The sequence below is a fragment of the Xenopus laevis genome, chromosome 8L (assembly GCF_017654675.1).
Source record: "Xenopus laevis strain J_2021 chromosome 8L, Xenopus_laevis_v10.1, whole genome shotgun sequence".
Taxonomy (NCBI): Eukaryota; Metazoa; Chordata; class Amphibia; order Anura; family Pipidae; genus Xenopus; species Xenopus laevis.
In genome coordinates, this window is record NC_054385.1 from 131,306,729 (window position 1) to 131,450,907 (window position 144,179).

Consider the following 144,179-nt stretch of genomic DNA (forward strand, 5'->3'; position numbering starts at 1 on the left):
TAGCCCAAATCTGTACCTTGGCTAGTTTGTCCTTTCAAAACTCGCCTGGGCTTTAATTTAGTAGCCCAATTTGGCTGGAAATCCACCAACCTGGCAACCCTGGCCCTTTGCACCAACAGTTGAACAGTAGAAATGCAGCCGTACCTTGTACTCTGTCCACTCCCCACAATGATTGGTCGGAGAGCCTATCCACCTATTTGTGTGTCAGCCTTAAAGAAGAAGGAAAACTACCACAGCAGTTTAATGTCAATAGATTAGTTGCAATAGTGCAAGCTAAAACACTATATTTATTCTGTAGACTGTTTTACCATACCTGAGTAATCAGCTCTAGAAGTTCTCTGTTTGTTTAGGATAGCAGCTGCCATATTAGCTTGGTGTGACATCACTTCCTGCCTGAGTCTCTCCCTGCTCACTCATAGCTCTGGGCTCAGATTACAGCAGGGAGGGGAGGAACAAACTGAGCATGCTCAAGCCCTATTCCTGGAGGTTTAAGCTGAAAACAGTTAGTCTGATACAGAAGCCCATGAGTACACAATAGAAGGAAAGAAATGTGGTGTTTCTTATGACAGAGGACTCAGAGCAGCATTACTTTGAGGGGTTACTGGTGTATTTATATAGATCTTTCTGATAAAGCTTATTTACTTTTAGCCTTTCCTTCTCCTTTAAGGGGCAGATACTCTGAGACATTTCTGGCCAATATTTGACCTGAGACTTTTTGCCAGATATCAGTCGAGCCGACCTATCAGAGGGCCCCATACACTGGCCAATAAGCAGCTGTACATATTCAGTCGGCTGCATTAGCTGAGTTTACTGTAAATGTAAGACCCACTTGGGTGACAGTTGCGGTGCAATGTGACGCCATTTGCTCTGGACTCTCCTAGTGATGAATAACCTGCATTGTGTCCATTAGGCGCCCCAGTGGGGTTCCAGAGCAGGACCTGCGCTCTCACCTGGTGCCCTACCTCCTGCAGCAGAGAGACTACCTGCACAAGGTCCTGAAAGAGAGAGAGGAGGAGAACAAGAGACTGGCCCAGGCTGTGCTGCTCGGCCGGAGGAAGATCCAGGAAATGCAGAAAGAGATCGAGACGAGGAAACAGGCCTGGCAGGTAAAGAGGCCACTCCCACTTTCTAACCCTATAGTTGGTATGTCCTGATCTCTCTACAGCCTGGGGTCTGTATGGAACTGCACCTCCCTGTCTGTAGTAGAGTATGACAGTAGGGCAGCTCCCACTCATAAATAAACAGAGTAAATAAACTGACAGGGCTTTGTATATCTCTGTGGAATAGGTTTCTTTATGAATATGTGATAATATGTTTCACAGGAGCTGAGCAAAGCCCAAAGGGAACTGATTCTGTCAGTGGAGGAGCCCAAGTGACTGTGCGCCGTTTAGTAGACCATTCCCAGGTGGATCTCTGCCCCGGGGGCTGATTGCTGCTCTTGTTTTGCTGGACCAACTGCATGGACAATACGTGGAGAGCGCGTATATCAATAAATCCGGTTGGACTGTTGCTATAGGAACGGGGACCAGGAATGTTCTTTGTTAGTCGGACACTAAAGATTTCTGTTATTGAATCTTTATTATGTTTGTCCCTACAGCTCACCAGTAGAAGTGAGTCTCAGAATTCCAGTTTTTACATGGATATTCTCATCCCCTTTAATTCTGATCCCATGTTTTTCCTTTAGGATATTATTAATACATTTACACCTTTAAAAACACAATTACTGCCATTGATTTAAGTGAAAACACACACAGGAATGTAGCGGCGACGTGTAGTTCAGCAATGGCCGAGTGGATAAAGAGAATTTATAGCCATAAATCGAGGCAGCGTTGCTGTTCTGTGCCTGGAGATGAAATAGAGGCAGTCATGTGACTACCAGGAATTGCTATTTTTCTGTATTCGCAAATTAAATCAGATTTTTGCAAGACGAGCCTACACTTTATTTTCATGTGTCCGTTTCCCTTTAATGGAATCATAATGTGGATAGACTTGTTTTTTCCCCAAAGGCTTGCGGCACAGCAGTGAGGGAAGGAGAGGGTCAATGGAGTTCAGCGTGGTAAATAGAGTGTGTGCTTGTCCGCTCCAGCTCACATTGGCAAGACTGGGACACAGAGAGGAAAGACTGAGGCTTGTGGTTAGAAGAGGAGCCCAGGCTGATTCCCTCTGCCTCTAACACTTGTTATAAAGCCAAAAAGAGCAGATGTTCGGTGCTCAAGAAACTCTCTGTACAATAAGCAGCTCTGAGCAATTAGTATGGCAGCACCGACTGCAAGCCTAGTGGCTTCTTGTAGAAAGGCATCAGGGCCGCTGTACGCTAAAACTCTCTGGGCCCTGCCCACTACCACAGGCCCCACCCTAGAGACCCCACACACTAAAAAGCCACACTAACATGGGCACATAGAAAAAAAATTGGAGATCAGGGGCTCCATAGAAAATTTAAAAATAAACCTTGGTGGTCAGGGACCCCATAGAATATTTGAAAAAAACTGGTGGTAGGGGCCTATAGAGTATTAAAATAATACAATGGTGGTCAGTAGTGATTTGTGGGCCGGCCTGAAACCTGCGGGCACCAAATCTTTGGGTCGCGGGCTTGAGCCCGCCCCTTTTGTGACATCACATGGTTCAGTGGAACTAATAAAAACATTGGGGTTCAGTCCAGTTTGTTTCTATGGGGGCTGCCCGGAAAAGCAGCGTGGCAGCTCCCGCCCGTATGCCCATTTATAGTTATTCATTTAAAGGGCCCCTGTGCTAATATAGCAATAAAGCTTTGCTATGAATATACTGCAGTTGTATCATTGGGCCTCAAGCTTCATAGGTATCTAGGAATGGCTCCCCCATCTGCTCAATACTGTTAGCGCTACTGTTTGTAAATACCATTACGCACTATGGGACATAGGAAGCAGCTCCTTCAAGGTAACCCATAAGTACTAGCCAATACTCTGTTACTATAGGGTTACTCGCCTGCACATGAAGTAAGGAACACTGTGTTATTCTGGGAATTCCGACTGCTTCGTGGTTGCTATGTTTACTGACCCTAGCAACTGTACAGTGATTGGAATAACAGACATGGCAACCAATTAGATTTCTGGCAGGAGAGAAGGAACTAGAAAGGCAAATCATCAGTAACATCATCATCATCACTGACTTCATTGTGACATCAGTATATTATAAGGTGAACTTCCCCTTTAATAAGGTGCTTATAACAAGAAGCTGTTTATTACGCTATGTGGCTGCTTTGCAATCTGACCATAAAACAAGTTCATTTACACCATTTCCAGTCTGTTTGTCATGGGGGTTTAATTCGATTTACGGAGGTTAATTTATCAACATTGGGCAAATCTGCACCTGAGCAGCAACCCATAGCAACCAATCAGAGAGTAGGTTTTTTTTGTTTTTTTTGCTACCAAGGGTAACTTCTGGGTCAAATAAATTGGCCTCATTGTGTCCAGCCCTATTTGTGTTCTCATGCTCTGATTGATTACAGGCTGGACCCTATCCATGTTCTCATGCTCTGATTGGCTACAGTTTGGACCATATCCACATTTTCATGCTCTGATTGGCTACAGGTTAGACCCTATCCATGTTCTCATGCTCTGATTGGCTCCAGACTGGACCCTATCCATGTTCTCATGCTATGATTACAGGCTGGACCCTACCCAGGTTCTGATTGGCTACACGTTAGACCCTATCCATATTCTCATGCTCTGATTGGCTATACGTTGGACCTTATCCATGTTCTCATGCTCCGATTGGCTATAGGTTGGGCCTTATCCATGTTCTCATGCTCCGATTGGCTATAGGTTGGACCTTATCCATGTTCTCAAGCTCCGATTGGCTATAGGTTGGACCTTATCCATGTTCTCATGCTCTAATTGGCTACAGTCTGGACCCTATCCATGTTCTCATGCTCCGATTGGCTATAGGTTGGACCCTATCCATGTTCTCATGCTCTGATTGATTACAGGCTGGACCCTACCCAGGTTCTCAGGCTGGACCTTATCTATGTTCTCATTGGCTACAGGTTAGACCCTATCCATGTTCTCATGCTTTGATTGGCTACAGACTGGACCCTTACCATGTTCTCATGCTCTGATTGGCTATAGGTTGGACCATATCCACGTTCTCTTGCTCTGATTGGCTATAGGTTGGACCTTATCCATGTTCTCATGCTTTGATTGGCTACAGACTGGACCCTTATCATGTTCTCATGCTCTTATTGGCTACAGGTTGGACCATAGCCACGTGTTCATGCTAGGTAGTTTTTTTTTGTTTTTTGCTGCCTGGGTTGTAACCAAGGGTAACTTCTCTGGGTCAAATAAATTGGCCTCATTGTGTCCAGCCCTATTTGTGTTCTCATGCTCTGATTGGCTACAGTTAGACCCTATCCATGTTCTCATGTTTTGATTGGCTACAGACGGGACCCTATCCATGTTCTTATGCTCTGATTGGCTACAGGTTGGACCCGATTCAGTTCTCATGCTTTGATTGGTTACAAGTTGGTCTAGCCTCTACAGCAGTGATCCCCAGGAGCTTGTGAGCAACATGTGGCCCGGTGGCCTCAAAGCAGGTGCTTCTTTTTGAATTCCAGGCTTGGAGGAAAGTTTTAGTTGCATAAATATCAGGTGTTCTGCCAAATAGTCTCCTGTAGGCTACCAATCCATATAGGGGCCACCAAACAGCCAATCACAGCCCTTATTTGAGATCCCCATGGACTTTAATGCTTGTGTTGCTCTACAACTCTTTGTCACACTCAAATGTGGCTCACAAGTAAAATAGGTTGGGGACCCCTGCTGTACAGTGTTCTTATAGGGTACACGTTGGTCTGGTAGTGGGAGAGTTCCCCTGCTCTGATTGGCTACAGCTTATTTCTAGCCACATCCACTTACAAGTTGGTTCCACACTAAGAAGTGCAACAGTCCTGTAGTGCTAACAAGTTTATTTCAGTCAGTGGCTTCTTATCTACAGTTATGTCTAATGATTCCAATACAAACCTTGTTACAAAACACATGATGGTTATTAGGATAAGGGTTAAATTAAAGGGACTTGCCTCTTCCCTCTGCAAGGGTTAACAGGGAAAGGTAGTATATAATGTCTGATATCATGAGGTTAGTTAGAGGTTATATAGCTTCATATAGGGGATTCTGGGAGACCAGCTGTACCTATAGGGCCCCTGAGTCACCACATGTTGCTGGACTACAACTCCCAGCATCCCCTGACATATAATCAAGGGCGGTTGTAGCGCAGTAACATCTGTATGAATGAAAACAAGCTGCCCCTGTAGTAAGTGGCAGATACCCCGGTGCTGGCGCAGTTAAACCTGCGTGTATAAAGGGTCACGGGAGTTGTACTGGGAGTCCAGAGACAATATGGTACAGGCATTAGCAGCAAGTCAGGGGTTACAGAGCTCATAGGAGAGATGGAGCTGACCTTGGCATGAGGCCACACCCCCTTCATGTGCTCCATCAAAACAAAAACAGAGACAGGAATGGGGTGTCGTGTGCTCCTCAGTAGTCGTAACAGACGGTGCATGGGCCCCGGCTCAGGAATGTATTGGGTTAGGGGGAATATGATCTAGAAATCACTAGAAAAAGTGCAGTTAGTCCTGTTATATAGGGAATTCCACCCAAAAATACTAATATTAGTAACAGTAACGATACATTCAGCAGCGGCGGGGGGGGGCAAGTTCATTCTGGGCTCAACGTGGTCCCGTTTGCATCGCCCCATGAATACATGACAACGTGCTCGGTATATAGTAGTACTGAGTATGGTCGAGTGGCAATGTAGAGAAATGCCCAGAATACACAAACCTGTAGTACCGACTGTTGAACACTAGAGGGAAGCACAACACACACCAATGCAGCGGCTTTTAAAAGCACAGCGTCCCCAAATTGGGATGCCACATTGTATTGAGACGTGAGACGACACTGTTCCTTTAACTTTGCCTAAACTGCCCATGGCTGCCCCCTTGCAGGTCACTACATTTATATAATTAGATTTATTTATATATATACCCAGAGTAACAGCGTATAACAGCAGCAGAACCAACACCACACAGATCCTTCTATATAATCTGACCCCAATAGTCACATGCCAATTTCCCCTTTAATTATTCCCTCTACCTCAATTACACCCCCAGCTAGACAGCGGGGGTCTGAGATGCCTTCATTATGGTAGGGAAGAGTCCAACACCTACACCAGCCCACGTTTGGGCCGGCCCACTAGAACCACAAACATCGGGTCCATTACTTACACTTCCTTGGAACATTCTAGTAAATCAGATGACGGGGCAGTACCACCTTAATTCCTCGGGTGTTTGGGGCACGGGCCCTGTCAATCCTGGGAGCAGCTGCAGCAGAAAAGCTCTGCAATCCAATGAATCCCCCAAATCTTTATGCCCAGTTCAATCCTAAATACAGCCCACCTCCTCTGGGGCTCCGTTCCACTCATCGACAACTCACTAGGGCCCATCAATCACTAGGAGACTCCTTATGTCTTCTGAGCACTTCATCTCCACCCTGGGACATACCTAGACACATACATCTATGTCCTTCTTGTTTGGGGGCTGCTCTCTTTCCCATGGACAGGAAGTGGGGCAGAGTTTTTCTCCTAAATGAGGTGGTTTCCCCATTGCATTGAATGCTATTGGCCAAGAAGATAGAACTTCCACCAACAGAAAGAGCTTGCCACGACTATGTGCTTCTAACCCCTTTTAGTAAAAGCCCCGCCCCTGCCTGTGGGAAAGAGAGCAGCCCAGAAGCAGGAAGTAGAGAGAATCAGAGCTCTACACCCGGGCAAATACAGGGGTGGATTCGATTCACTTACCCAGGGGGCAGTTCCTGTAGTTCTTAACACAGATTATGCCACCCAATTGGAATTATCCTTTAAAGGCGGAACGTTTGCCGTGTTTATGGTCCTATAATTACCCACAATTCCATGAAGGTGCTTAGTGAAACATACTCAGTACTACTATACACAAGTGCTATCGTTTTCCAAGCTCAGGCTCGGCCTGTTTCCCAATACATTGGCCGGACAGCGGGACATCCTTTCTCTACAGGAGGCTGCACTTTATGGCTAGGGCCGTACAGACTGACACTAGCCGTGGGCCAGTAGAGCCCAAATGGCAACATCTCGGGGGGCAGCGGGTGCCTCAGCATTCCTTCAGTTTGCCATTGCCGGGGTTGTGATTGTGGAGAATGGAGTTGGCCCGTGGAGACCACATCAGGGTGGCAGTGAAGAAACAGATGAGGATGAGGTTCCCCGCCAGGGCGGTGGCCACGACCCCCAGGGTACAGGCCAGAGAGTCTTCTTCTGAGTGTACGGCTAGCCACGCCTCCCGAGAGGCTCGGTCACACAGCACCGCCTCCAGCTGGAAGTGAGTGCCCAGCACAGCGCAGACGTGGAACAGTTGGTGGCTGTGGCCTGGAGGCGATAGAGTGTGGCTAGTCAGTGCGTTGTCTCATATAGTCACTTACCTCCTTACTGACCTACATACAACCCTCCCATTAAAGGATAAGACAACATACAATGAAAAGGCATCAGATACTTTATTGCAAGAGGCTTTTGGGCTGCTCTCTTTCCCATGGTCACACAGGAAACTACCCCTAGGTAAGTGGATCCAGTTTCCCCCAGTACCTACTACCCATTTACAGAGCTCTGATTATCTGTTCTTTCTGATCCTGGGCTGCTCTCTTTCCCATGGTCAGACAGGAACCTACAGTACTGCTCCTCTGTACTTCCTGCTCCTTGGGGTAAGACCTGCTTAAGCACAGACCGTAGGAAAAAGAAAGGCATGCAGAAGTACTAGGAGGACATTTGGATTCATTACCCAGGGGGAGGATCCTGTCTGACCATGGGAAAGAGAACAGCCCAGGAGCAGGAAGTACAGAGAATCAGAGCTCTGTACCTGGGTAAGTACTGGGGGAGATTGGATTCACTTACTCAGGGGGAGGTTCCTGTCTGACCATGGGAAAGAGAGCAGCCCAGGAGCAGGATGTGCCTTGAGTACAGGAAGTGGTTTAAAAGCCAAGCCCAGAAGTACAAAGAATCAGAAATCTGTACCTGGGTAAGTACTGGGTGAAGATTGATTTTACTTACCTAGGGGGAGGAGCTTATCTGACCATGGGAAAGAGAGCAGCCCAGGAGCAGGATGAGACTTGGGTATGGGAAGTGGTTTAAAAACCAAGCCCAGAAGTACAAAGAATCAGAAATCTGTTCCTGGGTAAGTACTGGGTGAAGATTGATTTTACTTACCTAGGGGGAGGAGCTTGTCTGACCATGGGAAAGAGAGCAGCCCAGGAGCAGGATGTGACTTGGGTATGGGAAGTGGTTTAAAAACCAAGCCCAGAAGTACAAAGAATCAGAAATCTGTACCTGGGTAAGTACTGGGTGAAGATTGATTTTACTTATCTAGGGGGAGGAGCTTATCTGACCATGGGAAAGAGAGCAGCCCAGGAGCAGGATGTGACTTGGGTATGGGAAGTGGTTTAAAAACCAAGCCCAGAAGTACAAAGAATCAGAAATCTGTACCTGGGTGAGTACTGGGTGAAGATTGATTTTACTTACCTAGGGGGAGGAGCTTGTCTGACCATGGGAAAGAGAGCAGCCCAGGAGCAGGATGTGACTTGGGTATGGGAAGTGGTTTAAAAACCAAGCCCAGAAGTACAAAGAATCAGAAATCTGCACCTGGGTAAGTATTGGGCAAGGATTGGATTCACTTAGCTAGGGGGAGGTTCCTGCCTGGCCATGGGAAAGAGAGCAGCCCAGGTCAGGAAATATATATGTACTGGGGTGCTTTGATATTGTTCCAAGTTCCTAATGGCCAACTTTTACATCTGTTTCATATTAAGTGGACTTACCCTTTAAACGGTCAGTAAGGACTGAGTTCTGGGCCCCGTGAGGGCTACGAGCCAATGAAAATCCTTACCAAAGTAGTCGAAGCGGCCGGGCGCCAGGCGTTCTGGCAAATGGGAGGCGAACAGGAAACCAGTGAGAAAAGCCAAGGTCAGGTGGTAGAAGTGCAGGGGGATCGCCTCGTTCCAGTTACAGTCTTCTCCAAAGCAAAATATCAGCTGCAAGGCAGGAACATGTATGTTGGACACGTATAGAGCACGCAAGCAGGTCACATAATCAACCTGTCCATGGGAAAGAGAGCAGCCCCGGACTAGAAGTACACAATCAGAGCTCTGTACCTGGGGGATGACTGTATGTACCTACTCTGTGGAAAGTTTCTTGTCCATGGGAAGGAGAGCAGCCCAGAAGATCTGCGCTCTATACCTAAGTAACTATTCAGGGAGATTGGATTAATTTACCCAGAGGGAGGTTCCTGTCTGACTAAAGAAAACAGAGCAGCCCAGGGCTAGAAGTACAGTACTGGGGGATGAATACTCAATAAAAGTCCCCTGTTTGACCATAGGAAAGAGAGCAGCCCAAAAGATCGGAGCTCTATACCTAAGTAACTACTCGGGGAGATTGGATTAATTTACCCAGAGGGAGGTTCCTGTCTGACTAAAGAAAATAGAGCAGCCCAGGGCAAGAAGTACAGTACTGGGGAATGACTGGGTCCACCTACTCTGCTGTCTGACCATGGGAAAGAGAGCAGCCCAGAAGCAGGAAGTACAGAGAATCAGAGTTCTCTGCCTGGGGAGACTCTATTGATTTAAGAATCACTGGAATCATTGTGAAGATTGGGGCGAGAGTCAAGGTTCATCGCCTGAGAGAGTCAAGTGAAGCAGTGCTCCACCTACAGGTCAATCGATGTTAAACACCCTGTTTTTTTTAAAGGATAAGCAAACCTTTAAAATAAGTGAATGAAAAATTGATGAGGGTGTCATTTACATTCATCATTTATTTTTAATCCCAAGATATAAAGGGATACATGTGCTGTTAATATGAATGAATTGTGTTACAACAGCGCCACCCGCTGGTCAGTTTCCCACCAGTCTGACCCGCAAGTAGTCAAGGAAGTTGTCAGGAGAAAGAAAGAGGCTGATGTTCTTCTGCTTAGGAATAAAATTAGAAACCTTTCTCACATCTTTCCTAAGCAGAAGAACAGCAGCCTCTTTCTTTCTCCTGACAACTTCCTTGACTACTTGCTGGTCAGACTGGTGGGAAACTGACCAGCAGGTGGCGCTGTTGTAACTAAATTCATTCATATTAACAGTACATGTATCCCTTAATATCTCGGAATTAAAACAAAATAATGAATGCAAATGACAAAAGTGCTTCGAATAGTCCCCCTCATCAATTTTACATTCAATTATTTTAAAGGTTTACTTATCCTTTAATATCCTGGAATAAAAACAAAATAAATAATGAATGCAAATGACAAAAGTGCTTCGAATAGCCCCCCTCGTCAATTTTACATTCAGTGATTTTAAAGATTTACTTATCCTTTAAAGCATCATATTATAATCGGATAAAGCTTCACGGAGAAGGAGCTCCCTCTACTGGCCAAGTTAAAGAATAGTAGTACTAGTAAGTTACAAACAATATGGCAGCTTCTCTTTCGAATACTAGTTGAGTCCCAGAGTGCCATGGACAGGCCCGGACTGGCAATCTGTAGGTTCTGGCAAATGCCAGAGGGGCTGCTGTAGATTCCCATAGACTATTTATTGGGCTGGTGTAGGACTATTTGAGTCTCTGTGCCAGGTCCTATTTTGACTCCCAGTCCAGCCCTGGCCATGGATACAGTTGTATTGTATACAGACTTACCCTGAAGGGCCAAACAATATGGCAGCTTCTCTGTAGGGGTTTTGCTAATGGTATATTGGGAAGGGCCCATTCTCATAGTGTCCTGGGAATTACATGACCCTGCACCTCTGCTTGCAGAAGGCCAAACAATGTATCCACTACTACTTCAGTCCCAGTGTGCCAGGAATACAGCCCAGGATACCCCATAATGACTCACCCGGAAAAACAGCGGGATATTGTCGAACATAAAGGGGTGCACAAACGCCACCGTGCGCAGGACTTTACTGATCCGCGGCCGATCCACTTCCAGGAACCTGCACACGAGACGTTGTATATATAGAGCAGGTATACAGAACCAGGTGACTACATCTCCCAGCATACTCGGCTACTTACCGGGAGTAGCAAGACAGTCCTGTGCAGATGAAGGTGTTGAAGGCTGCGACGGGCACAAAGTATCGGTGGAGGGCGCTGTTGATCCAGCGGTCAGGCATGGTGTAGGCACTGTACGTGAAGGCGGAGCCTGTGGGGGCAAATCACCCATAAAAGTGACTATAACTGAATCAGTGAAAGCAAAGACCCCCCAGATTCCAGGAACCCACCCAGGCTATAAAGGCTCAGGGCTCCGTAGTCCAGGAAGTAGCAGATGTGGCGGGCGTGGGCGGACATGCTGCTGAACGTGTGGGCAAAGCTGGAGGTGAAGGGGTACAGGCAGATGAGCATCATGTAAACCAGAAGGGGCCAGTTATAGGAGTGACCCCAAAAGTCCAGGGTGTAGGAGAGAAGCAGGAACCTCCAAAGGAAATACCTGAGGGAGACACAAATAAGCACTGGTGACCCCCTAGTGATCCCTCGTGCGACCAACTTGCCCCGCCCACCAGAAGTGATGGGCAACGTGGTACCTGCCACCTCGTGACTCCACTCGGGGCCAATGTTACCACCCCCGGGTCTTCTCCACTCACCAGGTGGGCAAGAAGTGGGTCCAGATATTCACAGTTTCATTGGTCATTTGGAAGGAACTGAGCAGGCAGTCCAGGGCGGAGCTCTTGGGGTGCCGGTACCCAGATATGATCCCATCTTCCCAGAATACCTTGTAAGGGGGAACACAAACACAGACTTGGGTACATGAGAGAGAGCTCCCTCTAGTGTCCATCTCTCTGCTTTACACTGAAATGCAAAATAGTTTCTCCAAGCCCCGCCCCGGCATGAACCTGGGAAAGAGAGCAGCCCAAAGCCCAAAGCACAGTTACATCTCTGTGACTGGATAAGTACAAAGAACCCGTCCTGAAATAAGACTGACCATGGGAAAGAGAGCAGCCCGTCACAGTCAAGACGGTTCATTTAACCCTTAAAATAAAGTCGGAAATCTGTATACTAGGTTATCCCAGCACAGCTTTTCTTTTTATTTAGCAGATCAGGACCTTAGAATCTCTATAACTTTATTTGCACTTCTAAAAGGTTAGTGTAGGATTCTGGGAGTTGTAGTATGCGATGGTAGGCTTGTTTAGATATACACAGCTATACACACAAGTAGCCTCATTATATACACTAATTATTATAGGTTTCCGCTGCAAAGAAACGGGACAGCAATTCCTTCGGGGCCCCTAAAGCTCAGTCACATATTTCCCCAGATCAACATTCCAGCCTGACACCCAACTTTATCCCAAGTCTGTTCTGCAGTCGCAGGGCTGGGACTTCAGTAGTCTCAGTCTCTTGCACTTCAGTCTATGCTCTTTTACAGTGACCCTAAAATCAATGCAGGAACCCCGCCCCTTTTACTTACTAAGATACAGAGCTCTGATTCTCTGTACTTCCTGCTCCTGGGCTGCTCTCTTTCCCATGGTCAGACAGGAACCTCCCCCTGGGTAAGTGAATCCAATCTCCCCCAGTACTTACCCAGGTACAGAGCTCTGATTCTCTGTACTTCCTGCTCCTGGGCTGTTCTCTTTCCCATGGTCAGGAAGGCTGAATACTCCATTCCAGCTAAGAAGGGCTTTTTATTGAGTACATATGGACAAGCAGATGAATGATGACAGCCAAATGATTATGGATTATGACCAAGAACACCATCTGTTGGGCACGTGGCTTTCCCACACTTAGTTTCATATAATATGTAATTACACTGCACCTTCTAATTACCCTCGCTCCCACGTACCATCACTGGGTGTATTTAGCACTGCTTTCTCCTAATTTCCCCACTGGTTTGTGTGTTTGTTATTATTGGCCCTTCTGTTGAGACCTCTTACTCGAGGCACAGAGACTGAGTCGTACCCACCAGACCAGAGAACATGATGTTCTAAAGGGCAAGGGGACTTACCTGAGGCACAGAGGGAGTTGTACCCACCAGACCAGAGAACATGATGTTCCTAAAGGGCAGGGACTTACCCGAGGCACAGAGAGGGAGTTGTACCCACCAGACCAGAGAACATGATGTTCTAAAGGGCAGGGGGACTTACCTGAGGCACAGAGGGAGTTGTACCCACCAGACCAGAGAACATGATGTTCCTAATGGGCAGGGACTTACCCGAGGCACAGAGAGGGAGTCGTACCCACCAGACCAGAGAACATGATGTTCTAAAGGGCAGGGGGACTTACCGGAGGCACAGAGAGGGAGTCGTACCCACCAGACCAGAGAACATGATGTTCCTAAAGAGCAGGGGGACTTACCCGAGGCATCTGATGGATGCTGAAGAGCTGCGGTAGTTTTATGGTCAACATCTTGAGCTCCCGAGAGGTCCTCTTTTCTCTTCAGCCGGACAAAGTTGCTCCTTCAGATCCCCGAACAAATCTGCCTTCCCCGACCAAACATCCGCACTAGGAGACAGGTTAGAGGAGAGGAAATCAGGAATCAGCACTCGGGCCCCAGTGGAGTCTCAGCATGAGGGAGAGAGAAGGGAACATGAGGAAGCCAAGCCCAGATGTGAGAGAGGGACTCCAGCCAAATGCTCATAGCAAGTCAGGCTGAGAAAAGACCCACCGTTCAAACTTCCCAAACTCATCCCAAACAGAACCGCCACTGGGCTAACTGCCAACTCAACCTTACAGGAGCCCCCTTAATATGATTTTCCTCTTTCACCTCCCCTCACTGTCCCGTCACTGACTCTGGAGTGGATTCCAGATGTTATCCTGGTGCTTCTGGAATTTACTCCGGGTTAAATATCACAGCCCTGGGGACCCACCAAACTTCACAAGCTCCTTAAAGGGGCAGAAGACGTCCCACTTTAGTTCAATGCAGACAGTGTTATCCTGAGATAGTCTGCAGTTGGTCTTCATTTTCTATGGTTTTTGAATCATTAAGATTTTTTGATCAGCAGCAATCTGGTCGCTAGCTTCAGTTTACCCTAGCAAGCAGACATTGGATTGGAAGATGAACAGTAAAGGCCTGAACAGAAAGATCATAAATACAAAGTAACAGTCGCGATAAGACTGGAGCCTGACAGAGGGGTCAGTGCCCCCAACAAGCAGACAGCATTTCAATTGCAAGTTGGAGGCAGAAGAGGAAGGCAAACACTTCTTAAATAAAGACCAATTGAAGCATTGCTAAGAAATGAACATTCTATAACATACTTAAAGCTAACATAAAGGTGACCTGTAAGGAGTCATTCACCAGAGCCAAGCTAAGCAGAAACCTGCACCCTGGCCTAGCACCCTTCTTTAACACCCCTCCTGACTCACCAATTGGCTAACCCTTGCTCATTGCATCCCCAAACGCATCCAAAACAGGCTGGAAGTCACCTTCTAAATTTAGCAATTTATTTGCTGAGCCGTAAGGGTTTGGATGGGTGATAATGCTCAGTGCTGTCCAGTACACCCCAATACTCTAACACACCACATAGAAAAAGTCTTATACTTTACTTCCAATGGGATGAAGCTGCCACCAATATGGATTCAGGCATTTGCTTTTCTCACACTGGGATAATTGACAAAATTATTTTCTTACGAAGGTTTTAGCAAATCATTTGTATATTGCACCTCCTGGTCCCACCAGATCCACTGCCATTTCCGACCATTAAAAAAAAAAAAAATCCCATTTTTACTCTCTTTAATGAAAAAGAATCCTATCTCCAATATACTTTAATTAAAAAATGTGTAGTGTTTTTAAAAGAAACCTGACTGTATGCAGTGAAATTCTCCCTTCATTTACTGCTGTGGATAGGAATTGTCAGACAGTCCCTAACTGCTCTGCAGGGAAACAATCATACTTATGAACAGCAGGGGGAGCCCCCACCTTACTTCCCAGCCATGCAGAACTCAAGCTGCTTTGTTTGTTTCCCTGTAGAGCAGTCGGCGACTGTGTAGAGATTTGTATTGGATTTTATTTTTGCCTTTACATCCCCTTTACTGTTTCCAACTCCAGCTGCAGGGACAAAGATCATGGAGCCAGATTTAAACAGATAAACTGGGATTCTATTTGGAGGTTCTGCAGAGTTGGAGAAAGTTTGTATTAAACAATACAAAAACTATAAAATCCACATTAGATAACATGACAACACAGGACCCAGTGCAGTCTGTATATTCTGATTATTAATCGGTCTTGCTGTATCGACTTCTGGCAGATATTATTTGACTTGTGCTGTTTTGATCATTTATGACGATACCTAAGCAGCCCAGACTACACTGAGCATGTGCACAGTCTTGGTCTTGCAAAGATGTATAACAAAGTTACAAGGTGGTGACCCCCTGTGGCCAACTTTGAAAGCATAAATCATTTGTTTGATTAGACTTGTGGTGCAGTAAGTTCATGTTTATGTTTAGTATACAAAATACAGCATTTCTAGCCTTATTCTATTTTACACTTTACTTCCCCTTTAACCTTTGTGTCTTGCAGATTTTCCCTTGGTCCCTCGTACTCCTGGCGCTTACAAGACTTTTCCTCAACCACAGTAAATCACAGTTACCCACCCACTTAGACTGTAAGCTCTACAGGGCACACACCTCTTGAATCCAAAGTATTACTGTATTTAGTTATGTCTGTTCTATTGTTGTATTTATCCCTGTTCAATCTTTTCGTATAAAACGTCAGTTATTTTACAAACAGTGCAATTAATATTCTAATTGAATCACTAAGTGTGAAAGTGAAACCACTTCCTGGTTCTGCCGAGTCACTGAGTGTGTAGGAGAAATTACAAAAACAAATGACCAGCCCACAAATAGTCCAGTTGCTCCTTATCTCAAGTAGTTGCAGTTGTAAACAGATCTCTTTATTACTATTTGATCAAATCACACTGTGGGGGGGGGTATATAGATTATATATTGCCCCCATCAAGAGTTAACATGTAGCAAAACGAAACAGAAAGTCATAACCATTAAATAATCCTCAAAGTCGGGACAACGATAGCTTTTCTGTAGACGGTAGCAATCCAAGCTGTTTCCTTCATTGTCTTCTTCTCAATATGAAAGGCCAAAGGAGGGAGGCTCCTTTTGCCTAGAAGATGTATTAGAGGTCACTCTATTAAACTCACCAGACATCATGTCTCTCTACATGCAGGATTTGTGCAAAAGGCAGTTATTTTGTTTGTACTGGAATCAGTTATTTGAGTGAGCTCTAATACATCTTCTAGGCAAAAGGAGCCCCCCTATAAGATATATTGGATCTAACTGTCAGTGAATATCTGACACCCAACTGCTGCATGAAGAGAGAATGAAGAGAAACAGATGCAGAGACAGGAATAGTGAAGATAAACTTGACTATTTCAGAAACACTACAGAATATTTAATTGATTGTATTTACAAACTGTCTTTTTTCAGTATGAGGAAGCCTATATCAAATGCTCATTTTTGCTATAGTTCCCCTTTAACAAGTGAACGGAAAGGGTGGGGAACCGCTCAGCTGACAACTCTAAGTTCAGTGTGATAACTATGAAAGCCGAAAAGACTGCACGACCAACTTAGTTGCTAGGAACGCCCAGCAGATTCCACGGCTTGCTTGAATGTCTCTTGGTTGCTATAGGAGACCAGGAGCTGGACCTTATTTTATGAGCCTGAGCCTTTCACAACTCTATAAACTGGCTTTTATACTGTAAAAAAAAAAGTAAAGAAAATAATGCCACATATTTGCCACAATTTAGACCCCACATTGGAAGGAGTTGGTTCCAGACTGAGGTTTCATGGCATTAAATGACCTCATGTGTTTGTATTGTGTCACTAATATGTAATTGTGACATCAATGTATGATGACACAATGGATTCCATGTCACAGTCTCCCCAGTTATAATGCAGAGGATAGAGACAATTCTAGGAGTCAATCATGTGCAGCAACTTATTTTATCAATCAAAACATTTTGTAGGAATGGATGGGGGGGGGGAAGGGTAGACTGAGGGTAAAACCCAATTACATAAAAACGAGAATCACTCTGTGCTTACACAGTACTAGTAGGGCTGGATTTTAGGGGGGGCTTAGGGGGAGGGACGATTGAACATAATACGGCAGTATGTGATATGATATGTAACACAGACCCGTCAGTTCCCATTGCTGCTCTTCTATTAGGGAGCGGCTTTAGCTCAGTACCCCAAGCAACACATTTCTCTCTCTCTTTTACATAAATTCTTCATCACTCCGGGGGTCTTGTCCCCTGTCTGTCACAATAAAATCTCCAGGTCTGCGTAAAAATAAAAATCAAAATATCGAATTACTTGCCCTTTATTCAAAGTGCAGTCAGTGGCCTAATGATCGAGTGCTGAGTGTGGCTAAATTGCACCCCTGCTGGGATGTGAGGGGAGGGGCAGACAGAGGTATTTTGGAATACTTTGGCCTTGTCTTCCCTACCCCCATTATTGGCTCTATGAGAAGGGAACTTTCATAAGGGTCATTGGAGGTTGATTCTTGGCATTGTGGCCCCATTTCATTGAGTTCCTTGATTTATCTCATTGTGTTCTACTGCATTAAAGACAAAATTGGCCCTGTATTTATCCTGCTGTGGGTTCTGGGGTATTATACATGGAATTGGCCCTGTATTTATCTGCTGTGTGTTCTGGGGTATTATACATGGAATTGGCACTGTATTTATCCTGCTGTGTGTTCTGGGGTATTATACATGGAATTGGCCCTGTATTTATCTGCTGTGTGTTCTGGGGTATTATACATGGAATTGGCCCTGTATTTATCTGCTGTGTGTTCTGGGGTATTATACATGGAATTGGCCCTGTATTTATCCTGCTGTGTGTTCTGGGGTATTATACATGGAATTGGTACTGTATTATCCTGCTGTGTGTTCTGGGGTATTATACATGGAATTGGCCCTGTATTTATTCTGGTGTGGGTTCTGGGGTATTATACATGGAATTGGTCCTGTATTTATCCTGCTGTGTGTTCTGGGTATTATACATGGAATTGGTCCTGTATTTATCCTGGTGTGGGTTCTGGGGTATTATACATGGAATTGGTCCTGTATTTATCCTGCTGTGAGTTCTGGGGTATTATACATGGAATTGGCACTGTATTTATCTGCTGTGTGTTCTGGGGTATTATACATGGAATTGGCCCTGTATTTATCTGCTGTGGGTTCTGGGGTATTATACATGGAATTGGCCCTGTATTTATCTGCTGTGGGTTCTGGGGTATTATACATGGAATTGGCCCTGTATTTATCTGCTGTGAGTTCTGGGGTATTATACATGGAATTGGCACTGTATTTATCCTGCTGTGGGTTCTGGGGTATTATACATGGAATTGGCTCTGTATTTATCCTACTGTGGGTTCTGGGGTATTATACATGGAATTGGTCCTGTATTTATTCTGCTGTGGGTTCTGGGGTATTATACATGGAATTTGGCCCTGTATTTATCTGCTGTGTGTTCTGGGTATTATACATGGAATTGGCCCTGTATTTATCCTGCTGTGTGTTCTGGGTATTATACATGGAATTGGCCCTGTATTTATCTGCTGTGGGTTCTGGGGTATTATACATGGAATTGGCACTGTATTTATCTGCTGTGAGTTCTGGGGTATTATACATGGAATTGGCCCTGTATTTATCTGCTGTGGGTTCTGGGGTATTATACATGGAATTGGCACTGTATTTATCTGCTGTGAGTTCTGGGGTATTATACATGGAATTGGCCCTGTATTTATCCTGCTGTGTGTTCTGGGTATTATACATGGAATTGGCACTGTATTTATCTGCTGTGGGTTCTGGGGTATTATACATGGAATTGGCCCTGTATTTATCCTGCTGTGGGTTCTGGGGTATTATACATGGAATTGGCACTGTATTTATCCTGCTGTGAGTTCTGGGGTATTATACATGGAATTGGTCCTGTATTTATCCTACTGTGAGTTCTGGGGTATTATACATGGAATTGGCCCTGTATTTATCTGCTGTGTGTTCTGGGGTATTATACATGGAATTGGCACTGTATTTATCCTGCTGTGTGTTCTGGGTAGGGTTGCCACCTGTCCGGTTTTAAACCGGACAGCCCGGTATTTTGAAGGGCTGCCCGGTTCAATGCTTCCTGCCCGGTTTTCCAAATAAGGAAAACCGGGCGGGATTAGCTTGATTGACGCCGCGATCGGCCAATCGGCGATCGCGACGTCATAGCTCCGCCCCGTGACGTCACGGGACCGCCCACTGACGTCACGGGAACGCCCACTGACGTCACGGGACCACCCCCTGTCCGGCTGGAGCCACAGGGAAAGGTGGCAACCCTAGTTCTGGGGTATTATACATGGAATTGGCCCTGTATTTATCTGCTGTGTGTTCTGGGGTATTATACATGGAATTGGCCCTGTATTTATCTGCTGTGTGTTCTGGGGTATTATACATGGAATTGGCCCTGTATTTATCCTGCTGTGTGTTCTGGGGTATTATACATGGAATTGGTACTGTATTTATCCTGCTGTGGGTTCTGGGTATTATACATGGAATTGGTCCTGTATTTATCCTGGTGTGGGTTCTGGGGTATTATACATGGAATTGGTCCTGTATTTATCCTGCTGTGTGTTCTGGGTATTATACATGGAATTGGTCCTGTATTTATCCTGGTGTGGGTTCTGGGGTATTATACATGGAATTGGTCCTGTATTTATCCTGCTGTGAGTTCTGGGGTATTATACATGGAATTGGCACTGTATTTATCTGCTGTGTGTTCTGGGGTATTATACATGGAATTGGCCCTGTATTTATCTGCTGTGGGTTCTGGGGTATTATACATGGAATTGGCCCTGTATTTATCTGCTGTGGGTTCTGGGGTATTATACATGGAATTGGCCCTGTATTTATCTGCTGTGAGTTCTGGGGTATTATACATGGAATTGGCACTGTATTTATCCTGCTGTGGGTTCTGGGGTATTATACATGGAATTGGTCCTGTATTTATTCTGCTGTGGGTTCTGGGGTATTATACATGGAATTGGCTCTGTATTTATCCTACTGTGGGTTCTGGGGTATTATACATGGAATTGGTCCTGTATTTATTCTGCTGTGGGTTCTGGGGTATTATACATGGAATTGGCTCTGTATTTATCCTACTGTGGGTTCTGGGGTATTATACGTGGAATTGGTCCTGTATTTATTCTGCTGTGGGTTCTGGGGTATTATACATGGAATTTGGCCCTGTATTTATCTGCTGTGTGTTCTGGGTATTATACATGGAATTGGCCCTGTATTTATCCTGCTGTGTGTTCTGGGTATTATACATGGAATTGGCCCTGTATTTATCTGCTGTGGGTTCTGGGGTATTATACATGGAATTGGCACTGTATTTATCTGCTGTGAGTTCTGGGGTATTATACATGGAATTGGCCCTGTATTTATCTGCTGTGGGTTCTGGGGTATTATACATGGAATTGGCACTGTATTTATCTGCTGTGAGTTCTGGGGTATTATACATGGAATTGGCCCTGTATTTATCTGCTGTGGGTTCTGGGTATTATACATGGAATTGGCACTGTATTTATCCTGCTGTGTGTTCTGGGTATTATACATGGAATTGACCCTGTATTTATCCTGCTGTGTGTTCTGGGGTATTATACATGGAATTGGCCCTGTATTTATCTGCTGTGTGTTCTGGGGTATTATACATGGAATTGGCCCTGTATTTATCCTGCTGTGAGTTCTGGGGTATTATACATGGAATTGGCCCTGTATTTATCTGCTGTGAGTTCTGGGGTATTATACATGGAATTGGCACTGTATTTATCTGCTGTGAGTTCTGGGGTATTATACATGGAATTGGCCCTGTATTTATCTGCTGTGGGTTCTGGGGTATTATACATGGAATTGGCACTGTATTTATCCTGCTGTGTGTTCTGGGGTATTATACATGGAATTGACCCTGTATTTATCTGCTGTGTGTTCTGGGTATTATACATGGAATTGGCTCTGTATTTATCCTGCTGTGTGTTCTGGGGTATTATACATGGAATTGGCCCTGTATTTATCTGCTGTGTGTTCTGGGGTATTATACATGGAATTGACCCTGTATTTATCTGCTGTGTGTTCTGGGTATTATACATGGAATTGGCTCTGTATTTATCTGCTGTGGGTAAATTCAGTGACAGTTTCCCTAAACAGACAAGTTCTCTGTTCTCCTGCTGACAAAAAATGACAAAAACAATGATTCTGGGTGTTTTTGTACCTGGGGCAATTATTAAATCTGTGGGTGAAAAACACTGAATCACTTTTAATCCTGCAATAAAAGTCGTGATGAAGTGACACAGCTGCAGGGAGAGAAGATTCTGTTAATGTGCTGCAGGGGTAGAGGCACATGTGGGGTCGGTTGCTGGAGGCAGAATATTAGTATTTGTAATAAACCACGACAGCTTTGTAACAACGTAAAAATATTATTTGCCTACATTTCCTTTTTTTACTAATGGTACCTGGTAACTAGGGTTGGCGGGCTTAGAAACCTAACAAATAGCGAGGCTACATTATCTCTCCAACCAGACATGTCACACCCAGAGAGACCTAGGGGCCCAGAGAGCTGTTTAAAGGGCAAAATAAAAAAGGTGGAATTTAAAACCAACAAATGAATTTATCACTGTGTTTCGTCTCACACCACCTTGTGAGCAGCACTGACTTGTGTAACTGGAGAGGACAGAGGGTGCTGGGAGTTAGAGTGCAGCAGCTGCTGGAGGCTCATGTTATTCAGTTTTTAAATTTAGTTTAACTTCCCCATTAAAATTAGCTACAGTAGCTCCTCTGCCTGCTTGGGGCCTGTACCTGTCTCGAGAATGAAGTGCAGGAACTCAGAGCTCTGTACCTGGGTACTCACCGGGGGTGGGAGACTATATTCACTTACCCAGGGGGAGGTTCCTGTCTGACCATGGGAAAGAGAGCAGCCATGGGGCAGGAAGTACAGAGAATCAGAGCTCTGTACCTGGGTAAGTACTGGGGGAGATTGGATTCACTTACCCAGGGGGAGGTTCCTGTCTGGCCATGGGAAAGAGAACAGCCCAGGAGCAGGAAGTACAGAGAATCAGAGCTCTGTACCTGGGTAAGTACTGGGGGAGATTGGATTCACTTACCCAGGGGGATGTTCCTGTCTGACCATGGGAAAGAGAGCAGCCCAGGAGCAGGAAGTACAGAGAACCAGAGCTCTGTACCTGGGTAAGTACTGGGGGAGATTGGATTCACTTACCCAGGGGGATGTTCCTGTCTGACCATGGGAAAGAGAACAGCCCAGGAGCAGGAAGTAGAGAGAATCAGAGCTCTGTACCTGGGTAAGTACTGGGGGAGATTGGATTCACTTACCCAGGGGGAGGTTCCTGTCTGACCATGGGAAAGAGAACAGCCCAGGAGCAGGAAGCAGAGTGAATCAGAGCTCTGTCCCTGGGTAAATACTGGGGGAAGACTTAACTAGGGGGAGGTTGCAGTCTGACCATGGGAAAGAGAACAGCCCAGGAAGTACAGAGAATCAAAGCTCTGTACCTGGGTAAGTACTGGGGGAAGACTTAACTAGGGGGAGGTTGCAGTCTGACCATGGGAAAGAGAACAGCCCAGGAGAAGGAAGCAGAGTGAATCAGAGGTCTGTACCTGGATGAACTCCCCATTCAGACAGATTCTCCACAGGGGCCCCAATGACTCCCTTTATAGTCCCAGCACTGGGCAGGTTCCAGTAGGATTAGTGAGTAAGACTCAGACTGGATAAAGAAATATAGGGTGAAACGTAAACAATCCCCTACTTCATACTGTACGGACAAAGGAAATGTGGCACCCCCGTGTATCACAGAACAGAATAAGCTGTACCCCTAACAAAGCATTAAGTGAGCAGTGAAAGAGTTAAAAACCTATGGCCTCCCAGTAGGGCTTGTACTTGCCTGTGGCTGTTGGAGGGATGCTGGGAGCTGTAGTTTAACTACACCCGGAAGGTAAAACCCTAAGACACACAATGTGGCAGCTGGGCCAGGCATGAAAGGGTTATTAGGGGCATCTGTTAACTCTTTCCCTGCCACTTTCAGGAATCCGAGCCAGAGCTACAAGATCCCAGCGACTGCCAAACACCCCCAAGAGCCCCCCACTGACCTGCTCCTGTGAGTTTTGCCTCTCATGGGTTCCAGTTATCCCTGTTACTTGTGGATCTGTAGGATGAGAGCGAAGGGGAACTCTGCACAACTGCCTTTCTCTGCACATTCCTTGGCTGAGGATCTTGGGATAGAGCCAAGCCCCGCCCCCTCCCTGCCTCCCATTGGGCGCCTCCATTCAGTCAGGAGATCCGAGTCTATAAGAGCTTTGTGCTCTTCTGAAAAGGGGCCCCCGTCTTGTATTTCCTTTTCTCTGTCCCCACCCTCCATTGTGAGTAAGAACTGCAAAGTATTCCAGCGAGCGGAGCAGCCCTGGGGTGTGGGACCCATAAATCTCTCATCCAACAGCAGAGCAGGTCCCCTATTTACTAACCCGGGACATGGGAAAGGGGTGCAGAAGGTTAACTTGCCCTTTACTTCAGGTCAATGGGACCAATTGCAAAAAGTTACCCTTTAATCCGTTGTATCCCTTCCTGTTCTGTGGTTCTGAAATAAAGTAACTGTATCTTGTGCCTCTTTCAGTAGTCAGAACTAATGGTGCACACAGTATAAAACAGACACACACTGATAATATTAGCAATTACCCAGGAATTAAATTAAAAACCCAACAAATGAGACAGTACAGAGACTTAGAGCTCTCTACCTGGGTAAATACTGGAGAAAGACTGAAATCAGTTCCTGCCTGATCATGGGAAAGAGAACAGCCCAGGAGCAGGAAGTAGAGAGATTCAGAGCTCTGTACCTGGGTAAGTACTGGGGGAGATTGGATTGACTTACCCAGGGGGAGGTTCCTGTCTGACCATGGGAAAGAGAGCAGCCCAGGAGCAGGAAGTACAGAGAATCAGAGCTCTGTACCTGGGTAAGTACTGGGGGAGATTGGATTCACTTACCCAGGGAGATGTTCCTGTCTGACCATGGGAAAGAGAACAGCCCAGGAGCAGGAAGTAGAGAATCAGAGCTCTGTACCTGGGTAAGTACTGGGGGAGATTGGATTCACTTACCCAGGGGGAGGTTCCTGTCTGACCATGGGAAAGAGAGCAGCCCAGGAGCAGGAAGTACAGAGAGAGCAGCCCAGGAGCAGGAAGTACAGAGAATCAGAGCTCTGTACCTGGGTAAGTACTGGGGGAGATTGGATTCACTTACCCAGGGAGATGTTCCTGTCTGACCATGGGAAAGAGAACAGCCCAGGAGCAGGAAGTACAGAGAATCAGAGCTCTGTACCTGGGTAAGTACTGGGGGAGATTGGATTCATTACCCAGGGGGAGGTTCCTGTCTGACCATGGGAAAGAGAACAGCCCAGGAGCAGGAAGTACAGAGAATCAGAGCTCTGTACCTGGGTAAGTACTGGGGGAGATTGGATTCACTTACCCAGGGGGAGGTTCCTGTCTGACCATGGGAAAGAGAACAGCCCAGGAGCAGGAAGTACAGAGAATCAGAGCTCTGTACCTGGGTAAGTACTGGGGGAAATTGGATTCACTTACCCAGGGGGAGGTTCCTGTCTGACCATGGGAAAGAGAACAGCCCAGGAGCAGGAAGTACAGAGAATCAGAAAACTAGTGGAGATAGAATTCACTTAACTTTGGGAGGTTCCAGACTGACCATGGACAGAGCATTTATACAATCTTCCTGAACTACAGTTCCCACAATCCCAACAACCTCTCCGAAGATAGTTCTCAATTAAAGGGTAATTAATGGCCGATTTAGATTCAAACTGCAGGCTGCATTGATTTCTATGTAGTCACACAGAATGCATTAACAGATGAAAGCAAAAATGTTATTCTTATAATATTGTAATTTGTAGGAAATATTATTATTACTTTGGAGGACAAAATGTGATGAATAAAGTAATATTGCTTATCCCCCAGCGCTGAGAGTTACAGTATCTCTGGCAGCAGCAGAGGGTCACGCTGGGCCCCCTTTCAGTAGCCGAGTGTTGCAGCAAACAATAGCCCCTCTCTCCCAGCCCAAACCTCATTAACATTCAGCTTTACCCCTGATCAGACTCATTGCCAAGGGAACCCGCCCGATCTGCATCTGCTGTAAATCACTTGCACAAGGGCCACCAACACACATTTCCCTTCTCCCCAACACAAAAAAACCTGGGGGGCAGGAGACAACATTCTGACTCTTTATCCTGGGGCTAAAAAATCTAAATTACAGATTCAAAGATTTCAAGGGATGAAATGAATATCTTATAGGAAACAGCACAGTTATCTCCAAAACCTTGAGAGACAAGATATAAAGGGCTGTCACCCCTGGGCCAAAGTATAATACCCCAGAACACACAGCAGGATAAATACAGGGCCAATTCCATGTATAATACCCCAGAACACACAGCAGGATAAATACAGGGCCAATTCCATGTATAATACCCCAGAACCCACAGCAGGATAAATACAGGGCCAATTCCATGTATAATACCCCAGAACTCACAGCAGGATAAATACAGGGCCAATTCCATGTATAATACCCCAGAACACACAGCAGATAAATACAGGGCCAATTCCATGTATAATACCCAGAACTCACAGCAGATAAATACAGTGCCAATTCCATGTATAATACCCAGAACACACAGCAGATAAATACAGTGCCAATTCCATGTATAATACCCCAGAACCCACAGCAGGATAAATACAGGGCCAATTCCATGTATAATACCCCAGAACACACAGCAGATAAATACAGGGCCAATTCCATGTATAATACCCCAGAACACACAGCAGGATAAATACAGGGCCAATTCCATGTATAATACCCCAGAACCCACAGCAGATAAATACAGGACCAATTCCATGTATAATACCCCAGAACACACAGCAGGATAAATACAGGGCCAATTCCATGTATAATACCCAGAACACACAGCAGATAAATACAGTGCCAATTCCATGTATAATACCCCAGAACCCACAGCAGGATAAATACAGGGCCAATTCCATGTATAATACCCCAGAACACACAGCAGATAAATACAGGGCCAATTCCATGTATAATACCCCAGAACCCACAGCAGGATAAATACAGGGCCAATTCCATGTATAATACCCCAGAACCCACAGCAGATAAATACAGGACAAATTCCATGTATAATACCCCAGAACACACAGCAGGATAAATACAGGGCCAATTCCATGTATAATACCCCAGAACCCACAGCAGATAAATACAGGACCAATTCCATGTATAATACCCCAGAACACACAGCAGGATAAATACAGGGCCAATTCCATGTATAATACCCCAGAACCCACAGCAGATAAATACAGGACCAATTCCATGTATAATACCCCAGAACACACAGCAGGATAAATTCAGTGCCAATTCCATGTATAATACCCCAGAACCCACAGCAGGATTAATTCAGTGCCAATTCCATGTCTAATACCCCAGAACCCACAGCAGGATAAATACAGTGCCAATTCCATGTATAATACCCCAGAACACACAGCAGATAAATACAGGGCCAATTCCATGTTTTATACCCCAGAACACACAGCAGGATAAATACAGGGCCAATTCCATGTATAATACCTCAGAACCCACAGCAGATAAATACAGGGCCAATTCCATGTATAATACCCCAGAACACACAGCAGATAAATACAGGGTCAATTCCATGTATAATACCCCAGAACACACAGCAGGATAAATACAGGGCCAATTCCATGTATAATACCCCAGAACCCACAGCAGATAAATACAGGGCCAATTCCATGTATAATACCCCAGAACACACAGCAGATAAATACAGGGTCAATTCCATGTATAATACCCCAGAACCCACAGCAGATAAATACAGGGCCAATTCCATGTATAATACCCCAGAACCCACAGCAGGATAAATACAGGACCAATTCCATGTATAATACCCCAGAACACACAGCAGGATAAATACAGGGCCAATTCCATGTATAATACCCCAGAACCCACAGCAGATAAATACAGGGCCAATTCCATGTATAATACCCCAGAACACACAGCAGATAAATACAGGGTCAATTCCATGTATAATACCCCAGAACACACAGCAGGATAAATACAGGGCCAATTCCATGTATAATACCCAGAACCCACAGCAGATAAATACAGGGCCAATTCCATGTATAATACCCCAGAACTCACAGCAGGATAAATACAGGGCCAATTCCATGTATAATACCCCAGAACACACAGCAGATAAATACAGTGCCAATTCCATGTATAATACCCCAGAACTCACAGCAGATAAATACAGGGCCAATTCCATGTATAATACACCCCAGAACTCACAGCAGATAAATACAGAGCCAATTCCATGTATAATACCCAGAACCCACAGCAGATAAATACAGGGCCAATTCCATGTATAATACCCCAGAACCCACAGCAGATAAATACAGTGCCAATTCCATGTATAATACACCCCAGAACTCACAGCAGATAAATACAGAGCCAATTCCATGTATAATACCCCAGAACCCACAGCAGATAAATACAGTGCCAATTCCATGTATAATACCCAGAACCCACAGCAGATAAATACAGTGCCAATTCCATGTATAATACACCCCAGAACTCACAGCAGATAAATACAGAGCCAATTCCATGTATAATACACCCCAGAACTCACAGCAGATAAATACAGTGACAATTCCATGTATAATACCCAGAACACACAGCAGATAAATACAGTGCCAATTCCATGTATAATACACCCCAGAACTCACAGCAGATAAATACAGGGCCAATTCCATGTATAATACCCCAGAACACACAGCAGGATAAATACAGGGCCAATTCCATGTATAATACCCCAGAACACACAGCAGGATAAATACAGTGCCAATTCCATGTATAATACCCCAGAACCCACAGCAGGATAAATACAGTGCCAATTCCATGTATAATACCCCAGAACCCACAGCAGGATAAATACAGTGCCAATTCCATGTATAATACCCCAGAACACACAGCAGATAAATACAGGGCCAATTCCATGTATAATACCCCAGAACACACAGCAGGATAAATACAGGGCCAATTCCATGTATAATACCCCAGAACCCACAGCAGATAAATACAGGGCCAATTCCATGTATAATACCCCAGAACACACAGCAGATAAATACAGGGCCAATTCCATGTATAATACCCCAGAACCCACAGCAGATAAATACAGGACCAATTCCATGTATAATACCCCAGAACACACAGCAGGATAAATACAGGGCCAATTCCATGTATAATACCCCAGAACCCACAGCAGATAAATACAGGACCAATTCCATGTATAATACCCCAGAACCCACAGCAGATAAATACAGGACCAATTCCATGTATAATACCCCAGAACACACAGCAGGATAAATACAGGGCCAATTCCATGTATAATACCCCAGAACACACAGCAGGATAATACAGTGCCAATTCCCATGTATAATACCCCAGAACCCACAGCAGGATAAATACAGTGCCAATTCCATGTATAATACCCCAGAACCCACAGCAGGATAAATACAGTGCCAATTCCATGTATAATACCCCAGAACACACAGCAGATAAATACAGGGCCAATTCCATGTATAATACCCCAGAACACACAGCAGGATAAATACAGGGCCAATTCCATGTATAATACCCCAGAACCCACAGCAGATAAATACAGGGCCAATTCCATGTATAATACCCCAGAACACACAGCAGATAAATACAGGGTCAATTCCATGTATAATACCCCAGAACACACAGCAGATAAATACAGTGCCAATTCCATGTATAATACCCCAGAACACACAGCAGGATAAATACAGGGCCAATTCCATGTATAATACACCCCAGAACTCACAGCAGATAAATACAGGGCCAATTCCATGTATAATACCCAGAACCCACAGCAGGATAAATACAGGGCCAATTCCATGTATAATACCCCAGAACACACAGCAGATAGATACAGAGCCAATTCCATGTATAATACCCCAGAACTCACAGCAGATAAATACAGGACCAATTCCATGTATAATACCCCAGAACCCACAGCAGATAAATACAGTGCCAATTCCATGTATAATACCCCAGAACTCACAGCAGGATAAATACAGTGCTAATTCCATGTATAATACCCCAGAACCCACAGCAGATAAATACAGTGCCAATTCCATGTATAATACCCCAGAACTCACAGCAGGATAAATACAGGGCCAATTCCATGTATAATACCCCAGAACTCACAGCAGGATAAATACACTGTATTTATCTGCTGTGGGTTCTGGGTATTATACTTTGGCCCAGGGATGACAGCCCTTTATATCTTTTCTCTCAAGGTTTTGGAGATAACTGTGCTGTTTCCTATAAGATATTCATTTCATCCCTGGAAATCTTTGAGTCTGTAATTTAGATTTTTAGCCCCAGGATAAAGAGTCAGAATGTTGTCTCCTGCCCCCAGGTTTTTTTGTGTTGGGAGAAGGGAAATGTGTGTTGGTGGCCCTTGTGCAAGTGATTTACAGCAGATGCAGATCGGGCGGGTTCCCTTGGTAGGATAAATACAGGGCCAATTCCATGTATAATACCCAGAACCCACAGCAGATAAATACAGGGCCAATTCCATATATAATACCCCAGAACTCACAGCAGATAAATACAGTGCCAGTTCCATATATAATACATATAATACATATAATAAATTTGCGACTTGAGGGAACCTAGGGACAAGCCCATTGAGAGACCTTCTTGCAAGAACTCCAGAACATTGGGTATGGATAGTACCCTGAACTTGACCTTGCGAGTGTGACACCACCAGCGGTACGTGGATCAAACTCTGTGGTAGGCCCTGGCTGAAACCGGCTTTCGGACTGCACACATTGTGTGTGCCACAGCCTTGGAGAATCCCTTCTGTATTAGAATTTGGGTCTCAAGAGCCACGCCGTCAAGTTGAGATATGTCGGATTTGGATGTCGAATCGGTCCCTGAGTGAGACGGTCTGGGAGTTGAGGCATAGGCCATGGTTCTTCGACTGAGGGGTTGAGAAGATCTGTAAACCATGCACGTCAAGGACATCTTGGTGCTATCAGAATGAGCGTGGTCTGTTCCCCTTGTAACTTTCTGATGGTTCGGGGATGAGAGGTAGGGGCGGGAAGGCATACGCCAGTCTTTAGGGCCAGGCAGCCATTATTGCATCGGCCTTTATGGCCTTTGGATCTCTATATCTGGCAAGGAAGGCTGGTACTTTTCTGCTGTGCCTGGTTGCCATCAGGTCTACCTCTGGAGTTCCCCTCTGAGTTATCTTTTGAAAGATTTCGTCCTTCAGTGACCACTCGCCTGGGTCTAGGGACTGTCGGCTGAGGAAGTCTGCTTCCCAGTTTAACATCCCTCGAATGTAAATGGCTGACAGTTGGACTCGCCGTGTTTTGGCCCAGTGGAAGATGAGTTTTATGTCGTTGAGTGCTCCTCTGCTTCTTGTACCGCCTTGCTGGTGTATGTAGGCCACCGCAGTGGAGTTGTCCGACTGTATCTTTACTGCTTGACCCGTCAGGTCTTGCTCCTAGTGAAGTAGACCTAGGCGAATTGCTCAGATTTCGGGCAGGTTGATCTGTAACTTTTCGTTTAGATTCCATTTCCTCTGTGCCCTGCCCTCGAGGACTGCCCCCCAGCCGAATAGACTCACATCCGTTGTCAAGATGCACCAGTGGGGTTCCCCTAGACATTTTCCCATGGTGAGATGAGTGGGCTGTTTGTTGGTACAGCTGGATCTCTTGTAGCAAGGATTTGCGTCTCCAAGTGTTGAGTATGTTCCACTGTAGATCCCTGAGGTGGAATTGGGTGAACTGTACTGCTTCTATAGTCGAGAGCATGACCCCAAGTACTTTCATGCAGAATCTCACTGTGTGTCGTAGCATTCTCACTAGTGTTTGAAGATGTTTTACTTTCTCTTGAGGGAGGGATATCCTCTAAGTCTGTGTATTGAAACTCGTGCCTAGGAAGTTCATAGCTTGACTGGGGGCCAGAGAGGACTTGTCTAGATATAGGACCCAACCTAGTTCCTGTAACTTGTCCATGGATACCTGAAGAGACTGTTGGGCCTCCTGGAGGGATGATGCCTTGATCAACAAATTGTCCAGATAGGGAGTGATGGAAACTCCTTCACTGCGAATCATTGCTGTGGCAGCTGCCATGATTTTTGTAAAGACTCGAGGAGCCAATGTGAGGCCAAATGGAAGGCTTGTGAATTGGTAATGGCGATTTTGGAACGCAAATACTTCTGATGAGGAGGGAAAATAGGAACATGTAGGTAAGCGTTCTTTATATCGAGAGACATAAGGAATTGCCCTGATGACATCGCTGCGATGACAGACAGAAGGGATTCCATCTTGAATTTTCGTGGGCGAATTAATTTGTTCAATTCTTTTAGGTCTAGAATGGGGAGGACTGATCCGTCTCTCTTGGAAACTACGAAAAGGTTTGAGTAGTATCCTTTGAATCGCTCCCCGAGGGGTACGGGAGCGATTACCTCAGCAAGACGAAGTTTGGAAATTATTCCTTGAAAGGCTGTGCATTTGGTGGGTTCTTCGGGGAGTCTTGACATGAAGAACCGGTGCGGGGGGAGAGACGAGAACTCTAGGTGGTAGCCTTGAGTGACGACCTCGTGAATCGAGGCGTCTGGACTGAGTGTGGTCCATACGTTGGCAAATTTGTTTAATCTCCCCCCTATCAACGCTGGACACGGAGGAATGGCGTCATGCTGAGGTGTTCTTGTCTGCAGGTTTTGAAGTGTGTTTTCCGTTTTGCCAAGGTATTCTGTTCGTTACCGAAGCGCCCCTTGTTTGTGAAGGATGGTCACGGAGGAGACGACCTCGAAGTCTTGGTGTGGGAGCCACAAAAAAACTTGCCCCTACGAAAGGAAGATCGTACCTTTGGTTGAGGAAGTAGCGTGCTCTTACCGCCTGTAGCCTGACTGATGATTTTGTCAAGGTCTGGACCAAAGAGAAGCTTCCCTTTGAAGGGAATGGAAGTCAAGAGACTTTTTAGAGGAAAGGTCAGCCGATCATAACTTCATCCATAGGGACCTGCGGGCCGCCACTGTGAGGGCAGATGACCTGCTGATTGCATCTAGAGAAGCTGCACAGATGTAGTCATTTGCTTCCTTTAATTTGGGAAGCCCATTGAGAAAGTTCATGGCATGGTGCACCTTCCGCAATGGCATTGATTAGAATGTCGGACCAGGACTGGACAGCTCGGCTAACCCATGTCATAGCTAGGACTGGGCGAAGTGATGAGCCAGATGCAGAGAATGCGGAGCGTAGTGAACTCTCCAATTTCTTGTCCATAGAGTCCTTGAACGAAGATGCGTCAGGGACTGGCAATGCTGTATTTTTGGAAAGTCGGGATACAGGAGCATCTACTGATGGAGGAGATGCCCACTTTTCTGTAAGTTCATTCGGGAATGGATATAGTTTTAAGAACTGACTGTTAGTTTGGAACTGTCTCTCTGGTTTGTCCCATTGTTGTTGAATGATTTGATCTAGTTGAGAGTGAGAAGAAAAAACAGGATGTCTTGTTGTGCCGTTTGAAAAGGGCCTTAGAAGACTCGGCTTTGGCTTCCGGCCCTGAAGGTGGAGGGTCTCCAGAACTGAGGAGATCAGGGAATCTGTTTCTGAAGAGAGTCTTGGAGAATCGGTGTCATCTTGGTGAGAGTTAGATGACCATTCACCCTCAGAACGATCTTGCTCTTCCCCAGAGTCTGGTAGGAAGGGTGAAGATTGCCTGGGAGGAGTGTCACTCTCGACCTCAGATGGAGAAGGGGCCCTGCGTTTGGAGGGTCTTGGTTTAGGGTTGTCTCGGTGAGAGAGCAGCCAATCTAGTGACTGTGCCAGCTTCGGTATGCCAGTAGGGATGCCCACTCGGGAGTGGGGGGTTCCCTGCGTGGAGAAACCTCTCTGCTAGGAACTAAAGGATCATCCTGAGTGGCATGGTTCACCAGAGGTGGAGTAGGTTCAGCTTCTTGTTGCGGATTACATTTGGAGGATAGTGGCTGTTTGTGCCCAGCGGGCAAATGTTTGTGGCATTTGGCACAGGCCAGGTAATTAATTGTGCCATGCTCTTCCCTCCCTGTTTGAATAGATTTATCCCCGTAGGCTGCCACAAGGGAGCGGTGAGGGAGGAAGAGGGATATGCTGCCACAAGTGCTGCAGCCGTTCCTCTAGCAGCCATACAGCCCCTGGTGTCAGCACAGCTGATTGGAGAAAAAAAACTTCTGTCCTAACCTCCTGAGGACACAACTAAACTGACATAAGCTCCGCCTGCTGGGGGTATAGCCAGTAGGGGAGGAGTCAGTTGTCTTTTTTTGTAGTTGTGTCCTGCCTCCTAGTTGTACTAGCTATACCCACTGTCCCCCAAGATGACTTGGAGAAAATTACAGTGCCAATTCCATGTATAATACCCCAGAACCCACAGCAGGATAAATACAGGGCCAATTCCATGTATAATACCCAGAACACACAGCAGATAAATACAGGGCCAATTCCATGTTTAATACCCAGAACACACAGCAGATAAATACAGGGCCAATTCCATGTATAATACCCCAGAACCCACAGTAGGATAAATACAGGGCCAATTCCATGTATAATACCCCAGAACACACAGCAGATAAATACAGGGCCGATTCCATGTATAATACCCCAGAACCCACAGTAGGATAAATACAGGGCCAATTCCATGTATAATACCCCAGAACCAACAGTAGGATAAATACAGGGCCAATTCCATGTATAATACCCCAGAACACACAGCAGGATAAATACAGGGCCAATTCCATGTATTATACCCCAGAACCCACAGCAGGATAAATACAGGGCCAATTCCATGTATAATACCCAGAACCCACAGTAGGATAAATACAGGGCCAATTCCATGTATAATACCCCAGAACCCACAGTAGGATAAATACAGGGCCAATTCCATGCATAATACCCCAGAACCCACAGCAGATAAATACAGGGCCAATTCCATGTATAATACCCCAGAACCCACAGCAGGATAAATACAGGGCCAATTCCATGTATAATACCCCAGAACCCACAGCAGATAAATACAGGGCCAATTCCATGTATAATACCCAGAATCCACAGCAGGATAAATACAGTGCCAATTCCATGTATAATACCCCAGAACACACAGCGGATAAATACAGTGCCAATTCCATGTATAATAACCCCAGAACACACAGCAGATAAATACAGGGCCAATTACATGTTATAATACCCAGAACCCAACAGCAGATAAATACAGGGTCAATTCCATGTATAATACCGCCAGAACCCACAGCAGAATTAAAATACAGGTGCCATTTCCAATAATACAGTAAATATCAGTGCCAATTCCAATGTATATACCCCAGAACACACAGCAGATAAATACAGGGCCAATTCCATGTATAATACCCAGAACTCACAAGCAGGATAAAACAGTGCCAATTCCATGTAAATTCCCCAGAACTCAGCAGCAGGATAAATACAGTGCCAATTCCATGTATAATACCAGAACAGCACAGCAGGATAAATACCGTGCCAATTCCATGTATAATACCCAGAACACACAGCAGGATAAATACAAGTGCCAATTCCATGTATAATACCTCAGAACTCACAGGCAGATAAATACAGGGGCCAATTCCATGTATAATACCCCAGAACCACAGCAGATAAATACAGTGCCAATTCCATGTATAAATACCCAGAACCCACAGCAGGATAAAATACAGGGCCAATTCCATGTATAATCCCCAGAACACAGCAGATAAAATACGGGCCAATTCCATGTATAATACCCCAGAACACACAGCAATAAATACAGTGCCAAATTATGTATAATACCCCAGAACCCACAGCAGATAAATCAGTGCCAATTCCATGTATAATACCCCAGAACCCACAGCAGGATAAATACAGGGCCAATTCCATGTATAATACCCAGAACACCAGGCAGGATAAATACAGGACCAATTCCATGTATAATACCCAGAACAGCAAGCAGATAAATACAGGACCAATTCCATGTATATACCCCAGAACCCACAGCAGGATAAATACAGGGCCAATTCCATGTATAATAGCCAGAAACACACAGCAGGATAAATAGAAATTCCATGTATAATACCAGAACCCAAAGCAGGATAAATACAGGGCCAATTCCATGTATAATACCACAGAACACACAGCAGATAATAGGCAGTGCCAATTCTGTATAATAACCCCAAACACACAGCAGGATAAATACAGGGCCAATTCCAGTGTATAATACCCAGAACCCACACCAGGATAAATACAGGACCAATTTCCATGTATAATACCCAGACCACACCAGGATAAATACAGGGCCAATTCCATGTATAATACCCCAGAACCACGCAGATAAATACAGTGCCAATTCCATGTATAATACCCAGAACTCACAGCAGATAAATACAGGGCCAATTCCATGTATAATACCCAGAACCACACCAGGATAATACAGGACCAATTCCATGTATAATACCCCAGAACCCACAAGCAGATAAATACAGTGCCAATTCCATGTATAATCCCAGAACTCACAGCAGATAAATACAGTGCCAATTCCATGTATAATACCCCAGAACACACAGCAGATAAATACAGGGCCAATTCCATGTATAATACCCCAGAACTCACAGCAGATAAATACAGTGGCAATTCCATGTATAATACTCCAGAACCCACAGCAGATAAATACAGTGCCAATTCCATGTATAATACCCCAGAACACACAGCAGATAAATACAGTGCCAATTCCATGTATAATACCCCAGAACCCACAGCAGATAAATACAGTGGCAATTCCATGTATAATACTCCAGAACACACAGCAGATAAATACAGAGCCAATTTCATGTATAATACCCAGAACCCACACCAGGATAAATACAGGACCAATTCCATGTATAATACCCCAGAACCCACAGCAGATAAATACAGGGCCAATTCCATGTATAATACCCAGAACTCACAGCAGATAAATACAGGGCCAATTCCATGTATAATACCCCAGAACCAACAGCAGATAAATACAGTGTCAATTCCATGTATAATACCCCAGAACACACAGCAGATAAATACAGGGCCAATTCCATGTATAATACCCCAGAACACACAGCAGATAAATACAGGGCCAATTCCATGTATAATACCCCAGAACACACAGCAGATAAATACAGGGCCAATTCCATGTATAATACCCCAGAACACACAGTAGATAAATACAGTGACAATTCCATGTATAATACCCCAGAACACACAGCAGGATAAATACAGGACCAATTCCATGTATAATACCCCAGAACACACAGCAGGATAAATAGGGGGCTCATTTAATGTACAGCAACCCGGGGACACATAATTGTATAAATGCAGGATCCATTTCACATATGAGTATAAATGCAGGGACAGTTCATGTACAAAAACAGTGGAAGACGCACACTGAATTCCTATTAGAGGGGCTGTTAATACATTGCTGGGAGTCCCAGAGTTGTGTTTATATAAAGGAAACAAGTCGGGGAGCTTTTGAGCAGATATAAGAGTTCAGAGACAGCGAGTGAATGCGTTTGGGTAGTAGGACGAGGCACAATACAGAGACTGTTGCTGTTGAGCAGCACAAAGGGAGGGCTGAATGGGGCAGTGGGTGCCAAGGTACAGGGTGTTCTGGGAAATCACAGTACAGAGGGAACGATACACTGGATATTAAAATGAACATTTAGGGCTGGGACATGTGGGTGGTGATTCACACAGTTTAATTAAATGTAGATACGTAGCCCGGCACCTTCAGGATTAAATAAACCTTTAAATCCCGTGCCACCCAAATGTACTGGGTGTAACCTCCTGCCCGGCACCCACTGTTGGAACACTCTCAGGTGTGCAGGGTCTGACTGTTTCTAACCCAGCGCAATGTTATCGGCTTTAATCACGGAAATATCTATAGTTTATCAGCTGGGCACTTGGCCACTGTCACATCCACGGGTGACAGTTTCACTCATCTTAAAGGGATAGTCCCTTTTTTTTTTTACCTTTTGTAATGGAGAGAGTTTAGCTTTAAATGAACCCTATGTTGTAGGTAAAAGTAACCATTACCCTATTTATCATGTAACTTGTGCTCATTCAGTGACGGTGCCAGTGAGGGGCCAGTGTTGTAATGTCTCGCAGCGCCACACATGCACCACACCCAGGGCTTGGCAGCTGCAGCAGGGAGGGGAGGCACATAAGGAGCCATGAGCAGCTTCATGTCAATATGTTGTTACACCATTAAACCCTCAGCTCAGAGCCCTGACACAGCCAACAGGTGGCGCCGAGAATCCTCATCTGCACCCATGGGACTTTCACACGAGCATCACATAAGCGCAACAGCCTCTCTTTTTCCTACAATACACCAAAACTTTTTATTCACTTCATTGCCCCAACAATTGTCATCAACTTCTACATTAACCTCCCTTAAACACATTAGTCTTTTCATCATTACCTGAAACCCTCCAAATGCCTCAACATCAACTTATATTCAACAATAAATTCATCAGCCTCCACATCTTTCTCCCGCCAATATCCATCAGCCTCCACATCTCTCTCCCACCAATATCCATCAGCCTCTGCATCTCTGTCCCGCCAATATCTATCAGCCTACCATTCTCTCTCCTTCCATATCCATCAGCCTCCACATCTCTCTCCTTCCATATCCATCAGCCTCCGCATCTCTCTCCCACCAATATCCATCAGCCTCCACATCTCTCTCCTTCCATATCCATCAGCCTCATCATCTCTCCCACCAATATCCATCAGCCTCCACATCTCTCTCCTTCCATATCCATCAGCCTCCACATCTCTCTCCTTCCATATCCATCAGCCTCATCATCTCTCTCCCACCAATATCCATCAGCCTCCACATCTCTCTCCTTCCATATCAATCAGCCTCCACATCTCTCTCCTTCCATATCCATCAGACTCCACATCTCTCTCCTTCCATATCCATCAGCCTCCACATCTCTCTCCAACCAATATCCATCAGCCTCCGCATCTCTGTCTTGCCAATATCTATCAGCCTCTGCATCTGTCTCCCAATATCCATCAGCCTCCACATCTCTCTCCTTCCATATCCATCAGCCTCCACATCTCTCTCCTTCCATATCCATCAGCCTCATCATCTCTCTCCCACCAATATCCATCAGCCTCCACATCTCTCTCCTTCCATATCAATCAGCCTCCACATCTCTCTCCTTCCATATCCATCAGACTCCACATCTCTCTCCTTCCATATCCATCAGACTCCACATCTCTCTCCTTCCATATCCATCAGCCTCCACATCTCTCTCCAACCAATATCCATCAGCCTCCACATCTCTCTCCTTCCATATCAATCAGCCTCCACATCTCTCTCCAACCAATATCCATCAGACTCCACATCTCTCTCCTTCCATATCCATCAGACTCCACATCTCTCTCCTTCCATATCCATCAGCCTCCACATCTCTCTCCAACCAATATCCATCAGCCTCCACATCTCTCTCCTTCCATATCCATCAGACTCCACATCTCTCTCCTTCCATATCCATCAGACTCCACATCTCTCTCCTTCCATATCCATCAGACTCCACATCTCTCTCCAACCAATATCCATCAGCCTCCGCATCTCTGTCCTGCCAATATCTATCAGCCTCTGCATCTGTCTCCCAATATCCATCAGCCTCCACATCTCTCTCCTTCCATATCCATCAGCCTCCACATCTCTCTCCTTCCATATCCATCAGCCTCCACATCTCTGTCCTGCCAATATCTATCAGCCTCCACATCTCTCTCCTTCCATATCCATCAGCCTCCACATCTCTGTCCTGCCAATATCTATCAGCCTACCATTTTTTCTCCTTCCATATCCACCAGCCTCCGCATCTTTCCCCCGTATCTTCAGCCTCTGATCTTTCCCCCGTATCCTAAACCTGCGCATCTTTCCCCTGTATTCTCAGCATCTCTCTCCTGCCATATCCATTAGTCTCGGCATCTCTCTCCCCTATTAAATTGCTCTTCTCTAGTATTTCAGGGCTAAAATGAAAGAAAGACAAAGGTGATAAATAAAATAGCACTGTTTTCTTTATTCTCACTCTCCTCACAGTTCCACTCTATAGCACTGAATAGCCTTGGACAAGAATGAAAGAAAACAGGGGGGAATGAAAGGAAGGTTGGGATAGGGAGCAGGATGGAGAGGGGGCAGATAGGGCAATATTTGGATCGCAAAAGGGAAAAGAAGCAGGTACAGGGGGCAATCAAAGGGTTAAGGGGGGGGGGTTACTCTTTCCTGTCACCACACTTAACACAAAAGGAAAGATTATTTATGGTCCGGTCCAATGAGCCGAGGGGGAAGTGGAAGATGGATGGTCCCATACAGTAGAAGGCCAAGACCATCCCTCCAGCCCCGGTGGCAGGCTCCTCCTCCTTTCCTCTGACATCACAGCCCACGCCGTTTCAGGTGGGGAAGCAGCAGGTTTTGTGCAAGAGAGACAGAGAACATGTGTTTTTACTTTATTTTTCGCTGGTTTTGATTGGTTGCTGCCACCAATGTTGTGTGTTGTTTTCTTTGATTCCCAAGAGTCGCCGTTTTGGATCTCGGAGGCCACAGTGAGTGAGAGACGGAGCAGAAGCTTCTCCAGCACCTGTGACTCCCCACACTCAGCCCATCTCCTTCCACTGCTTGTAGAACTCCAGCACGTTCTTTATCTCTATGTTAGAGCTCGAAGCTGTCTGCAGAGCCGTCTGTAAGGACACGACTTTGTTATTTGTACTACAGCAACTTATATGTTCCCTTTCACTCTCCCTCCTATTCCTTTACTGTATTAGTCCTACCACCCCTGCTGGGAGTCTGTTCCCTGTCTCTATCCCCCTTTCTGTAAAGTATCACTTCCTTATGTTCCCTTTCACTCTCCCTCCTATTCCTTTACTGTGTTAGTCCTACCACCCCTGCTGGGAGTCTGTTCCCTGTATCTATCCCCCTTTCTGTAAAGTATCACTTCCTTATGTTCCCTTTCACTCTCCCTCCTATTCCTTTACTGTATTAGTCCTACCACCCCTGCTGGGAGTCTGTTCCCTGTATCTATTCCCCTTTCTGTAAAGTATCACTTCCTTATGTTCCCTTTCACTCTCCCTCCTATTCCTTTACTGTATTAGTCCTACCGCCCCTGCTGGGAGTCTGATCCCTGTATCTGGATTAAACCTGCCCATGAAGTGAGTGGGAAGAAAGAGACCCTTGTAAGTAACAGAACATGAATGAGACAGAAAGAGACAGATATGTTAGTGACCTGCATTGCGGGGGAGAAGCTGTGGGGGTCATTAAGGTGGAAGCCAGTTATGATGGTGACCATTCCTGCTGTATCCTCCTCGTTGCTCCCCTGGGATACAGTGAGCTGTTTGCAGCTGTCCAAGATCTTATAGAGGTGCCTGTGGGAGACAGGAGCAGCAGTTAAGCGAGAGACAGCTAAAGGCAAGAGACAGCTAAAGGCAAGAGACAGCTAAAGGCAGCCATCTTTGTGTGCCAGTGGCAATGCACATGCTCATTCTTATTGTATATATACTGTATATTGTGAGTCAGTCCTAACTCAGGGGACATCAGCCCATAGCATGTGCTGGGAATCAGCTGAAATGTTGGGGAGCTACTGGGGGAATATTAAGGTCTGCACCTTCTTTACATGAGCAATGCCCCCCAGGTGTAGCATCTCTATGTGAGTAAATGCAAGAAAATGTCCCCTTGATAATGAATCTGATATCCCCAAGTACAGAGCTTCCTGCTCCGGGGCTGTTCTCCTTCCCATGATCAAGTAGGAGTAGAGGTTCCATATAGAACAGGGAGACAGAAAGCTGTGAGTACCATAACCTGTTTGTGGCAAGTACAGTGGGGTCAGACCAGTCTCTCAGAGCTGCCACTCACTAGCTGAGGAGTATACAGACAAATGTGCCGTTGTATATACAGACAAATGTGCCGTTGCATATACAGATAAAGGCACCATTGCATATACAGATAAAGGCACCATTGCATATACAGACAAAGGCACCATTGCATATACAGATAAAGGCACCATTGCATATACAGACAAAGGCACCATTGCATGTCCATGGGATGATAAAAGGCAGCAGCAGCCAATCCCTTACCATGCATCGGTGTCCTGCCTCTTCAGCTTGTTTTTCTCGTAGCTCTTCCCAGTTTCTCTCTGGCAGCGAATATACCTGCAGCATAAACGAGATTATCAGCAACTGGAAACATGGAGAACACCGCACTGACAGAGATAACTGGAGCCCAATAATGTACCCCCCCCCCGGTTGTAAAATATGAGAATATTAAAGGTCACCTTGGAGTTCCATGACCTGTATAGAAACACCAGCCGTCATCCTTGTACTTTATATGGTCATCCCCCTTGACTTATATAAATAATATTATTATAATACACAAAAGCCATGAATATCCTGTAAATTATATCCTTATAAACGGTGAGTTCTGATGTCATCAGTTATAAACGGTGAGTTCTGATGTCATTTCTGTCACATGACTCACTGAAACTTGTGTATTATAATAAATAAAGTCCCCCCAGTTGTAAAATATGAGGATATTAGAAGTTACCTCGGAGTTCCATGACCTGTATAAAAACACTCGGCCTTCAGCCTCGTACTTTTATATGGTCATGAAACTCCTCGGTAACTTATAATATCCTTATATTTTACAAGAGGGGGTACTTTATTCACTATATATTTTACAATAGCAGGTACATTATTCACTATATAACGGTGCTTAGTCCTTTCACTTTGCTGCACATGGGTCATGGAAAGTTATTTATTGTAAGAATATAATGTTATAAACTATTCCCTCAACTAGTCCCTTAACTTTATTCCTTATAATACGAGTGATACTCAGAGTTCCCTGTATAACTCAGCCTGCAGCCTTGTGCCTTTATATGGTCACAGAACAACCCCTCAGTGACTTCTAATATCCTTATCATTTACAGTAGGGGGTACATTATCCCTTATAATACATGAGTGATACTCAGAGTTCCCTGTATAACTCAGCCTGCAGCCTTGTGCCTTTATATGGTCACAGAACAACCCCTCAGTGACTTCTAATATCCTTATCATTTACAGTAGGGGGTACATTATCCCTTATAATACATGAGTGATACTCAGAGTTCCCTGTATAACTCAGCCTGCAGCCTTGTGCCTTTATATGATCACAGAACAACCCCTCAGTGACTTCTAATATCCTTATCATTTACAGTAGGGGGTACATTACCCCTTATAATACATGAGTGATACTCAGAGTTCCCTGTATAACTCAGCCTGCAGCCTTGTGCCTTTATATGGTCACAGAACAAGCCCTCAGTGACTTCTAATATCCTTATCATTTACAGTAGGGGATACATTATCCCTTATAATACATGAGTGATACTCAGAGTTCCCTGTATAACTCAGCCTGCAGCCTTGTGTCTTTATATGGTCACAAAACAACCCCTCAGTGACTTCTAATATCCTTATCATTTACAGTAGGGGGTACATTATCCCTTATATAATTTAGTTGACTATATACCGGTTTCCTTTCTTAAATTCCGCCTCCAAGTAACGGATTCCATCCCTGGCACCTGCGTTTTCCTTCTTTAGGAAGTCCAGACCATCTATAACTGGAGGGGGGGGGAAGAAGAGAAGTCCGAGTTAAAGAGAACCTAATCCTTGTTACAGATTAGTTGTACAATGTATTTTATAGATATTGAAGTTCACAGAATGAAAGTGCTTAGGAAGCAGTGACATGTCAGTACCTGTGCGAGGTATAATAAGAATGAAGCGGCCGCTGGTGGCTAGCTGCCTGATGATGCCCAGGTGTTGGCAGAGCGCTTGGGTGTCAGGAACAAGGTAAGGTGACATGGCCGACTGAGACTTGGGCTGCTGCAGGGTGCCCTCTAGCTGTGACACCTCCAGCTGGTGGTAGAAAATCACAGATGGGAGTTAATTTACTTAAAGGGGTTGTTCACCTTTATTTCCATTTTAGTATGAAGTAGAGAGGGATATTCCGAGACAATTTGCAATTGGTTTTCATTTTTTATTATTTGTGGTTTTTGACTTATTTAGCTTTTTATTCAGCAGCTCTCCAGTTTGCAAGTTATCTGGTTGCTAGGGTCAAAAGTACCATAGCAACCGTGCATTGATTTGAACAAGACACTGGAATATGAACAGGAGAGGCCTGAATAGAAAGACGAGGCATAACAAGTAACAATAACAATACATTTGTAGCCTTACAGAGCATTTAGATTTTCTTAGATGGGGTCAGTGACTCCCATTTGAAAGCTCAAAAGAAGGCAAATAATTCAAAAACGTATAAAGAAAACATGAAGGTCAATGGAAATGTTGCTTAGAATTAGCAAATCTATAACAAACTAAATGTTAACTTAAAGGTGAAGCACCCCTTTAAAGGAGAACTAAACCCTAAAACTAAATGTGGCTAAAAATGGCATATTTTATATAGTGAACTTATTGCAGGAGGCTAAAGTTTGAGCTTGTCAATAGCAGCAATGATCCAGGACTTCAAACTTGTCACAGGGGGTCACCATCTTGGAAAGTGTCTGTGACACTCACATGCTCAGTGGGCTCTGATTGGCTGTTGAGAAGCTAAGCTTAGGGCTCGTCACTAATTATCCAGCAGAAAATGAGCTTCCCTGGCTGTAATATAAGCTGATGCTACAGGTTTGCTGATTATTCAATTCTGATGCTAATTGCACTGGTTTCTGTGCTGCCATGTAGTAATTATGTGTATTAATTACTAATCAGCCTTATATTGTGACATTTCTATTCTATGTGTACTGTATATTGTGAGTGGGTCCCTAAGCTCAGTAAGTGACAGCAGCACAGAGCATGTGCAGTGAATCAGCAGAAAAGAAGATGGGGAGCTACTGGGGCATCTTTGGAGACACAGATCTTTACTGCTAAAGGGCTGTGGTTGCCTTGGGCTGGTACAGAAGCACAAAACATCATGTACAACATTTCTAGCTACTAGAGCAGGGATCCCCAAGCTTTTGAACCAGTGAGCAACATTCAGATTAAAAGGAGTTGGGGAGCAACAACAGCATGACCTCCAAGCCTGGAATTCAATAATAAACTCCTGCTTTGAGGCCACAGAGAGCAACATCCAAGGGGTTGTAGATCAACATGTTACTCACGAGTTACTGGTTGGGGGATCCCTGATTTAGAGTGTTAGCAGCAGTCCCATCATCCCATGGAATCATTTACATACCTGCAGTCTCAGCTGCGCCATATCTCTCATGAGCCGGTTCCTTCGAGCCTCCTCCTGGGCCTGAGAAATAGAGACACAGGAGATCACAATGAACTTTGGCAGTCACAACCATGTTGGGGGGATGTGTGAGGCTTATAAATACCCAAGGGATTTTGTTCCACTTCCCATCGGAAGTTAGCGGAGCTATTCGCCATGCCAGTTGCTGCCATCACTCTAAATCTGCCTCTCGCTCACCGATATAAAAAGAGCTGTCACGTCGCAGTAATGAAAGGCTTAACTTACCCTTGTCTGGCAGGGATTACAGGGGGCAGGTTGTAGTGTTTCAGGGAAGAGACCCTACCTGATCTCATCTCATTGTATTAACCCTGTCACTGCAGTGATGAAAGATTCAGATGCAAAGTCCTAGAATGATACAGTCTTACAGAGGCCTTAAAGGAACAGTTCAGTATAAAAATAAAACCTGTGTAAATAGATAGGCTGTGCAAAATAAAACATGTATCTAATATAGTTAGTTAGGCAAAAATGTAATGTATAAAGGCTGGAGTGACTGGATGTGTCAGCTCTCTAACTCTGAGTTAGTCAGTGACTATAAGGGGGGCCCACATGGGACATATGAAAACTTTTAGGAACCTCTTCATTTTTGGAGTTCTGTTTAGCATTGGCTGAGCTTTCAAAGTAGCAACCTCCTTTTAATATATAACATTCCTTATGCAAACAGTAGTATTTCAGCAGTGACAAAGTTCATTGGATTAACAGAAAATATACAATATGCATCATAACAAAATGAGACAGGTGCATAAATGTGGGCACCCCAACAGAGATATTCCATCAATACTTAGTTACAAATGTAACAGCCTCTAGACGTCTCCTATAGTCTTTGATGAGTGTCTGGATTCTGGATGTGGCTATTTGTGACCATTGGTCCATACAAAATCTCTCCAGTTCAGTTAAATGTGATGGCTGCCGAGCATGGACAGTCTGCTTCAAATCATCCCATAGATTTTCCATGATATTCAAGTCGGGGGACTCCAGAATATTGTACTTGTCCCTCTGCATAAATGTCTTTGTAGATTTCCAAGTGAGTTTAGGGTCATTGTCTTGTTGGAATATCCAACCCCTGCAGCGGAACTTCAACTTTGTGACTGATGCTTGAACATTATCCTGAAGAATTTGTTGATATTGGGTTGAATTCATCCGACCCTCGACTTTAACGAGGGCCCCAGTAGTCCCTGAACTAGTCACACAGCCCCTGAACTAGCCACACAGCCCCACAGCATGATGGGACCTCCACCAAATGTGACAGTCGGTAGCAGGTGTTTTTCTTGGAATGCCGTGTTCTTCTTCCGCCATGCAAAGTGCTTTTTGTTATGTCTCATCAGCCCAAAGCACTTTGTTCCAAAATGACTGTGTCTTGTCTAAATGAGCTTTTCCATACAACAAGCGACTGTTTGTGTGAGTGCAGAAAGGGCTTCTCATCCCCCTGCCATACACATGTTCTTTGTGCAAATTGTGCTGAATTGTAGAACGATGTACAGATACACCTGCATCTGCAGCAAGATCTTCTTGCAGGTCTTTGGAGATGATCTTTGGCTTGTCTGTAACATTCTCACAATCCTCCGCATATGTCGCTCCTGTATTTTTCTTGGCCTGCCAGACCTGGGTTTTACAGCAACTGTGCATGTGGCCTTCCATTTCCTCATTCCATTCCTTACAGTTGTAACTGACAGTTTAAACCTCTGAGATGCTTTTTGTAGCCTTCCCCTAAACCCTGATACTGAACAATCTTTGTTTTCTGATCTTTTGAGAGTTGCTTTGAGGATCTTATGCTGTCACTCTTCAGAGGAGAGTCAAACAGAAGCACAACTTGCAATTGGTCACCTTAAATACCTTTTCTCATGATTGGACACACCTGCCTATGAAGTTCAAGGCATAACGAGCTAATCCAACCAATTTGGAGTTGCCAGTAATCAGTATTGAGCAGTTACATGCATTCAATTTAACAAAATTACAAGGGTACCCACATTTTTGCACAGCCAGTTTTTCACATTTGATTTAATTCCATACAACTGAATACGGCTTCACTAAAAATCTTGGTTCAGAAAACACCCCAGTACTCAGATGTTCCTGGGAAATGAAAGACATACCACTGTTATCTTTTTTAGTTGAAAGTGGAGTAAATTATTACGCAGGCTGAGAGGGGTTCCTAAACTTTTTATAAGACTAACTATTCAGTGAGTTTGCAATTGATCCTCAGCATTGAGCTCAGATTCAAAAGCAACAGTTATGGCCCATATGGCTCCCCCTCAAGAGACTAATTGGTTACTGGCTGGTAACCAATCAGTGGCAACCAAGAAATCTGCAAAGCAGGAAGTAGTGTTCTGACTATTATGTTAGATACCCACCCTTTATACATTACATTTTTGCCTAACTAACTATATTAGAAACATTTTTTATTTTGCATGGGCTATTTACCCAGTTTTTATTTTCACACTGAACAATTCCTTCAACTACAGCTAATACTCTATCAGGAACAAGCAGCAAGGACATTACTTAAAGCAAGCATCTGATTGGCTGCCAGTACCAGAGCCACTGATCTATGGTATAAAGTCATTGGCCGGGGTACTGTGTGCTTATAACAGCCAATACAAAAGCAGCGTGACCTCTCAGTGAGGCAAATAAAAGGGACACCTTTTTGGGCAGGACAGCGCTCGATCCCACTCACCATGAGGAACTGAGCCTGAGCCTGATGAAGGATATTCTCCTGTCCCGGCTCTGCGATGCTGGTGAAGATTCCCAAATCTGTGTTGAACTGCAGGACGTTGCCCTGTAACCGAGTCAAGAAGTGGCCAAAGCTCCGGATGTAACAACTACGGGCGACAGACTGAGGGGCAAAAAAAAATTAAAAAAAAACATAAAAATATGGCTTTGAGGTTGAATATGGCTGCAGCCAAGAGTAACAGTTCTGCTATACAATCGCCTGGCGTATCTGCTAATCCTTCCCTCTACAATATAAAATGTCATTCCTGAACCAGCAAGTGTATTTAGTTGTAATATTGGTGTGTAGGTGCATCTCAGGTCATTTTGCCTGGTCATGTGATTTCAGAAAGAGCCAGCACTTTAGGATGGAACTGCTTTCTGGCAGCCTGTTGTTTCTCCTACTGGGACTTGGATTTTACTATTGAGTGCTGTTCTTAGATCTACCAGGCAGCTGTTATCTTGTGTTAGGGAGCTGTTATCTGGTTACCTTCCCATTGTTCTGTTGTTAGGCTGCTGGAGGGAAAGGGAGGGGGTGATATCACTCTAACTTGCAGTACAGCAGTAAAGAGTGACTGAAGTTTATCAGAGCACAAGTCACATGACTGGGGGCAGCTGGGAAACTGACAATATGTCTATCCCCGTGTCTGATTTCAAAATGAAATATAAGAAAATCTGTGCTCTTTTGAGAAATGGATTTCAGTGCAGAATTCTGCTGGAGCAGCACTATTAACTGATGCGTTTTGAAAAAAATATTTTTTTCCATGACCGTATCCCTTTAAGCAGCCCCTCTTTTCTCACATCAAACCCTCAGCTGGAAACAGCATCGATGTCAGTAGGGGGATCATGTTCCATACAACCAATAGCTGCCAATCATATCTGAGACTGGCCTGGCACAACCATGTTCCTAGGAAAAGCTGCAGCTGTCGGGGAATTATTAGGGAACAAAGACTTGTAAAAATAGCCTCTAGTATCAGGAATAGCAAAAAAAAACTCTCTAACACTCTCAATTGGAAACTTGGCTGTTTATTGCTGCCACTGGGGCTGCCAGACAGGGATTGTCCAGGGACATGAAAGGGAAGGTTCTCAAGCACTGCTCACATTGATAAAAGTGCATCCACCCATCACAAAATAACTTGCCCCAATACTATATATATACAGGGGTCCCAAAGATAATAAAGAACAGAAAAGCAGAAAAAGCCAGCTCCATGTTGTAGCTCCCACCCTTCCCAACTATAGTCAGGTGATCCCACTGGTGTCTAATAAAAGGGCAGCCAAGTTTGGGAGTTTTACTTTGAAAGCAGCAAGTAAGTTGCAGGTAAAACCTAGTCCCTGTGTAAAATGTATAATGAAGCAATAGAATTCTTAATGAATCAGATAAAATTGAGCATAGGACTGGCCAGATATGGGATGTGACGTAGTTGTTCAGCTTAAATATATTGCAATATATGGACAAACAATCCCTGTTTTATTTAAAGGGGGAGACATTTTTTAGTAGCAGTATGCACAAAACGTCCCAAAGTCTTAAATGAGAATTCAACCCGTAATAAACCCCTCCCCCCTACCCTGGGTAGACCCCCCTCCCTCCAGCCTACTTGCCCCCTAATTTTTTACTCACCCCTCCGTGCAGATTCAGGCCTCGGAGTTCACGGCAATCTTCGTGTACTGATGGCATTTTCGGCGCATGCGCAGTTGGAGTAAAATTTGTGTCCTGAAAAACTGCGCATGCGCCGAAAGTCATGAAAATTTCCGAAAAATATTCAGGACGAATGCGCAGTGGTTGGTGCCAGAAATTTACTCCAAATGCGCATGCACTGAAACTACCGATAAAAACCGAAGAAAGAAGATGGCGCCCGTGAACTCCGAGGCCAGGATCACCACGGAGGGGTGAGTAAAAAATTAGGGGCATTTGCCCGGGGAGCAGGTAGGCTGGGGGGGGAGGAGGGAGGGGGGTCTACCCAGGGTAGGGGGGGGTTTTAAAAATGAGTGGTGAGCACAACTTTCCCTTGTTTGTTAAAGCAGAGGGTGCTGTGCAGATCCAGAAGCAGCTCTCAAAAGCAAACAAACGCACATATACGTATATGTTCCCTCTATATTCAATAATCTCATGAAACAGCAGACGGGCAGATGTGCAGGACACTTGCATTACCTCCTCCATTACGGTCAGCGGCGGCCTCTCCTGCTCAAAGTTGATCTTGCGGTGCGCCAGCCGTAGCGGGGGCAGGTTTCTGAGAGCGGAGTCCTCTGGAAGCAGCAGGTGGCTATTAATGTCGGGAAGCTCAGAGTCCATCAGGAGCTTCTTCACTTCATCGCAGAGAGGGATTCCTGAGCAGGAACGATCATGAGATAGAACGTAACTACTAGGGATGCACCGAATACACTATTTTGGATTTGGCTAACGCCCGAATCCTTCGTAAAAGATTTGGCCGAATTCCGAACTGAATCATAATTTGCATATGCAAATTAGGGAGAAGAAGGGGGAAAACATTTTTTACTTCCTTGTTTTGTGACAAAAAGTCACAATTTCTATCTTGCCCCTTATTTGCATATGCAAATTAGGATTCAGATCCAGTTTGGCCGGGCAGAGGGATTCAGCCCAATCCTGCTGAAAAAGGCTGAAATTCCGAACCAAATCCTAGTTTGAATATGCAAATTAGGGAGGGGAAGGGGAACCATATGCAATTTAGGATTCGGATCTACTTTGGCCGGGCACAAGGATTTGGCCGAATCCTGCTGAAAAAGGCCGAAATTCCGCACCAAATCCTAATTTGCATATGCAAATTAGGGAGGGGAAGGGGGAAACTTTCTTTACTTCCTTGTTTGGTGACAAGTCACGTGATTTCCATCCCGCCCCTAATTTGCATATGCAAATTAGGATTCGGACTCTGGTTTGCCCGGGCAGAAGGATTCGGCCGATTCGTGCAGAAAAAAGCCGATCCCGTACAGAATCCTGGATTCGGTTTATCCCTAGTAACTACACAGGTGTCACACTTCAGCAGCCATTAGTAAGTGGATCTTTTCATACGCCGACTACTTGACCCACCAAATAAAATTAGGGTCGTACTAAATAGACGCGCTGATGCTTACCGGCTTCTTGTATCTTGGGGGCTGATGGCAACAGGTTTAAAAGCACCGACATTCTATTCCACAGACTCTGAGAGCTCTGAAAATATTCAAAAATGGTCAGGTTTATCAGTCGGACCCTCCTAGGCCCAAAATGTACTAATGGCAGTGACGTGTTTATGTCGTAGGATCAGCAGTACCTGAGCACACATGATCACAATGTCTGTGTTCGCCCTCAGCCAGTCCAGAAAGATCTTGACAGTGACTAGTAGCCCTTCACTGGTGATGATCTCCAGCCGCTCCTGCAGAGTTTTCTCATTGCGACAAGACTTGCTGCTCAACATACTCTCTTCTGAATCTGATCCATCTTCTGCATTCAAATCAGATAAAAGGCACGCGGCATTAAAGGCGTTGTTCACCTTTAAATTAACTGTTAGTATGATGTAGAGAGGGAAATTCTGCAACAATTTGCAATTTGTTTTCATTTTTTATCATTTGTGGTTTTTGAGTTATTTAGCTTTTTATTAAGCAGCTCTCCAGTTTGTAATTTCAGCAGTCTGGTTGCTAGGGTCCAAATTACCCTAGCAACCATGTACTGATGTGAATAAGAGACTGGAATATGAATAGGGGAGGCCTGAGGATTAATTAAAAGTAGCAAAAACAATACATTTGTAGCCTTACAAAGCATTTGTTTTTTAGATGGGGTCAGTGAAAACTGGAAAGAGTCAGAAGGCGGCGGCAAATAATTTACAAACTATAAAAGATAAATGACAACCAGGCATTTTTTCAGCTGCTTTGAATTAGCCATCCTATAAGATACTAAGTTAACTTAAAGGTGAACCACCCCTTTAACTTTTAGTATTTCTGGTTTTGAGTTATTTAGCTTTTTTATTCAGCAGCTCTCCAGTTTGCAATTTCAGCAACCCGGTTGCTAGGGAACAAATTAGATACAAATTACGAACCGAATACTAATTAGCATATGCAGATTAGGGATGGGAATGGGAACACTTTTTACTTCCTTGTTTTGTGACAAAAAGCCACGCGATTTCCCTCCCCGCATATGCAAATTAGGATTTGGTTCGGACGGCAGAAGGATTCGGCCAAATCCGAATCCTGCTGATAACGGCTGAACCCGGATTCGGTGCATCCCTAAGAAGGGATCAGTGACCCCCATTCAAAAACTGGGTCAGAAGAAGAAGATAAAATTCAAAAACTATAAAAAAAGAAAAAATGAAGGCCAATTGAGAAAGTTGCGTAGAATTCGAACAACCCCTTTAATTAACCATTCAGTAACAGCTTGCCTGTCACAATTCACGGGTTAATTGAGAAATACTTACCCTGTTCCACAGAGTTTTGCTTCTCCACATCTCCATTCACCAGAGGTGTTGGTGCCTCAGAGGTGGGGTTGGCAGGTTCTGCCGCAGGTTTCAGCAAGACGTTGGTGAATGTGGGCGCCAGACGGAAAGAGCGTTTGCTCTGGAACATTTGGCTAGACATAGCCTGGAGGTTGCTGGCTATACTGGCCTCACCGCTGGCAGGGCTGGGTCCATTCACAGGGATTTCCTGGCATTCAGCCTTTGTGGAAGCCGCCATCTTTGCATCATGCTCCTCAGTTGGGATTTTTAGGGTGTCTTTTGAGTCTCCGAGTCCCTTGTGTTCATATGGATCATCCTCCATGTCCTCAAGGTCTGAGCGAGACTCCTGGCTATTCATGTCGGAGTCAGTCTCCATGTCGAACGCTGCCTCTTCCTCGCTCTTTTCTGAGCCGCTCTCTGAGATATCGCTGCCCTTGACTGAGCCGTGACTTGAGTCTGAGTCAAAACCCTCACTCAGGTCGCTCTCATCCAACTTCCGGCGTCTCCTAAGTCGGGACAGACGGGAGTATTTGTGGCATTTTTTGCTATTGGACCTTGTCCTCTGCTGCTTCCTGGTTTGGTTTTGAGCCGTCTCAGGCTCTGGGTCCGTCTCTTTTACAATCACCTCCGACGCATCTTTGGAGTCATGGTCATCTGTAAAGCAAAGCCGGTGAGTGGTGGAAGAAAACCAATTAAACATTTCAATGTATCTGCCCCAAAATCAAGTAATGCCATTCATTCTGGTTCTCAGCTACTGGATAATTCCTTGTGTACAGCAGCTCTGCATATACAAAGTATCCCCATGTTCTTCCTCTGTGCTGCTTACACTGATTTAAAGGAACAGTTCAGTATAAAGATAAAAACTGGGTAAATAGATAAAAAATGTTTCTAATATAATGTAATGTATAAAGAAGGCTGGAGTGACTGGATGTCTAACATAATAGCCAGAACACTACTTCCTGATTTTCAGCTCTCTTGGTTTCCTCTGATTGGTTACCAGGCAGTAACCAGAGACATGGGTCATAACTGTTGCTTTTGGATCTGAACTGAATGCTGAGGATCAATTACAAACTCACTGAACAGTTAAGTCCCATGTGGCCCCCCCTTATAGTCACTGACTAACTCAGAGTTAGAGAGCTGAAAAGCAGGAAGTAGTGTTCTGGCTATTATGTTACACATCCACTCACTCCAGCCTTTATACATTACATTTTTGACTATATTAGAAATATTTTTTATCTTGCACTGCCTATCTATTTACCCAGTTTTTATTTTTACACTGAACTGTTCCTTTAAATAAGTGCAGAGACCCACAAAGTGAGGGTGCCAGAATAAGAGTCATACCCCCAAATCTGTGGCAAGTAAGGGGCTAAGAGACCACTGTAAGCAAGGATTATCATAAGTCCCAGTACATGTATTGTATCTGTTATCCAGAAAGTTCTGAATTAGAGAAAGGTCATCTCCCATAGACTCCATTTTAACCAAATAATCGAAATTTTTAAAAATGATTTCCTTTTTCTGTATAATAATAATAAAACAGTAGTTTGTACTTGATCCCAACTAAGATATAATAAATCCTTATTGGAAGCAACACCAGCCTATTGGGTTTATTTCATGTTTATATGATTTTCTAGTAGAATTAAGGTATGAAGATCCAACTTATGGAAAGATCCATTATCTGGAAAACACCAGGTCCCATACCTGTAATTCTTCATCTATAGCAATGAATGGAGAAGATTTCCTATACAAGTGGCAGAATGGAAAGTAGCTCTGCCAGGTACAGGCATATTGATCAATGTGGGGTTTTACAGAGGGGGGTTAAGGACAACTATAAATCTCACAGAGTCCCTTTATTATTCTTCAGACGGCCTAGTGTATAGCTTTATGTCTGAGTGCACAGGCAGCACAGAAAGATTTACGGTAATGTAAACATGAATCACATGGTAAACAGGTGGGACATACTCCAGCCATATGTGTAGCCCGAGAGCAGAAGGGAAGAAGGAGCTCACCTGGGCTGTCATTCTTGAAGGTGGGCAAGGGACTCTCCTCCAGCTCAGCCTGCAGCCGGATATTAACGTGGTTGACCAAGTGAGAGAAGAGAGCCAGAGTGAAAGCAATAGCAGCACTGTACTGTTTGGAATCTGAAAATAAAACGCACAGTGGTGAGTTTATGAGGATACTGGTATCATTAAAGGGGAACTATTGCGAAAATGAAAAATTTATATACGCTTCAGCATACTGAAATAACTTTCTAAATACAATCAATTAAGAATTCTGTATTGTTTCTGATATAATCAGTTTTATCTTCACTATCCCTCTCTAAACATCTGTTTCTCTTCATTCTCTCTTCATGCAGCAGTTGGGTGTCAGATATTCACTGACAGTTAGATCCAATATATCTTATAGGGGGCTCCTTTTGCCTAGAAGATGTATTAGAGGTCACTCTATTAAACTCACCAGACATCATGTCTCTCTACATGCAGGATTTGTGCAAAAGGCAGTTATTTTGTTACATTTTGTTTGTACTGGAATCAGTTATTTGAGTGAGCTCTAATACATCTTCTAGGCAAAAGGAGCCCCCCTATAAGATATATTGGATCTAACTGTCAGTGAATATCTGACACCCAACTGCTGCATGAAGACAGAATGAAGAGAAACAGATGCTGAGAGAGGAATAGTGAAGATAAACGTGATTATTTCAGAAACAATGCAGAATTTTTAATTGATTGTAGTTTCTTACTTCAGTATGAGGAAGCTTATATTGTTATTTATTTCATTTTTGTGATAGAGTTCCCCTTAAAGGAAAACTATACCCCCCAAACAATGTTGGTCTCTATTAAAAGATACTGAGTAAAACAGCTCATGTGTAAAACCCTGCTTCATGTAAATGAACCATTATCATCATAATATACTTTTCTAGTAGTATGTGCCATTGGGTAATCATAAATAGAAAATTGCCATTTTAAAAAATAAGGGCCGCCCCCTGAGATCGTAAGATTCACTGTGCACACATACAAACCACATGTAAGGTCACATGAGCCAATTAACAGACAGAGTTCTGCCTTTTGCTTCCTCACTTCTTCCTGTTACAGTTAGTGTTGTAGTATTTCTGGTCAGGTGATCTCTGAGGCAACACAGATAGAGTCACGAAATGGTGGTTCAAGGCAAGAGATGTAAAAGGGCAATATTTATGTAAATATATATATTCCAGTTTGGTAAGATTCTTTAATATGTCGTTCAATTTGATATAAACTATCTGTTGCTTAACTATTCATTTTGGGGGTATAGTTTTCCTTTAAGCATTTCCCTTTTAGCACAAGGCTTTAATGAACAGTTATAGAACAGAAACAAGGGAGACCTAGAACGTCCACGCTTGAGCATAGACTTTCATTTTGAAGCTCGTTACAGTGTTGGGTCACCCAGAGGACAATTTCATCCTGGTAAGGATAAAGGCATCTCTTAATACACATTTTTAGATTCCCTTTAATAAATGTAGGACCTGACACAGAGAAAACAAGCAGTGGACATGGTCTGTATTACCCAAGTAAATCGCACACACGTTTACCTGCCCGCTTCAGGCTGTGGACACTCATCAGACAGATCACCACCATCCTGAAGACAAGCAAGTCGGGCAGGAAAGAATAACCGCCCTCGTATTCCTCCTCATCCTCGCTGGCCGAGCTCATGTTGAGGGTTGTAGGCATGTAGAACATGCACAGATTAAAGTCCTCTAGGACAGATTGGCAGAGGGACGTCAGCTCGGCCTCTATGGAGCTGGAAAAGGAGGACATGAGATTTCAATTGGACACACATCGATTTTAAAGAGACGCACCTTGTCTGCTCTCTTTCCTACAGGCAGGAACCAGCACTAGGGTATGTGGATCCCATCAGTACTATACCTGGTAAAGAGCTCCATCTGTATGTACTTCTTGCCCCTGGACTGCTCTCTTTCCCATGGTAAGTCAGGACCCCCCCCCCCCAGGGGTAAGTAGGGGTAAGTAAATAATATCTCTTCTTAGCATTTAGCCATGTACATAGCACTGATTTTCTGTACTTTCTGCTTCTGGGCTGCTCTCTTTCCTATGGTAAGTCAGGAACCTTCCCCAGGGTAAGTAAATAATATACCATCTTAGTATTTAGCCATGCACATAGCTCTGATTCTCTGTACTTGTACCTGGTAAAGAGCTCCATCTGTATGTACTTCTTGCCCCTGGACTGCTTTCTTTCCCATGATAAGTAAGGAACCACTCCCTCCCAGGGGTAATTAAATCATATCTCCTCTTAGCATTTAGCCATACACAGAGCACTCTGTACTTCCTGCTTCTGGGCTGCTCTCTTTCCCAAGTTCAGGCAGGAAACTGCCCCTTGACAAGGGAATCCAATCAGGTTCAGAGCTCGGTTTCTCTACAGTTAATTCTCCTTGGGTCCAAATTTTAGTCAAGGAGGGAGGTTCCAGTCTATAGAGAGACTTTTTCTTTGCATGGATGTAGATGGAGCTTTTGTCATTAGAGGGGGCTATTGCTCCACCAATACTGGTCACCCCTTTCAGGTGCAGGAAGTACAGAGAACCAGAGCACTTACCTGGCTAGGTTACTAGGAGAATGGATTTTCCCAGTGGAGGTTCCTAGAAAAACCAAGACTAAAGAAAACAATCAACTTAACACCCACGTTTTTCTATTTCTAACACTATTATTTCAGTATAGATCCCAAATCTATAATATCTCTCTGAAAAGGTGATACTTCCCCTTTAATGCTGCAAGATGCAAGCAGAAATGTAAATATGAAAGAGAAAATCACGAGGGAGACCAGATGGTACTTACCTGCTCTTGGGCTGCATCAGGCTCTGCAGGTACAAGAAACTCACCAGCAACCTTTTAATATCTTTACACCTCAAAATAAAAAGAACAGGGAGATTCATTGTGGGGTTCAGTGTTATTGTCCCACTCTCTGTAAATACCCCGCCCCACATCTTACCTCTTCTTGCTCGGGGACAGCTTCCGTGTCTCGCTCTTCTTAAGCTGGTGGTACATTTTAGCTGCTTTGTCGTACAATCGCTTCAAGTTGCCGTAAGCTCCTTCAAAGGACACTTCTGACTGGATGCTTGAGAGAGAAGGTGGGGGAACTATTGGTAGGGAATCCAATAATCTGACTGCCCGTACTATGAAAACCCCTTCTTATGTTGATGGTGAAATCTCCCTTCCTACTAGACCCTGCCAAGCTATTATTCTATTATAATGTACAGCCAATATGGAGTTGCACCTCCTGAATATAAAGAATATGAACAGCACAGTTTTGGTCTCCATCACTCAAACAGGACATTATTGTATTAGAGAGGGGACAGAGAAGGGCAACTAAGCTGGTAAAGGGAAAATCTTAGCTATGAGGAAAGACTGGCCAAATTGGGGATGTTCACTCTGGAGAAGAGGCGCTTAAGGGGTGATATGATAACTATGTATAAATATATAAGGGGATCATATAATAATCTCTCTAATGATTTATTTACCAGTAGGACTTTCCAGCTGACACAAGGTCACCCATTCCGATTAGAAGAAAAGAGGTTCCAGCTAAATATTGGGAAGGGGTTTGTTACAGTGAGGGCTGTGAAGATGTGGAAGTCTCTCCCTAAATCAGTGGTACAGGCTGATACATTAGATACCTTTAAAGGAAAACTTTACCACCAAAATGAATACTTAAGCAACGGATAGTTAATATCATATTAAATGACATTTTAAAGAACCTTACCAAACTGGAATATATTTAAGTAGATATTGGCCTTTTACATCTCTTGCCTTGAACCACCATCTTGTGATGGTCTGTGTGCTGCCTCAGAGATCACCTGACCAGAAATACTACAGCTCTTTAACAGGAAGAGATTCCTGAGACCAGAAATACTGCAGCTCTAACTGTAACAGGAAGAAATCACCTGACCAGAAATACTGCAGCTCTAACTATAACAGGAAGAGATCACCTGACCAGAAATACTACAACTCTAGCTGTAACAGGAAGAGATCACCTGACCAGAAATACTGCAGCTCTAACTGTTACAGGAAGAGATCACCTGACCAGAAATACTGCAGCTCTAACAGTAACAGATCACCTGACCAGAAATACTGCAGCTCTAACTGTAACAGGAAGAGATCCCCTGACCAGAAATACTGCAGCTCTAACTGTAACAGGAAGAGATCACCTGATCAGAAATACTGCAACTCTAACTGTAACAGGAAGAGATCACCTGACCAGAAATACTGCAGCTCTAACTGTAACAGGAAGAGATCACCTGACCAGAAATACTGCAGCTCTAACTGTAACAGGAAGAGATCACCTGACCAGAAATACTGCAGCTCTAACTGTAACAGGAAGAGATCCCCTGACCAGAAATACTGCAGCTCTAACTGTAACAGGAAGAGATCACCTGACCAGAAATACTGCAACTCTAACTGTAACAGGAAGAGATCACCTGACCAGAAATACTGCAGCTCTAACTGTAACAGGAAGAGATCACCTGACCAGAAATACTGCAGCTCTAACTGTAACAGGAAGAGATCACCTGACCAGAAATACTGCAACTCTAACTGTAACAGGAAGAAGTGTGAAAGCAAAAACCAGAACTTTTAATTGGCTCATGTGACCAAACATGTGTGGTTTGTTTAGTATGTTTGTGTGCACCTTGAATCATATGATCACCCAATGATATACTACTAAAAAGTATATTATTATGAAAATGATTTATTTACATGAAGCAGGGTTTTACATATGAGCCGTTTTGTGCAATATCTTTTAATAGAGACCTACATTGTTCAAGGGGTAGAGTTTTCCTTTAAGAAGGGGTTGGATGGTGTTTAGCAAGTGAGGGAATACAGGGATATGGGAGATAGCTCATAGTACAAGTTCATCCAGGGACTGGTCCCATTGCCATTTTGGAGTCAGGAAGGAATTTTTTTGAGATGGTTTTTTTTGCCTTCCTCTGGATCAACTGGCAGTTAGGAAGTGTGTCTTTTTTCGACCTAATTTACTATGTTATCTATGACATATACAGTAGTGATGTGCGCCCCACCGATGATGTCACAAAAGGGAATGGGTGAGCAGGTGCAGCGCCTATAAAAGAAGAAGATGGAAGCCGGCAGTGCAAGGTGGCAGGTGGAGAGAGCAGGAGAAGAGCCACGGGCGAAGAGGGGTGTGAGGTCGGCCCGAACCTGCCCGACCGCGGGTAAACCCACATGTATGGGGCCGGACTGTCACACACACTGGAACTCTCCTGCCCCCTGCTGGTAGGAACAAATGCATGAAGGAACTGTACAAGGTGGGATCAGTAGACAAAAGATCAACAGCTGAATGGAATGGAGCTGCTAAGGCCACTATATAAAGGCTACAGACAGCACTCACCAGCGCAGGTAGCAATACGTGGCTTCCACATGGTAATACTTGCTGCCAGCCAATGTGCCCAGCTGGTTAAATGGCATCCCTGTGACAAGAGAAGCGCCGAGTAAGTAACTGCTATAAAGGGGATGTTCATCTTCTATACACGTTTTTCAGTTTAGTTGTTTTCAGATTGTTCTCTAGAAATAAAGACTTTTTAAACTACTTTCCATTTTTTACCGTTTTTTCCAAAATCTAAGTGTAAAGTTGAATGTTGGTGTCTCAGGTGTTTGAGTCTGGCAGCTCAGTAATTCAGACTCTGAACAATTTTACAACATTGAATTGATCCATTTGTCAGCAGCATCTCTGGAGTATCAGTAACTATTGTATCAATTCTAACAGCTGAAATTGATAAATCTATCAATTTAGAACAGTTTACAGGGTCAGCGAAACGTGAAAAATTAGATTTACACTTCAATATTAGAAAAACAGTCACATTTAGAAAGTAATTGGAAAAAAAGTATTTATTTCCGGTGAACTATCTGAAACCAACTGAACTGAAAAAAGTGTTGGAAGGTGAACCACCCCTTTAAATGGGTGGTTCACCTTTAAGGTAACTTTTAATATGTTATAGAATGGTCACTTCTAAGCAACTTTTCAATTGGTTTTCATGATTTATTAGTTATTTGCGTTTTTCTTCCAACTCTTTCCAGCTTTCAAATGGGGGTCACTGACCCCATCTAAAAAAAAAGAAATGCTCTGTAAGGCTACAATAAATTGTTACTTTTTATTACTGATCCTTCTATTCACACTCTCTCCTATTCCAGTCTCTTGTTCAGATTAATGCATGGTTGCTAGGGTAACTTGGACACTAGTTACCAGATTAGTTAAGATGCAAATTGAAGAGCTGCTGAATAAAAAGCTAAATAACGCAAAAAACTTCAATAAAAAAATGAAAACCAATTGCAACTTGTCTCAGAATATCCCTCTCTACATCCTACTAACGGTTATCTAAAGTGCATAAATCTCACCTATTTGAGGATCAACAGTGAGAGCCTGGTAGTAAAACCTTTCCGCTAACTTCTCTGTATCCACAAGCGCCAGTTCATTCTGGTATCGAGCTGCAGAGAAATGACAGTTGATCTGATGTGTATATGTATGGGGAATAGAGGAAATAGGGTGGGGATAGAATAGATTGAATATATAACAGGAGCTGCAGCCGACTAACAGGAATCGTTCTTACCAAGGTCTCCCAGATACACCAGACATCTGTGACACGCAATCCTCGCCCACTCCATCTCCTTACTCGAGGCCGACACGGACTTCTTATACCCTGTAATAGGAACAAAAGTAATTCATTAATGGCTACTTCTGACCAAATACATTTAGCAGGGTTTTTTGTATTACTTAAAAAAAAAAAAAGAGGCAGATGCATTTGAGTCAAGTGCTAAAAGTGCTGAAGCCCTTGAATGATTGTCTTTTTAACCCAACTGATGCTTCACTAAAACTAAGCTCTTTCCACAGGAGTTCCTCAATCATCAGATATACCCAGATACTAAGAAAAACAGTAGCATAGGTATTCCCTGTACTAAGCACAATTCAGCAGGAACAGTCCCCTAAGTTTGCTCATAGTCTGTACAGAGAGATCCCATAAAACTATGGTACATAGGTATTCCCTGTACTAAGCACAATTCAGCAGGAACAGTCCCTAAGTTTGCTCATAGTCTGTACAGAGAGATCCCATAAAACTATGGCAGCATAGGTATTCCCTGTACTAAGCACAATTCAGCAGGAACAGTCCCTAAGTTTGCTCATAGTCTGTACAGAGAGATCCCATAAAACTATGGCAGCATAGGTATTCCCTGTACTAAGCACAATTCAGCAGGAACGGTCCCCTAAGTTTGCTCATAGTCTGTACAGAGAGATCCCATAAAACTATGGCAGCATAGGTATTCCCTGTACTAAGCACAATTCAGCAGGAACAGTCCCCTAAGTTTGCTCATAGTCTGTACAGAGATCCCATAAAACTATGGCAGCATAGGTATTCCCTGTACTAAGCACAATTCAGCAGGAACAGTCCCCTAAGTTTGCTCATAGTCTGTACAGAGAGATCCCATAAAACTATGGCAGCATAGGTATTCCCTGTACTAAGCACAATTCAGCAGGAACAGCCCCTAAATTTGCTCATAGTCTGTACAGAGAGATCCCATAAAACTATGGCAGCATAGGTATTCCCTGTACTAAGCACAATTCAGCAGGAACAGCCTCCTAAGTTTGCTCATTGTCTGTACAGAGAGATCCCATAAAACTATGGCAGCATAGGTATTCCCTGTACTAAGCACAATTCAGCAGGAACAGCCTCCTAAGTTTGCTCATTGTCTGTACAGAGAGATCCCATAAAACTATGGCAGCATAGGTATTCCCCTGTACTAAGCACAATTCAGCAGGAACAGTCCCTAAGTTTGCTCATAGTCTGTACAGAGAGATCCCATAAAACTATGGCAGCATAGGTATTCCTCTGTACTAAGCACAATTCAGCAGGAACAGCCCCTAAGTTTGCTCATAGTCTGTACAGAGAGATCCCATAAAACTATGGCAGCATAGGTATTCCCCTGTACTAAGCACAATTCAGCAGGAACAGTCCCTAAGTTTGCTCATAGTCTGTACAGAGAGATCCCATAAAACTATGGCAGCATAGGTATTCCCTGTACTAAGCACAATTCAGCAGGAACAGCCTCCTAAGTTTGCTCATTGTCTGTACAGAGAGATCCCATAAAACTATGGCAGCATAGGTATTCCCTGTACTAAGCACAATTCAGCAGGAACAGCCTCCTAAGTTTGCTCATTGTCTGTACAGAGAGATCCCATAAAACTATGGCAGCATAGGTATTCCCCTGTACTAAGCACAATTCAGCAGGAACAGTCCCTAAGTTTGCTCATAGTCTGTACAGAGAGATCCCATAAAACTATGGCAGCATAGGTATTCCTCTGTACTAAGCACAATTCAGCAGGAACAGCCCCTAAGTTTGCTCATAGTCTGTACAGAGAGATCCCATAAAACTATGGCAGCATAGGTATTCCCCTGTACTAAGCACAATTCAGCAGGAACAGTCCCTAAGTTTGCTCATAGTCTGTACAGAGAGATCCCATAAAACTATGGCAGCATAGGTATTCCCTGTACTAAGCACAATTCAGCAGGAACAGTCCCTAAGTTTGCTCATAGTCTGTACAGAGAGATCCCATAAAACTATGGCAGCATAGGTATTCCCTGTACTAAGCACAATTCAGCAGGAACACAAGTACATTAGTACAAGATAACAGAACAGGTGGTGACTGTCAGCAAAATGTAGTAACTATAAAAATCTTCCTTCTCGGTGTGACAATTTAGTCCGAATATGATCAGAACCGTGTCATTTGCAGCAGCCTGCAGTAACCAGAGGGACACACCTACCTGGAAAATCCCAGATCTAGATTGTGAAGAAAACCGCACCCAATATTAATTAGCATTATATTCACTAAAGCTACATCATGGAGCATGCCTCACAGGTTTTAACAGGGATCTGCTAGGAAGAGGCCAGATAGTTTATAAGGAGAAGGAAAGGCTTAAAGTAAGTAAGCTTTATCAGAAAGATCTATATAAATACACCAGTAACCCCTCAAAGTAATGCTGCTCTGAGTCCTCTGTCAAAAGAAACATCACATTTCTTTCCTTCTATTGTGTACTCATGGGCTTCTGTATCAGACTAACTGTTTTCAGCTTAAACCTCCAGGGCTAGGGCTTGAGCATGCTCAGTTTGCTCCTCTCTCCCTGCTGTAATCTGAGCCCAGAGCTATGAGTGAGCAGGAAGTGATGTCACACCAAGCTAATATGGCAGCCGCTATCCTAAACAAACAGAGAGCTTCTACAGCTGTTACTCAGGTATGGAAAAGTATTCTGCAGAATAAATAAAATGTTTTAGCTTGCACTATTGTGGCTAATCTGTTGGCAATCGGTAGCTTTCCTTCTCCTTTAAAGGGAACGTGACCTGTTCTTCATAAATGTAGAAAAGGTGTCACTGTACCTTTAAAAACAGATTTTATTATTAGATCATGCTGTACAGCTCACTATATATTTCCCCTCATATATCTGCCTGTGTAACCAATAAATACAAATGATGCAACCAAGCATTTAGGAAAAATTCCTGCAACATGTTTGCAGTGTTCAAGTCTTAGGGGTAACAAATGTCAAGGTTACTGCTTCTAAAAAGACAATTACTATGGAAGCTGGATATAAAGGGCAAGTAGAGATATCACAATGCAGGGCTGGGTATAAGAAATGTGCACAGGGCTGAAGTCGGAAGCAAAAATTAACTCCTATTCCGACTGCTTTTTAAATACATTCACTGAAAATAAATCAGATTTAAAGGGATACTGTTATGGGAAAACTTTTTTTTTTTCAAAATGAATCTGTAAATATCGCTGCTCCAGCAGAATTATGCACTGAAATCCATTTCTCAAAAGAAAAAACAGATTTTTTTATATTCAATTTTGAAATCTGACAGGGGGCTAGACATATTGTCAATTTCCCAGCTGCCCCTGGTCATGTGACTTGTGCCTGCACTTTAGGAGAGAAATGCTTAAGTAATTATATTATATTAACATATAATAAACTGTTATCATGTACTGGTGTGTTTGCACAAGTTACATAGCAGAGAACAGATAAAACACCATTGTATTGGACAGAGCTTATCTGCTATGTAACCTGTGCCTTTTCTTTTTTCAGCTTGAATGGCTGCCCCCAACAGCTTGTTTATATAAACTATAGTAGTCTTCCTGAAACAAACACGCTAGATTTACCAGTGCAGAGCAATAGTAAATTATGTTTTAATTAATTTGATACACTTTCAGTTTTTGGCGTTACTCATCCTTTAAAGAAAAGGAGGTACCATAAAATGAGGAGTCGAAGGATTTATGTACAGACTCCACAGCCCTGAATGTGTATGGGTAACACAGGTAAGGAACCCGTTATCCATGAATGCTCGGGACCTGGGGTATCCAGATAACGGCTCGTTCCATAATTTAGATCTCTATACCGTAAGTCTACTAAAAAAATCACGTAAAGATTAAAAAAACCAAATAGGCTGGTGTTGCCTCCAATAAGGATTAATTATATCTTATTTGGGATCAAGTACAAGCTACTGTTTTATTATTACACAGAAAAAGGAAATCATTTTTAAAAATTCAGATTATTTGGATAAAATGGAGTCTATGAGAAACGGCCTTTTCTGGATAATGGGTTTCTGGATAACAGATTCCACACTTGTATAATAAAAGGACAGGTAAAAAGTGCATGCAGAGATATCACAACACGGCTCTGGATACAAAGTAATGATATCACAATAGAGAATGATCAATAGGTTGACTAACCGATGAGCGGATCGGTGACATGAGTCCAGTCGATGCAGCACTGAAGCTCCAGCTGGTAGTGGGACTGGATATACAGCAGCAGATGTTGGTAAAAGCCAACCCCGGCTATCAAGTGAGTGCGGTAGGCACATTCCAAGGCGCTACGGCTGTGTATGTGCTGGAAACGGAAGCAGAGAACATTTGTTAAAGGAATACTGTCAAAACACATCAGTTAATAGTGCTGCTCCAGCAGAATTCTGCACTGAAATCTGTTTCTCAAAAGAGCAAACAGATTTTTTTATATTCAATTTTGAAATCTGATACGGGGCTAGACATATTGTCGGTTTCCCAGCTGCCCCCAGTCATGTGACTTGTGCTCTGATAAACTTCAGTCTCTCTTTACTGCTGTACTGCAAATTGGAGTGATATCACCTGCTCCCTTTCCCCCCAGCAGCCAAACAACAGAACAATGGGAAGGAAACCAGATAGCAGCTCCCTAACACAAGATAAAAGCTGCCTGGTAGATCTAAGAGCATGTTCTTCTGCTTAGGAAAGATGTTTCTAATTTTATTCCTAAGCAGAAGAACATCAGCCTCTTTCTTTCTCCTGACAATTTCCTTGACTACTTGCTGGTCAGACTGGTGGGAAACTGACCAGCAGGTGGTGCGGTTGTAACAAAATTCATTCATATTAACAGCACATGTATCCCTTAATATCTTGGAATAAAAACAAAATAAATAATGCATTTACATTGCAAAACTGCTTATAATAGCCCCCTCATCAATTTTACATTCACTTATTTTAAAGATTTACTTATCCTTTAAAGAAGAACTTAAGCAGAAATGCTGTACATTATGTTATGGGCTTCTGTACCAGCCCACGACAACCATAGCTTTTTAGCAGGGAAGATATGTGCCTGCTGGATAATTAGTGACGAGCCCTAAGCTTAGCTTCTCAACAGCCAATCAGAGCCCACTGAGCATGTGAGTGTCACAGACACTTTCCAAGATGGTGACCCCCTGTGACAAGTTTGAAGTCCTGGATCATTGCTGCTATTGACAAGCTCAAACTTTAGCCTCCTGCAATAAGTTCACTATATAAAATATGGCATTTTTAGCCATATTCATTTTTAGGGTTTAGTTCTCCTTTAAGACATAATCAATATATGTCCTGTCCCCTTTCCTCACTTTCTCTCTCTTTTTGATACACAGCTCATTGTGGGAATGTATGTTTATAGCAAAGAAAGGGTTTAGGGTTTAGTTCTCCTTTAAAACAATCAATATATGTCCTGTCCCCTATCCTTGCTTCCTTTTTCTTTTTGATACAGAGTGCATTGTGGGAATGAATGTATGTTTATAGCTAAGGACGGGTTTAGGGTTAGTTCCTTTAAGACATAATATATGCCCAGTCCCCTTTCCTCACTTCCTTTTTCTTTTTGATACACAGTGCATGGTGTGAAAGTATCTTTATAGCAAAGGAAGGATTTAGTTCTCCTTTAAGACAACCTTAAATCCCCTTTCCTCACTTCCTTTCTCTTTTTGATTCACAGTGCATTGTGGGAATGTATGTTTATAGCAAAGGAAGTAATGGGCTGTGCTGTGTTGAAGTGCATTGTGGGAGGGACACTTACCTTCTTGTTGGTTTTGATGAGTTGAATGACTTCATAGTAAACCTTCCTCCACAGCACTTCCTCTGCTTTGCGCCCATACTCCACGGAGTGTAAGAACATAAGCTTCACGCACAACTCCCGTAACCTGTAAAGAGAGACGAGAAACATGACCCTAATGTCCACGGCGCAGTCATTTCATCTCCCTCACGTGTATATTGTATATACTTTCCAATTGGTCTTCATTATCTAGTTTTTTCACTACTTCCCTTTTTCTTCAGACTCTTGCCAGCTTCCAAATGGGGGTCACTGACCCCATCTGAAAACAAGTGCTCCGTACATTTTGTCATTACTAATTTTTATTACTCATCTTTCTATTCAGTCCTCTCCTACTCATATTCCAGTCTTGTATTCAAATCAATGCATGGTTACTAGGGGAATTTGGACCCTAGCAACCAGATTGCTGACATTACAAACTGGAGAGCTGCTGAATAAAAAATGAAATAACTGAAAAACTTGTTTATTGTTATAAAATGCAAAATAAAAACCTTTAAAAAAAATAACTGAAAAACTACAAATAATAAAAAAAGAAAAAATTGCAAATTGTCTCAGAATATCCCTCTCTACATCATACTAAGAGGCAGATTGATCAAGGGTCAAATTGAAAATCAGAATTCGAAATTAGTATTTTCTTATGGTCAAAACTGTCAAATTCGAAAAGGGAGTTATTCAAATTCGATTCAAGTTTTTAAAAAAATTCAAATTCGATTTTCGAGAGATTTATTATACTCTGGCCCTTTAAGAACTCAAATTCGACTGTTCGCCACCTAAAACCTGCCGAATTGCTGTTTGAGTCAATGGAAGACGTCCAGGGATTATTTTGGAGTTGTTTGCAGCCTTCCTGACATTGAGTTTTTAAAATTCAAATTTCAAAAAGAGTTTTCAGGTCAATTTAATTCATTCGCGTATATAAAAAAATTGATTTTAATAAATTTTGATTGGTCGAATTTATGGGAGTTTAGGGGAGTCTTTAAAAACTCACATGAATTTGAAATTCGACCTTGATAAATGTGCCTCTAAAAGTTAACTCAAAGGTGATACATGCGGGGAGGTGGAGCGGGCAAATGAATTTGAATTTAATAAACAGTGGCTGGTATCAGAATTACTACAGCTAATCAGTGGCACTCCCCTTCTGAACAAATATAGTCACACCATGTGATGTGTGCTACTGGGCTGGCAAGTAGCACTGTGTAACGGCAAAGGAAATCCTATAAAGGAGAAAACAGGTATAGGACCTGTTATCCAGAATGCTCGGGACCTGAGGTTTGCCGGATAATGGATCTTTCTGTAATTTGGATCTTCATACCTTAAGTCTACTAGAAAATCATGTAGACATTAAATAAACCCAATAGGCTGGTTTTGCCTCCAATAAGGATTAATTATATCTTAGTTGTGATCAAGTACAAGCGACTGTTTTATTATTACACAGAAAAAGGAAATTATTTTTAAAACTTTGGATTATTTGAATAAAATGGAGTCTATGGGAGATGGCGTGTCGAAATGTTGAGGCTTAATAATAAACCATTTTTTTGTTTTTTCACTAAAACCCTGTGAGTGCCGCAATTCTTTTTCACTGCTTATTTCCCATGCTGGCACCCAGGTATTAATTTTGTCTACGGAGTGCACCATTCCTTTGGTTATATATATATATATATATATATATATATATATATATATATATATATATATATATATATATATATATATATATATATATATATATATATATATATATATATATATATATATATATATATATATATATATATATATATATATATATATATTTTGGTTCTGTACGTGACCACAATGAATTTTAAATGAAACAACTCAGATGCAGTTGAACTGCAGACTTTCAGCTTTAATTCAGTGGGTTGAACAAAAAGATTGCAAAAATGTGAGGAACTAAAGCCTTTAACACAATCACTTCATTCAGGAGGGAAATCCCCAGAAATGTGCCAGTTGGAGAGAGGGGGAGGCACAGAACAGACCACACTATTTATAAAAAGGAGATCCCAGTTGCTGCAGACATGTAAATACACTCCCGACACCTGCATGTTGCTGCCTATTATCTCTGCACTCAACGAAAAGCAGCCCCAGTCCCCAAACTAATACCAGTCAGGCCTGCCGCTGTTTTGGCTCCATATCCAAACCAATAGGCCAGAAACTTTATATGGGATCAGCATCCAATGTCAGCCAGATATAGGCTTGATCTTAGCACTGTGATTTATTCACTACAACTCCCAGCATGCTTTATCATATTATCAAGGGTTAAAGCATGCTGGGAGCTGTAGTGAAATAGGACTATAACTAAAAGGGATGATGGCAATATCCCCTTAAAGGGGTGGTTCACCTTTTAGAATGTTATAGAATGGGCAATTCTAAGCAACTTTACAATTGGTCTTCATTATATATATATATATATATATATATATATATATATATATATATATATATATATATATATATATATATATATATATTATTTACCATTTTCTTTTTGCAGCTTTCAATTGGAGGTCACTGACCCCATCTAAAAAACAAATGCTCTGTAAGGCTACACACTTATTCTTATTGCTACTTTTTATTAGTCATCTTTCTGTTCATGCCCTCTCCTCCTCATATTCCAGACTCTTATTCAGTTCAGTGCATGGTTGCTAGGATCATGTGGACCCTAGCAACCGGATTGCTGAAATGGCAAATTGGAGAGCTGCTGAATAAAAAGCTAAATAACCATAAATAATATGAACAAATTGCACATTGTCTCAGAATATCATTATCTACATCATACTAAACGTTAATTCAAAGGTGAACAGCCCCGTTAAAGCACCTACAGATGGTAGTCTCATTCTGGTAGTCTCATTCTGGTAGTCTCATTCTGGTAGTCTCATTCTGGTAGTCTCATTCTGGTAGTCTCATTCTGGTAGTCTCATTCTGGTAGTCTCATTCTGGTAGTCTCATTCTGGTAGTCTCATTCTGGTAGTCTCATTCTCTACTGAACACACTGTGGCTTTCCATTACTAGCCGTGTATCAGCACCAGTAGAGTACCCGCAGCTATGAGACTGTCCCAGGTGATAATGAGAGCGGCCCCAGACTGGGCAGGACTATTGCAAGTCATACTCACTGGGCTGTACTTACTTGTTCCTGAGGCTGATATTCTCCGGCTTGAAAACATCCTGGTAGGCAGATTTGTTGGAAATAATCAGATCCAGCCGGTGCACCGTCTCTACTACAGCCCTGCCGACAGAGAGTAAAAGGGTTAGGGCAACAGAATAACAAATGGACTCAAAGGAGCAGCTCCTGTATCACTTGTCTACCATACTTATGTTTCCATTTAAAGGGGAATTTAACCTGTAATAAAAAAAAAACCCTCCCCCCTGCCCTGGGTAGACCGCCCTCCCTCCTCCCCCAGCCTACCTGCCCCCCGGCCAAATTCCCTTAATTTTTTACTCACCCCTCTGAGCAGATTCTGGCCTCGAAATTCACGGACGCCATTTTCTTCCTTCTGTCTTTTTCTGAAGTTTCAGCGCATGCACAGATGGAGTAGATTTCCGGTCCCAAACCACTGCGCATGCGGCGAAAGTCACAAATTTCTGAAAAATGTTCGTGACTTTCGGGTTCATTTCCAGGAACAGAAATTTACTCCAACTGTGCATGAGCCGAAAATGCCGTCAATACACAAAGAATAGTGGAGAAGAAAAAGATGGCTGCCGTGAACTCTGAGGTCTGAATCTACACCGAGGGGTGAGTGAAAAATTAGGGCCATTTGTCCAGGGGGGAAGCTAGGCTGGGGGGGAGGAGGGGGGTCTACCCAGGGCAGGGGGGAGGGTTTTTATTTATTACAGGTTGAATTCTCCTTTAAAGGCCATCATTTAAGGGGTGCTTCACCTTTTAGGGCAGAGACAGACACAAACTAATCGCATCGCACATTTCTGGGGCGACTAATCTACCTGAAAAGCCTTCCAGACGACTAGAATCTAAATCGCCAGCGGGATGGCACTGGCATTGCTTTTTATGAAGCCGCCCGAAGTTTCCTCATGAGGCGACTTCGGAAAACGAACCGATCCGAGTGCCATCTCGCCTCGGCAGGAAGTCTTTTCGCAGAGATTAGTCGCGTCTGTCTCTGCCCTTAAGTTCACTTTTAGTACGGCATAGAATAGCCGCTTCTAACTTTCCAGTTGGTCTTCATTGCTTATTTTGTATAGCTTTTGAATTATTTGCCTCCTTCTGATTCTTTCCAGCTTTCAAATGGGGGGGGTCACTGACCCCATCTAAAAAACAAATGCTCTGTAAGGCTACAATTTGTTACTGCTACTTTTTATTACTTATCTTTCTATTCAGGCCTCTCTTATTCATATTCCAGTCTCTTATTCAAATCAGTGCATGGTTGCTATGGTCATTTGGATCCTAGAAACCACACTGCTGAGATTGCAAACTGGAGATCTGCTGAATAAAAAGCTAAATAACTTAAAAACCACAAATAATAAAACATGAAAACCAATTGCAGAATGTCTCAGAATATCACTCTCTGCATCATAGTAACAATTTAATTTAAAGGTGAACAATCCCTTTAATGTAAACACTTCAGATAGGATAACGGATATAGTAGGTTTAGTTTTCCTTTAATACAGTGAGACAAAGTCATGGGGCAGATTACGGGTGGCTCATGGTGCTCATTGAGGTTCGAGGCCCAAGTGTTACTCCTGCTCCAGATCTAAGGGAAAATACTTGAGTTAAAGTGATGAAGAGTGTGAGGGAGATGTATGACAGCAGATGGGTTATGTGAATACATTGTTTAGTCACATACAGACAGAGCATGTATCCTGCGGGTTGGCACCAGTGTTATGTGCACTATTTCCCCCAGGTAAGTTTATTCAATCACCCCCAGGAATTACCCAGGTTCCCTATAATGCCTGATCCTGGGCTGCTCTCTTTCCCATGGTCAGTCAGGAACCTCCCTCTTGGTTAAGTGAATATAATCTCTCCTCTGTGGTGTCCCCCTGCCACTCCCCGTACCCTACCAATGTAAAGAGGGCAGCACAGGAGCTAAAAAACATATATCAGAATTATTCCCCTGGGTAAGTAACAAAGGGTTGTGTATAATACAAATAGAACCAAGCGTCCCAGCATTCCGACAGCCAGCACTGATCTAATATTAAATGGGTTGTTCACCTTACAGATAACTGTTAGTCTGATGTAGAGAGGGATAATCTGAGACAATTTGTAATTGGTTTTCATTTTTTATTATTTGTGGTTTTTGAGTTGTTTAGCTTTTTATTCAGCAGCTCTTCAATTTGCATCTTAAAGGGGACCCGTCACCCAAAAAAATTATTCAAAATCCTATTTTATCACATTCCTCAAGCAAAATTAACTTTAATTACACTGTATAAATTATTTGAATCTTGTTTCCATCAGTCTGGGAATATATAATTATAACAAGCAGGCAGGAGCCATTTTGAGGACACCGTTATTAAGACAAGTCTTGTATCATCTCAGAATCTTGTTTGTGCACCAGAATGGGGGACCTGTTGTCCATCCCCATGTCCTGGTTATACAATTAGAGGGGGAAAGTGGGGAGAGCAGCGACATGGATTTTATGTTTAATTTGAAAAGGACTTTATTATACAGATTTTTATGTCTGGGTGACAGGTCCACTTTAAGCAATCCGGTAACTAGGGTCCAAAATTACCCTAGCAACCATGCATTGATTTGAATAAGAAAAGAGAGCTTGAATAGAAGGATCAGTAATAAAAAGTAACGACAACAATACATGTGTAGCCTTACAGAGCATTTGGGTTTTTTTTTAGAAAGGAGTCAGCGACGCCCATTTGAAAGCTGCAAAGAGTCAGAAGAAAAATGCAAATAACTATAAAAAATAAACTAATTGTAGTTTAGAATTGGCCGTTCTATAACAAAATAAAGATTACCTTAAAAGTGAACCACCCCTTTATTTAATGAAGAGCGACCCCCTAATAACACTGCTCTGTGCTATTAGGGTCTCACCCTGTCAGCTCATAAGTACAGCTGCTGACGCTCATTTACTAAAGCCATATCAGCCGCACATCTGCCCTCAGATACAAAATATTCATGCCAATAACCAATAGAAAACCACATATCCCACAATGCCTTGCACAACACAGCATCTAAAGGGGCGTGTTTCAAAGACCATGTGGGTGTATTACAGGCGGCGGATGTGGGACAATAACAGTGAGTGTTACAGACTGAGGGGCAATAAGACGTGAATGGTCACCAGGAAGATCTGACCGGTTGCTATGGGCAACATCACCAGTGATGTCTGATGTTAATAGATATGCCTGGAGACTCGGGTCACTAGTAAAGAGCAAGGGCTCCAGCGATACTCACAGCAGTGAAACAATCACATCAGCACCTCATCCCATATATGGCAAGTGTCGCTGGGAGTTTTCGGTGACCCCCCAGTACCAGGGCTGCCAGGTAGGTGGTTTTCCAGCCAAATTGGGCTACTAATTTAAAGCCCAGGCGGGTTTTGAAAGTACAAACTAGCCAAGGTACACATTTGAGCTATTTGGGCTACTATTTGGGCTTCTATTTGAGCTACTATTTGGGCTTCTATTTGGGCTTCTATTTGGGCTTCTATTTGGGCTTCTATTTGGGCTTCTATTTGGGCTTCTATTTGGGCTTCTATTTGGGCTTCTATTTGGGCCTTTGGCTGGTTTGTACATTAGAAACCAGACAACGTTTTCTCTTGCCCTAATGTGCCCAGGCTGTGTCTCCCCCCCAATGCATGTTGGGTAATGTAGTTTTTGTTTGCCAAGTGACTAAGACTACAATACCCAGCATGCAATGGGGCTTCTCGTGCCCCAGTCTCCCATCAGCATTCTCGGTGACATTTCTCAATTTCATACAATTACCAGGCTTCAACCATGAGAGTCATTGTACTTCTGATTGGCCCATGACACACACACACCCCCCCAGCTCTATCTCATAAGCTGAGGCGGAACTACAACTCCCATGATCCCATCACAGACACAGCCCGGACACATGGAGCTGTAAGTGCAGCTGTTGCAACTCCAGGGCCGCAGGTTAGAAGTCCTGATAGCTCCTAGTGAATCCCTGTCACTCCCAGCCCCTCACTCACCGGTACAGCCTCTTGGTGTGCAACACCTTGGCCTCGGGCTCGCTCTCGGCGGCTCCCTGGCTCATGGTTACCGTCACCACGGACCAGCAGAATCCGCCATGTCTGTCATTCTCTAAGTCTCGCGAGAGCAGCGAGACGAGACGCGCGCGCGCACACAACGCAGAGAACAAGCGGCACCTGCAGTGGCGCGCGCGCGGGGGGACGAGTGGGCGTGGTTAAAAGTGAAATATAGGAGTGGGCGGGACGCGGCGAGGAGGCGTGTTTGGTGGCACAGGTGCGTGCTGCTGAGGTAGTCACTGTTACTGGGGAGGAGGGGAAAGCTCTATCAGGTGCCACTGGCTTGTTGGGCGGGAAATGCTGACGAAGACTGACTAGATATATATATAGTGAATAAAGTACCCCCTCTTGTAAAATATAAGGATATTATAAGTTACCAAGGAGTTTCATGACCATATAAAAACACGAGGCCGAAGGCCGAGTGTTTTTATACAGGTCATGGAACTCCGAGGTAACTTATAATATCCTCATATTTTACAACTGGGGGTACTTTATTAATTATAATACACAAATTTTAGTGAGTCATGTGACAGAAATTACATCACTACTCACCGTTTATAACTGATGACATCACTACTCACCGTTTATAAGGATATAATTTACAAGATATTCACGGCTTTTGTGTATTATAATTATATATAGTGAATAAAGAATCCCCTCTTGTAAATATAAGGATATTATAAGTTATCGAGGAGTCTCATGACCATATACAGGTTATGGAACTCAGAGGCAGGTCCGGATCTGTGGGTTCTGGCAAATGCCAGAGGGGCTGCTATAAGGTCCCATAGAAAGTCAGTATTTAGTGGGCTGGTGGGGGCTGATTGGGCCTCTGTGTACCTGAAATGCCAGGGCCTGTTTTAATTCTCAGTCCGGACCTGCTCCAAGGTGACTTCTAATATCCTCATATTTTACAACTGGGGGGACTTTATTTATTATAATACACAAGTTTCAATGAGTCATGTGACAGAAATGACACAGAACCCACCGTTTATAAGGCTATTCATGGCTCTTGTGTATTATAAGTAGTTATAATACACAAAAGCCATGAATATCCTGTAAATTATATTCTTATAAACGGTGAGTTCTGATGTCATCAGTTATAAACGGTGAGTTCTGATGTCATTTCTGTCACATGACTCGCTGAAATTTGTGTATTATAATTAGAAGTCACCTCGGAGTTCCATGACCTGTATAAAAACACTCGGCCTTCGGCCTCGTACTTTTATATGGTCATGAAACTCCTCGGTAACTTATAATATCCTTATATTTTACAAGAGGGGGTACTTCTCCCTCATTTGTGAAGCCATCAGCTCCCTCGCTTCAGAACGCCATTGGCCTCCCACGCTTGTAAACACCATCAGCTCCCTCACTTGTGAACACCATTGCCCTCCCTCGCGTGTGAAAGCCATCAGCTCCCTCACTTGTGAACACCATTGCCCTCCCTCGCTTGAGAATAAATAGTGAGTGTCTATGGCATTTTACAGCAGCCCCTCTGCTATTTGCTAGAATCCACAGATTGCCAGTCCACCCACAACACACATGGGTCTATTATAGAATATTTATTCCACATGGGGCCCCGCTGGTGCTAGGGAGCCCTCAAACTGGGTCCTACAATTATGAAATCAAGTCTCAGAGTCAGCGCTGTTTCTTAGGAAAGAGACACCTGAGGCAGCACCTGTAAAATTGCCGCCCCCCCGTCCGCTTACCTTTGCGGGGGGGAGGCAGCAACATTAGTGCGGAAAGCGCAATTACGCTCTCTCGCACTAGTAAAGCCAAATTTGGCTCTTAAAGGCACCAGGAGCAGCACCCTCTCTGTACACAAAGCACAGAGTCCCAATGCTTATCTTTATTGTGTGTACTGGGCCAGGAGATGAGTTCCTGGAGGCCAACAACCATCAGATAAATCTGGGCCTCTATGTGCGATCTCAGCCGCCCTCCAAACACCTTGCGTATCCTCTTTCTGTTGTGCTATTTACTATTCCCAGTTGGAAAGCACTTAGCTGCCCGGGGAGCCTATTGTCACCGTGCAAGGACACATAGAGAAAGATAAGGCCTATTGTGCTCTGCAAGGTCAGGGTCCTGCCAGAGGGTCTGCATGTGCCATTGTCCTGCCTCCCATTGACTTGTATATGCTGAAAAATACTGCATCAACTTTATTAGAGGGAGCTACATGTGTGCAAATTTTTTTTTATACCATGGAAGCTGCCATGCTGTTTGCTGCAAGATCCCCATATGAATCATAGCGATGCCTGTTCCTCCTTGTTTAGTTTTCTTTGCCAGTTTCCTGATTCAGGCAGCAGCTCATGGCTTGGTAGGGGGTCACAATCACAAATCTCACTGCTACCAATAGGGATCCATGGGAATTCACCCCCTAAATCCCATGTTGCAGTGACAGGCATAAAAGGGGGGCACGTACCCCTCCCCCACAGCCATACTCAATGCAGTGAATGAATGTGAAGAGGAAGAGTCCCAGTTTCCCTGTATAGATCTCCTTAATACCTGAGCCCAACCCAAACCTGGCTCTGAGTCAGGGAGTTGCTGAGTCACAAAAAAAACCAGCTTAGCCCAGCAGGGTTCATATAGGTGAATAGGTTGAGTGTATGAAAGCATTTACTATTCAGGAAATAAGTCACAGCAGAGCTTACAATCTAATACGCACGCACATTTTAGAAACTGTTTATTCCTTCCTTCCTGTTATCTAGTTCTCACTCATGAAACAATGTAGCAGAAGTCAGGTCTCCTCCAGGTCTGTTAAGGGTAAGGGCACACGTGCAGATTAGGGGACATTAGTCGCCTGGTGACAAATCTCTTCTTCGGGGCGACAGTCTCCCCGAACTGCCTTCCCCTACCTTCCCACTCGCTATAATGAAAAATCGCTGGCGGGATGGCACTCGCGGCACTTCGTTTTCTGAGGTTGACCGATGTTGCCTCGGCAAAATGAAGGGGCGCGAGTGCCATCCCGCTGGCGATTTTTCATTAAAGCCGGCGGGAAGGTAGGGGAAGGCAGTTTGGGAAATTGTCGCTGGGGAGACTAATCTCCCCGAATCTGCCCGTGTGCCCTTACCCTAATAAGTGCTTGTTTTGGTCCATGTTGATTGCAAAGCAATCCTGATGGGGTTATTATTGTTTCAATGTTATTTAGTAGCCTTAACACACACACTGCTCTGCAGTACATTATGATCCCTTATCCAGAAAGCACAAGATCCCAAGCATTCCAGATAAAGAATCCCATATCTCAGTTTAAGGCAGTTGTTGATATCTCGAGGGGCGTGGCTTAATGTGTAACAGCCAAGCCCCTCCCTCTGGTGCAGGTTTAACCTGTTTGATCTCTCTCTTTCTCAAAGCAGGTAAATACACAGGACAGAGTGGAATTGGGTCACCCCCAGCATGGACTCGGGCCCCATTAAAGAGACATAAAAACAGCAGGATCTGGTAAGTAAATATAAGGCTCGTTCTTCTACTTTGAGTGTGTTGTGTGGATCCCTGAAGGAATTCCCTGTATCACCATTTCCGTTGCTGGAGGTTACGGGGAGACGTAGGATAAACAGCAGGGCAGTCGCCTCTAGGGTCTGTACAACTCACAACTGCACTTTAGCCTCACTTTGTGGCTATTTGTCCTTCCCTTATTTATTCTTTACTGGTTGCCAAGGCTAAATGCCCTACTTGTTGTTCCATATTGTTTAAACTACAACTCCCAGAAATCCCAGCCATTCACCTGACACATTACTATACCCCCTGCCCTTTCTCTTGCCTGCCATTCTCTAGATTGGGATGTACCAGGGCCTATTTAGAAATGTAGTCCGAGCCTGAGCACCTCAAACTGCTGTGTGCTTTTATCTGATATTGAAAATTCCAGCCAGTCCCGTATGAGTAATTCCTGTTTTGTGTAGGGCTATTCTTGCTCCTCTTTCCTCTCCTTGGCCATGTTGTAATGTATTGGTTATTAGCAGTAGAATATCCAGTTTATTATCCCTGAGCGTCATTAGTACATTCCTGCCCCAATATTCATCTGTGTAACAATTCACACAGCTGCTGTCATCCCTGTTATGGTACAGCCGAAATAGTAAAGGTTTGGAATGGTTGGACACACCATATAAGGGTTCAGGACATGGAAGGCTTAGCTAGAATACAACACCCATAATTCCCTGTCAGACAAAATGTGGGGCTTCAGGCTGCTGTATATACCAGACATTTGTACTGTTACACTGTTATATTGATTCTCTCTGTGAGCAGCTAGCTATACTGGATCCCTCTGTGAGTGGCTAGCTTTACTGGCTCCCTCTCTAAATGGCTAGCTATACTGGATCCCTCTCTGAGCGGCTAGCTATACTGGCTCCCTCTCTGAGTGGCTAGTGTACTGGCTTCCTCTGTGAGTGGCTAGCTACACTGGCTCCCTCTCTGAGTGGCTAGCTACACTGGCTCCCTCTCTGAGTGGCTAGCTATACTGGCTCCCTCTGTGAGCAGCTAGCTATACTGGCTCCCTCTGTAAATGGCTAGCTATACTTGCTCCCTCTCTGAGTGGCTAGCTATACTGGCTCACTCTGTGAGCGGCTAGTTATACTGGCTCCCTCTGTGAGCGGCTAGCTATACTGGCTCCCTCTGTAAATGGCTAGCTATACTGGCTCCCTCTGTGAGCGGCTAGCTATACTGGCTCCCTCTGTGAGCGGCTAGCTATACTGGCTCCCTCTGTAGATGGCTAGCTATACTGGCTCCCTCTGTGAGTGGCTAGCTATACTGGCTCCCTCTGTGAGCGGCTAGTTATACTGGCTCCCTCTGTGAGCGGCTAGCTATACTGGCTCCCTCTGTGAGCGGCTAGTTATACTGGCCCCCTCTGTGAGCAGCTAGTTATACTGGCTCCCTCTGTGATTGGCTAGCTATACTTGCTCCCACTGTGATCGGCTAGCTTTACTGGCTCTCTGTGTGAGCGACTAGCTATACTGGCTCCCCCAAGGAAGCCATGCCCTTTAAAAGCATATCATTTTAACTGCCCAATACCAGTAACTGCTGGCTGGTTCCTATGGGTTACAGGATAAAATGTGTCCACGTTAATACATAAACCCCAGTGACTTTGTCACTTGTGTAGGCAGCAGCTAGCTAGAGAGCACTCAGCCGTGGAGCAGCCTTACTCCTGTTATTAACAGTTGGAGCTCATTCTGTAAGGAGGAGTATGGGGGTGAGGGGTAACCAAATACAGGAAGGAAGAGGGATATAAGAATAGGTCATGCCCTGAAATCAGCGGGGGGGGATAATATTTAGAAGTTCTGCTTTTTGGAATAGTATAACTATGGAACAAAACCCACATTACCAGCTACAGAATTATGCAGGAGGCATAAATGTGCCCTGAGATTGCAAAGCAGCACAGAAGTCAAGAACACTCTCCTCGAGACTAAAGGGAGACCAGCACCCTGAGGCCCATTGTTAGAAAGGATGTAGTTATATACTACTGGCTGCCAGCAGAGATGGTAGGAGTTCATGCATTAAAGATAAAAGGCTGAACATGATGCTTGTGAGTCTTTGTTTTTGAATATCTTACTATGGTGGACAATAGGTTTAAAGGGGCACTCAGGGATACTCAATGATTATGAATTTGAGAACAAGGAGTATATATAACAACTTTTCTAAGGTAACAGGAGTACTAGCACCCAAGGGGTGTGGGGAAATAAGAGGGCATTATATCACAGAAGTTTATGCCTTATTAGACAGAAGTGTTGACCTTAAGTTAAAGGAGGATTAAAGCCAAATATAAAATATAGTAGCCCTAGAGATCCCTCCTAAGGGTTAGTTCACACGAGGAGATTCGGGGAGATTTAGTCGCCTGTCGACTAATCGCCTCGTCTTCTGAGCCTCAGCGTGTCTTCCCATAGGCTATAATGAAAAGTCGCCTGCGCTAAAGCACACGCGGCAATGCGTTTTCCGTAGTCGCACCGTTCAGAAGACGAGGCGATTAGTCGCCAGTCGACAAAATCTCCCCGAATCTCCTTGTGTGAACTAACTCTAAACCACGACACAGATAACCAGTGGCAATATGCTTTACTTATCATTTATATGAGGATAAAGTTCAAACCCTTTGTCTTTGTAAAGCAGTTAATCCAGAGGTGCAACCACGCAGGGTGGAGTAGACGCCTCTTATCTGCTTTTGCATTCCTTTGCTTGTATGAATTAAAGTCAAGGGGTTCAGTCGGTAAGCGGCTCGAGTTCCTTGGATCTGCTAAGGATTTTATCCAAAAATAAATTCCTTACTACCGTTGTCTCCTGTTTCCTCTGTTAACACTGTTCTGTTTGTTTTACTGCCAGGTAGCATGGGAAGAGGCAGAACATGAGATGATGAGTTCTCCTTCTCTACCCTCAGCTTAAACCGAACAAGGAAAAAAAAAATCAAATTTTGTCTACAAAAGTCCAATGGTGTCTCCTGAAGCACCTGAGAAGCAGAGAGATGTGGACAGTGGAGTTGTAAGTGATTCTGGGGATTTACCAATTGTGGTGGCACAACCAAACATGAATGTAGATAAAGCAAGGCCTATCAAATCTGGCGGATCACATGATCATGAAGAAGATGTTAATCAGAAGCCCACTCTGAATCCACAGGACAGCTCAGAACCGAAGAAGTCAAAAAGTGTTGGGTTTTGTGAAGTAGACATCTCTACAACTCCTCTCCGAACTGGTGCTACAGAAAACCTAAGTTTTAATCGATCGTTGGACAATGGGCGTCTCAGTGAAGACATAGCCATGGATTTACCAGAGAGCAAAGATCAAAGTTCTATTATTATCAAAGGTCCTCCTTTACAATGCCAAAAGCACAGCGCCCCAACTTGTCTGTGTAAAGAGTGTGTGGAAAATTACATGAACCTTAATGAAAGTGTAGAGCCTCATGTTGCAGAGGGTGGGAAGAATGATGGGGATTTGCTGTGTGCAGACAGTTTATCAGTAGACTCCAACTTAGTTAGGAGCAGAAGTGGCTCAGAGAGGTCCAGGCGCTCAGTATTATTAGAGGAGGACGACTATGGCCATAGATATGAAGATGCACAAGTTACCCTGCCCTACCCTGATTCCGGCAAACCACCAGACCACATCACAAGACTAAGCAACGCCGGACTGTTTGAGCCCTGTGAAGACCAAGTTGAGAAGAGAGAGGCAGAAGACCTAACAGGAGAAGAGGACTGTGGGTCTCAAGCGGTCATCCCTGCCTTCTTTATTCAACATGAGAGGCTAGAAAGCTTTTCTGGAAGTAGTCACAAAAAGGTGCAGCTTGAAATGGGTGAACATTTGGACTCTGTTAAAGGAGAAGCAGGGGCAGAGCCTCTACTCCATTCTCATCGTTCAAGATCAGTAGATATGGAGTCCATGCAAGGAGGACCTCATATCTGCCAGTGTGACAAGAATTATCTCAAGGTTGTGGGCTCCTTCTTGCTCTCCCTTTTTGTGTTTCCAGCCTTTCTAGGTTTAGCTTACACATTCCTGCCCTTTGATGCCCCGTTGATGCCAGATATCACCACCAGACTTGTTTACACCTTACGGTGTGGGGCATTTGCGTCATTCCCCATCGTTCTTGGTAAGAAACAGACCCTGTTATACATAACAGCTAATAGCAGCAGTAGAAATATCCACTTGTAGAGACCACACTCGGGGGTAGTAGATTATAGTAATCTCAGTACTGCTGTAGGCTTTGTTTCACATATTGTTTCATTTCTTTCTCTCCAACCTTGTTAACTGCTGGCCAGTTGCTAGGGTTACCCATTCAAAAAACAAAAAAGACCTTTGAATCCCAGGTTAATAATATTCTCGGTTTATTTGATGACTGCTGTCTACAGAAGAAATAATTAGGTTCAATGCACACTTTTTGTGATGCTGTAGAAAACATCTTTTTCCCTGTCTTTCCCCAGGTGTAATAATCCATGGGATCTCACGGCTCTGCTCTTCTTCCTTCGACCCCTTTAAACCCAAAGTGCGGGAGGTGACCATTCACAGACGGTTTGTCAAGCAAAGCACATTCCTGTTTGTTTTGTATTTCTTTAACCTGTGCGTGCTGGTGACTTACCTGCCCCAGAACTACCTGAAGCTCATCCCTCTCCTCACCTGCCTCTTTGCACTGTCCCAGTAAGTCTGCACAGGGAATGGGCAGTTACAGGAACTGACTGTATGGGGAAATGGGGACAAGTGTAATATGTGCATATTAATGGACTATAAATAATATGGTTATGAGAGGATATTGCCCAATTCTGGGCACATGATAGTCATTTTCTTTTATTGGAACTATAATTACTTATTTACATTTTCACTTGTTTCATGCAAAACTGCAAACAAAAAAATACTTGAATGCTACTTACCCCTCTCCTTGTGTTTCAGTCTGGTATTCCACATTAGCCATATATTTCTCCTAATTTCTTCTTCATGTTAGCTTTCTGTCTGCTAATTTATACTACCCATATACTTCTCCTCATTCAGCCTCTCTATGTTCCTTGTTTCTACCCTATCCTTCTTTCTTCTCCATCAACAAACGCTCTACATCTCACATTTTTAACCCATCTATTTCTCTTCTCCTTTATTTTTCATCTCTCTTCTGTATTATCATCCTCTCTACATCAAATGTTTCTGCCCATCCATCTCTCTTCTCCATCATCAGCCTCTCTACATCCCATGTTTCTGCCCCATCCATCCCACTTCTCCATCATCAGCCTCTCTATATCAAATGTTTCTGCCCCATCCATCTCTCTTCTCCATCATCACCCTCTCTACATATAAAGTTTCTACCCCAAAGGCATTTTTTCTATATGCTTTTACCCCAGCCATCTCTCTTCTCCTTCATCAGCCTCTCTACATTCAATGTTTCTACCCCATTCATCTCTCTTCTCCATTGGCAGCCTCCCTACATCTCACATTTTACACTATCCATCTCTCATCTCCATCATCAGCCTCTCTATGTACAAATTTTCTACATAACCCCCTCTCTTCTCCACCATCAGCCCCACTATATCCCATGTTTCTAACCCACCCACCTCTCTTCTCCATTATCAGCCTCTCTATATCCCAGTTTACTATACCATCCATCTCTCTTCTCCTTCATCAGCCTCTCTGCATCCAAAGTTTCTACAGCATCTATCTCTCTTCTCCATCATCACTCCCTGTACACATTATGTTTCTCCTCATGTTCCTCCTCATGTTCATGTAATTATTCTGCCTGTCATCTTACCCATGTCATCTCTCTTCTCCATCATCATTCCTAGTACATTCCAAGTTTCTCTTTGTATTCCTGTAATACTTCTAGCATTTTCACCACATACTTTTCTTTTTATACTCTTTCCTTGCAGTCCTGTTATCCTTTGGTCTACCATCTCCTTCATTGGTCTCTCTACCTTATGTTTCACCCTATGTTTCTGTAATCCTTCATCATTTTCCCTTTTCTTCAGCAGTTTTCTTTTAACCCATATTTCTAATGTACTTCATCTTTCTTCATCCATCTTCTGCTTCCTCATATGTCTATGTTCCATGTTTTCCTTGGATTCCTTTAATCCTTTTTTCTTACCTTCCTTCACTGATCTCTCTTCCCCTTCATCAGTCCTTCTACCCCTTATGTTTTTCCACAATTTCCTTCTCTATCAGGCCCAGTGTCCCATGTTTTTCCATGTGTTCCTTTAATCCTTCTGTCTTCATCTTCCTTCACTGACTTCCGTTTACCTTCATCAGGCTTTCTACCCATTATGCTTCTCCTTATATTTATTTAATCTTTCTATCATGTTCCTCTTCTGTTGGTCCCTATGTGCCCTATGTATCGCCACAACTTGACACCTCATAATTGCCAGTTCATGGGGCAACATGATATTTTCATTACTTTAAAACACTGCCATTTTACTGTTCCTTTAATTTACCAATGGTTCCATCCCACTTGCATTAGAAGAACTGTACCTCTCCCTCCTACACCTCCTGCTTCTATCTTCCCTTAACACCAATCAATTGAAGCTCCATTCTGCCCTCTGAGTTTCTAGCAGACTGGAAATGCCTATGATTCACCAACAATTGAGATCTTTTCTTTTGTATCTCTTACCAGGCTGATATACTGGCTGTCCTTTGCGGTTGGCCGATCATTCCGTGGATTTGGCTACGGCCTTGCCTTCCTACCTATGGTGTTCATGCTGGCTTGTAACCTCTGCTTCATGTTTCTTGTGGATCCGGAGAGGATGATTTATTTGGGCTTACCTCATAAGGAGGACTCCAAGTCAAAAGCAGACACTTGGGGCTGAAGGTCTGGGGCCCTCAGAGGGAACTGAACTGAAACAAAAATGGAGGAGCAGTCTCATCTCACCACTCCAGCTCTTTATTTCCCTTAGAAACATAGGACCTAAGGGAGGGCTTCAGGTGCACTCATGGATGTCTCTTACTCTGCTCTCTCTCTCTCTCTGAACCAATGTTACACACCTTAACAGAACTTTCCTTTTATTTTTAAACCTGTTTTTTTGATTAGTTATTTAATTAATAGCGTGATAGAGTATGTACCAGACTAACAAAAGTAAGTGGGCATTGACCTAAAAATAGACTGAGCTGTTTGGGGTCCATTAACGAAAATACACTGATCATGGAGGCTGGATCAGGTAACATGGAAAGGGCTAAAAAAGAACAAATACTAACATTTTTTTCTTAGCTGGGGGGAGGGTAGACTCAATGATTTTTTGTGGGTTATGTGGCTTCCCACTTCTACTGCCTGGAACCTTTTTATTTGCATGGAAGGACCTATTAAAGTGGGGCATTTCTTCATGCAGCCTCTGCCCATTTACGTGAGCTCCATTAAGTACCTCCTAGTACTTACCTAGTACAGAGCCCTGTTTTTCTGCTGTTGCGCTGCTCTTACTGATATACATTACAATGACAAGCTCCTTCCATCTCCCTCATTTGAGCTCAAGCTTCTTGTCCTGACTGACAATGGGAAAGAGAGCAGCAAACAGAGATTTAGAGCTCTGCACCAGGTTAGGTACTCGGGGCAGTTCCATTTGACAGCAAAGAGGCCTGTGTTTTATCCCAAGTGGAAATAAACCTTTAAAATAAGTGAATGTAAAATTGATAAGGGGGGTATTCTAAGCACTTATGCAATGCACATTCATTATTTATTTATTTTTAATTCCAAGATATTAAGGGATACATGTACTGTTAATATGAATGAATTTTGTTACAACAGCGCCACCTGCTGGTCAGTTTCCCACCAGTCTGACCACCAAGTAGTCAAGGAAGTTGTCAGGAGAAATAAAGAGGCTGCTCTGATGTTCTTCTGCTTAGGAATAAAATTATAAACCTTTCTCACATCTTTCCTAAGCAGAAGAACATCAACCTCTTTATTTCTCCTGACAACTTCCTTGACTACTTGCTGGTCAGACTGGTGGGAAACTGACCAGCAGGTGGCGCTGTTGTAACAAAATTCATTCATATTAACAGTACATGTATCCCTTAATATCTTGGAATTAAAAAAAAAAATGAATGTAAATGACAAAAGTACTTAGAATACCCCTCTCGTCAATTTTACATTCACTTATTTTAAAGGTTTACTTATACTTCAAATGGTGAAGAGTTCAATGACAGACCAATAGTTTCTGTTATATGACATCATGATATGGGCAAAATGAACAATTTTAGTTGTCTTATTACTTGTCCCCACAACTTCTTACACTTTAGTCTTGTTAATTATTCAAAGGATATTTATAGTGATGGTTTGTTGTTGTCCAAACTGCCATGTTGTGTTCAAAAAGAGCAACAGTTAAATATTTATACTCAAATAAACAGAAAATCAGTAGAGTTTTGACGCCAGCTTCCTGGTTTATTGAGTTCATGTTGATACACATCAGAATGCTGGAAATTCTGCTGCTTGGTCAAAACTTTCACTCAGGACCAAGTTCTGCCCTCCTTTCTGACCATGGGGAGGAGAGCAGTCCAGCAGCAGGAAGACAAGGTCTTGAGTTGACCTAAAACAAATCTGAGCCCACAAAATGACAAAATCACAGCAAGTCAGCCTCATTTACTAACAGTTTACTAACAGGAAAAGTGAATTGAGTTATAAATGCCAAACAAGCAGCTCTTTACTGAGATGCACATGTCTGTACAGAGGCAGTTTGGGACAGATCCCACCTGCCTCACACCTGAAGCCTTCCTCCTACTGCAACACAAAGTAATTACTGTCCCAGGTAATCAGGGGTAGGAACTAATTGGCAGTTATTGCAACAGGGTGGAACATTAGGGAAGAAGACACTGCATGCTGAGACACCTTCAGCTTAAAGGGGAAATCCAGACAAATGTTTTTTTATTTACGTAACTTTACGCAACTATTTATATTAATATATTATTTATATTGATATATTATGTGCCATCAACTGCCAGCATTACTCCCAGCATTACCCCCAGAGATAGCAAAGGAGAATACAAGGCCTGTCTGGTCTTCTCACCTCAGCTGGGCAGGTACTCACCACTTACTTGTCTGATGGGCTGGGAAACAAAATATATCCCTAATTACAAGGGAGGCTCCCATAATAATTAACTTAGTATCGCAATGGTGTGTATAACGATGCTGCAATTGCCTGACTGACTGACTGCCTGTACAATGAGATGTATCATCTCTTTCATAAAGAATATCTCTCTGAATCTGTTAAAAAAACATCCCACTTCCACACTACTCAACCATAGACAATTATCCCCACTGCTACTATATCCACCATCTCTCCCTACAATACCTGCTATCCCACAGTCACACTCCCTTTCCAGAGACTATTATCCACTGTTACTATAGGCACCATCTCTCCCTACTATACCTGCTATCCCACAGTCACACTCCCTTCCCAGAGACTATTATCCACTGTTACTATAGGCACCATCTCTCCCTACTATACCTGCTATCCCACAGTCACACTCCCTTCCCAGAGACTATTATCCACTGTTACTATAGGCACCATCTCTCCCTACTATACCTGCTATCCCACAGTCACACTCCCTTCCCAGAGACTATTATCCACTGTTACTATAGGCACCATCTCTCCCTACTATACCTGCTATCCCACAGTCACACTCCCTTCCCAGAGACTATTATCCACTGTTACTATAGGCACCATCTCTCCCTACTATACCTGCTATCCCACAGTCACACTCCCTTCCCAGAGACTATTATCCACTGTTACTATAGACACCATCTCTCCCTACTATACCTGCTATCCCACAGTCACACTCCCTTCCCAGAGACTATTATCCACTGTTACTATAGGCACCATCTCTCCCTACTATACCTGCTATCCCACAGTCACACTCCCTTCCCAGAGACTATTATCCACTGTTACTATAGACACCATCTCTCCCTACTATACCTGCTATCCCACAGTCACACTCCCTTCCCAGAGACTATTATCCACTGTTACTATAGGCACCATCTCTCCCTACTATACCTGCTATCCCACAGTCACACTCCCTTCCCAGAGACTATTATCCACTGTTACTATAGACACCATCTCTCCCTACTATACCTGCTATCCCACAGTCACACTCCCTTCCCAGAGACTATTATCCACTGTTACTATAGGCACCATCTCTCCCTACTATACCTGCTATCCCACAGTCACACTCCCTTCCCAGAGACTATTATCCCACTGTTACTATAGCCCCCCCCAACAGTGTCAGTGGACAAACAGAGGCACATGCAGAGATACACTGTCACCTACTATCAGAGTTGTTGTACAGCCCCTTTCCCCTCTTGTGCCTGAGCTCAGTCTCCCTCTGGCAGGGGCTTCTCAAGTTCCCTCTGGGCTGATGTGAGGCTCATCCTGTCCCCAAACAGATCATAACAGAGCTGGGATGGGGCCTTTTGGCTGATCAGACCGAAGCCAGGCTCCATGCTGATCCCCTCCTGCTCCCTGTGTTGGTAAAAAAACAAAATCCAAGATGGCCGTGCGCTCCACAGCAGAACACACGGCCCTTCACAAGAAGCATGAGCGGCGGCGGCAGCAGGGAGGCAAAGTGGGCAGTGGGGCCCTTCAGGACTCGTGCCCCCCAGCACAGGAACAGAGAGGAGTGGGAGGGGCAGAGCCACAGTGGGAGATCGGATAGAGGAGCGGTCCTAGAGCCTCCGGATTCATTAAAAAGATGTTTCTAATTTGGATTATAGCTCAGACACTCACTAGCTGCTGTGTCACTTCCTGCTGCACTGAATAGCTGGTTGCTAGGTAACAGCTTACAGCACATACACACAGGCTCTGTGCTTGATCTCTTACAGGGATACGTGCAATGGTTTTGTACGGATTCCCTACATAAATAAATAGTAAAATAATAAAAATCAGGATTATGACCCTGACTGATGGGTGGAATTATAAAAGATTTCTTTGAAAAAGAAGCGAGTGCAGCATAAAAACAAGAAGTGACATGGGCCAAGTGCCTTACTAGTGCTGCATGAGCCACCACACACTGGCCAATTTCCATACCTTGGCTCACTACTCCCAGGGCATGGGGCAACCTTGGGCTTTCATGCTACCCGCCCTTTGGCCAGAGGATCAAGATAGTCTGTTTTATATGGAGGCAGTGTCGGACTGGCCCCGGGATACCAGGGAAACTCCCAGTGAGCCCAGGTGTCAGTGGCCCCTCATGGCCATTCCCTATATCTATGAGAACAAAGAGGATAAATAGATGGAATAATAGATTATAGTATGTAAAGAAAAGAGACTAAGAGAATAGAGGTTGAGAAAGGAAAGCAAGAATAATAATTCAGGGGTGGCCCTGAATAAAGGGCCCCTGGTATAAAGTTTTTGGGTGGGGCCCCTGATAAAAGTTTTTTTGGTGGGGCCACTGTTATAAGGTTTTTGGTGGGGCCCCTGTTATAAGGTTTTTGTTGGGGCCCCTGGTATAAAGTTTTTGGTGGGGCCCCTGGTCTAAGGTTTTTGGAGGGGCTCTGGTGTCCCAGTGTGACACTGTATGGAGGAGCAGCCTGATTCCCTTCCTAAGTACATCAGACATCACCTCTGCCCATTGATGCCACAGTAACTTGTTGACATTTCATTCCATGTCAGGAGGAGCGGTGGGAGAGATAATGAGACTTTTGAGTTTGATCCCTAAGAAGTTTACATTTTTATTTTGTGTGTAACACTGGAATCAGACACAAGTGCAGTTTGTATGAGAGGCGTGAGCACTCGAGTGTGTGTGTCAGTTATACAAACTCTGTCAGTTAGAGAAGCTACTAGAGAAGGTTTGGCACCACTGGTACCCGGATACAGTCTATTGATAAAGGGAGATGCCACACACTGAAGCTAGGGAGGCCCCATTTATCCCCAAGCCCCATTTATTTATCCATAATTATATGTGTCTGTGTCACACAATATAAGTGCATCACTGGTCAAACACACCTCGATATCCCATAGACACTGTGTTACAATAATTACAAATACACTTCTGTGGCCTGTGTGTGTGTTTACTTCCTTATTTCCATTGGGAGTTCCTTATACAACAATAACAGTGCATCTCAGCTCATTGTTACTAAACTGGATGAAATCTGCTTACAAATATATTGTATACACACGTTTAGACTATGTGCTTAACATGAACTATCGCAAAAATGAAAATTTAATATAAGCTTCCTCATACTGAAATAAGAAACTTTCTAAATACAATTAATTAAATATTCTGCACTATTTCTGAAAAATTCAAGTTTATGTTCACAATTCCTCTCTCAGCATCTGTTTCTCTTCAGTCTCTCTTCATGCAGCAGTTGGGTGTCAGATATTCACTGACCGTTAGATCCAGTATATCTTATAGGGGGGCTCCTTTTGCCTAGAAGATGTATTAGAGGTCACTCTATTAAACTCACCAGACATCATGTCTCTCTACATGCAGGATTTGTGCAAAAGGCAGTTATTTTGTTAGATGTTGTTTGTACTGGAATCAGTTATTTGAGTGAGTCCTAATTCATCTGCTAGGAAAGGAGCCCCCCTATAAAATATATTGGATCCAAATGTCAATGACTATCTGGTGAAGCTTATATTAAATTTTAATTTCCACAATAGTTCCCCTTTAATGGACAGAGGCATCAGGCTGCTTCCTGCAGGTGGATCATGTGATGACATGGTGATGTCACAATGCCCCAAGAGCAGATAATGACACTGATCATGTGATGAAACAGTGATGTCACAATACCCCAAGAGCAGATAATGACACTGATCATGTGATGAAACAGTGATGTCACAAAGCCCCAAGAGCAGATAATAATACTGATCATGTGATCAAACCATGATGTCACAATGCTCCAAGAGCAGATAATAGCACTGAACATGTGATCAAACCATGATGTCACAATGCCCTAAGATCAGTATGTAAGCGCATTAACAGGTGTTGTGCCACAGGAGAGTTGTTCAGCTACGGTGCAGAAGTGTTTGCTGCTGCTCGTATCTGAATAACAAAACTCTATTTAAACAACACCAACCAATCGATACAAATATCTGTAAGTACAGACATATAAGAAAAAATGCGTTTTTTGTTTTTTTATGTTTGCAGCAAAGCATTTTAACTGCTCTATGTGCTTCTAATTTACCTGATGACTCGTTAGCTGGAGGCAGATATCAATGCTCTGTATTGCTCAAGCTTTTTGACTTTCTATTGCCTTCCTTTTAAACAATTAGCTTAAAATGACCGATTTTTACCTAAATGTAGACATTTTCCCACATTGATTCTAATATTTTATAATTCTTATCTTTGCACAGGATTAACAATGTTTCGAAGGATATATAAAGCTGTTCGCAATGTTTTCAAATGTAAGACGAAGGTAAGTCTGCTCTTACTGATATAAAGGGAACCAAATAAACTGTTATATTCTCAGCCTTCTGGGTTTCAGTTCTTATTTAAATGAAGGCAATCGGGACCTTTGCTATATGTTTAATGGAAACGTGTTCTCAGGAACGACTCCAGGGTAACATACACATTATTCTGTTGTTGGGAGGTACAAACTAAGAGCCACATGTTTTAACATGTAAGTCTCTGCCACCCTTCTTATTTTAGTTATAAGTTGGTTATTTCTATGACTTTCATTGGCTTTGCCTTTGTTCTGTGCCTTTCCTCATCACTTTTATGTTATTAGTAGCACCCAATGAGATGACACAGGCTACTGAGTGTATAACCCACTAGGGCAGTGCAAGTAAATGCATTTACACAAGTGTCTCTATGGGTTGGACTTCCCACTCTCTGATGTTTTTAAATGATTGGATCCCTTCCTAATTCCTAGTCTGAGCCAAATCTTAATACTAATTAAACCCATGTCTCAAACAGGCACCTGTTAGGTTGGGAACCAAATTCCTTATTCCTCTTTTCAGACCTACACTCTGACCTTTGGCAAGATCCAATCTATGGCCTCCCTCCCCATCTCTTCCATACAACACTTACTATGCACACATCAATACAATCCCTGCTATGTTACAATATAGACACCAAGGTGTTGTGCTGTTACCAAATAGCTCAGTGGTACTTACCTGCAGCCATGTTGCCTTTACAGGATGCAGAAGTCAGACCTAAAGAGAAGAAGAAGGAAAAGAAGACTTTGTTTAGGAAGATATTCAAGTCTGATAAGGAGATTAAAACAGAAGTGAAAGAGACACCGATGAGACAAGATGAGATTCTTCCAGGTACATTATTTCAGCTGTTCGCTCTATTTATCCTGAGTCACCGCATGGTTTCATATCGGGGTTATTCATTCATTTTCTTTGACTTAACAGAGTGTCCTAAACCAGAACCTGAGCTGAAGGAACCAAATTGGCCAAAGGAGCTTCTTATAGACTCCGATACTGATTCTGATTGTGTTTCAGGGGTCTCTTGGAGCGTAAGTGCATTTTACTCACTGGATACAAAGACTTTAATATCAATCTAAAATATGTGAAAATATCATAATGTATTATTATTTTTGCCACAACATTTTTATTATCATTACAGGAATCTATAGGCAGTTTGCTTGACCTCGCTGGGAATACTTGGTTATCCGATGAAGAAGAAGTCAAAGCATCACCAGGTACAGTATTTAACACTGACTTATAACCATTTCTGTGTTTAGGACTGTTTGCTGACAAGATATGTAGTCAGTAATACAATATCCATGTTTGCAGGAGGATTATCTAACATTTTTTTGGTCTTTTAGAAGATCCCGTGTCAGAAACGACGGAAACAGACAGGACAGAAAGAAAAGAGAGCTCAGACAACCTCGTTCATACTTTCAGAGTAAGTCCAGCCATAATAATGACTACCTTTATGCCAGTTTCTGATCTTTCACCTTTCCTTCCAAACCATATTTCATACTTATGAACGTTATCTTTTCCAGGATTCCAGAGAGACTTCACTTGAAGTGATAGACTTGAGCTCTGGATTTTCAGAAGAAGCTGGAATTGAATCACCAGGTACAGTATTTATAATGTATCTAAACCAAGTGTCTGTTTTATGGCCCTCTGAGGACAATATCTCTAGTTGCCCCCCCCCATGTGTGGATCATAGAACATTTCTTTTGTGCTTTGCAGAATGTCCAGTATCAACGACGCCAGAAGAAATTGTCTCGGCTATGTCCGTAGGTGCTGGAAATATCCTGCCTTTGCAGGAGGTTCATTCAATAGAAACTTCAGACACCTTGAAAGATGAACCAAGTGCGGGTGTAATGAATATTACATTTGTCCGAGAAGCCAAGGAACCTGCAGTTTGTCCCAAGCCACAAATCTCTGAGAAACACCCTAGAATTTTATTTGGAAGACGTTCTCTGCCAGACTTGAATTACATGAATATGCAGAAATGGAGTTCTGAGATGAGCGGGGTATCTTGTGTTTTATCTTCCAATGTAAGTATATGCCCCTTAGTCTCAGGTCTTCCTGTAACCATAGAACTGATAGAGATTTTCAACTCATTGGGACTCATTTATCAACACTGGGCAAAATTGCCCATGGGAAGCCAGCTGCAGGTAGAACAGTGAAAGCAGCAATGTGATTGGTTGCCATGGGTTATTGCCCATGGGCAAATTTGCCCGGTGTTGATAAATGACCCCCACTGTGCTTCTTAAGAGAATACATAGGAATATATAAACCACTACATGGATTGAGCAGTCTAAATATTAATGGTCTTATTTTCTTCTTGAAGGAGTCAGACTTGCAAGTTGGACAGATACATCAGGATCCCCCTGAAATGGCTCAAATACTGTAAGTTAATGTGGAATGCATCAGTACAAATAAAATAAGAGCACCCGTTGCCTTTACCAGGTTTGATATTCTTATTTATTCTTCTCTAGTGACCAGCAGAGCCCTAGTGTTCCTGTTAAGGACTACAAGAAGTGTAAATGGCTTGGCAGTGGGAGTTTTGGAAATGTAAGTACCTGCCCGGCCCCAGTGATATTCACCTATTTATAAAAGAATTCATGGGGAGTAAAGGAATTTTTGCTGTTCCAGGTATTTCTTGCAAAGCACGTAGGAACGGGGACAATGGTCGCAGTGAAAGCCATAAGGAAGGACAATGTTTATGAAGGAAACATGATGTCATGGTCAGTAAGCATAACAGAAACCATATTCCTATTAATACCATCCCACCTTCTCTCTCATTAGTGAAGCCGCTTTTGCTCTTTTGTTTTCTGACTGCTTTTGGTGCTGTTATTTTTCAGCCTGAAAACAGAGATATCCACTCTAGGACTGGCGCAGAAGGAGAAGACCCCTTTCCTAGTCTGGTTATTCTCAGCTTTCCAGACAAAGCATCACGTGCTTATAGCTATGGAATTTGCTAGTGGAGGCACCTTGGCATCACATGTGAGAGCTGGCCTACTTCCACTGGAAAGAAGTAGGTAAGTATCACTAGACTTTTATAGTTTTGCTGGATCACCAAAACCAGGCCATAGATATCGGGATAGATGGAGGCAGTTCTTTCCATTATTGTTATTATGGTTGATTCAAATAGCAGGGAATAGGTTTGTTCCCCTTCTTCTGGCCCGTGACCCACACCCTTGTTTCTCGATACTGATGTGAGTTTATCTCTGCAGATTTTACGGCGCCTGCATTGTACTCGGGGTGCAGTTCTTGCACAACAACAACATCATCCACCGGTAAGCACTAAAGACTCGTAGATTTGGGATCAGAAAGAATTATTATAATTACAATGATCTCTCTATATTAAATTAACTATATATATATATTCTTATTGCAGAGATTTGAAGCCAGAAAATATCCTGATTGATGGAACTGGATATGCCAAACTGGCAGATTTTGGAATCAGCAAAGCAGGTAAGATTTCCCGGTCCAGTTATATTTGCCCTCTGACTCTTCAGCCAATATTGATAAGTGATAATCACTGATCAATACAATACATTTAGCCATTAGCCAGATCAACTGTGATGTTTCCCGTCTAATCGAATTCCTCTTTGCTTGTGTTCCAGTGCATCATCCCAATGAAAAAATAAGGGGCCGTGCCGGAACTCGGTGCTTCCTAGCTCCAGAAATGCACATGAATAATGTCTATGACAGATGTGCGGACTGGTGGGCTGTAGGCGTGACCATGTTCGAAATGCTGGTTGGAAAGGTAGAAATCTGTCATGTATAGGGATCATTTAAAGAACACTGGAGATGTCCTCAAAGAAGAGTCACATCAAACTGGCTCTTGTATTGCTGACTAGAAGCGGAAATTAGACTGAGGGCAGTCTTAAGTGGAGAAAGGGGGTAATTAGGGATATCACCTGTTCAAGTTTTGACCTGGACAGCTCCATTTTCCCAAGGGCTGCCCTGGTCAAAACTGCCTACCTGGTTTTCCAAATTAAGAAAACCAGGCAGGATTTCCCTATATCAGCACAGCATCGCCCCTGCAACACCATCGCTCCACCCTCCAGGCGACAATACCCCACCCCCGATGGCACAACCAATCTCCCCATGACATCACCTCCTGCCCCCCCTCATTTGGGAAGGGAAACAGGGAAAGGTGGCAACTCTAGGGGTGATATATCTAGGGGTTAAGAGAATGAGGCTCATGGATTAATGAGCCCTCCAAGATGTTTACTGCACACATTACTGATAATATTGTAACTGATACACTATAGTCACATCTGTTAGAAGCTTTACAGGGCTGAGTTTACTATAGGGCCAAATTAAAACGTATTATAGCATATATCAAGTCTAATGCTACTATGGTTTTGAGTTCCTAAACATGTCCCTGTCTATTTTCACAGTTGCCATTTAACGGAATAACCAATGAGGACTTAATAGAAGAGATTATCAAAGCATGCCCAGTATATCCACCAGACTTGGATATGGCAGCCAAAACACTGTTACAGGGAGTAAGTATTCAGAGTAATATCTATAGAAATAAATCTACGGTTTGGTTATAGGAAGATATGCGCCAAACTTTAACAGTTAATATACTTGTTTTAATAACTGCTGAACTCACCTATCCCATGTATCTCTTCTTCTTCTTTGTGTAGCTCTTGACTAAAAATGTTTTATTCCGCCTTGGAGGAAACGTATACCACATGAAAACGATACAGCAGCAATGTTTCTTTAAGGTATGTTCCTGTAGACGTCTTGCAGGGCACGTATATGGGCATCAGTGTAAATTCTATTGGCCATAATACAAATGCTTGGTTCCACACCAACCTATTATAATCACCAGTTACAGGAGCCTTAGGGCCTCATATTATGATTATACGATGCCCTTAGGTTTATTCGCATGGGAATGATCTTATAGTAGGGGATTGATAATGTACAACTAATAATAAAGTGATTTATTTCTTCCTCCTGTTCTGCAGACCATAGACTGGGAGGCTCTTGCCAAGAAGCAAGTAGAGGCCCCGTTCATTCCCAAGCCCAGTCTGGAATTTTTCACAGCAGAAGAAGAATTGGTTTTAACATCGACGTACAGTAAAGAGCTGCCCATTTCAGAGGAAATCCAAGGCCAATTTCAGGAATTATTTAAGCCTGCAAAGTAAAGATGAGAAATGAAGAGACCCAAACAAAAGGCTTCACTAAACAATCAAGCCGTGGATAAAAAGGAGAACCATGGGACTGTAAAACTTATGGTAAGTGATTATTATGTGACCTGTCTGGTTGTATTAGAAGATATCAATATTTAGATTAGTTCCTATTGTATAAGCTCTCCGGCTGTAGCATTATCTAGAGGAGAGAGGGCTAAGGATAATTACTATAGGGCACTTACCTGCCAGCAATATCATTGCCTAGGGAAGTCTAGGGGATCAGATAAGTTACAGGGGGATGAGGTTGGGGCACAGGGGACATCATTATCATACTTCCTAATTGTAATTCCTTTCCCTTTGTGTAGAAAGCAGCCAAGATCCAATGTTACTTCCAGGAACTGAACTGCAGTCCTGCTCCAACTTCTACCGTTGAGGAACACTAAAACATCAGAACTACCAGGGCAGCCATTGGGGGTGGGTTAGGGGGTGAGTAGGGGCCCCAGTCTTTGCTGGGGCCCTGAAAACAAAAAACTGTGCCCCAGGAATTTCCTGGGCCCCAGTTGGTTCCCAATGGTTGCCCTGCCCACAGTCACCAATGAACCTATCTGAAAAGAATTTAGAGGATCCCTGCAACTTATTTATTTATATATATATATATATATATATATATATATATATATATATATATATATATATATATATATATATATTTGTTTATGTGTATATATTTGTAGTGTTTATTATTATTTACATGTTCACATAGTAAATAAAAATCTATGTTTCTACTGGTACAATTGTCTAGTGGTTCTTTCAATGTGCCATGAGTTTTTATCACCATGAACTATAAGACCTGATTGGACAGAGATGTAACTAAATAGGGGGTGGGGTAAAAGGAGGGAAGGGAGTGTGTAAGATTTCGCCCCTAAATAATCATATATTTCATTCTTTTCCAGTTTTGGGGATGGTATTGTTGAGTAGCGTTGAAGTTTCTCCATCTCTATTCTCCACCATAATTTGTTGGTATCTGTTGCATTGTTGGGGGTAACCCTTTCCACTTTTTAGCTATCAGACATCAGCAAATATGTATGTGCGTCTTATTTATATGTGAATTCATTCTTAGGCAGATGGACCAGCACAATGTTGTATTTCAATATGGATCATTTGTATTGATTCATCATTGTGCGTCCAACATTTCGGCCTTTATCATTAGGGCCTTTATCAAAGATAAAAGTGCTAGCGATTGTGTTACATATTAAATACCCTCATTTCCCCTCCGAAAGGCGCCAAAATGACATCATCACAAACTAATCCCAACAATGAGGTCATGCTTCCATGCAATAACGTGAGAAAAAAGTTTTTTTTCTCTTGCCACTAGTTGTTGCTGCTTCTAAGTGAATTAAGTCCCTATAAATGTAAGTTCACCCCCATACTCCTGTAAACCCCAAGCTTTGGAGTTAAGAAATGCTGTGCACTGGGCTTCAGATATTTAGTGACAAGTGGTCAGAAGGGCTTAAACTTTCTTTGAAATGTCTCCCTCTCAAATTTAGACATCTTTAGCGAGAGATTCCTTAGTGGCCACAATCGCCCAATGTTTCATTACACATTGCATAACAAATATTGTGTTTGCGCCCATATTGCACAACATAGTAGATATCCTGACCAGTAGCAACATGTTTGGTAGCCCCCATCTCTCTTCTTGCTCCAGCGAAACCCCCTTATGATCAAGTGTGAGGGCCCAATCCTTAGTGTCCGATGTCGTTTCCAGTGTCGACTGGGGGGTCTTGGCCCACCAAGACAGCCACATCAGTGGCCTGCTCACCCTCTGGGCCCCCAACCATCCCTCTGCCACCCGCATGGGCCCGAACCCTCCTCCACCCTGACCCTCCCTCCACCAACCTCATGGGCCCTGACCCTCTCTCCACCACCCAGATGTGCCCCCACCACAAATCCCCCCGAGCGCTGAGCCCTCTGTCCCCCAATGAAATATGAATAGGAGAGGCCTGAATAGAAAGATGAGTAATATGAGGAGACATATATATATATATAAATATTGCAACACAACAGTAAGAGACAAATGAACTATGAGAGTTGCCACCTTTTGGCCTGGTTAAATCCAGGCAGGGGACAGGCCGTGACCGTAGGCGGAGGGTGATTTTTTTTGCTTGGGGAGGCTATGCATGCAGAGGCAAAATATAAGACACACCCACTATTAATTGACAAAAGGTTTTGAAGCTGCACAGTCCTGTATTCATTAAATATTTTATATTTTACTAGTGTATGTTCGTCTGGTGAGTAACAAAAGGCCTTTCTCACCGAGAAAAAAAAGTGACCTGGGTGTAAAATCCCTGGTCCAACACTTCAACGTAAAACACAATGTGAAACCACTAATGGGAAAAACACTCACCCGACGTCTCAAGTGGTCTGGGTGCATCGCCCCGAACCCGTAGCAAAGGGTGTGTGTAATTTCAGGTATGAAAATTGCTGATCTGCTTCATACCTGAAATTACACCCACTATTAAACCCAACTCATTTTTACTGTTTATTTTCACAAGGTTTTAAAGAGCACCATAGCATCAGGGACAGCATTTTTTGCAAGACTTAGAACTTAGAACAATAGTTGATTAAGATTATATTGCAGTAGACCAATACTTGGCCGGTTGTTATGCATTGGTTAATAAGCAAACTTTGCACCAGTTACTACATTTCCAACATGACTACTGAAAGGTATAAAGTAAAGTAACCATGTAGTGGACATGGAGTATGTTTTAGTATCACTCACTGCCAGGAAGACATGTATACTGTCAATGTAATTTCTATCACAATATACCAAGACAGAAATGGTTAATGACGTCATCATCATATGATTTGAAAAGGGTAGTGGGTTCTACACGTCAAGAACAATACAGTAAGCAGCAGCTGTGTCTACTTGTAGCCCAAGCACATCCACTGGAACCTCAAGCACATTATACAGGGAAAAGTAAGTGCTAAGTACACTATTGTACACTGCTATGCACTGGGATCAGTGAATACTGTCACTACAAGCACATTTTACTATGAGTAGGTACTGGCACTTCTAGTAAATGACATGAAATGAGAGGCAGTGGGCATTGGTACCCCAATCAGATTTATAACGGGACGTAGAGGGCCATGTCACCCACATTATATCATTGCACATTATATATTATATTATATATATGTCACCCCACATTAAATCATTGCACATTATATATTATATTATATATGTCACCCCACATTAAATCATTGCACATTATATATTATATTGTATATATGTCACCCACATTATATCATTGCACATTATATATTATATTATATATATGTCACCCCACATTAAATCATTGCACATTATATATTATATTATATATGTCACCCCACATTAAATCATTGCACATTATATATTATATTGTATATATGTCACCCCACATTATATCATTGCACATTATATATTATATTATATATATGTCACCCCACATTATATCATTGCACATTATATATTATATTATATATATGTCACCCCACATTATATCATTGCACATTATATATTATATTGTATATATGTCACCCCACATTATATCATTGCACATTATATATTATATTGTATATATGTCACCCCACATTATATCATTGCACATTATATATTATATATACAGTATGTCACCCCACATTATATCATTGCACATTATATATTATATATACAGTATGTCACCCCACATTATATCATTGCACATTATATATTATATTGTATATATGTCACCCCACATTATATCATTGCACATTATATATTATATTATATATATGTCACCCCACATTATATCATTGCACATTATATATTATATTATATATATGTCACCCCACATTATATCATTGCACATTATATATTATATTGTATATATGTCACCCCACATTATATCATTGCACATTATATATTATACTAGACATTAAGCCCGTTAAATTAACGGGCGCTAGAACATATGTAGTCAAACATTTATAAAAACAGAATTGTCCTAGTCTAAAAAAAATTCGCCAGAGACGGTCGGTGGGGCACATGCGCAGTAGCGCAATCCCACGGGACTGGACGCAGAGACACTTGGACTTTATTATATAGGATATAGGATATCATCACATGTACAAATGTAACACAGCTGTACTGTACCCTGGTCCCTGAAACACAAAACTGCCTTCAAAATTGTTCATCTATTTTCCCATCAGCATACCTGGCACGGCAAGTTTGTCAGACACGTTCTATGTCAGCTGCTGGCTCTGCGGGCCAATAGAAAACAGGGGGTGTGGCTTTTCATAACGCAGCACCGCCCCCTTTCACTGGTTTTCAAGCCGCTGTCCGTAAGTTACTCCTTCACTAAGCAGCACTTGTTAACTACAACTCCCAGCTGCCTCAGCAATTCATTTGCTGTTTTACGTACCCCCCTTGGCAAGAGCTCGAAAGTCCTGAGAACTCCACCCCCATGTCTCGCATGTGTCACTTGTATAAGGCAGTACAGTGAGTGTCCCTGTGGGGACAGCTTCCAGTAAAACTCATTTCACCTGCAAAACATCTGCCTCCCTAAGGTTAGCTCTCCCCAATGTTAACATTCAATTATTCACACTGATTATTCCCTCGCTCCCTGTGTCATCCCTTATTTCTACTCTCTGTCTTGTGGCACCGCCCCTAACCCCGCCCACCTCTATCCTCCCTCCCCATATGCTGCATGCACCCTCCTCTATCCCTCCTTCTAAGTTACTTGTATGTCCTGGGGACAGGTGTCTTTAATCCTACCTGAGGTATAGACGTCTGCAGGCTCCTCCGTGTCATTTCTCCTGCACGATCATAATTCGTCTTTGCTTTCCCTGTTGACAAAGTCCCGCCTCACCATGGCTGCAGCCAATCAGAACCGACAGAGGGCAGTCATTTTTGATTGGCTCATCTGCATCAGTACTGCTTGCTGATTGGATTACATAAATGTTCCCACCCTCTGCTGGAAGGCCATTGGCTGAGACCTGCTAGGGCGGGGAATCTGAGTCATACAGTCTAGGTGCCAATGAGGGCGGGAATACTGGATGCTGCAAGTAAGTTGAAGGAAGCCTGACTACTGACTTAGATGTAGAGATCATGGAGGGGTAAGATCCAATGGAATAGGGAAGATACATGATTAAATGCTAACGTTGGGGAGGTGGGAATTGTGACAGAGGGAGAGAGCCTGTAGCACTTATGTTTTTCCCGAGTTTGTCCTCAAATGGACTGTATTGCCAGTTTCTGTGTTTTGCTGCTGTGCTTGGCATGACGTTTGTTTCCGAATTGGGATATTGTAAATATGGCAAGTTCTGTGGAATTTCTTTATTCGCCAGAGACGGTCCGTGGGGCACATGTGCAGTAGCGCAATCCCACCGACACAGGGACTAGACGCACATTATATATTATATTCTATATATGTCACCCCACATTATATCATTGCACATTATATATTATATTCTATATATATCACCCCACATTATATCATTGCACATTATATATTATATTCTATATATGTCACCCCACATTATATCATTGCACATTATATATTATATTCTATATATGTCACCCCACATTATATCATTGCACATTATATATTATATTCTATATATGTCACCCCACATTATATCATTGCACATTATATATTATATTCTATATATGTCACCCCACATTATATCATTGCACATTATATATTATATTCTATATATGTCACCCCACATTATATCATTGCACATTATATATTATATAGATGTCACCCCACATTATATCATTGTACATTATATATTATATGATATATATATATATATTAAATTTGACCCCACATCACTGCACATTATATATTATATTATTTCTTATTATTAACTTGTACAATTTACAAGTGACTGCAATCATAAAGTGAGAAAATCAAATATAGATATTTCTCATGCAAATATAGGGACCCATAGGGTTAATTCCCCTACGGTCTGACCCACATGGTGGAAATTCCCTGCCTGTGCAGCTACAGCGACTCCTAGAGTCTTGGGATGGGCTGGAACCCTTGTCTCTGTGCAGCTACAGGGTCTGTCAGATATGGAGGGTGCCAGAAAGTGTCGCTGCTGCACCATCTTTGGATAAATAGGAGAGCCATGTGCTCACAGCCAGTCCTGCTTTCACTTTCACTGAGAGAGGGTGGACAGAGAATGCTGCAAAGATGTAGGGGCAGGAGCCCCTGGATGGATGCGGTTCGGCAGCCCGAAGCCTGAGAGCTAGACCAGGAGGATCCGAAACTGTAAAACTGCAAAAAGCTGGAATTCTACATGCTCGCACTATTGGACAGTGCTGGGAGCTATAGTTCAGCTGGAGGATAAAGCAAGTTGTGTGCTCGGCTAGGAGAGCTCGGAGCCTTTTGAAGATGTCATCACGTGGATGCCTGTTCCAGCTCTGTGTGAGCCCCGGATGAGTTGTGCCTGTGGGAGGGTAGGGTGTCTTCTGTTGTGATACAGGCTTTGTTGTGTGTCTGCCACATGGGAGCAAATACCTTGTCCAGCGGGAAAGGTATTTGGGCAGGTAGCGCTACCTGGGAATCCTAAGAGCTCTTTGGGGGAAAAAAAGGACTGAGACTCTTTTGTCCACCAGGAGTGGGGACTTAATCTGGCAAGGAGTTGCCAGGAAGGAACTGCAGCTATTCCCAGGGTAATGGGTAATTTCTTTGGATGTAAATGCATATTTACTTTGCCTTTAATCTTGCATAAAGTTATATTTGTTACCTAGAAATTTGTGTGTTTGAATGTTTTCCTAATGACAGGTGTATTCTTGGATCCCATTAGGTGGAGGCACTGGCAGGAGAGGAACTTCCCAGTACCCTTTCACCTTGCAGAGGGGAATCAGGACCTGAATTGGTAAGAATGTACAAACTTGGCACCAGGGGGTGGCCAAGGGGGTGTTACACATATTAGAGTACAGTTATACTAGCCCTCAGAGCTGCACCTCCAGTCTTTAAAAATTCCACTACACTAGCAATCTGGAACACTAGTCAACAATTATACCAGTGATTATACATATACAGTGTACTGAATGCGTGTGTGCATGGAGCTTATGTAATTGCCTTTACTTTATTCTATTCACTTATCTTCTTTTCTTCTAGTTTCGCTTCTCTGTTTATCACTGTTTTATTTACTCCTAGTTTACAACTATTTCACTTATTCAATTTTAGTTCTACTTCTGCCCTTTTTTGGTCTCCTCTCCACATCTTTACTCTTGTGCCAGTCTAGTTGCTATTCCTTTCTTGCCTTTTTGTTGTCTTGTTTTTGTTTCTCTCCATATACTATTTTTCTTTTATTCTCTTCGCTTCTTTTCACCACTCCCTTTCTCTCATTCTCTCTCTTCCCATTGTTTCTCTGCTACTCTATTTTCCATTTCCTTTTTATACAGAACTAATTATGTATTTTCACTATCTCCACTATCATCTGCCACCCTTCTACCCCCTACTGTAAATGATAAGGATATTAGAAGTCACTGAGGGGTTGTTCTGTGACCATATAAAGGCACAAGGCTGCAGGCTGAGTTATACAGGGAACTCTGAGTATCACTCATGTATTATAAGGGATAATGTACCCCCTACTGTAAATGATAAGGATATTAGAAGTCACTGAGGGGTTGTTCTGTGACCATATAAAGGCACAAGGCTGCAGGCTGAGTTATACAGGGAACTCTGAGTATCACTCATGTATTATAAGGGATAATGTACCCCCCTACTGTAAATGATAAGGATATTAGAAGTCACTGAGGGGTTGTTCTGTGACCATATAAAGGCACAAGGCTGCAGGCTGAGTTATACAGGGAACTCTGAGTATCACTCATGTATTATAAGGGATACTGTACCCCCTACTGTAAATGATAAGGATATAACAAGTCACTGAGGGGTTGTTCTGTGACCATATAAAGACACAAGGCTGCAGGCTGAGTTATACAGGGAACTCTGAGTATCACTCATGTATTATAAGGGATAATGTACCCCTACTGTAAATGATAAGGATATTAGAAGTCACTGAGGGGTTGTTCTGTGACCATATAAAGACACAAGGCTGCAGGCTGAGTTATACAGGGAACTCTGAGTATCACTCATGTATTTTAAGGGATAATGTACCCCCTACTGTAAATGATAAGGAAATTAGAAGTCACTGAGGGGTTGTTCTGTGACCATATAAAGACACAAGGCTGCAGGCTGAGTTATACAGGGAACTCTGAGTATCACTCATGTATTATAAGGGATAATGTACCCCCTACTGTAAATGATAAGGATATTAGAAGTCACTGAGGGGTTGTTCTGTGACCATATAAAGGCACAAGGCTGCAGGCTGAGTTATACAGGGAACTCTGAGTATCACTCATGTATTATAAGGGATAATGTACCCCCTACTGTAAATGATAAGGATATTAGAAGTCACTGAGGGGTTGTTCTGTGACCATATAAAGACACAAGGCTGCAGGCTGAGTTATACAGGGAACTCTGAGTATCACTCATGTATTATAAGGGATAATGTACCCCCTACTGTAAATGATAAGGATATTAGAAGTCACTGAGGGGTTGTTCTGTGACCATATAAAGACACAAGGCTGCAGGCTGAGTTATACAGGGAACTCTGAGTATCACTCATGTATTATAAGGGATAATGTACCCCCTACTGTAAATGATAAGGATATTAGAAGTCACTGAGGGGTTGTTCTGTGACCATATAAAGACACAAGGCTGCAGGCTGAGTTATACAGGGAACTCTGAGTATCACTCATGTATTATAAGGGATAATGTACCCCCTACTGTAAATGATAAGGATATTAGAAGTCACTGAGGGGTTGTTCTGTGACCATATAAAGACACAAGGCTGCAGGCTGAGTTATACAGGGAACTCTGAGTATCACTCATGTATTATAAGGGATAATGTACCCCCTACTGTAAATGATAAGGATATTAGAAGTCACTGAGGGGTTGTTCTGTGACCATATAAAGACACAAGGCTGCAGGCTGAGTTATACAGGGAACTCTGAGTATCACTCATGCAGTGGCGTAACTACTGAGGAAGCAGACCCCGCAGTCGCGGGGGGGCCCGAGGTTCAGGGGGCCCGGCGGGGCCTGCTTCCTCAGTAGTATGCACAACCGTCAGGGAGCATTTTAGAGCATTGTGCGGCCAATCCAGACCTCTGCAAACAGTGCCGGCCTTAGGCTAATTTTGTCCAATAGGGTTGCCACCTTTGAATTTTTTTTTTACCGGCCAGCGGGGGGCGGGCCGCCCCGTAAAAGGGGCGGAGTCGCATCGTAAAAGGGGCGGAGCTACACAGCGTGAGGACAAGAGGAGGAAGGAAAGGTAAGTACAGGTTCGGACATATGTATACACACAGGGCAGGTGGGTAGTACAGAGATAGTCACATACAGGGCAGGTGGGTAGCAGGACACAGTTCTTCCCAGCGCTAAGTGGGCACCCCGAGCTCTATTCAGGAGCAAATGAAGACACAGCTGTAGAAAGGTCTCTGTGGCAGCCGGGCAGCTGCACTGACAAACCTCAATTGGTTTATACATTGTGTCTGGGCTGGACTGTGACCCCTGGAACCGCATATTAGCAGGGGGATGATCACTGAAAGAAGCCTCATTATACCTGCCCAATACTAATGTGCCTTCCCCTGTATTTCTTATACTGTGTATATTACTTGCCCTTTATCTTATTGCAAGGAAATCCCTGGAGCAAACTTCATGTATTTAACGAGTCATTGTTTCTATTAATCAAGAATCAGAATGAAAGTGTCTGGCTGTATCCCACATAATCGCAACGGATATCCTGAAATTCCCTGACTATTGGGCTTACTGTTGACAGAACCCGGGGGACTGGGTAGAATATAATATATGTGGTGGAAGGATTCCTTGGTCAAAGAGCTTACACTTCTGCCTGGGAGTCACTAGCCTGACAGTATCATACATGTGCCTTACAGTCCCAGTCATTAATCCTTATATGATAACTATATATATATATATATATATATATATGTACGAGTCTAATAAATTGCATTCCAGCTGCTTGTATTTACCAGTGTGACTGCTCACATATATTTAGTATAAAAGTTGGATAGTTACTGTAGAAATAGGTTATAATTTGCTGCTGCATCACCTGGAGTGCTAGTGAGCAGCTGTTACCTGCCTTTAGTCCCCTTACTGGTCACATACACACCAGTGCTACAAGTCCTGAGACTTAGGAATTCTGATGTATAACTGAGCTCCTGCAAACACACAAATAATGACAAAGCCGCGCCTGCATTGATTTGATACATTTCATAGCACATACTCAGATGGCTACTTTCAATTCATTGATTTGGCTACTCGGGTGTTACATCATTAGTTAGTTTAGTAGCTCGATAAAGACAGACCAATTGCAACTAATACCTCAGCGAAAGGATGGTATTTCATACAACTTTCATACCGCACTCACCTGCCTACATTGGCCGATCCAATTGTGTGTGGCACAAACGCACAGGAATGTGTTATTATCAGCAGAATGATAACCCCCCCAATTCACAAAGCATTAACCCTTTAAGTGCCAGCAGAATTTCACATTTTGGTTACGCGAAATGCCAGCCGTTTTTTAAACATTTTGTGCTCTCTCACTTTAGGGGCATTTTCTGAGGGGAAACCTATAGTTTACCTAGGAAAACTATACATTGTTTTTTTCGGTAGAAACTGAGCTTTCTAAATCTGCCTGAGTTTTCATGTATTTCCACCTGTGCAAAAAAATTTATAGTGCTAAATACCAAAAAAAAATGAGAAATTACCATTTTTCATCGTATATCAATTTATACCAGAAAAATATTTCATTTTAGGGATGAAAATCCAACTGATTTGGAAAGCCTTATGTCTCTCGAACGTGCCAATACCAGATATGTATAGTTTTAGGGAGATTTAGGATTTCTGTACAGCAAAAACTCCCGGCAGTATATTACCGAATTTTGAAAGCACTAAGGCAGAAAACAGCATGCTTTAGATTCCAAGGCAAAAAATCCTGAAACCGTAGGTTTACCCCAGAAAACCATACATTTTTGAAAAGTACACATTCTGCCGATTACAAAATGGGTAACTATGTCTCTCTACTCCCAACTACCAAACATAAAAGCTTGTCTGAAAATAGCGGTTTTTCAAAAAAAAATTCAAAATTCTGAAAAATCATTTCAAAGGTTTTATTTTGCTGCTCCGCATATCCCAAACTATATTAGGTACCAAGAAAAAGCACCTGAAATATGATTGCCAGGGGTCCACTGAACAGTTTGATACCCATTATGCATAGGTTTACCAAAGTATCTGGCATTTAGAGACACCAATATGAAGTTAGCACATCCAAATTGATCAGGACTTTACTTCAGCTACTGAGAAATCAACACATTGACTGCATTTTTTGTGGGGTAAAAACACAGAAATATATGTTTACCCCCCAAACCCATATATTTTTGGAAAGTACACATTCTACTGAATCTAAAATGGGTACCCATGCCTTTCTGCTCCAAACTACTGAGTCGCAAGGCTTTCCCAAAATTGTCGGTTTTGGTGAAATATCTGAAAATTGCCTCAAACCTTCAACTTCCCAGCACCATATCGCCCATGTATCATTACGTACTAAGAAAAAGCACCCTAAATATGATTGCCAGGGTTCCTCTGAACATTTTGGTGGTCATTGTTCATAAGTTTACCAAAGTATCTGGCATTTAGAGGCCCCAAAATGAAGTTAGCGCATACAAACAGTCCCGTGGGTAACTTCAGCTAATGAAAGATCAACACATTGACTGCATTTTTGTGGGGTAAAAACACAGAAATATATGTTTACCCCCCAAAACCCATATATTTTTGGAAAGTACACATTCTACCGAATCTAAAATGGGTACCCATGCCTTTCTGCTCCAAACTACTGAGTCGCAAGGCTTTCCCAAAATTGTCGGTTTTGGTGAAATATCTGAAAATTGCCTCAAAGCTTCAACTTCCCAGCACCATATCACCCATGTATCGTTACGCACCAAAAAAAAGCACCCTAAATATGATTGCCAGGGTTCCTCCAAACAATTTGGTGGCCATTGTTCATAGGTTTACCAAAGTATCTGGCATTTAGAGGCCTCAAAATGAAGTTAGCGCATACAAATAGTCCTGTGGGTAACTTCATCTAATGAAAAATCAACACATTGACTGCATTTTTGTGGGGTAAAAACACAGAAATATATGTTTACCCCCCAAACCCATATATTTTGGAAAGTACACATTCTACTGAATCTAAAATGGGTACCCATGCCTTTCTGCTCCAAACTACTGAGTCGCAAGGCTTTCCCAAAGTTGTCGGTTTTGGTGAAATATCTGAAAATTGCCTCAAAGCTTCAACTTCCCAGCACCATATCACCCATGTGTCATTACGTACTAAGAAAAAGCACCCTAAATATGATTGCCAGGGTTCCTCTGAACATTTTGGTGGCCATTGTTCATAAGTTTACCAAAGTGTCTGGCATTTAGAGGCCCCAAAATGAAGTTAGCGCATACAAACAGTCCCGTGGGTAACTTCATCTAATGAAAAATCAACACATTGACTGCATTTTTGTGGGGTAAAAACACAGAAATATATGTTTACCCCCCAAACCCATATATTTTTGGAAAGTACACATTCTACTGAATCTAAAATGGGTACCCATGCCTTTCTGCTCCAAACTACTGAGTCGCAAGGCTTTGCCACAATTGTCGGTTTTGGTGAAATATCTGAAAATTGCCTCAAAGCTTCAACTTCTCAGCACCATATCACCCATGTATCGTTATGCACCAAGAAAAAGCACCCTAAATATGATTGCCAGGGTTCCTCCGAACAGTTTGGTGGCCATTGTTCATAGGTTTACCAAAGTATCTGGCATTTAGAGGCCCCAAAATGAAGTTAGTGCATACAAATAGTCCTGTGGGTAACTTCAGCTAATGAAAGATCAACACATTGACTGCATTTTTGTGGGGTAAAAACACAGAAATATATGTTTACCCCCCAAACCCATACATTTTTGGAAAGTACACATTCTACAGAATATAAAATGGGTACCCATGCCTTATTGCTCCAAACTACTGAGTCGCCAGGCTTTCCCAAAGTTGTCGGTTTTGGTGAAATATCTGAAAATTGCCTCAAAGCTTCAACTTCCCAGTACCATATCACCCATATGTCATTACGTACTAAGAAAAAGCACCCTAAATATGATTGCCAGGGTTCCTCTGAACATTTTGGTGGCCATTGTTCATAAGTTTACCAAAGTATCTGGCATTTAGAGGCCCCAAAATGAAGTTAGCGCATACAAACAGTCCCGTGGGTAACTTCAGCTAATGAAAAATCAACACATTGACTGCATTTTTGTGGGGTAAAAACACAGAAATATATGTTTACCCCCCAAAACCCATATATTTTTGGAAAGTACACATTCTACAGAATCTAAAATGGGTACCCATGCCTTTCTGCTCCAAACTACTGAGTCGCAAGGCTTTCCCACAATTGTCGGTTTTGGTGAAATATCTGAAAATTGCCTCAAAGCTTCAACTTCTCAGCACCATATCACCCATGTATCGTTATGCACCAAGAAAAAGCACCCTAAATATGATTGCCAGGGTTCCTCCGAACAGTTTGGTGGCCATTGTTCATAGGTTTACCAAAGTATCTGGCATTTAGAGGCCCCAAAATGAAGTTAGCGCATACAAATAGTCCTGTGGGTAACTTCAGCTAATGAAAGATCAACACATTGACTGCATTTTTGTGGGGTAAAAACACAGAAATATATGTTTACCCCCCAAACCCATACATTTTTGGAAAGTACACATTCTACAGAATCTAAAATGGGTACCCATGCCTTATTGCTCCAAACTACCGAGTCGCAAGGCTTTCCCAAAGTTGCCGGTTTTGGTGAAATATCTGAAAATTGCCTCAAAGCTTCAACTTCCCAGCACCATATCACCCATGTGTCATTACGTACTAAGAAAAAGCACCCTAAATATGATTGCCAGGGTTCCTCTGAACATTTTGGTGGCCATTGTTCATAAGTTTACCAAAGTATCTGGCATTTAGAGGCCCCAAAATGAAGTTAGCGCATACAAACAGTCCCGTGGGTAACTTCAGCTAATGAAAATCAACACATTGACTGCATTTTTGCGGGGTAAAAACACAGAAATATATGTTTACCCCCCAAACCCATATATTTTTGGAAAGTACACATTCTACGGAATCTAAAATGGGTACCCATGCCTTTCTGCTCCAAACTACTGAGTCGCAAGGCTTTGCCAAATTTGGCGGTTTTGGTGAAATATCTGGAAATTGCCTCAAAGCTTCAACTTTACAGCATCGTATTGTCCATGTATCATTACCAGCATAAAGCATCCTAAATATAAACATAGGGGTCTACTAAACAGTTTGATGCCCAATATGCATAGATATACCAAACTATGTGGCGCACAGAGACCCCCAAATGACAATATGTATAGACATTTTCACGGCTGACGCGCTGGCTGCTGCAATATAACCACTCGGTGTGTGTATTATGCGACATTAGACCACCTAACAGTACAGAGACCCCAGAAAACCATATGTTTTCAGAAAGTACACATTCTGACGAATCCAATATGGGTAAATAAGTGTTTCTACTGCAAACTGCCAAACTGCAAAGCAATGCTGAACATAACGGTTTTTATCAAATTTCTGAAAATTGTCACAAAGCTTGAATTTTACCCCATTATATGCCCCACATTTCGTAACTTATCAGCATAAAACATCCTAAATATGAACGCCAGGGGTCTACTAAACACTTTGATGCCCAATATGCATAGATAAACCAAACTATGTGGCGCACAGAGACCCCCAAATGACAATAGTGTATATACATTTTCACGGCTGACGCGCGCTGGCTGCTGCAATATGAGCACCTGGTGTGTGTAATATGCGACATTAGACCCCCTAACAGTACAGAGACCCCAGAAAACCATATATTTTCAGAAAGTACACATTCTGACGAATCCAATATGGGTAAATAAGTGTTCCTACTGCAAACTGCCAAACTGCAAAGCAATGCTGAACGTAACGGTTTTTATCAAATTTCTGAAAATCGTCACAAAGCTTGAATTTTACCCCATTATATGCCCCACATTTCGTAACTTATCAGCATAAAACATCCTAAATATGAACGCCAGGGGTCTACTAAACACTTTGATGCCCAATATGCATAGATATACCAAACTATGTGGCGCACAGAGACCCCCAAATGACAATAGTGTATATACATTTTCACGGCTGACGCGCGCTGGCTGCTGCAATATGAGCACCTGGTGTGTGTAATATGCTACATTAGACCCCCCTAACAGTACAGAGACCCCAGAAAACCATATATTTTCAGAAAGTACACATTCTGACGAATCCAATATGGGTAAATATGTGTTCCTACTGCAAACTGCCAAACTGCAAAGCAATGCTGAACGTAACGGTTTTTATCAAATTTCTGAAAATCGTCACAAAGCTTGAATTTTACCCCATTATATGCCCCACATTTCGTAACTTATCAGCATAAAACATCCTAAATATGAATGCCAGGGGTCTACTGAACACTTTGATGCCCAGTATGCATAGATATACCAAACTATGTGGCGCACAGAGACCCCCAAATGACAATAGTGTATATACATTTTCACGGCTGACGCACTGGCAGCTGCAATATAAGCACCTGGTGTGTGTATTATGCAACATTAGACCCCCCTAACAGTACAGAGACCCCAGAAAACCATATATTTTCAGAAAGTACACATTCTGACGAATCCAATATGGGTAAATAAGTGTTTCTACTGCAAACTGCCAAACTGCAAAGCAATGCTGAACATAACGGTTTTTATCAAATTTCTGAAAATTGTCAGAAAGCTTGAATTTTACTCCATTATATGCCACACATTTCGTAACGTATCAGCATAAAACATCCTAAATATGAACGCCAGGGGTCTACTGAACACTTTGATGCCCAATATGCATAGATATACTAAACTATGTGGCGCACAGAGACCCCCAAATGACAATAGTGTATATACATTTTCACGGCTGACGCGCTGGCTGCTGCAATATAAGCACCTGGTGTGTGTATTATGCGACATTAGACCCCCCTAACAGTACAGAGACCCCAGAAAACCATATATTTTCAGAAAGTACACATTCTGACGAATCCAATATGGGTAAATGTGTGTTTCTACTGCAAACTGCCAAACTGCAAAGCAATGCTGAACATAACGGTTTTTATCAAATTTTTGAAAATCGTCAGAAAGATTGAATTTTACCCCATTATATGCCCCACATTTCATAACCTTTCAGCATAAAACATCCTAAATATGAACGCCAGAGGTCTACTGAACACTTTGATGCCCAATATGCATAGATATACCAAACTATGTGGCGCACAGAGACCCCCAAATGACAATAGTGTATATACATTTTCACAGCTGACGTGCTGGCTGCTGCAATATAAGCACCTGGTGTGTGTATTATGCGACATTAGACCCCCCTAACAGTACAGAGACCCCAGAAAACCATATATTTTCAGAAAGTACACATTCTGACGAATCCAATATGGGTAAATAAGTGTTTCTACTGCAAACTGCCAAACTGCAAAGCAATGCTGAACATAACGGTTTTTATCAAATTTCTGAAAATTGTCAGAAAGCTTGAATTTTACCCCATTATATGCCCCACATTTCGTAACGTATCAGCATAAAACATCCTAAATATGAACGCCAGAGGTCTACTGAACACTTTGATGCCCAATATGCATAGATATACCAAACTATGTGGCGCACAGAGACCCCCAAATGGATATATAGTAGATAAAATTTACAAGGCAAAACAAAATAAGGCAGTAAAGGGTGAAATGCAAAAAATCCAATAAAACCACAAAAATCAATGTTTTTTTTCCAGACTAGTGTTATCGGCCGTCAGAATCACAGTTTGAATATTTTAGATGGGCCAAACAGGTTCTACGGCTAGAAACAAGTGAACACAACATATGCAGAGCTGAAAATGCAATAAAATGGCTAAAAATTCAATAAAATGGCTAAAAATGCACCAAAATACCCAAAATTGCAATATAATCACCGAAATAACATACAAAAGGTATTGCACAGTACGGTTAGCGAATACGCTATGCGTAATGGCAATAAAACATTTTTTTCAGCCAAAAAAAGAAACGATGCGATAAGAAAAAAAAAAAAAAGCCACAATGCAATGTATGTGCGTGTGCGTGTGTACAAATGGTAAATTACATGTTATGTGCGCGTGTGTGCGTGTGCACATGTGTGTAAGTGCAGTGAGTGTAAGTGACCCCCCCAATCCCCAAAAATGTATGTGTAAGTGTGTGTAAGTGTGAATCTAAGTGTGTATTACTGTAATAAGTGTGTGTTGGTGTGTTTGTGTGTGTAATTGTTGCACTAACCTGAAAAAGTCGCTGGAGACTGTTGCAGGCGATCAGGAAGAGCCTCTGGAAGACATCTGCCTCGTGGTTCCTGTCTGTGTGCTGTGGGGGCGGAGATCGTTGATCCGGTGCAGGCTGCAGCAGCAGGACACGTAAGTAACACGTGCCTGCTGCTGTTTTTGGGCCCCTGGGCGATCGCGCCCCAGGGGCCACTCGATCCCCTGCTCTGCTCGTTGCCTAGGGGCAGGGGATCGAGCAGGAACGGAGCGAACGGCTCTAACAGCCGCTCCTCCGCTCCTGAACCCGGAAGTGCTGCAGAACGTAGAATCTACGTTCTGTGGCATTTCAAGTACCTTTGCCACAGAACGTAGATTCTACGATCTGTGGCATTTAAAAGGTTAAAGGGGTTGTTCACCTTTGAGATAACTTTTAGTAGGATGTAGAGAGGGATATTCTGAGACAATTTGCAATTAGTTTTCATTTTTATTAGTTGAGGTTTTCGAGTTATTTAGCTTTTTATTCAGCAACTCTTTAATTTGCATGGTAGGGAATCTGGTTGCTAGTGTCCAAATTACCCTAGCAACCATACATTGATTTGCATAAGAAACTGGGATAGGAATAGGAGAGGCCTGAATAGAAGGATCAGTAATAAAAATTAGCAATAACAATACATTTGTAGCCTTAGAGAGCATTTGTTTTTTATAAGGGAGTCAGCGACACCCATTTGAAAGCTGTAAAGAGTCAGAAGAAAAAGGCAAATAATTGTAAAACTATAAAAAAATAAATAATGAAAACCAATTGAACAGTTGCTTAGAATCGACTGTTCTATAACATACTAAAAGTTACCTTAAAGGTGAACCACCCCCTTAATGAAGCCTGCAAATAGGTTTAGTATACCCAAAATGTTAGTTTTACTTCAAGGTCAAAGCGGACAGTTGTCAACACATTGGGTATTTCTTAGTAAAAAGGTGTATTTGTAATATAAATCTTTTTAAGGCCAAGTAAAAGGACCCGTTAAAAATGAGAAAATAGCAGCGTGTAAAAAGTGTTTGAGGGTGAGTGTGTGAGTGCACATTTATGCGTGTGATTTTGCATGTATGTGTGAATACCTGTATGAGTGCACGTGTGAGCTTTTTGGAGTCAGAATGTGTGTTTGTTTGTATGCATAGTTGTGTCTGTTTAGTATGAATTAGTATTAGTCATACTAATACTCTTGGTCAGGCAGAAAAAATCAAGTAGGTTTGTTGTGTTAAAGTCAGCAAACATTACTCCAGTCCAGTGACCTGGTGAAGACACTTGGAGCTGCTAATAGCAGCTACTTAATTTAACAATTTACCTAATTTGAACATTCATATTGATACTACAGGGATCAGTTCTATAGCTGGCTGCAGAGGGTGGGTAGGGAGTGAAGAAATTATGCTGGACCTTATCCTAGAGTCCTGCATTGGGTCTGGTACCCGCAACGGTGTCGGGTTTTGGGCAGAAAACCTGATGTCTCCTGACAATGCGGGATGTCCTCAGATACCCTGCTTGGGTACTCAGGCTGATTGCAGGCTACATTACCCCCACCTCCTCTTGTTAAATATAAGGAGCAGCAGAAGAGCCAAGCGGTGACAGACTCATGATTTGAATTTCCCACCCACACTGGCTCTGTAAACTGGGCTATGGACTTGCTAATATTGGATTTCCAAATCATGTGAAATTGTGACTGTGCCATCCTTCTATAGTACTGGGATTCATGGAATTGCTACTGTGCCATACTTCTATGAGTTCTGGGGATATTATACATGAAATTCACCCACTATTTTGTGCAGAGGGGGCCCTGAAGATTTTTTTGCAGGGGGGCCCTGGCATCTGAAGTTACGCCACTGCACTCATGTATTATAAGGGATAATGTACCCCCTACTGTAAATGATAAGGATATTAGAAGTCACTGAGGGGTTGTTCTGTGACCATATAAAGGCACAAGGCTGCAGGCTGAGTTATACAGGGAACTCTGAGTATCACTCATGTATTATAAGGGATAATGTACCCCCTACTGTAAATGATAAGGATATTAGAAGTCACTGAGGGGTTGTTCTGTGACCATATAAAGGCACAAGGCTGCAGGCTGAGTTATACAGGGAACTCTGAGTATCACTCATGTATTATAAGGGATAATGTACCCCCTACTGTAAATGATAAGGATATTAGAAGTCACTGGGGGGTTGTTCTGTGACCATATAAAGGCACAAGGCTGCAGGCTGAGTTATACAGGGAACTCTGAGTATCACTCATGTATTATAAGGGATACTGTACCCCCTACTGTAAATGATAAGGATATTGGAAGTCACTGGGGGTTGTTCTGTGACCATATAAAGGCACAAGGCTGCAGGCTGAGGTATACAGGGAACTCTGAGTATCACTCATGTATTATAAGGGATACTGTACCCCTACTGTAAATGATAAGGATATTAGAAGTCACTGAGGGGTTGTTCTGTGACCATCATCAAGGCACAAGGCTGCAGGCTGAGTTATACAGGGAACTCTGAGTATCACTCATGTATTATAAGGGATAATGTACCCCTAACTGTAAATGATAAGGATATTAGAAGTCACTGAGGGGTTGTTCTGTGACCATATAAAGACACAAGGCTGCAGGCTGAGTTATACAGGGAACTAGTATCACTCATGTATTATAAAGGGATAATGTACCCCTACTGTAAATGATAAGGATATTAGAAGTCACTGAGGGGTTGTTCTGTGACCATATAAAGGCATAAGGCTGCAGGCTGAGTTATACAGTGAACTCTGAGTATCACTCATGTATTATAAGGGATAATGTACCCCCTACTGTAAATGATAAGGATATTATTAATGACCATATAAAGGCACGTGGCTGCAGGCTAAAGTGGAGAGCAATAATTAACATCATTCTGTTGTTATTTTTAACTAATGTGAGTAAAGAGCCATTAAAATGTTGTTATTGCAGGGAGACAATTTTATCCAGTAGATGGCACCATCAGTTTTTAAAACGGGTTGGCTTTACGTAGTTTTAAATTTGTTGAAGATGAAAAAAGACATGTCCATTTGTAAGTAACTCCTGCCTAAAATCTATTTAAAGACCACCACAAAGGATTTAAAATAAAAATCCCACCCCCCCCTCCCCCAAATACAGCGTCACGCATCCCCATATGTGTCAGGTATCATAGAAGATCCCATTTGGTCACCAGGGCACTTGAGCTTTTACTTAATGAAAATGACATTTTATTTCACATCTCTTTGCTGACATTTCAGAATTAATCTCCCTTTTTTGTGCTTTGCAAGAGGAACATGAATGGTTCCGAAATGTCAGCCAAGAGATGTGAAATAAAATGTGTTTTGTATAAAAGTTCAAGTGCCCTGGTGATCAAATTGGATTTTCAAATCCCCAAACTGGGCAGAAAATGCAACAATTTTGTTCATTAAAGGATAAGTAAACCTTAAAATAAGTGAATGTAATGTTTGCAATGTACATTCATTATTTATTTTATTTTTATTCCAAGGATACATTTATTATTAAAGGATACATGTACTGTTAATGAATTTTGTTACAACAGCACCACCTGCTGGTCAGTTTCCCACCAGTCTGACCACCAAGTAGTCAAGGAAGTCAAGAGAAAAAAAAGAGAATACCGAACCGAATCCTAATTTGCATATGTAAATTAGGCGTGGGAAGGGGAAACATTTTTTACTTCCTTGTTTTGTGACAAAAAGTCACGTGATTTTCCCTCCCTGCCCCTTATTTGCATATGTAAATTAGGGTTCGGTTCGGCCGGCAGAAGGATTCGGCCGAATCCGAATCCTGCTGAAAAAGGCCTAATCCTGGCCGAATCCCGAACCGAATCCTGGATTCGTTGCATCCCTATTAAAAACACATAAGATATTTGTTGCTTGATCAAAGTGTAGCTGTAGCCTGTAGCTACTAGTCCAAATCTCTTACCTTCAGAAGGGGCGTATTTACAAATGTGAAGTTCACAGACGTCAACAGCCACCTAAGCCCCAGTTATACCCCTTGCTCCTCTGCCATACAATGAAATATAAATACACATGTGAAGTCTAAGAATTTAATTTGACTATGGGTTCTTGGGTCAGGGCCACCATCAGGGTGGGACAGGCAGAATGCTTGTCAGAGTCCAATTGAAGTAAAGGGTCCAGATGCTGTGAAAAAGGTGGGTTTTGAGTGGATCAGGGCAGGTTTTCAGTTTATTAAGGTCTTGGGATGACTCCCTAGACATATGGCTCCTCTACTGCTTGGGAGGGTTAAGTTAATGACCTTTGTCAACACCCAACAGTGATAGCAGTTGGTTTGGAGAAGAACAATGTCGGCCAAAGCTCTATCAACATTGGGTCTACTGGATTACCTTTGTCCTTTATGGACATTTTTAATATTATTCTTTTAATGAAGGCAGTAATTATGTTCCTCATTGGATATCTAGTAGAAGTAAATGTAGAGCAACTGGACTTGCTGAGTAATCATGGAAGACGTTGAGTAGCAAAGAGTAGCAACATGTCTTCAATGATTGCTCACCAAGTCTAGTTGCTCTACATTTACTTCAACTTGATATACCATGACCTGGATGAACGAAAGCCTTCATAGACACATTCCCATTGAATAGTTAGTGGTGGTTGGGGTGCATGTGTCTGTTTTCTCATCCTACTAGTTACAGACTTATCTCTATACCTTCCCATGCTCACTGCTTTGGAGTGTCTCTTTTTTTTGTGTTTAATGGTGGAAGGCACATATTATAATCCTTAATTGGCTAATGGAAATGGGCTCAGATCTCTCTTGCTATAAAATCTTTATTCTTTGTTGATTCGTGATGACAAAAAGTAACCATATAACAGAGTATCAAAAGGAACATAATAAATAAAAGTAAAAAAGGGATGCATTATTAGGCAGTCAGATGCCTGGCAGATTCACATTGCTATATCTGATGGAGACAGAACATGGGTCCCAAACAAATGCTTCATTTAGGACAGACACAATCTCCTGGCTTGTGAAGCTAGCTTCTCCTAAAATGCTTCTGAGCTGGACCCAAAAAAAATGCTGCTTGCTTGGCTCTGAAGGCCACTCAAGATAGGTTTTGGTTCTCAGCATCTTCCTGAGCTTTTGGAACCTTTTGGGCAAGTCTTCCATAGTGACCTCCTTGACCACCAAGATGACATCCTCAAATGAGTGGCCGATGGCCCTCTGGTGGGCAAAGTACAGTTCATAATTGCACCACTCGCTGTTGACAAAGTTGCGAGAGAGAACAAAGATGGTCTTGCGACTATTCTCAATGTTCTCAATGATATTGTCAATGATCCATCTCCCTGGAAGGAAGTCTCTCTCGTGAATGCAGACTCGGTACGGGGGGCTACAGCTCTCCAGCCGATAAAGAAGCTCCCCTCTCACCCAGTCGGCATCCGAGTGGCTGTAGGAGATAAAGGCATGATAATTGTATTCTCTGCTAGGAATGTTTTTTTTAGAACGGTATTTGGACTTTACTATGCGCAATGTCATACGGAGGTACCACGGAACGTCAAACCTCCAGCATAGAAATGTGAAGAAAATAATAATGACAGCAGTAGTTGACACTGAAATTGCAATCACCAGTCTCACATCGCACTCTACTCTCCCTGGGGTGTAATACTGAATGTCTGTATCGCGAAGATTCTGTGGATGAAAGCAACGATACTCATATGGCCAATCAGCAAGCATCTCATTGTCTTTTTGCAGTGTGCTGAAGAACGCATAAAGGTCACAGGTACAATCGTATGGATTTTCTCCTGCTGTCAACCTTCTCAGACTGGGCAGGTCCTTGAAAGTACCCTCATCGATTAGACTGATTGAGTTGCCTTCTAGGTGCAGAACCTGAAGGTTTGGACTTCTCCAGCCACTTGATATGAAGGTCAGTCTGTTGTGGTCGAGAAAAAGTTCCTTAAGGTTGGTCGCTCTGTTGAAATAACTCATGTCTAACCATCGTAACTCAGAAAAAGACAGATCCAGAAGCTCTACAGAGGTGGGCAAACACTGGAACATGCCCATTTTTAGTGTGTTGTCCTTTAAAATGAGAGTCGTTATGTTTGGAATCCAAGTACAAACCTCATTTAATGCTCCCAAGTTATTAGATGTTAGATCAAGTTTGGCCAATCTGGGCCACTTTGCTGTCAATAAAGAAATTAGTCGTAGGCTTTGTAAATTGTTATTTCTAGCTATGAATGTATCGAGCTTGGGTAACCCACCGTCTTGGCACAATGGATTGTAAAGGTTTGTGCCCATAAGTTGGTTACTTGATACATCCAGTCTTTCTAGATTGCCCATTTGACTCCAAGCGCTACAGGGCACATATTCGAAATTAACACCGTTGATGTGAAGGTTTCTGACTTTACTGAACCAAGTGAAAGTCCAGTCAAATCTAAAGATATGAGGACCAGATATGTCTTTAAGGACCAGACTGTTCAGATAAAGATGATTAAATAAAAGTTGTGTTTTATTGGTATTCAAAGAACGATCAAATTTAACAGACTGAAGCAATAGGTCTTGGATGACAGAGTTCTGGATGCTGTGCAAGACCTGATGCAAGAGGTTCTCAGTAAACGTCCCTCTGAAAAAAATCAGTTCTCTAATTTTAATGTCTGCAAAGCCGGAGAATAAACCCTTTGCATCTGTGTAATGGGTGAACTCAAATAATTTTCGAAAACAGAGTCTGTCAATCGATTTTCCTGCAAGGTCCTTTAATATCAGTGGCAGAGCTTGTGCGTTTGCATCTAGGGCAATATCCAAACATAAAATGCGTGTATTGAGGACTTTAAAAGCCCCTGGTTCATAAAACCCAAGGCTGGACATGGTTTTCAATGAAAATGTTTTGAGGCTTATGTTCGTTATGGAGGAAAAGTCATCTTTTAGGACCATACTTACTAATGGGCCTCCGATGGACAAATTTTGTAGATTCACCAAGGTTTCAAAAACTTTCCCAAGGGTGGAATAGTTGTACAAGTTGTTGGACAAGTCAAGAAACTCCAAGAGTTTAATAGGCTCAAATAACGTTGATGGTATCTCTGTAAGGCTGTTGTTAAACAAGGTCAGGTTCCTCAGAAGAGTATTTGAAGCAAAAGAGCCACTTTCTATGGTAGAAATGTTGTTAAAACTCAAATTTAAAGCTCTTAAGTTGGTGTAAGCAGAAAAATCATCAAACTTGATCTGGAACAGCCTGTTGTAGGACAAGTCCAACCATTCCAGTGTGATGGGAAGGTCCTGTGGGACTTCAACAAGGTTCTGCCCTTGGCAGTTGGCATATCTGTTGGTTGAGTCACTTTCACACAGATTTTGACCTGATATACATTTGACAATTATCAGCAACAAGAAGCAAACATTAACGATCTGTTGGGTGCAGACATGTCCATGGTCTTCACATCTGTTGGAGAAAAACAAAAAAAATGGCCTAACTAAAAACTTTACATGAAAATCTGGGCAAATACTGAGCACTTCTTGCCCCCTCCCACCAAAAACAAACAAAGAGGGAGAAAGTTAAACAGAAGATAAACAGAGGTGGCTACACCTGTTGCGCACCTAGAGGAATGGAAACAGGATGAATGTTTTTTGACATTTGTATGTAGACTATAGACATTAGACGTCTATTGCTTCAGCAAATACAATATCAGTCTTCTTTCTCCCCTGTCTAGACCTTACGCCCTTCTCTTTCTGCTGCTATTAAATGGCCCGAAACCGAGAGTCAACAAGGCAACAAGTCAAGGGACAAAGACGTCTCCAACCACTCCAACCCCTGCCAGCAGGGGTCCTATATATCTGCCCCCACCTCAAGTGCAGGAGTACAAAGGAACACAAACACATGCCCTTTAGTGTTCATTTAGATTAGACTTACATAGTTACATAGTTAAATCGGGTTATAAAAAAAGACAAATTACATCAAGTTCAACCCCTCCAAATGAAAACCCAGCCCCATACACACACCCCTCTCTACTTTCACATAAATTCTATATACTCATATCTAGTATCACAATAGCCTTTGATATTATGTCCGTCCAAGTCCCTCTTATAGTCATTAACTGAATCAGCATCACAACATCACCCGGCAGTGCATTCCCCAACCTCACTGTCCTCACTGTGATGAACCCCCTACTCTGTTCCTTTAAATGAAACTTCTTTTCCTCTAGTCTGAAGGGGAGGCCTCTGGTACGTGATTCTCTTTATGGGTAAAAAGGTCCCCTGCTATTTGTCTATAATGTCCTCTAATGTACTTGTAAAGTCTAATCATGTCCCCTCACAAGCGCCTTTTTTCCAGAGAAAACAACCCCAACCTTGTCAGTCTCCCCTCATAATTTAACTCTTCCCTCCCTCTAACCAGTTTAGTTGCACTTAGTCTCTGCACTCTCTCCAGCTCATTTATATCCCTCTTAAGGACTGGAGTCCAAAACTGCCCCCATACTCCAGATGAGGCCTCACCAGGGACCTATAAAGAGACAGAATTATGTTTCATCCCTTGAGTTAATGCTCTTTTTTATACAAGACAGAACTTTATTTGCTTTAGTAGCCACAGAATGACACTGCCCAGAATTAGACAACGTGTTATCTACAAAAACCCCAAGATCCTTCTCATTTAAGGAAACTCCCAACACACTGCCATTTAGTGTATAACTTGCATTTATATTATTTTTGCCAAAGTGCATAACCTGCATTTATCAACATTGAACCTCATTTTCCAGTTTGCTGCCCAGTTTTCCAGTTTAGACAAATCACTGTGCAAAGTGGCAGCATCCTGCATGGAACCTATAGTTCTGCACAATTTAGTCTCATCTGCAAAAATAGAAACCGTACTTTCAATGGCCACCTCCAGGTCATTAATAAACAAGTTGAAAAGCAAGGGACCTAGTACAGAGCCCTGCGGTACTCCACTAACAACACTGGTCCAATTAGAAAATGTTCCATTTACCACCACTCTGTGTAGTCTATCTTTTAGCCAGTTCTCTATCCAGGTACAAATACTATGTTCCAGGCCAACATTCCTTCATTTAACCAGTAACCTTTTGTGTGGCACTGTATCAAATGCTTTAGCAAAGTCTAAGTAAATCACATCCACTGCCATCCCAGAATCGAGGTCCCCGCTCACATTCTTCTAAAAAGAAATTAAATTAGTCTGGCAAGATCTATTACGCATAAAACCATGCTGGCACACACTCATAGGGGCAAATTTACTAAAGCATGATTTGAATAGCGGCACCATATTAGCAATTTGCGAGTCTCTCTGCACTATGCCAGATCTCAATGAATCCTGAAAAATTAAGTAAAGAGGTTTGGCAATCACAGAGCTAAGCTCTGGCGCCAGACCTTTGTTTATCGCAACATGTTCTAGTCTCTTTTGAATTTCCTCATGTGTGAACCATGCATCATTAGTTGTATTACTAGAATTGGGACTATTAAGAAGGAAACCTTCATTAACTGGTTCCTCATTTGGGTAGACAAACGAAAAATATGAGTTCAGAATCTGAGCTTTTTTTTTGTTCTCATTGACCAGTTGATCCCCCCTCTGATATTAAGGGTCATTCCCCTTCCTGTTTCATTTTTTTACTATTAACATATTCAAAAAATTATTTTGGATTTTTTTTACTGCTTGCTGCAATATCCTTTTCTATAGCAATTTTAGCTTGTCTGATAGCTTCTTTGCATGATTTATTGGCCTCCTTGTACCTTATAAAGGTTTCGGCTGTACCAGCTAACTTGAAAGCCTTAAAAGCAGGTCTTTTCTTACCCACCTCAACACCAACGCTTCTATTGAACCAAAAAGGTTTTGCTTTGCAACGACGTTCCTTGCTTACAAGTGGAATATACTGACAAGTATATTTATTAAGCAGCATTTTAAAGACTTCCCATTTTTGTTCTGTGTTTAACCCTGTGAAAAGCATTTCCCACTTAATATGTTGCAGAGATGCCCTTATACTGTCACAGTTTGCACGTCTGAAATTTAGTGTTTTACTTACTCCCTTATAGAATTGCTTCTGCAACAGAATCTCAAAGGAGACCATGTTATGATCACTATTCCCTAAATGCCCCTCACCCACACAAATGTTAGAGATGAGTTCAGTATTGTTAGTTATAACAAGGTCCAAAAGAGAGTTATTCCTAGTAGGTTCAAGCTGGAATAAAAAGTTGTCATTCAGCATATTTACAAACCTACTAGCTTTTTTGTCATGGCAACCCCATTACCCCAGTCAATGTCTGGATAATTGCCTCTGTCTGGACTTGCATCAGAACAATATTCTGCTTTGGCCCTTGCACTAACAGGGTTCCATAGGGCAGGTGCTAAATACAGGTCCCCTTTCCACACTGCACCCTAACTTGCTAAATGTACCAGGTGGGTACATATGAGATATACTTACCTGGCAGAGAGCATTATAAGCAAAACATCATCTCTGATGCGGGGGTCAGAACATTCATTAATAGAGGGGGCTGCTGTTTAGCTTTAGGGACCCCAAATTCAGCAAATCCATGTTGCTCCAGGTCTCCGCACCTACAGCAGAGAAGAGACTGTCAGTCGGAATTTCATTATGTCTGTTTCCATCACTGCAGTATTTGGGTTCCTAACATCAACACTCCTTAATGCAATGGAAACTACATTACACGGTGGTGCATGTGCATTCAACTGTCTCATTGAATCTTGTGATTGAATTCAGGTTATTTGTCCCACATTCCGGGGTTACTGCGAGGCAGCAAGAGGAGTAACTACATTTGATGTGTTGGTTCTGCCACGTGGATCCAATACCCAGGCCCTATTTATTACCTGGAAACATCCTAGGGATCCCACTGCTTTGTTTCCCGCTTACTAAAGTGCCCCCTGCTGTGCAATAATACTGAATCTTTTCTAAATTGCTATTGAAAGCAGAAAATGGGCAGCTACAGGGGCATTTACGATGGCACGGAGATCAGGGCAGAGTGGAGCCTATGGGAGACGTCGCCTGTGCAGTCAGTTAACCTGTTTCCATCAGTACAGCAGTTCAGAAAAGATGGGGCTGAAATCACGCTATTAGTATTCAAAAAGTGTTAGTATCTCAAAAATAGAAAATTCATGAAATTTAGCAATTAGAATTATGTGGTTTTGATCCCCTTTACAAACCCCACTATGAAGTCCCAGCTACAGGCATCAGACTCACTGGCCTGTAATTACCAGACTGAGACTGTTACCCTTGCAAAGCATTTCTCCAATCCACCGGTTACATACCAAATATTTGTCATTTACTGTCCTCTGACTATTCTGTCATCAATGTTGGTAGAAATAGCCCATGTGCTATTGCCTTAGCCCCTCAATATTCCAACATCTGCTGCCTGCTCAGTGGCCAGCTGTTTGTGTGATGTCTGTACCCTGCAAAGAATCAAATCCTAGCATTCTGCAAGTACTTACACTGTCCAGACAGAGCTTTCATTCCAAAAACGGGCTGGAGGGTAACACCACAATTAGCGTCAGGCTTCCTAAACCCAACAAAAAATAAAGGAATTGTTGAACTATTCCTCTCAGCACCATTGGTATAATAATATTGAAGTTGAAAAAATTGATGTAGTCTATTTATGGGGGGGGCATAATCCTAAAAGTGCAGCATGTGTGACCACAAACATGATGTAGAGCAAAGAATTGGTTAAACGTGAACCCTGGCAGATCCCTTTTCTTTTGTCGGGTTTAGAAAGCCTGACCCCTAGTGGCCATAATGTTTGTTACTTTAGCCCCTGACGTGTTTCTTACACTGTCTTTAGCTTTATGTGATCAGGGGCCTCTAATCTCAGAGCCTCACATGGTTCTGTCACTATACATTTGGGTGGTACAGTCCACTCTGGGCATTTTGAGACTGCGCTTAGTTTTGGTTCCCGGATAAGACCCTTATGCCTTATCTTGTTTATTAATTTTTGACAATTTTGGACCCAGTGCCTGGGCAACAATCCTTAACCTGCTGCAATATCTAGTTAATCCTATATGCCTCACTTGGTTCTTTGGATATCCCCAAGGAACTGCATTAAAGGATAAGTAAACCTGAAAAATAAGTGAATGGAAAATTGATGAGAATTCTATTCTTAAGAATTTTTGCAATTTACATTCAATTTACATTCATCCACCTGCTGGTCAGTTTCCCACCAGTCTGACCAGCAAGTAGTCAAGGAAGTTGTCAGGAGAAAGAAAGAGGCTGCTCTGATTATTTTCAAGCTTTACTTATCCCTTCATTTGTATTATGATATGATTAATCCTATAATAGCAGCTTGATTTGAATGATTTTCCATCTACAGTTATCGCTTGCATTTTAGTTACTTTTACTATCTTTTGTTAGGCTGGTTTTCTTTAGTTTTTTTAGTTTCTTTCGTTTTTTTTTATAAGGGCAGTCAGGTTATGGGATTCCCTACCAAGAGAGGGGAATGAGTGATTCATTGGTGGGGAGGAAAGGAGATCTCACCATCAGCATAGGAAGGGGTTCTTTACTGTAAGGACAGTCAGGTTATGGGATTCCCTACCAAGAGAGGGGGAATGAGTGATTCATTGGTGGGGAGGAAAGGAGATCTCAGCATCAGCATAGGAAGGGGTTCTTTACTGTAAGGACAGTCAGGTTATGGGATTCCCTACCAAGAGAGGGGGAATGAGTGATTCATTGGTGGGGAGGAAAGGAGATCTCAGCATCAGCATAGGAAGGGGTTCTTTACTGTAAGGACAGTCAGGTTATGGGATTCCCTACCAAGAGAGGGGGAATGAGTGATTCATTGGTGGGGAGGAAAGGAGATCTCACCATCAGCATAGGAAGGGGTTCTTTACTGTAAGGACAGTCAGGTTATGGGATTCCCTACCAAGAGAGGGGGAATGAGTGATTCATTGGTGGGGAGGAAAGGAGATCTCACCATCAGCATAGGAAGGGGTTCTTTACTATAAGGACAGTCAGGTTATGGGATTCCCTACCAAGAGAGTGGGAATGAGTGATTCATTGGTGGGGAGGAAAGGAGATCTCACCATCAGCATAGGAAGGGATTCTTTCATGTAAGGACAGTCGGGTTATGGGATTCCCTACCAAGAGAGGGGGAATGAGTGATTCATTGGTGGGGAGGAAAGGAGATCTCAGCATAGGAAGGGGTTCTTTGCTGTAAGGACAGTCAGGTTATGGGATTCCCTACCAAGAGAGGGGGAGTGAGTGATTCATTGGTGGGGAGGAAAGGAGATCTCACCATCAGCATAGGAAGGGGTTCTTTACTGTAAGGACAGTCAGGTTATGGGATTCCCTACCAAGAGAGGGGGAGTGAGTGATTCATTGGTGAGGAGGAAAGGAGATCTCACCATCAGCATAGGAAGGGGTTCTTTACTGTAAGGGCAGTCAGGTTATGGGATTCCCTACCAAGAGAGGGGAATGAGTGATTCATTGGTGGGGAGGAAAGGAGATCTCACCATCAGCATAGGAAGGGGTTCTTTACTCTAAGGACAGTCAGGTTATGGGATTCCCTACCAAGAGAGGGGAATGAGTGATTCATTGGTGGGGAGGAAAGGAGATCTCACCATCAGCATAGGAAGGGGTTCTTTACTGTAAGGACAGTCAGGTTATGGGTTTCCCTACCAAGAGAGGATGAATTTGGGGCAGGAGGCATTAGTATGTGAATCAGGCAGAACATGCACAGAGATGGATGGAGGAGCAGGGAGATGTATGGCAGAGCAGGGAGATGGATGGCGGAGCAGGGAGATGGATGGTGGAGCAGGGAGATGTACGGTGCAGCAGGGAGATAGATGGCGGAGCAAGGAGATGGATGGCAGAGCAGGGAGATGGATGGCGGAGCAGGGAGATGGATGGCGGAGCAAGGAGATGGATGGCAGAGCAGGGAGATGGATGGTGGAGCATGGAGATGTATGGAGGAGCAGAGAGATGTATAGTGGAGCAGGGATGTATGGTGGAGCAGGGAGATGTATGGCAGAGCAGAGAGATGGATGGAGCAGGGAGATGGATGGCAGAGCAGGGAGATGGATGGCAGAGCAGGGCGATAGATGGCAGAGCAGGGAGATGGATGGAGGAGCAGGGAGATGGATGGCGGAGCAGAGAGATGGATGGCGGAGCAGGGAGATGGATGGAGGAGCAGAGAGATGTATAGTGGAGCAGGGAGATGTATGGCAGAGCAGAGAGATGGATGGCGGAGCAGGGGGATGTATGGAGGAGCAGGGAGATGTATAGTGGAGCAGGGAGATGTATAGTGGAGCAGGGAGATGTATAGTGGAGCAGGGAGATGTATGGCAGAGCAGGGAGATGTATGGAGGAGCAGGGAGATGTATGGAGGAGCAGGGAGATGCATGGCGGAGCGGGGAGATGTATGGAGGAGCAGGGAGATGTATGGAGGAGCAGGGAGATGTATGGAGGAGCAGGGAGATGTATGGTGGAGCAGGGAGATGTATGGAGGAGCAGGGAGATGTATGGAGGAGCAGGGAGATGTATGGAGGAGCAGGGAGATGGATGGCAGAACAGGGAGATGTATGGAGGAGCAGGGAGATGTATAGTGGAGCAGGGAGATGTATAGTGGAGCAGGGAGATAGATGGCGGAGCAGGGAGATGTATGGCAGAGCAGGGAGATGGATGGCAGAGCAGGGAGATGGATGGCAGAGCAGGGAGATGGATGGTGGAGCATGGAGATGGAAGGCAGAGCAGGGAGATGGATGGCAGAGCAGGGAGATGGATGGTGGAGCAGGGAGATGTATGGAGGAGCAGGGAGATGTATGGAGCAGGGAGATGGATGGCAGAGCAGGGAGATGGATGTCGGAGCAGGGAGATGTATGGAGGAGCAGGGAGATGTATGGAGCAGGGAGATGGATGGCAGAGCAGGGAGATGGATGGCGGAGCAGGGAGATGTATGGAGCAGGGAGATGTATGGAAGAGCAGGGAGATGTATGGAGGAGCAGGGAGATGTATGGAGGAGCAGGGAGATGTATGGTGGAGCAGGGAGATGTATGGTGGAGCAGGGAGATGTATGGAGGAGCAGGGAGATGTATGGAGGAGCAGGGAGATGTATGGAGGAGCAGGGAGATGTATGGAGGAGCAGGGAGATGTATGGAGGAGCAGGGAGATGTATGGTGGAGCAGGGAGATGTATGGTGGAGCAGGGAGATGTATGGTGGAGCAGGGAGATGTATGGAGGAGCAGGGAGATGTATGGAGGAGCAGGGAGATGTATGGTGGAGCAGGGAGATGTATGGCAGAACAGGGAGGTGTATGGTGGAGCAGGGAGATGTATGGAGGAGCAGGGAGATGTATGGAGGAGCAGGGAGATGTATGGAGGAGCAGGGAGATGTATGGAGGAGCAGAGAGATGTATGGTGGAGCAGGGAGATGTATGGCAGAACAGGGAGATTTATGGCGGAGCAGGGAGATGGATGGAGGAGCAGGGAGATGTATGGCGGAGCAGTGCTCTGTAGGGTTGTACCCCTGAATAATGAAGAGACAAGCAGACAGTACCCACAAAGGGGAGGACACTGGCCAGAAGAGCTTACAATCTTCTAAATAAAAGGACACAGCTTACCTGGGTGCCCGTGGCCGGTCTGATCATGCCTGTGCCAGCTCTGTCTCTCTTCTTAGAAGTAGATTGTGGCAGCTTAGGTCTGAGGTTGCAGCAAGCAGGGGGTGTGGCTATGGATGTGGCCTGTCATATCTTCGAACCCTCAGGAAAGCTACAGTTGTCACTGAAAGTATTACCTGTCTGTTCTATTTTATTTTCTGCACTGCTGGTTCTGACTCCTGAAACGATATAGCAGAAGCCTACTTATTAAACGACCTGTGAGGACACATGCAAGGAACTAAGTCAGAACCAACAGTGCAGATCACATTAACGTAATATACCAAGTGACTTGGCTCAGTTCATAGTGATTATTTATAGCACATCAGCCTGACCAATTAGAGTTTAGCAAATGTGGGAAAGTTCTTCAGTCTGGACACTAGAGGGCACTCTAACATTAACATTAACGAATAAAAAAATGCACTAATGTCAATTAAAGGAGTTGGTCACCTTTGACATAACTGTTAGTATGACGTAGAGAGTGATATTCTGAGACAATTTGCAATTTGTTTTCATTTTTTATTATTTGTGGTTTTTGACTTTAGATTTAGCTTTTTATTCAGCAGATCTTTAATTTGCATTTTAAGCAATCTGGTAACTAGGGTCCAGATTCCCCTAGCAACCATGCACTGATTTGAACAAGAGACTGGACTATGAATAGGAGAGGCCTGAATAAAAAGATGAGTAATAAAAAGTAGCAAAAACACTTGCGGATTTAGTCTTCTACTTTGGGGTCTGGATCAGTGCCAGCCTGTTTTATATCTGTTCTCCTGCTTCAGGGATATTGAATCATCCTTTCAGAGTTCTACTCAAGTGTCCCAGGCTCGGCCGAAGGACAGCTTGAGTGGGTGGGTCCACCTTCGCCGAAAGCTAGGACGGGACCCCGCCCCCAAAGGGGTTTAGGGTCATTTGGCTCCCCTTCGCCGATGCTAGGGGGAGTCCAGTCTACCCTGGGTTCTGCCGAAGCTTCCCCCAGGGCGTGTCATGGCCTGGGATCCAGCTAAAGGGACTAAGACACCCATCCAGGGTGCAAAGATGCTGGTCCAAACACAAAAAAGGTGTTGGAGTGTGCAGTGCAATGCCATTGATTGCCTTGGTAAGGCTCAGGAGTTGGCTCATTTGGGGTTAAACAGCTGTAGTGGTACTCATAGAATGAGAGTGGTAACACAGGGGGTTAATCCTACTGCAGGGGTACTCATAGAGCGTGAGTTAGCACATAGGGGGTTAATGCTGCTGCAGGGGTACTGAAGGAGTGACAGTTGTCTTATATGGGGTTAAAACAGCTGTAGTGGTACTCATAGAGTGAGAGTGGTAACACAGGGGGTTAATCCTGCTGCAGGGGTACGCAAGGAGTGACAGTTGTCTTATATGGGGTTAAACCAGCTATAGTGGTCATCATAGAGTGAGAGTGGTAACACAGGGGGTTAATCCTGCTGTAGTGGTACTCATGGAGCAAGAGTTAGCACATAGGGGGTTAATCCTGCTGCAGGGGTACTCAAGGAGTGACAGTTGTCTTATATGGGGTTAAAACAGCTGTAGTGGTACTCACAGAGTGAGAGTAGTAACACAGGGGGTTAATCCTGCTGCAGGGGTATTCATAGAGTGACCATTGGCTCATAAGGGGTTAATCCTGCTGCCGGAATACTTAATTGAATGGATTTCAGTGAAATTTATACCAATTTGAAATCAGAATCTATTTTAGAATCAAGAGAACATATAGGGGGTTATTTATCAATGTCCGAATTTATCTCAGTATTTCTAATATCAAACTTTGAGCTACTCGGAATTCCCGAATAGACCTTATCTATGAAGAAAAGAGCCCGAAAAAATAGGGTCGGGCAAACTTTGGAGCTTTCCCTGAAAACTCCGAAGTGTTTGGAGTGTTCTGCAAAAACACATGTAGTTTTTGTAGTTTTTTGCACCGAAACCCGAAATCATCTGATATCTGTACGGACATCAGCGCAGACACTGGAACCTTCCCCATTGACTTATACAGGACTTAGAGAGATTTTAGATGCCGGGGTTTCGGATTCTGAGTTTTTAGACCATCGGACTGGAAAAATTTGTAGTATTTTTTTTTGCTCCGAAACCTATGAATTATTCGAGGTTTGGATATTCAGAGCTTGATAAATAACCCCCATAGCGTCTAATCTGCATAAAAATTGAAAACTCAACAATGTTGATACTAAAAGGAATGCACTCTACAGAGATAGAATTATTACATGGAAGACTTCAGACTTAATGGGTATCATTATCTAATTTTGCCCTTTCAGTCATCATTTCATTTGTTGTTTAGGGATTCTGCATATGACTAAGTGCTGGGTAAGCATGAAACGCGTTAGGCGTTAGGGAATACTATACATGTTTTTTAACTACTGATGTGAATAAAATTTATATTTTTTTACTTTAATAGCATGTGTTGGAGAAATTTTTGAGATTGTGGTTTTACCTCTGTTTGGTCACTAGAGGTCTCCGACATGCTTACTAATAGTATTTATTGCTTCTGCTCCCAATTTGATTTAAATAATCATTTCATTTGTTGCTTCTCTAGAAATAAAAGAAATCGTTTAATTCCTCCTTGGAAAAAGAAATGTATTTCACAAATCCCTTCTGCCCTAAGTGTAAAGAACATAACTTAACAATTTTCCAATACTTACGGAATTGCCCTAAAATAAGAAGAATGGAAGAAACTTGAATTGTATTTACAGAAAATATTCCAAATAAAATTAAAGTCTCCCTATCTTTGCTGGGCTTATACAAAGAAGATACAATTAATACACATGAAAAAAACGTACAAAATTGTTTTTTTTCGTGTTAGCAGCATCTTGTAAATCCATATTTTTACACTGGATTACAGAGGAACCTTCTGTATTGAAAGAAATTCTGTCATACCTGAGATATCGTTGCCTCTGAGATCTGAGTGATTACATTTAGGGCCCTTTTACTTAGCTCGAGTGAAGGAATGGAAGAAAAAAAACTTCGTATTTTGAATGATTTTTTTGGCTACTTCGACCATCGAATTGGCTCCTTCGACTACGAATTCGAGTTCGTATCAAACGATTCGAACTAAAAATCGTTCGACTATTCGATAGTCGAAGTACTGTCTCTTTAAAAAAAAACTTCGACCCCCTACTTCGCCACCTAAAACCTACCGAGGTGCCATGTTAGCCTATGGGGAAGGTCCCCATAGGCTTTCTAATAATTTTTAGGTCGAAGAAAAATCGTTCGATCGATGGATTAAAATCCTTTGAATCTCGATAATTAACCCTCGATATTCAACCCTATGTAAATCTGCCCCTTAGATTTGGTGATCTAAAAGCGCAAAATGCAAGTGCACTGACCCAAAGTCACCAGCAGATGGAGGGTGTGAATATAATGAATACATTTACACTCTTAGGTAGGAATGAATAACATGTGACTTTTGACACCTTCACATCTCACAAGTAGTTTTGCAAGGAATATAAAGAGTAAAGTGCTAACACCATCACACACACTTAGCAAAGGACAGGACCACTCTCAGGGCTTCCCCTGTATGTGTATTGTTTGTACCTACTACTGCCCAACTCACCCAATAATCTACAACCCTAACCATTTCCCCCAACCCAGATCCCTCTACATTAGGCAAAGTATCACCTGGAGCCCCTCCATTCTATCAGTCCTTGTTGGAGCCATGTGCTCACTAGTCTATGTCGACTCTCTTGCACCGCTACAACTACTATTAAAGTTGCTATTCTATCACTATATTACCCTTCATTGATAGAGTCCCTGCTTCTTGGTTCACTTAGGGACTTCTTCTCTAGGTTCTCTAGCAGCATCAGCCCTGTAGAACAGGTAGAATCCAAAGAGGAAAAGCCATTTGCTCTGCCCCACTATATTTACTATGGACAGCACCTTGGCATAACCCCCCAGGCCAATGGGGAAAGAGGCACCATACTTGGAGACCCCAGAAAGGTCCTCCTCAGCGGCAAAACAAATCATCTTCATAGGCTTCCCATTCAGGTGCAGACCCAGGATTTAAGATTTCCCTTTTCTTGATGTTAACAGTCACCATGGGGTTACAGGTGGTCATACTTAGATAAGGGGTCATCCCCACTTCTCTCTTTGAGGGATGAGTCCTCCCCCCCAGTTGGAACTCTGTGCTGAATATCTTCTTCCCTGGTTGCAAATGGCAGAAGAGGTGCAAGACCATTCCAATTAGAGGGCATGGCCCAACCCCTGCTTGGTTTCTTCCACCCTCGTCTCAACTACCTGGCAATGTCCAAATTCATGACACTACAGAGATGGGCAGGTTGGATGAAGGTTTATGGCAGGCTGGGGTTCCCTCAAGGTTCTAAGGTGATGAATTAGGGTCAGATGTCATCGCCATGAAAGAACTGGCACTTGTTGATTTCAGTTTTAGTTTATGACCAACTAAACTAAATTTTACATTGAACCCACACTTTAGTAACCAAGGAAAGGAAAGATGTGTGGGTGTGTGGCCCCTATGGGACCCCTTCCTGAGCTACAGAAAAGGCACATGGGGTCCCAGTAAGAAATAACTTCATTACAACTGATTGTCTCTTCTCAACTCCAAGCTACAAAGCTACAAACCTTAAAGGATAAGTAAACCTTTAAAATAAGTGAATGTAAAACTGATGAGGGGGCTATTCTAAGATCTTTTGCAATGTACATTCATTATTTATTTTGTTTTAATTCCAAGATATTAAGGGATACATGTGCTGTTAATATGAATGAATTTTGTTACAACAGCGCCACCTGCTGGTCATTTCCCCACCAGTCTGACCAGCAAGTAGTCAAGGAAGTTGTCAGGAGAAAGAAAGAGGCTGCTGTTCTTCTGCTTAGGAATAAAATTAGAAACCTTTCTCACATCTTTCCTAAGCAGAAGAACATCAGGGCAGCCTCTTTCTTTCTCCTGACAACTTCCTTGAATGGAATACAAAGAATGGATACAGTTTCTCTGCACAAGATTCCAGTCAAGTAGGACAATATAACATTTCTGGGCTTTGCTTCTTCTGCAAGTCATATATAGACATGGGGACATCTAGTGGTAGGAAGTTGTAAGTGCTCTTCTCTCTAGAGCAGCTTCTCTTAAAGGAGAAGGAAAACTACGGAGGCATTTTATTGCCAATAGATTAGCTGTAATAGCTACTAAAGCAGTGGAGCTTCAAGTTCCACAATCAATAACCAGTGGCCTAACTATAGAGGGAATGGGGGGTGTTCTGGGGGACATGAGTGCTTCATCTATAACTGTCGCCATCCTCCTCCCTGACTGCTCTCCTACCTGAGAGTGAGTGGGTGGGGAAGGAGGAGGGTGAGTAGGGGTTGTGGGGAGCACCAGACCCCATCAGAAGATTTTTTTTGGGGGTGGCTAAGTGCTGATGTGGAGGAGGGGCTAAATGACTGCCAATCTAAGTCCTAATCTGTCAGTTTTAGAGTTAACTGACTACGAAAGAGGCAAAAACAGTAATATATTGGGCCCTATCAGCGCCCCCCCCCCCCCATAGTGACTTGCTAAGGAAGGGAGATTAGAGTTGCCACCTGCCTGGTATTTTACTGGCCTGTCCAGTAAAAATGGTGGTTGATCCCAATGTTATTAATAGGGAATAAAGATAAATATATAGGAAGGTCAGTGATCCCAATGTTATTAATAGGGAATAAAGATAAATATATAGGAAGGTCAGTGATCCCAATGTTATTAATAGGGAATAAAGATAAATATATAGGAAGGTCAGTGATCCCAATGTTATTAATAGGGAATAAAGATAAATATATAGGAAGGTCAGTGATCCCAATGTTATTAATAGGGAATAAAGATAAATATATAGGAAGGTCTGTGATCCCAATGTTATTAATAGGGAATAAAGATAAATATATAGGAAGGTCAGTGATCCCAATGTTATTAATAGGGAATAAAGATAAATATATAGGAAGGTCAGTGATCTCAATGTTATTAATAGGGAATAAAGATAAATATATAGGAAGGTCAGTGATCCCAATGTTATTAATAGGGAATAAAGATAAATATATAGGAAGGTCAGTGATCCCAATGTTATTAATAGGGAAAAAGATAAATATATAGAAGGTCAGTGATCCCAATGTTATTAATAGGGAATAAAGATAAATATATAGGAAGGTCAGTGATCCCAATGTTATTAATAGGGAATAAAGATAAATATATAGGAAGGTCAGTGATCCCAATGTTATTAATAGGGAATAAAGATAAATATATAGGAAGGTCAGTGATCCCAATGTTATTAATAGGGAATAAAGATAAATATATAGGAAGGTCAGTGATCCCAATGTTATTAATAGGGAATAAAGATAAATATATAGGAAGGTCAGTGATCCCAATGTTATTAATAGGGAATAAAGATAAATATATAGGAAGGTCGTGATCCCAATGTTATTAATAGGGAATAAAGATAATATATAGGAAGGTCAGTGATCCCAATGTTATTAATAGGGAATAAAGATAAATATATAGGAAGGTCAGTGATCCCAATGTTTAATAGGGAATAAAGATAAATATATAGGAAGGTCGTGATCTCAATGTTATTTAATTAGGGAATAAAGATAAATATATAGGAAGGTCAGTGATCCCAATGTTATTAATAGGGAATAAAGATAAATATATAGGAAGGTCAGTGATCCCAATGTTATTAATAGGGAAAAAAGATAAATATATAGGAAGGTCAGTGATCCCAATGTTATTAATAGGGAATAAAAGATAATATATAGGAAGGTCAGTGATCCCAATGTTATTAATAGGGAATAAAGATAAATATATAGGAAGGTCAGTGATCCCAATGTTATTAATAGGGAATAAAGATAAATATATAGGAAGGTCAGTGATCCCAATGTTATTAATAGGGAATAAAGATAAATATATAGGAAGGTCAGTGATCCCAATGTTATTAATAGGGAATAAAGATAAATATATAGGAAGGTCAGTGATCCCAATGTTATTAATAGGGAATAAAGATAAATATATAGGAAGGTCAGTGATCCCAATGTTATTAATAGGGAATAAAGATAAATATATAGGAGTGGCAACACTAAGGGAGATTCACAGATGATGCAGATTATTGGACCGGTGAGACTTTGGGCCATTGTTCCAGAATGAGAGAAGGAAAGGGAAAATATTGATGATTTCAGAGGTCATAATATATTTTTATATGACCACATTTATATGAGAACAGCCTATTCCGATGACGGACGAATGGTTATGTGTCAGGGTGTAAGAATAATAAATTCTAATACCAAATGTATAAGTCCCCTATCATTCTGACGCAGCAATACCAACGGCCCAAGACAGGATAGGTGTAGGGAGGGGTGACGTTCCCCCGTTAATTATTTCTCTTATTAATGACACCCCCATGATAAGAGTCCACTTTGTAAGTTACTGACAGAATTAGAGTGTCAGCAGATGTTGGATGAGGCCCCTGTACAGAAGTGTTTTCTTCATGGCTAAGTTCATCCCTGTGTCTGCTTTTAACAGATAAAGAACTGCAAGGCTGAGGGACAGTTGTAAGTGGGAAACTATTTTCAGTTGCAATATCTGTAGTTAAGGACATCCACTCCTCTTCCAACATTATGGGAGGGTTCAAGTTATATAACGTATGTTTGTGTACTCCCATTTGAATCTATAAGAGTTTGTAACAAGGGGAGTGTCGTTGGCAAAGCCCTCGTGTTACACTTCGGTGTCACATTGAATGATTTCCCAAAGCAAAACCAGTCTATGTTCTGTTGTTAAACTCAATAAACCTCATTCTATTTGAAATAGCCTTTTCTTTGAGTTTTGCTTTATAGATTTCGAATGTCATAGCAATAAAATTAGCAACAGAGGGAAATGAAAAGCTCATCAGGCAACAGGATAAACCAGACTGGGAAGGTCGGTACCGAGAACAGAAAGTGGAACGAGATAAGGAGGAAATAAGTTTGGGTTCAGAGAGGAGTGACAGTAATTATTCCAGTGGCAAAGATATTGTATTGGGCCAACAAGATCTGAGATTATTAGCAACGTATCTCTACACACAGACTTGATGTGTTGCACCAATCACAGCGTGGGGATCCTGCAATTGGTTCTGTACATCTCAGCCCAGAAGAACAGCCTGGGATTCATTAAGAAACAGCCGCAATCAGTGCTTCTCATATACTATAGAACTGCTGAGCATTCAGCTTCCTGCCTGGAGGATTCTGTATGTACAATATAATCACACAGAGGGGAGAGAACAGGAGAAAAGGAGTAAGTGGGGGAGCAAATGGTGGGAAGATGAAGGTGGGAAAGCAAGGGGGGTATAAGAAAGAAGAAATGTGGAGAGCACAGAAGTGGGGGGGATACAAGTGAAGGAGGGAAGAGAGGAGGTAAGTGAAGGAGTGAAACAACAGAAAAGGAGAGAAAAGCTAAGGGGAAAGGAAATGGAGACTAATAGACATAACTGTAGATAAGGAGGTAAGGAAATTATTTCTTGTACTAGGGCTCATTTGCCACAGAAGTCACAGATGTGGTCATCTACATATTGATGCAGTCGTTTTCATTGAACTGCAAGTAACTGGGCCGGCGTAGCCAAGGTTCCTGATACAACCGACCCTAGGGTGTGAAAATGTGATAGCGACCTTAGATTGTAAGCTCCACTGGGACAGGGATTCATAGGATGTTATTGGCGACCTTAGATTTTAAGCTCCACTGGGGCAGGGATTCATAGGAATGTTATTGGCGACCTTAGATTGTAAGCTCCACTGGGGCAGGGATTCATAGCAATGTTATTGGCGACCTTAGATTGTAAGCTCCACTGGGGCAGGGATTCATAGGAATGTTATTGGCGACCTTAGATTGTAAGCTTCACTTGGGCAGGGACTCATAGGAATGTAATGGGAACCTTAGATTGTGAGCTTACTGGGGCAGGGACTGATAGGAATTTAATGGGAACCTTAGATTGTAAACTCACTAGGGCAACGATTGATAAGACTGTAATGGCGACCTTACATTGTAAGCTCCACTGGTTCAGGGATAGATATGAATGTAATGGTGATCTTAGATTGTAAATTCACTGGGTCAGGTATTGATAGGAATGTAATGGCGACCTTACATTATAAGCTCCACTGGGTCAGGGATTGATAGGAATGTAATGGGAACCTTAGATTGTAAGCTTAGTTGGGCAGGGATTGATAGGAATGTGATAGATAAGCTCCACTGTGGTAGGGGCTGATGGGAATGTGATAGGGCCACTAGATTGTTAGCTCACTTAGGAAGGGACTGATTGGAATGGGATAGGGACTTTAGATTGTAAGCTCACTGGGGCAGGGACTGATGGGAATTTGTGATTTCTGTACAGTGCTTCAGAACAGGTCGGTGTAATAATAAAAATAATAATACTAGTAATAATAGTAATAATAAAGTTAAGTGTTAGAGTAGCAGCCAGAGGCCAAGGTGCAGGTTATACTGGCAGGTGGTTACTCAAGTGTGGAATTCAAACTTTGAGGAGAAACTGTTCCTACCGGCAGCAAATTAATGTTTTCTGATTCAAAACTCAGAATAAACACTGGGCAAAGTGCTGACAATGCAGAATAGAATTGCAGTGCCAGGGTCTCATTCATAAGCACAATGGATAGATACATACACTACCGGTGATTTCCTGTGGTGTAAAGGGGAAGCTAACCTTACAATTAGCCTTATACTGTGCTGTCTGGCAGGAAACTAGATGGCAGCACAAACCCTGCTTCTATTAATGTGGGTGTGTATTCACTACGGTGGAGTTTCACACGCCTGACTGATAAAGCAAACTCTCCGTCCCTCCATTATCCCTGTGTGCCCACAGTAGTAGCAATGACAGACTAATGGCTGAGATAGGAGCATTTGCAGCCTGTGATATGGACTGTGAAAGAAAAATTGCCAAACAGTGACTTTCCCTTTGCACCAGAGTGTGTACAGTCACAATCACGCTCTGGTGCACAAACCATTTCAAAAGGATTTAGATAAGATCTGTTTGGAACATGAAAGTAGCCTTTTCCCACAATGGTTAAAAGTAGCAATGACCAGGGAGCTCTGTACGCACAAAATGGATAGACCTGTGAGGGGTGGGGGCTCTGTGCCCATTAAGGAGAGACCTGTGAGGATTGGGGAGCTCTGTACCCATGAAGGCGAGACATGTGAGGGTTGGGGAGCTATGTGCCCATGAAGGAGAGATCTGTGAGAGTTGGGGGTCTCTGTGCCCATGAAAGAGAGACCTGTGAGGGTTGGGGAGCTCTACCCGTGAAGGAAAGTCCTGTGAGGGTTGGGGGGGGGCTCTGTGCCCATGAAACAGAGACCTGTGAGGATTGGGGAGCTCTGTGCCCATGAAGGAGAGACATGTGAAGGTTGGGGAGCTCTGTGCCCATGAAGGAGAGACCTGTGAGGGTTGGGGATCTCTGTGCCCATGAAGGAGAGACATGTGAAGGTTGGGGAACTCTGTGACCATGAAGGAGAGACCTGTGAGGGTTGGGGAGCTCTGTACCCATTAAGGAGAGACCTGTGAGGGTTGGGGCTCTGTGCCCATGAAGGCGAGACATGTGAGGGTTGGGGAGCTATGTACCCATGAAGGAGAGATCTGTGAGAGTTGGGGTGCTCTGTGCCCATAAAGGAGAGACCTGTGAGGGTTGGGGGGCTCTGTGCCCATGAAAGAGAGACCTGTGAGGGTTGGAGAGCTCTACCCGTGAAGGAAAGACCTGTGAGGGTTGGGGGGGCTCTGTGCCCATGAAAGAGAGACCTTTGAGGATTGGGGAGCTCTGTGCCCATGAAGGAGAGACATGTGAAGGTTGGGGAGCTCTGTATACATGAAGGAGAGACCTGTGAGGGTTGGGGAGCTCTGTGCCCATGAAGGAGAGACCTGTGAGGGTTGGGGAGCTCTTTGCCCATGAAGGAAAGACCTGTGAGGGTTGGGGAGATCTGTCGCCATGAAGGAGAGACCTGTGAGGGTTGAGGACTCTGTGCCCATGAAGGAGAGACCTGTGAGGGTTGGGGAGCTCTGTACCCATGAAGGAGAGACCTGTGAGGGTTGGGGACTCTGTACCCATGAAGGAGAGATCTGTGAGGGTTGGGGAGCTCTTTACTTGTGAAGAAGCAGCCTGTGAGGGTTGGGGAGCTCTTTATTCAAGAATGAGAGCCCTGGAGGGTCGAGGAGCTCTGTGCCTATGAAGGAGAGACTTGTGAGGGTTGGCGGAGCTCTTTACTCATGAAGGAGAGACCTGTGAGGGTTGGGGTGCTCTTTACACATGAAGGAGAGACCTGTGAGGGTTGGGGAGCTCTGTGCCCACAAAGGAGAGACATGTGAGCGTTGGGGAGCTCTGTACCCATGAAGGAGAGACCTGTGAGGATTGGGGAGTTCTGTGACCATGAAAGAGTGACCTGTGAGGGTGGGGAGCTCTGTACCCATGAAGGAGAGATTTGTGAGGGTTTGGGAGCTCTGTACCCATGAGAAAGAGACCTATAAAGTTTGGGAAGGTCTGTGCCCATAAATATTATAATGTTACTAAGAACCTTAGGGTTAAAGGCCAATCATATTTCTTTCATTGTGCATAGTTGCAGAATTGGGTTTAGATCCCCTTTAAGCTTTACATTCCAATCTGCTAAAAGTTCAACCATAGGGCCTGATTTTCTGGGGATGAGCCATTCTTTCAAAATGCAGCATTACTGAAGCTAAACGTCTGGGTTTGAACTGGAAGGACCTGGATTTAGAGAATGCTGCCTGTCTGCCCTTCAAAGCTGTGAATAGAACGTATCTGACTTTCCCTTGAATGTTCCCCATGCTGTTTTGCACAGATGTGCACCAATGGACTTTCGTGTGTGGGGGTGATGGATCTGGGCCCCCCATTCACAGCTGTGCCTTCCCCCCCCAGCAGGATGTGTACAACATATTCCCAGTGATCCATAAATCTGTCTGTCTGTCTGTTGGCTGAGCCCTGAACTACATCTGTTCTGCAAGTGGCGCCAGGAGAAAGACACCGAGATGCAGACTGGGGGGAACACCATGGATCCCCAGGGGCAATGTGGTCGTCACCCAATGGGATGTCCGACCAATCCGCAAGCAGGTATCAGTTTGGCCGAGTTGGCAGCTAATAATGGCAGTGGAAGGGCACAAACCGTGGTTCTGCCAAGCATACAATGGAGTAAATAATAGTTTCACTTTACAGCATGACTGTGCCAGGGTGCAGGGACAGGGCATTATCTCTCTGGCACAGACACACACTTATTTCCTGGGCCCCTCGCAGCCAGAAACAGGAGGCAAGGGTGCAGGGCCAAGGGGTGTCATAACTAAGTAGTCAGTTGGCTGCTCAAAATAAATAGGCGACTGCTCCAGAGATTATTCAGTGGCATTGGCTGAGCTTACCAGGGTCCCCTTCCCCCATGTTTCTGCCATAGGGAGGATTAGAAGGGGAGTGGGGGTGAAACACGGGGACAAATATTTGTCTGATCCTTTATTGCTTTACACTTCCCCTTTGTTCTCTCCTTCTAGGGATGTTCAGTCTCTTGTTTTTATTACAAGCAGAAATTACATTGCCAGTGGATACAGAGACACATTGTCTGCCCAGAGCCAATCAGAGAGCTGCTGATCATTATCCTGTAGGATTCTTGGCTGGGGGTAGGGTTGCCCCTTTTATGGAAAAAAATACCGGCCTTCCCATATATTTATCTTTATTCACTATTAATAACATTGGGATCATATCACTGACCTTCCTATATATTTATCTTTATTCCCAATTAATAACATTGGGATCACTGACCTTCCTATATATTTATCTTTATTCCCTATTAATAACATTGGGATCACTGACCTTCATATATATTTATCTTTTTTCCCTATTAATAACATTGGGATCACTGGGCTTCCTATATATTTATCTTTATTCCCTATTAATAACATTGGGATCACTGACCTTCCTATATATTTATCTTTATTCCCTATTAAAGATAATTCCATGTATAATACCCCACAACCCACAGCAGGATAAATACAGTGCCAATTCCATGTATAATATCCCAGAATCCACAGCAGAATAAATGCAGGACCAATTTCATGTATAATACCCCAGAACCCACAGCAGGATAAATACAGGGCCAATTCCATGTATAATACCCCAGAACACACAGCAGGATAAATACAGGGCCAATTCCATGTATAATACCCCAGAACACACAGCAGATAAATACAGGGCCAATTCCATGTATAATACCCCAGAACCCACAGCAGGATAAATACAGGGCCAATTCCATGTATAATACCCCAGAACACACAGCAGATAAATACAGGGCCAATTCCATGTATAATACCCCAGAACCCACAGCAGATAAATACAGGGCCAATTCCATGTATAATACCCCAGAACCCACAGCAGATAAATACAGGGCCAATTCCATGTATAATACCCCAGAACTCACAGCAGGATAAATACAGGGCCAATTCCATGTATAATACCCCAGAACTCACAGCAGGATAAATACAGTGCCAATTCCATGTATAATACCCCAGAACTCACAGCAGGATAAATACAGGTCCAATTCCATGTATAATACCCCAGAACTCACAGCAGGATAAATACAGGTCCAATTCCATGTATAATACCCCAGAACACACAGCAGATAAATACAGGACCAATTCCATGTATAATACCCCAGAACACACAGCAGATAAATACAGGGCCAATTCCATGTATAATACCCCAGAACACACAGCAGATAAATACAGGACCAATTCCATGTATAATACCCCAGAACACACAGCAGATAAATACAGGGCCAATTCCATGTATAATACCCCAGAACACACAGCAGATAAATACAGGGCCAATTCCATGTATAATACCCCAGAACGCACAGCAGGATAAATACAGGGCCAATTCCATGTATAATACCCCAGAACACACAGCAGATAAATACAGGACCAATTCCATGTATAATACCCCAGAACACACAGCAGATAAATACAGGGCCAATTCCATGTATAATACCCCAGAACTCACAGCAGATAAATACAGGGCCAATTCCATGTATAATACCCCAGAACACACAGCAGATAAATACAGGGCCAATTCCATGTATAATACCCCAGAACTCACAGCAGATAAATACAGGGCCAATTCCATGTATAATACCCCAGAACCCACAGCAGATAAATACAGGGTCAATTCCATGTATAATACCCCAGAACCCACAGCAGATAAATACGGGACCAATTCCATGTATAATACCCCAGAACTCACAGCAGATAAATACAGGGTCAATTCCATGTATAATACCCCAGAACCCACAGCAGATAAATACGGGACCAATTCCATGTATAATACCCCAGAACCCACAGCAGATAAATACAGGGTCAATTCCATGTATAATACCCCAGAACCCACAGCAGATAAATACGGGACCAATTCCATGTATAATACCCCAGAACTCACAGCAGATAAATACAGGGCCAATTCCATGTACGATTCCCAAGAACTGCCAACTTGTACTTGTAAACCGGTTAATAAAAACTACAAGACAGACTTGGGACTTGACAGGCCACGCCCCTAACCACACCTCCTCCCATTTTGCAGTGTAGGAGAGACTCACTGGCTCATAAACCTGCAACTCTCAGAGACAATCACTCCCTGTGATGATCTGGATTCCAGAGTCGACTGCCCTGGTGTGAGAAGTCTGGACTCCCAGGAGCCCCAGAGACTGTAAGTATGTGTTTCTTTTCTTATGGGAAGGGAGAGCTCATTGTAGATTGTGTGCTCTTGGGGTTCCATGTGTAGCAGTCAGTCAGTGTATGCTGGTGCCTTGCAAAGCTTCGGAAAGAACTTGCTATTTATTAGGAGAAGAAAATCCGTATGTACGAGAGTCTGGCAACTGGTCGGGTTGTAGGTACTGGTTCCTGGTACTGGAGCAGCTCCTGACTTACAAGGTAGATACGATAAGGGTATTTGCTTTATACTCATGGGCTGGGTCTGCAAATGTTAATTTTCCCCCAAAAGGATCCCCCTATATCTGGATAAATGCGCTTTATGTTGGTGCTCATGTATGTGAGTGAATCAGCATGTTGTCCTATTCCCACTCATGTATAATACTTTCCATATGTCACAGGGTATTTATATATATATATATATATATATATATATATATATATATATATATATATATATATATATGTGTGTGTGTGTGTGTGTGTGTGTTGCTCCTTGGGTTGTGCTACATCACTTCCCTTTCTGTCTTTATGTATTATTTCTAGGAAATTACATTCTTGTACCTTACACAATATATAATTAGTCCTACCACCCCTGCTGGGCATTTGTTCCCTGTATCTATTCCCATTTCTGTAAAGTATCACTTCCTTATGTTCCCTTTCACTCTCCCTCCTATTCCTTTACTGTATTAGTCCTACCACCCCTGCTGGGAGTCTGTTCCCTGTATCTATCCCCTTTCTGTAAAGTATCACTTCCTTATGTTCCTTTTCACTCTCCCTCCTATTCCTTTACTGTATTAGTCCTACCACCCCTGCTGGGAGTCTGTTCCCTGTATCTATCCCCCTTTCTGTAAAGTATCACTTCCTTATGTTCCCTTTCACTCTCCCTCCTATTCCTTTACTGTATTAGTCCTACCACCCCTGCTGGGAGTCTGTTCCCTGTATCTATCCCCCTTTCTGTAAAGTATCACTTCCTTATGTTCCCTTTCACTCTCCCTCCTATTCCTTTACTGTATTAGTCCTACCACCCCTGCTGGGAGTCTGTTCCCTGTATCTATCCCCCTTTCTGTAAAGTAACACTTCCTTATGTTCCCTTTAAACAGACATAAGGGCAGATGAATCCCCTCTGGGTCAGGCATTCCTGTGCTGAAATAATGGGGACACATATGTGCTTTAGTAAATTCCATCTTTGGAATGTTTGTACATAATTAGGTCAGTGTGTGTCTCCTGCTCCAGATTTGAGGCACATTTCGGGGGTTTAAAAGTTGAATAGGACTTCCGGTTTGGCGCCCGTGGTGATGGAGACGCAGGGATAAGGCTCCTTGCTGGGGTCCCTACCGGGTCCAGGTGCCCGAG

At 43.0% G+C, this 144,179-nt stretch overlaps 7 protein-coding genes, 1 long non-coding RNA gene and 1 pseudogene across 11 annotated transcripts in view; 6 read left to right on the forward strand and 3 right to left on the reverse strand.

The window, feature by feature from the left end:
- The window catches only part of pmf1.L (polyamine-modulated factor 1 L homeolog), a 4,582-nt gene extending 2,655 nt beyond the window's left edge, over positions 1–1,927 (forward strand). The window contains 2 exon segments of the mRNA NM_001091138.1: positions 911–1,106; positions 1,323–1,927. Coding sequence (NP_001084607.2) covers positions 911–1,106; positions 1,323–1,376 — 250 coding nt within the window. The 3' untranslated portion in view covers positions 1,377–1,927.
- A 2,994-nt stretch (positions 1,928–4,921) lies between these two features.
- Positions 4,922–23,208, reverse strand: paqr6.L (progestin and adipoQ receptor family member VI L homeolog). The gene is made up of 8 exons (NM_001095922.1): positions 23,148–23,208; positions 13,354–13,500; positions 11,649–11,776; positions 11,289–11,494; positions 11,083–11,209; positions 10,907–11,003; positions 8,924–9,068; positions 4,922–7,419 (listed from the first exon to the last, which is right to left on the reverse strand). The coding sequence occupies exons 2-8, from the start codon at positions 13,402–13,404 to the stop codon at positions 7,148–7,150; spliced, it is 1,026 nt and encodes a 341-aa protein (NP_001089391.1). The 5' UTR covers positions 13,405–13,500; positions 23,148–23,208; the 3' UTR covers positions 4,922–7,147.
- A 16,041-nt stretch (positions 23,209–39,249) lies between these two features.
- smg5.L (SMG5 nonsense mediated mRNA decay factor L homeolog) lies at positions 39,250–73,295 on the reverse strand. Its single transcript, XM_018231679.2, has 22 exons — positions 73,129–73,295; positions 69,150–69,248; positions 65,975–66,098; positions 64,366–64,522; positions 60,203–60,292; positions 59,991–60,080; positions 58,987–59,065; positions 56,578–56,703; positions 56,424–56,492; positions 55,169–55,377; positions 53,613–53,744; positions 51,589–52,260; positions 50,452–50,621; positions 50,276–50,351; positions 49,338–49,513; positions 47,157–47,315; positions 44,435–44,494; positions 42,966–43,125; positions 42,740–42,830; positions 41,317–41,391; positions 40,470–40,608; positions 39,250–39,927 (listed from the first exon to the last, which is right to left on the reverse strand). Exons 1-22 carry the CDS (start codon positions 73,191–73,193, stop codon positions 39,844–39,846), a joined length of 3,102 nt encoding a protein of 1,033 aa, XP_018087168.1. The 5' UTR covers positions 73,194–73,295; the 3' UTR covers positions 39,250–39,843.
- Positions 72,244–83,747, forward strand: tmem79.L (transmembrane protein 79 L homeolog). 3 transcript variants are annotated; one of them, XM_018231684.2, is made up of 5 exons: positions 72,244–72,464; positions 76,530–76,617; positions 79,480–80,734; positions 81,066–81,153; positions 83,228–83,747. In XM_018231684.2, the coding sequence occupies exons 3-5, from the start codon at positions 79,585–79,587 to the stop codon at positions 83,418–83,420; spliced, it is 1,431 nt and encodes a 476-aa protein (XP_018087173.1). In that variant the 5' UTR covers positions 72,244–72,464; positions 76,530–76,617; positions 79,480–79,584; the 3' UTR covers positions 83,421–83,747. The 3 variants fall into 3 exon arrangements, with proteins under 3 accessions (XP_018087173.1, XP_018087169.1, XP_018087172.1); XM_018231680.2 differs by having other exon boundaries at positions 72,246–72,464; positions 81,066–81,279; XM_018231683.2 differs by having other exon boundaries at positions 72,246–72,464; positions 79,484–80,734; positions 81,066–81,279.
- A 6,929-nt stretch (positions 83,748–90,676) lies between these two features.
- Positions 90,677–92,129, forward strand: LOC121397255. The gene is made up of 5 exons (XR_005963609.1): positions 90,677–90,800; positions 90,891–90,994; positions 91,105–91,386; positions 91,487–91,562; positions 91,680–92,129. It is a non-coding gene; the product is annotated as an uncharacterized LOC121397255 (long non-coding RNA).
- A 692-nt stretch (positions 92,130–92,821) lies between these two features.
- Positions 92,822–93,484, forward strand: LOC121397254 (cAMP-dependent protein kinase catalytic subunit-like). The gene is made up of 3 exons (XM_041573734.1): positions 92,822–92,977; positions 93,173–93,235; positions 93,337–93,484. The coding sequence occupies exons 1-3, from the start codon at positions 92,907–92,909 to the stop codon at positions 93,482–93,484; spliced, it is 282 nt and encodes a 93-aa protein (XP_041429668.1). The 5' UTR covers positions 92,822–92,906.
- Positions 93,485–93,576: 92 nt separating this feature from the next.
- LOC121397253 (serine/threonine-protein kinase akt-1-like) lies at positions 93,577–95,557 on the forward strand. The gene is made up of 5 exons (XM_041573733.1): positions 93,577–93,708; positions 94,349–94,456; positions 94,601–94,681; positions 94,925–95,194; positions 95,455–95,557. Exons 1-4 carry the CDS (start codon positions 93,628–93,630, stop codon positions 95,102–95,104), a joined length of 450 nt encoding a protein of 149 aa, XP_041429667.1. The 5' UTR covers positions 93,577–93,627; the 3' UTR covers positions 95,105–95,194; positions 95,455–95,557.
- A 21,880-nt stretch (positions 95,558–117,437) lies between these two features.
- LOC108699160 lies at positions 117,438–120,084 on the reverse strand (annotated as a pseudogene).
- A 22,475-nt stretch (positions 120,085–142,559) lies between these two features.
- The window catches only part of LOC108699601 (toll-like receptor 2), a 9,369-nt gene continuing 7,749 nt past the window's right edge, over positions 142,560–144,179 (forward strand). The window contains exon 1 of one of the 2 annotated variants that reach the window (XM_041573736.1): positions 142,560–142,825. The gene's annotated coding sequence lies outside the window, so the exon portion shown is untranslated. The remainder of the gene's footprint in view (positions 142,826–144,179) is intronic. The other variant, XM_041573735.1, reaches the window with a different exon arrangement.

Coding starts and splice junctions, on each gene's coding strand:
- paqr6.L (NM_001095922.1), bottom strand. CDS start 13,404: ATGTTGACCATAAAACTACCGCAGCTCTTCAGCATCCATCAGATGCCT. Junction 11,777..13,353: donor GCATCCATCAGATGCCTCGG/GTAAGTCCCCCT, acceptor CCCCCTTACAAG/GTATTCTGGGAAGATGGGAT. Junction 7,420..8,923: donor CGGCCGCTTCGACTACTTTG/GTAAGGATTTTC, acceptor TATCGCCTCCAG/GCCACAGCCACCAACTGTTC.
- smg5.L (XM_018231679.2), bottom strand. CDS start 73,193: ATGAGCCAGGGAGCCGCCGAGAGCGAGCCCGAGGCCAAGGTGTTGCAC. Junction 49,514..50,275: donor CCCCAAGATACAAGAAGCCG/GTAAGCATCAGC, acceptor GTTCCTGCTCAG/GAATCCCTCTCTGCGATGAA. Junction 44,495..47,156: donor CTCAGGCTCAGTTCCTCATG/GTGAGTGGGATC, acceptor TCTATTTCTCAG/GCCCAGGAGGAGGCTCGAAG.
- tmem79.L (XM_018231680.2), top strand. CDS start 79,585: ATGGTGTCTCCTGAAGCACCTGAGAAGCAGAGAGATGTGGACAGTGGA. Junction 80,735..81,065: donor GTCATTCCCCATCGTTCTTG/GTAAGAAACAGA, acceptor GTCTTTCCCCAG/GTGTAATAATCCATGGGATC. Junction 81,280..83,227: donor TGCCTCTTTGCACTGTCCCA/GTAAGTCTGCAC, acceptor ATCTCTTACCAG/GCTGATATACTGGCTGTCCT.
- LOC121397254 (XM_041573734.1), top strand. CDS start 92,907: ATGGAATTTGCTAGTGGAGGCACCTTGGCATCACATGTGAGAGCTGGC. Junction 92,978..93,172: donor CTTCCACTGGAAAGAAGTAG/GTAAGTATCACT, acceptor TTATCTCTGCAG/ATTTTACGGCGCCTGCATTG. Junction 93,236..93,336: donor AACAACAACATCATCCACCG/GTAAGCACTAAA, acceptor TTCTTATTGCAG/AGATTTGAAGCCAGAAAATA.
- LOC121397253 (XM_041573733.1), top strand. CDS start 93,628: ATGCACATGAATAATGTCTATGACAGATGTGCGGACTGGTGGGCTGTA. Junction 94,457..94,600: donor CCAAAACACTGTTACAGGGA/GTAAGTATTCAG, acceptor TTCTTTGTGTAG/CTCTTGACTAAAAATGTTTT. Junction 94,682..94,924: donor AGCAGCAATGTTTCTTTAAG/GTATGTTCCTGT, acceptor CCTGTTCTGCAG/ACCATAGACTGGGAGGCTCT.